General features: G+C 36.0%; 5 protein-coding genes across 7 annotated transcripts; 1 reads left to right on the plus strand and 4 right to left on the minus strand.

Annotated features, from left to right (window-relative positions):
• Positions 1 to 44440: 44440 nt before the first annotated feature.
• On the minus strand, positions 44441 to 69351 carry LOC103928813 (ferredoxin-dependent glutamate synthase, chloroplastic). 2 transcript variants are annotated; one of them, XM_048576482.1, is made up of 33 exons: positions 68985 to 69351; positions 65851 to 66163; positions 63694 to 64136; positions 63462 to 63593; positions 62358 to 62456; positions 61839 to 61909; positions 60506 to 60602; positions 59328 to 59420; positions 58148 to 58293; positions 57085 to 57244; positions 56652 to 56762; positions 56329 to 56544; positions 55837 to 55994; positions 55238 to 55367; positions 54742 to 54800; positions 54464 to 54569; positions 53684 to 53780; positions 53241 to 53356; positions 52924 to 53121; positions 52687 to 52797; positions 52234 to 52473; positions 52042 to 52140; positions 50708 to 50803; positions 50414 to 50611; positions 50039 to 50113; positions 49805 to 49933; positions 49609 to 49707; positions 46456 to 46598; positions 46253 to 46346; positions 45598 to 45836; positions 45426 to 45504; positions 45202 to 45285; positions 44441 to 45016 (listed from the first exon to the last, which is right to left on the minus strand). In XM_048576482.1, the coding sequence occupies exons 1-33, from the start codon at positions 69276 to 69278 to the stop codon at positions 44855 to 44857; spliced, it is 4887 nt and encodes a 1628-aa protein (XP_048432439.1). In that variant the 5' UTR covers positions 69279 to 69351; the 3' UTR covers positions 44441 to 44854. The 2 variants fall into 2 exon arrangements, with proteins under 2 accessions (XP_048432439.1, XP_048432440.1); XM_048576483.1 differs by lacking the exon at positions 68985 to 69351 and having other exon boundaries at positions 63694 to 64138; positions 65852 to 65986.
• Positions 69352 to 78921: 9570 nt separating this feature from the next.
• Positions 78922 to 82869, minus strand: LOC103939901 (phosphatidylinositol 4-phosphate 5-kinase 4). Of its 2 annotated transcripts, XM_048576697.1 has the most exons (9): positions 81677 to 82869; positions 81449 to 81622; positions 81133 to 81300; positions 80838 to 81003; positions 80624 to 80743; positions 80345 to 80538; positions 79925 to 80055; positions 79749 to 79821; positions 78922 to 79495 (listed from the first exon to the last, which is right to left on the minus strand). In XM_048576697.1, the coding sequence occupies exons 1-9, from the start codon at positions 82648 to 82650 to the stop codon at positions 79204 to 79206; spliced, it is 2292 nt and encodes a 763-aa protein (XP_048432654.1). In that variant the 5' UTR covers positions 82651 to 82869; the 3' UTR covers positions 78922 to 79203. The 2 variants fall into 2 exon arrangements, with proteins under 2 accessions (XP_048432654.1, XP_009348280.1); XM_009350005.3 differs by having other exon boundaries at positions 81449 to 82869.
• Positions 82870 to 83940: 1071 nt separating this feature from the next.
• On the minus strand, positions 83941 to 87866 carry LOC103939893 (coiled-coil domain-containing protein R3HCC1L). Its single transcript, XM_048576719.1, has 6 exons — positions 87843 to 87866; positions 87378 to 87470; positions 86986 to 87264; positions 86508 to 86669; positions 84418 to 84507; positions 83941 to 84280 (listed from the first exon to the last, which is right to left on the minus strand). Exons 2-6 carry the CDS (start codon positions 87463 to 87465, stop codon positions 84084 to 84086), a joined length of 816 nt encoding a protein of 271 aa, XP_048432676.1. The 5' UTR covers positions 87466 to 87470; positions 87843 to 87866; the 3' UTR covers positions 83941 to 84083.
• A 15222-nt stretch (positions 87867 to 103088) lies between these two features.
• On the minus strand, positions 103089 to 105168 carry LOC103939894. The gene is made up of 4 exons (XM_009350000.2): positions 105039 to 105168; positions 104703 to 104835; positions 104096 to 104168; positions 103089 to 103490 (listed from the first exon to the last, which is right to left on the minus strand). Exons 1-4 carry the CDS (start codon positions 105067 to 105069, stop codon positions 103242 to 103244), a joined length of 486 nt encoding a protein of 161 aa, XP_009348275.2. The 5' UTR covers positions 105070 to 105168; the 3' UTR covers positions 103089 to 103241.
• A 23713-nt stretch (positions 105169 to 128881) lies between these two features.
• On the plus strand, positions 128882 to 133906 carry LOC103939895 (amino acid transporter AVT1A). Its single transcript, XM_009350001.3, has 12 exons — positions 128882 to 129133; positions 129908 to 130188; positions 130579 to 130793; positions 131124 to 131147; positions 131234 to 131414; positions 131524 to 131743; positions 131825 to 131960; positions 132050 to 132069; positions 132194 to 132339; positions 132671 to 132714; positions 133485 to 133547; positions 133660 to 133906. The coding sequence occupies exons 1-12, from the start codon at positions 128952 to 128954 to the stop codon at positions 133750 to 133752; spliced, it is 1605 nt and encodes a 534-aa protein (XP_009348276.2). The 5' UTR covers positions 128882 to 128951; the 3' UTR covers positions 133753 to 133906.
• Positions 133907 to 144179: the final 10273 nt, after the last annotated feature.

The following is a 144179-nucleotide window of genomic DNA, read 5'->3' on the forward strand; positions in this document are numbered from 1 at the left end:
TGCAAGGTTCCAAAAAAATGTAGACTACAAAATCCTTTTATATAGTAAAAAATTTAAGTCGTTCATAATGTATCAATACAAACAAGTTACAATTGTTGCCGGCGATGTTCATGTCATGAAAACGCTGCATAATAAGCTTCTTATCAATAAAAGCAAAAACATCTCTCTTAATGTAAACAACAAAGCTATCACTCAATCATTAATCTCCTATTTTGTTACGTAGTGGTGTTTTGAGAATACTTATAGCAAAAAACGTTTTCTCTACCGAAATGGTTGCAATCGATAATACCAAAGTCAATGTAAGAAGCTTATAATCCAATGTAATCACGAATCTTTTGAGTGCCAAAGTCTGCTAGGAGTCACTTCAAGTCTCCGAGTGAGCTTAATTACTGAAAAATGTGCTTTAATTTTGTCGACATGTCGAAACTAAAGTATTGAAACTCGTCTTTTTGTAGTTTTCCTCTTCCTGTTACTACTTCAACCCAAATTGCCTTCCTTTTTCTCTTGTGGCTACGACCCAACCCTTTTTATTTTCATTTTATAGCAACTAGGCCCAAGTTTTGGGTCCAACGCCATGACTGCAGTAGCCTAGGACCTCATTCTTTTCTTATGTTTTTTTTTTAAAAAGCTTCTAGCCCAAAATTATGATAGCCTGCCTCTCCCATTTGCTCACACCTGCACACACCAGCGCCGCCAGTTTTCCCTTCGAGCTTCAAACCCCATGATAGGAGCATATTTAGGCGACTTACTTAGCTTGTTTTCGTGCATCTATGTTGTTAATTCATAGTTGTTTTAGTAGTTTAAGCCATTTTCGTGTGTTTTTAGGTTCATATGGCTAAGGAAGTAAAAAGATGCATTTTGGAGCATTTTGGAGCAAAATTGGGCTTGGAATGGATAGCATATGATTGGAGCCAAAGTGTTGGACGAATTTGAAGGCCTTGTATTCATTTTGGACATAAAACAAATGGCCTAGCCCATTCTCTCTTAAACCAACCCCAAGGCCATGCATTTCCTTCCAATTCCAAAGCCCACAATCACTTCAAAAGCCATGCAAAGAACCATCCATTCCATCAAAAACAATCCATCAATTCACATGCAAAACCACCATTAACACACATGCACCCAAACAAAGCCAACCTAGCTAACCCTACATGCATTCTTTATGCAACTCTTCATCATTCCACCATTCATTCTTTATTCCACAAACAAGTCACATGCATTTCCACCTTCCTACTTCATCATTTCACCACATTCTCCCTCTTTAACTCATTTCATTATTCATTCACTTTGCATTCATTCAATTCCACCCCACATGCACCCTTTATTCTTCATCATTGCAACCATGGCACATTTACACCAACAAAACAACTCCCATGCCATGGCCTACTCATATTCCCATTTCCTTTCCAACATCTCACATGCATTTCCACCTTCCTACTTCATCATTTCACCACATTTTCCATTTTATTTCCACATGCAATTCTTCATCATTGTAGCCACAAACACCTTAAACAAATAGCCATATACATCTCCACTCCTCCTATAAATACCCTTGCATTCATTCATTCAAAAATCATCTCATCTCATTCACAACACAACACACCACAAACACTTCCATTTTCTTCCTTAGCCGTGAGTTTCTCTCCATTTTCTACACCATTTTCTCCACCACTCCTCATCCATTTCCATAATTCCCCCAATCCATTCAACACACCAACAACATCCCTTAGTCCTTGTGCCATAATAAAGAGGAAGATAAGAGGGCCTAAACGTTCATACAATTCACGTTTGAGTTGTTGGAATGTTTACGCGTTTCTTTGATTTCAATGTTTAAATTCAATTCTCTTTGTTTTGTAATATGAGGAATGGAAGAGAAGAGTGCCTAAACGTTCATACAATTCAAGTTTGAGTTGTTGGAATGTTTAGGTGTTTCTTTGATTTCAAAGTTATGAGGAACTAAACCCTTTTTGGCTAGGGGTGATTTCAATACCATGATTATTTATGTAATATGAATTGATGAATTCCGGTTATGAACTCTTGATTCGTGAATGCAATTGGCTTAACTATTTGATGATTAACTTATTTGTGTTTGTTGATTGAGGGTCGACACTTAATTAGCATGCATGAATATGTGGCTAAAGTTTAAGAAGGTTTCACATAATCGTTACTAACTTATACTTGAAAGTAGTGAAGGTCGCTTGTCACGATCGTGTTAAGTTTAATTCTTAGCATGAGTAACATGATGTCATAGTTGCAAATGCTTTGTCAATGCTTATGGTTTTCATTATTCTTAATGATCTTCGATTGTATCTCTATTATGATGACATGTAGGGAACTTTTGAGAATATTTTGGGTTGTCGAATGATGCCATCCAATCCAATAATATAAGGAAAATCTGAGGGTTAACTAGTGATATCACGGTTAATTTGGGGCATTGTCGTTCATAATTCAATGAAGGAATAACTGGAAATTGATTCATATGCATAAATATCATGTGTGGAGAAAGAACATCTAGCTAATTCACCAACCATCTTATTTCATCAATTACATTATGTCTAGTTATTAACTTGTTTCGTTATTTCAATTTTCGTCAAACCTCAATCCCCCTTTTGCTTTAATGTTCAATATAGTTAGAAATCAATTTAGTTTGTGTTTTTAAAGCATTTTGATTCTTTTGGTTTGTCTTAGTGTTTTAACGTTTAGTTTCACATTCTTTGAGTCTAGTTTAGTGTTTTATATTGTTTTTACGTTTTTAAGTCAATTTAGAAGGTTTTAGCAAGCCCTCCTAATCCCCGGTCTAGAACGATCCCTCACTTATCCATTCTACTACAATTGTCAAACGAGGGTTTAATTTGAGTGTCAAGTAATTCTCGCATCACCCTATCTGCAAATGAGATCTGCTAGGTGCAGGGGTTCGAATAGGGAAGGGAGAACAGGTTGCGAGTTTGGGTTTTGATGGCTCAAATTCTTCTTCATCCTCCTCTAAGATTTTTGGAACTTTGTCCCTCATAGCGCAACAAGTTTTTTGAAGGGACCGGAGGGGCACACCATCACTCCTAGGCTTAATTTCCGGGAATGGGAGGGGCGACCGCCCCTCCTTGCTCCTATGTAGCTTTACTAGTGACTGCCACAACACCATCTCCATCCCTATCGCTACCACACCATCTTCATCCCCAACCTCCCTACCTGTTTTCCACCATTTAGCGACACTCACTAGTATCAGGTCTGGAGGTTGTCAAGGTCCAAATCCACTCTTCAAAAGTTTGGGCACTTATTTCATATGTGTTTGGTATCACCACCACCACCACCTGTATTTGTCATCCTAATTTCCCAGCGAGGAGCTCAAACACTGATTTGCCATTAATAATAAGGAAAACTAATGAAAATGGCTTGAAAACTTTGAGTTTTAACAATACGGACAAAATAAAGGGTAAAGTGAATAGTATCAAATTTAACTTTTTAGTGTAAAAATGTGGTTTTTCATTAAAGTGAACAGTACTACGAACTTTTTGTTAAAACTCCCATATATAATAATATTCTATTTTATGTGACCTTATAGGTTCCAACTTAGCTGGTTGTGCATAATTTGATTGATCAAATCAATCTTATTTTACATAATTAGAAACTATTCCAGTTTAGCCTGATAGAAGTATCCATAAACCAAACAGTAACATCTATCAATGGCTATAAGCTACCTAGATTAGTTGGAATATGTTTGAATTCATAAAGCACATATTTCTTAGTTATGATACAATGCAATTCAGTTCTTGTATTTACTATATTCCGATTATATATTTTAGAGCTTGGAATAAATTGTCAAACTCTGTTTATAAATATGATCACCCAATATACATATATATCTCATGTATTATGGTGAAAGATTTATGGAGAAAGATCATCAATGAGTTTTTAGAATATCTACCTTCATGATTACCTAGATAAATTATTTGTTGTGCATTCACATGTCTCTGTATTAATGTACATGATCTTATACCTCACTCTATAAGGCTTTGCTAAAATTTGAATACTTTGAGCAAGGCTAAAGATCATATCAACTAACATGAGAAAGCTAGTGATGCCTTAATTCAAAGAATTAGTTGCATCCTTAAAATGGAAGTGTAGTATAATCGACAAGTAGGTAATCTTCCATTCAGACACTTTTGTGGTTGGTTGATTTTCAATGAATTCAATTTCATATATGAGGACATTCATCTCTATTCTATGTCCGAACATGTTTAGTCCAAGAGTTATTGAGTATGACATAAACCAGCATTTTTGGATGTTCGATAGTCCATTCGATTATCCTATAAATAGGAACTTAATTTTATGGAATGTGTCCCGGGATTAGAACTCATTTATGATCTTATCCCTACAACGTAAGGTATTCCTTAGACTCACCCTAATCAATAACGAACATTCCTAATCCTCTATTAGGTGACGAATGTTCTCACTTGATCTTGTTGGTGATGATTTGACATTCAATTGTCATGAACAACCAATTACATGTTGCCACATTAATTTCTTTCGAGCATATTCCAACACTTCCATTGCCCATCTATAGCTTGCTAACTTCGTAGGGGTTGAAGTGACAAGTTTCTTATGGTCTAAGGTCAGAACGTAGGATAGATGAGTGGCAGTACACTTAGATAGTACGAGGATATGTTCACATGCTAGAACCATGTGATTTGATCTGAGGCTGACCTTTTCAAGCTTCTCTATCCTTTTTTCTAGCTCCTTAGCCTAAAACAAAGACATTGGCCTACCTCATGCAGGCATGTCCAACTACCAATTAATGTGGCTTCGTTAGTTTGGCAACACATTGACGCACCCCTACCCGATTAATCATTAGACTAAGGGTAGAGATGTGTTGGCCATCGCCAAAATGGTGACAAAGCCATACGAATAGATTAAAGAGTGTGTGACAATTCTAGGATGTGTGTTAAAGATCAGAAGAAGATGAAGGCTCAAGCTCTCTCGCCGAACAAAGGTTTGGTTCACGTATCTACATTTCAAATTGGCATTTCTCCCTTCTTGCCTAATGTTGTTTGCCTAGTCAAGTCTGGTCGCGTGCATCCAACATAGCAGCTCATCCTTGGTTCTACCCACAGTTTTTTTAGAAATCCCAGATGCAAAAACAACTTCCTTCTTGGGAAGTTGTTTGTGCATCTATCATATAGAGGTTGGACATTAGCTCAATTTTGCACTTTATCTTTACTTGAGCTTATAGCTTTCATATTTAGGTCTTTAGGACCATTTCAAACCTTCTCAATCTATTGATGTTCGATTGAGTAGATTTGGTAGTTGTTGATGAATCTCCATTTTGTATAAATTGTATTATAGCTCCCATATTTAGATCTTTAGGTAAAGATCTTTTCTAAATCTTCTCAATCTGTTGATTTTCGATTGAAGAGATTTGTTTGTTGTTGATGGATCTATGCTTTGCATCACATCTCAATCTCATTCTAAAGCTTCTCTTCTTAGCTAGACTTGCATTTCATAGAAGTGATCTGAGTTTAGCTCAGGTTTTGATTGTGTCTTTGGTTTGAGCTTATAACTCCTGCATTTAGATATTTTAGGAAAGATTCATTTCAAATCATCTCAATCTATTGATGTTCGATTGAGGATATTTGTTTTTTGTTTCTGGTATTTTGCATCACATCTTAGTCTCATATATATTACTTATGCCACAAGTGAAAAGTGAGAGCTAAAAGTCCCGACAAGGTTTTTATTGAGGCCTTTCATGCACACTATCCCCCACGTTTGTATGTTATTTATTTCAATAAAAAATCGTACATTCTAAAAAAAAAAAAATTGAATGCCAAAGTGGTTTTATACCATAGTAGTAAAGATGAATGGTTTGGGTTCAAATCCAGTTGGCTCTCTAATCTAACAAATTTATTGTTTAACAAAAAAATAAAAATGTAGAAATTTTTTTATACAACAATATTGAGAAATGTATGAATAAATTCCATTTAATGTACGTTGGTTTTTCGGGAAAATAAATTAAAAAAACAAAATTTCGTACCGTGCATTGAAACAGAAAAAGAAACTCAAAACGTCTCAATTAATACAGTTACACAAAAATAAGAATGAAAAAAAAAAAATAGGGAAGAGGTTGAGGAGGGCATTAACATCCAAAAGTGAATGCTCATTACTCTTCGAACACCAAATAAATACGATGCGTGCACGTACAACCGTCCGTTGCAGCGGTGGGTTGAATCAGGACATCCATCTCTCTCCTCCGTAACCTCCCCAAAACCTCTCATTTCCCATTTAGCCCTTCTCACCCACTTCCAACTTTACCCCCGTCAGAACCAACCAAAACCTAAAGCACCTGGCTTCTCCGCAGCTCTACTCGTTGAACTCGTATTCCCCTTTTTCACGTATAAAAAGCCCCTTATCGACCTTTCACACCGACCATCCTCCTCCCCTCCTCCTCTGATGTTGATGGCGGGGTTAGATTAGTAATTGTAACCAACCGGCTCCTGATCAAAGAGAGAATATTTGATGCATGCTACCGGTCGGTTCCTTGTCCTTCAGAGTGGTTTCAAACATGTTAATGCTGGTGTTCACAATCTTGCTTCTGGTGCTGCCGCTGGTTCTTCCGCCGCTGCCTCCGCCGCCGTTGTTTCTGCTGTTCGTTCCCGTTATCATTTTCTCCCTCCTCATTCTCTTGGCCTTGTCTCCTTCCGTACGATTTCCCAACATTGACCGCCTCCCGCCCACCGTTTGATCATCACATCCCCAGACAATGTAGCTATTATATATCATATAAATGTTTTTGTTTTTTTTGTTTTTTTGTTTTTTTTTTTGTAGTTTGTTCTAGCTTATGTATCTTGATCAAATCTAAGATCAATGAATGAAAATGTAGAGGCTTTATGGGTTAATATTTGTAAATTTTGTCTTTTCAATTTCTTTTTTTCTTCCTCGATAATAATTAGAACAGCAGATATATGCCCATCCGCCGCATTATATACAGTTCTGAGAAAATAGTGAGGGATTCATAGTCATACAGTCAGATGATCATATATTCATTGTGAGAAATTTGATGTATATGTTGTATTCGTCAGAAAGTCACATTGATATCGTGAGAGTTTTACCTTGTTCAATCGTGAGAGTTTTGCCTTATTCAATAGGTGTAACAGGTGTATAAAATATAAAACTCACTTTCGTAATCATTTTTCGTATTCACATTTTAGTCACGTGACGTGCTTACAACAGGTAGTCATCACATTGATATTGTGAAAGTCTCGTTTTCTTCAGCAGGCGTAACGAATGTATACAACACAACGCTAGCCATCTTTCGTATTTACATTAGTTACATGACGTACGTCAAATAATCACACTAATATCGTGAGAGTTTTGCCGTGTAAAATATGTATAACTGTTGATTTTACAAATTTATACAATATAACTTTGGCTCGCACGATAAACTTTGACACTCTATGTTAGTCAGTGACGAGTTTACATCAATTGCCTGAAGGATTTCTCCATTTAAAGGATCGAACAGTTGGCAGACACTAGAGCACTTTGCAGCAACAGCAGTTCATCACATATGATCGTTGTTGTTATAGTAATCTAGGGACCCAACTGGGACTGGTCCACTATTATTTTAACAATAAGAACATAGGAATTTTGCTAAGTTGGGTATAGATCAAGCAAAGGAGGAGCTAGAGTCTAGAGAGAGGATAGATCTAGAGAGAGGGGGGAGGGGTGGCACCCTAGACCGAGAATCTAGCTAGCCAAGGCCTTTCAAAGTAGTATGTTGGGAAAGTCGAAAATCTATATCTGCCTATTACCCAGTACATAAGAGCATCTACGACACAAGGACTTGAATTTTATGTTTAAAATTATTTATAAAATATAAATATTGATAATTACAAAATGGGGTAAAAAAAAAGTCAAAGGGGTGGATGACTGGGGGTGGAGAGCACGAGGATGTCATTGAGAGAGAAAGAGATAGAGAGGGAGAGAGAGAGAGAGAGGAGGTTTCTTTTCTTTTCTTTTTTGGTACAAGAGGAGGTTTCTTTTCCGTCTTTTCACTTAATTCAAGCCGACATGCATGCATACACGTGGACTAGTCTTGCTTATTTTGGGAGTTACAGACAAAAAGTGAATTAGGGCGTTCCAAGTTTAAACCATGGGCTGCTTAGTCAAACATTTCTCATACATTAATTGTTACATAATATTTCTCTGTGGATTATCAAAACCTTCAATGTTTTCGTTTCTGGTTTTGGTTGGTTTTCATGTTCTTGTATATTTAAATTACGAGTTATTGTGCGTTTGGTCATGTCGGTAAAGTGAATTGCATAGGAGCATTGGTGGTAAAGGTGCAGTGACATAGGATTCCGTATATTCGAACGGCCTCAAAATTTATGATCGTTCTGCATATTATATATAAGTATTAATTTTCTAATAAAAAAAGTTTAGTAGAAAATAAAATCATAATCGTATGATTATATTTGTATTACAATTGATTAAGTGAAGCTTGTATTTAATATATTAATGTTTTTCATTTTCTTCTAGTAATAAAAAAAATTTGTGTATTACTTTCTTTCACTTTTCTTTAGCCATAAAAGAACACTAACTTGTGTATTACTTTTCTTTTCTTTTTTCACAAACACATGTGTATTTTTGTATCTTTTTTTTTCAGTCATGGTCCGTTTTTTAATTAATGGATAAATCCTAAATCATGATTTCATGGAAATTGAAGATTATTCAATTAGTGAGGGTAGGATGTTGATTTCAATTAAGGTTGGATATGGATTGTTAAATTCTATGTGAATACATTGTCTAAAAAATTATTTTTTTTTAAATAAATACGGCATTTTATTAAAATCTCACAGAGCTTCCAAAATATCAAGGACGGCCTTGGTGAATTGATTAGAATAATATACTTATCCACATTATTTAAGTTAAAATTTGAAAATCGCAATGGTGAATTACTCTGGTGGTTAGACTTTCTTCTTCAAATCACTGCGTTCATGGTTTAAATCCTATATCCTTTCCTTTTGTGTAAAATAGTGTCTTTCATCGCTTGTATTAAAAAATCAATTTTTAGGTTTAAGTGAGTTGATTATAATTATGTACTCACCCACATTATTTAAGATTAAATTTTGGAGAAATTAGGTTCTCATCCCTTTTTCTTCTATTTCATCGATTAAAACCTTATTTCTTAGCAATTTTTTATCAAGGTCCTTAGGTTTTAATGAATGTTATTATTTCAATAATAAAGTGTTTACATATTAACATAATTAAATTAAATTTCTAAACTATATTAATTTAGTGTTAAAGACATTACATTTGGTATATTTATATTTATGGCTATACTTTGTATCATGTATTTTTATTTTTAGTTTGTACCTAATTTTAATTTGCAACCCTTTAAAAATTTGTGCAAAATTTATTTTTAGCTTTAAGTTATACCCATATATTAATTTCTTTTTGTGCCCTTTTCTTTAAAAAATTTATTTGTAGTCTAGTTTGTTTTTCATTTTTTATTTGTACCATAGTTTATTCATAATGTACCCATTCTTCTTTATAAATGTACCAATTTTTTTATTTTTTTGTAAATGTATCAGTTTTTTTAATGTAAAATGACCTCTTTTTTTTTTAATGTAAAATCTATAAATGTACCCCTTTTTCAATTTCAAATGTACCCTTATTGAAAAATATAAAATAAAACATTTTATTTTGGAAAAAACTAAAAAAATCTGATAAGTGTAAGACGAATTATCAATCTTTATAAGATTATAGGGAGAAATTAATACTAAAAAATAATATTTTGTCTTTCAATCAAAGTATTCAAATTAATAAAATTTTAATCTAAGATTTTTGGTATAATAAAATTTCAAATAAAATAATGTACCATATGAAATTTTGGGTACATTCTTCTTTAGCGTTACAATTTTTTTTAACACTATGGATACATTCTTTTGCTATTTATTTTTTATTTTTTGATAGAATTCTTTTGCTATTTATGATTTCATCATATCAAATAAATTTTTATTTTTTGATAGAATTCATTTATTCAATAAAAATTTTTGAAAACTTTGTATTGTAGGCCGTTTCATATTATTACATTGTAATTAGGGACTTTAAATCTTATATGCCCCACACACACACACACACACACACACACACACACACACATACATATACAATATGGGATTATAAATCTCATAAATGTCAGACATTTAGAAATATACATATTAATATTGATATGATGAGTCAAAAATTGAATAAGATTAAGGTTTTAGTCAAAAATTGACTACGGACCAAATCCAATATCTCCCTTAAATTTTTCTGCTCCCTTTAAATGACATCAGTTAACATATCGTCTTGTAAAATGGAATGGTGCAGATAAAAAGGGTGCAAAAGTTATTTGTCATTGTCAAATTCATAGATGAATATAATTAAAAGTTAATCTTAAATAAAGAGAAGAACTAACGATTTGGGATTTGTATATTAATCGTTCAACATTGTGGAGATCCATGGTAAGCCAGCTTATTTAGAAAAGCAAAAGTATTTTGAAGAAAATATAAGAGAACTGTTATTAGCACTCCTCAAATCTCAATCTACATTCCTCTTGTACTTTTAATTTACATATTCTAATTTTCTTAATATGATTTCCAATTTTACCCCTATTTTTTTAAACGTTCCTAGAATTTTGAAAACCTCATTAAGTATGATTTTGATGACTTGAATAAATTGGTGGGACTGCTTTAATTTTGGGCGTTTCTTTTCTTGAAAGCCTCATTAATCTTTCATTTGGGATTGATTTTCCTGATGAAAAAAAAAATTGGAGGAATTTTGTGTAGATTTTTTCTTATTTCTTTTCAACAAAATAAAATTGTTGCTAAGCAAGGGCAACAAACAATCTTTCTGAAATACTGAATAAAGTTGTGGTTATCATAATTCTTATCTTGAACAACATAACAAAGAATAAGCTCATGTTTTTTGTTTTTTCTAGGAATTTCAACCATGTCAATGTAAAATTAAACAATTCACACGAACTAAACATAGCATCCAAACATTTTAAAAAAGGTAGCTCCATTAATGGTTGTTCTCAATCTTCTAGAAATATAAAATAGCCATAACAACGTTTTACATTGTGTCATCACAACTCAAATGTAAGCATTGCTCAATCACTGCCAAAAGAGAAAAACTATATTTTATAAACATCGTACAAAAGCGAGTAGCTAACAACGAAGTCTCAAGAAATGTAGTTTAAGAAGCAAAATACCACTAAATGCAAGAAAGAAAGCAAACATAAAACAAACCACCTGCTCACTTTCGATTATAATCGAGCGTTCACGCAATCTAACAAAAGTATCTGGTAAAATCCCCAGAAATCAAATATGCAAGCTCATGTTCCTTAACAACCTTGAACAATATTTTTGAAGATCGATGGCAGAGTCCCTGAAATGGCCGACTTGGCTTTTGCGTGGCAAAGTCCTTAAGAACATCTCCAAAGAAAATGTCAAATTGTCCACATAAGTTATAACAGTAAAAAAAGACAACCACTATTATTTCCAACCGAAATGCCAAATCCTATGTGGCATAACATGGAATGGCCAACTTGGCTTTTGTGTGGAGATGACGTATCTGGTATTGCTTGCTTCTAGAGCACAAAAGGTCTCTACATTTTCCTACAATATTTTTGTCATCACACTTAATGAGGTTTTCAAGTGTCTCACGATATTAAAAGTGATACAGGGGTAAAATTGGAAATCACATTAAAAGAATTAAAAAAGATAATTTAAAATATAAAAGGAGTGCAAATTAAAATTTGAGGAGGGATAATAACAGCTCTCAAATATAATCTTAAACCTACTTTTGGTTAACAACTTTGAATCCTATATTAAGTTGATCCAATGTATCTCGATGCATGCCACCTAATATGTACTACCAAGTTGGTAAGATTTATTAGTTGATTTATATTGGCTTGGCATGGGCATGGTTTTCAAATGCTCAAAATTAACAATTGGGATTAAATAAGAAATAAAGCAAGAATTCGAATGCTAGTTGAGGCTATTGTTTTGATAACATATATATATAGAGAGAGAGAGCCTTTAAGGAAAGCGATTTCTATTTTTTTTATTTATAAAAATATGGATTAGTTGTGGGATTTACACCACATCAAACTTTAACGATTTGAACCATTTATTTTTCAAGTTATACCTCATAGATCATCCTTGCAAATTATTAACCAAATCAGAAATATTTAAAACATCTAATTGGGTTCAAAGAAATGAACAAATACTTTGTTATATAAAAAACAATGAAATTCGATCTTAATAATTAAATAGGCAAATGGTTTCGGATTGAATTGAATTTTTGCAAGGATGATCTATGAATCGAGACTTACAAAATAGACTATTCAGATTGTTGAAATTCGATGTGAAGTGAACCCCACACTTAATCTCTATTTTTTTCAAAAAATGAGGATCCCTTTGTATAAAGGGTCTATGTGTGTGTGCGCGTGTGTGTGAGGAACAAACAACATCAACCAACATGCGCGTTGCACTATTATTAATATAACTATACATATAGAAACCAATTAGTGTCTAATTAGCAGCCTTTGCCTATTGGTTCAATAGATTATAGGCGCCCCACCAAATTAAGGCTGGTTTTCTGCCAAAGCATTTGAGAGTGTATTGTATATATACATATACGTACACATATACATATACACATTAACACATACACATATACGCAGCGGCGAAGCCACAATAGGGCAAGAAGGGGCGGCCACCCCTCCAGTCGTTGGAAATTCACATGCAAAGCAAGGAATCCACCCCTTTGGTCATCGAAAAGCCACATGAAGAGCCATGGTGTCAGTGGGCTACCTGTTGTAGAGGAGGGCAACTCCTACGCGAGGAAGAAGAACAGAAAAGTAAAATTGTTTTAAAAATATCTTGAACTGGACGACGTCGTTTTAGCATTTCTTTTAAATGAAACGTTGCGTTTTGTTACTTTTTTTTTTCTATTCTTCTTTTATTGCTTTTCTCTGTTTTTTCTTTCCCTTTTTTTCCTTCTATCTTTTTCTCGTTTGACTTGGTTCCTTTGTTTTGATTAAATGGTTTGGCTTGGTCTCTCTTTCTTTTGGTTTGATCTTTTGATTGGTCCCTAATTATACTTTAAAAACATAAGTGCTTTAACGAAATCTTTTAGATAAACCATGCCCACAAAAGACCGCATAAAATAAGACTTTCAATACTAAAATTACCTTAATGTTGTTAATACAATATGGAGGAGGTTATTTCAAACTCAAATTTGCATGTTTTTTTTCCTAGCCATCACTACTTTCAATGAATTTCCGATGTGACTTTGAGGACTTGTTTCATGTTTCAAATAATATGAAAACTAATGGAAAGGGTTTGAAAAATTTTGAGTTTTAACCAAAAGAACAAAAATGTGTTGTAAGTGAATAGTACCAAGAGTGACTTTTTAGAGTAAAAATGTCTTTAACATTAAAAGTGAATAGTACCAGAAGTGTTTCCTTAAGACTCCTTAATTTAAATCCATTTAGGCTCCTGCCTAGATCTAGCCTACACACCTAGCTACTAGGTTATAGTCCGCTGCTTGACTAGCGCTTAACATTTTTTGGGATAGCCAATTTAAGCTTCTTACATTAGCTTTGATATTTTTGCTATGAATATTGACTTAAAACTTTGCACTCTCCAATATAAAAGCAACCTTCGATTGAACCTTGCACTCTTTTGAATTTCGCCCCTCCCCTCGGCAAATCCTGACTTCACCACTGCATATACATATACATATATCATACCTGTTTGAGAAAATAAGGATTATGTAACCCTTTAGTCAAAACATCTGCAGTTTGTCCTTCTATAGGAATATAAAGTACCTCAAGATTTCCCTTCTACACTATTTCCCTCACCAAATGATAATCTGTATCTAGGTGCTTTATTTTGGAATGAAAGATAGGACTGGAACTCAATGATATGGCAGACTTGTTGTCACAATGTATCACTAGTGGTTGAGGCAATGCACAACTTCAAATCTTTGAGTATTTGTCTTACCCAAGCTATGTTTGCAGCTGTGTGAGCAAGTGCTTTATATTCAACCTCTGTAGAGCTCATAGAGACAGATGATTGTTTCTTTGACTGCCATGAAATTGGATTGATTCCAAGATAAACAATGTATCCTGTAATAGATCTCCTTGTATTGAGATTTGTAGCCGAATCAAAATCTAAAAAAGTTGTGAGAATTGACTGTGATGTTGTAGAATACACATTACCACTCTGCATTATTCCTTACAAATATCTTAAAATCCTTTTGACGGCACCAAAATGTATCTCAGTTGGAGAGTTCATATACTGACACACTCCATTGACTGCAAATGCAAGGTTAGGTTGTAAAAGTCAAGTACTGCAAAGAACCTACAATGCATCTATAAGTGCTTGGACCTGGAAGTGGAGTGTCTTCTAAGACCAGTAATTGATTATGAGGTTTACAAGGAGTGGCAAGTGATTTGCAAGAATCCATTCCGGATTTATGAATGAGATCCTTTATGTACTTTGCTTGATAAACAAACCCCATTTGGTTTGTATTGAATCTGTAAACCAAGGAAATATGTGAGTTTACCCAAATCCTTCAAATCAAAGACCGTAAAAAGCTCCTAAACCACATTTTGAACTTCAACAGAGCTTGATCCAGTCAAAATAATATCATCCACATATAATAAAAGGATGATTATGTTTGTGTTATCTGTTTTCTTGAACAAACTTGTATCTAAGACCGATACAGTGAATCCTGCTGCTAGTTGTGAACTTTGAATTCCATGCCATGGATGCCTGTTTTAATAGTGACTTTAACAACTTAAAGACCTGATTAGGGTGACTTGGATCCACAAAGCCTTGTGCTTACTTCATACAAACCCTCATCCTCCAAATCTCCATGCATAAATATATTTTTAAGATCTAGTTGTTTCAAATCCCAATGATTCATTAGCAGCTAATGCAATAATGATCCTCACTGTTGTATGTTTGACAACTAAACTGAAAGTATTAGAATAATCAATCCCATGTTCGTGTGAGAAACCTTGAACTACAAACCTTGCTTTATACCTTAAAATACTATTATCAGGGGGGGTTTCTTTTTTCCACTTTGTACACCCACTTGCTACAAACTATGGATCTATTTTCAGGAGCAGGTACTAATGTCCAATTACCTTGAGCTCGAAGAGAATGATACTCTTCGTGCATTGAACTTAATTTGCCAGTGAGATATGGATGCAGCTTTTCTAAAGCATGATGGTTGAATTCGTGATCTGAGAAAGAAAAGAAAAACCCCTAACAGAAGGATCTTCATCTGTAATTTGTAAAGATTGAAATTCACGACAAATAGCCACTAATGCTGCATAATTCTTCCTTTCTACAATACCAGTTCTCAATCTTGTCTGTATTGAGTGTTCAGCCATTGTAGATGAACCAAGTAAAGACTCAGAAGAGGAATTAGTTAATGGAGGATAGAAAATAGTACCTCTAGTTGTGAATTGTGATTGACATGCAACAAAGGAGAAATACCAGCTGATGTACCAGAGTGATGGTGATGGGGACTGCTATACTGAGATAAACTTTGATTTTCAGTGATGTGTGCCATTGAAACTTCAGAGCTTGATACTTGTGACTCACTTTCTGGAACTGATGTATTGTCATAACCATTTTGAATCTATAAATTCTAAAATCACATGTATTTTCACTAAAAGATGGCATCTGTATCACAATTGGGATTAAATGACACTGTGAACTGCATTTCTGTAATTCTGCACATTTATGCATTTCTGTCACTAATCTGATTTTGTATGGATAGACTCCTCATCATGAATAAACATGTCTTGATATGATTATCTTCTCATTGCTGAGATTATAACAAGCTACTCATTTATATCCCATTATATATCCAAGAAACACACACTAAGTTGATCTTGATTGCAGTTTATTTTCATTGTATGATCTTCAAAATGGGTAAACTGCAATACCAAATACTCTTTAGTGCTGGTTTTTAGGTTTTTTTTACCAAAAAGTAACTCATAAGGTGACTTCATAATTAATGTTTTGCATGGCATCCTATTTATGAGAAAAGCAGCATGTGTGCAAGTATGATAACATAATTGAGTTGGTAATTTTGCTACAAAATCAACAAACATCTTACTGAAGAACTCTCCTCCTCCATTAGACTGTAAACATTTGACTGTAGTATAGAATTGATTAAGAACAAAGGCATTGAACTTGGCAAATATTTGAAAAGCTTGTGATTTATTATTCATAGGAAAGATCCGCCTAAACCTAGAATAATAATCCACAAAGCTAATGTAGTATATGTACCCATACATTAGTATGTATTTTCTCAAATGGAATAGTAGCTCTAAATTGTTTTATAGGGAAAGGTTGCCTAGTCATTTTACCACTAATACAAGAAGAATATATAGACTGAGAACTATCTGTACTAATTGGAACAGTTGACCCCCTTAACATTGCAGCAGGCACTTCCTCAGATGATGTCAAATTGAAGCTTGAATCTTTTTCCCCAGAAATGTTGCACACCTTTCCAATCTTGCAGCAAATGACTTGGCAAACACATTCACTGGTATTGTAAACAGATCCCCACCATCACTCCTTCCTTGGTATGGTACTTTCCTTGTTGCCTTGTCCCGTATAAAGAACACAATATCATTACAAATAAACCAGCAACCATTATTCTTACACAACGTTTTAACAGATAAGAGATTGACAGTAATCTTAGGTACATAAAGCACATTCCTCAATAATTAATGCATTATGAGGTGCCCAAATTGACTTAGAATAGCCATTACCAAAGTTTGAGTTCCCATTACTAGAGAAAGAACCACCATTTCCATAACTGTTGCCAGAAGAAAAAAAAAAAAAAAAATATATATATATATATATATATGTATATAATTAAAAAAAAAAAAGAAAAGAAAAAAAAAACCCATTCTGAGGACTCTTCCCATTACCAGAGTACTTGTTGTTGCCTCCATTTCTGTTATTGAACCCTAAAGAATAATTCTTGAAATTGTTGGTCCCATTGCCAAAACTCCTTGAAATTGTTGTTCCCATTTCTGTTATTGAACCTTGAAGATCTGTTGCCATTTCCCATAAAACTACCACCTTGAAAATTATTCCCAAATTGATCTCCAATGTATCCTCCTGGCATTCCCTGTGGATTTAAGCTTTCACCATGCTCATATCCCTGATATCTCTGTGAGTTAGACCCTTCACCTGGTACACACATTGCAGCCATAGAACTTGTTAAAGACTACATCTTGGACTCAATTTCTACAACAAGAAGTTGAGCCCAGAAATCCTTTAGTTTAAGAAGCAAAATACCACTAAATGCAAGCATAAAACAACGAAGTCTCAAGAAATGTAGTTTAAGAAGCAAAATACCACTAAATGCAAGAAAGAAAGCAAACATAAAACAAACCACCTGCTCACTTTCGATTATAATCGAGCGTTCACGCAATCTAACAAAAGTATCTGGTAAAATCCCCAGAAATCAAATATGCAAGCTCATGTTCCTTAACAACCTTGAACAATATTTTTGAAGATCGATGGCAGAGTCCCTGAAATGGCCGACTTGGCTTTTGCGTGGCAAAGTCCTTAAGAATCTCCAAAGAAAATGACAAATTGTCCACATAAGTTATAACAGTAAAAAATGACAATCACTATTATTTCCAAACGAAATGTCAAATCCTACGTGGGATGATATGGAATGACCAACTTGGCTTTTGTGTGGAGATGACGTATCTGGTATTGCTTGCTTCTAGAGCACAAAAGGTCTCTACATTTTCCTACAATATTTTTGTCATCACACTTAATGAGGTTTTCTAGTGTCTCAAGATATTAAAAGTGATACAGGGGTAAAATTGGAAATCACATTAAAAGAATTAAAAAAGATAATTTAAAATATAAAAGGAGTGCAAATTAAAATTTGAGAAGGGTTAATAACAGCTCTCAAATATAATCTTAAACCTAGTTTTGGTTAACAACTTTGAATCCTATATTAAGTTGATCCAGTGTATCTCGATGCATGCCACCTAATATGTACTACCAAGTTGGTAAGATTTATTAATTGATTTATATTGGCTTGGCATTGGCATGGTTTTCAAATCCTCAAAATTAACAATTGGGATTAAATAAGAAATAAAGCAAGAATTCGAATGCTAGTTGAGGCTATTGTTTTGATAACACACATATATATATATAGAGAGAGAGAGAGAAAGCCTTTAAGGAAAGGAATTTTTATTTTTTTTATTTATAAAAATAGGGATTAGTTGTGAGGTCCACACCATATCAAACTTTAACGATTTGAACCGTTTATTTTTCAAGTTGTACCTTATAGATCATCCTTGCAAATTATTAGCCAAATCAGAAATATTTAAAACATCTAATTGGGTTCAAAGAAATGAACAAATACTTTGTTATATAAAAAACAATGAAATTCGATCTTAATAATTAAATAGGCAAATGGTTTCGGATTGAATTGAATTTTTGCAAGGATGATCTATGAATCGAGATTTACAAAATAGACTATTCAGATTGTTGAAATTCGATGTAAAATGAACCCCACACTTAATCTCTATTTTTTTCAAAAAATGAGGACCTCTTTGTATAAAGGGTCTGTGTATGTATGTGTGTGCGTGTGTGTGTGAGGAACAAACAACATCAACCAACATGCGCGTTGCACTATTATTAATATAACTATATATATAGAAACCAATTAGTGTCTAATTAGCAGCCTTTGCCTATTGGTCCAATAGATTATAGGCGCCCCACCAAATTAAGGCTGGTTTTCTGCCAAAGCATTTGAGAGTGTATTGTATATATACATATACGTACACATATACATATACACATTAACACATACACATATACGCAGCGGCGAAGCCACAACAGGGCAAGAAGGGGCGGCCACCCCTCTAGTCGTTGGAAATTCACATGCAGACCAAGGAATCCGCCCCTTCGGTCATCAAAAAGCCACATAAAGAGCCATGGTATCAATGGGCTGCCTGTTGTTGAGGAGGGCAACTCCTACGCAAGGAAGAAGAATAGAAAAGTAAGTTTTTTTAAAAATATCTTGAACTGGACGATGTCGTTTCAGCATTCCTTTTAAATGAAACGTTTCGTTTTGTTAATTTTTTTTCTATGCTTCTTTTGTTGCTTTTCTCTGTTTTTTCTTTCCCTTTTTTTTCCTTCTATCTTTTTCTCATTTGACTTGGTTCCTTTGTTTTTGATTAAATGGTTTGGCTTGGTCTCTCTTTCTTTTGGTTTGATCTTTTGATTGGTCCCTAATTATATATATGTATATAATTAAAAAAAAAAGAAAAGAAAAAAAAAACCATTCTGAGGACTCTTCCCATTACCAGAGTACTTGTTGTTGCCTCCATTTCTGTTATTGAACCCTAAAGAATAATTCTTGAAATTGTTGGTCCCATTGCCAAAACTTCTTGAAATTGTTGTTCCCATTTCTGTTATTGAACCTTGAAGATCTGTTGCCATTTCCCATAAAACTACCACCTTGAAAATTATTCCCAAAGTGATCTCCATGTATCCTCCTGGCATTCCCTGTGGATTTAAGCTTTCACCATGCTCATATCCCTGATATCTCTGCAAGTTAGACCCTTCACCTGGTACACACATTGCAGCCATAGAACTTGTTAAAGACTACATCTTGGACTCAATTTCTACAACAAGAAGTTGAGCCCAGAAATCCTTTAGAGGCAAAGTTGTATCTCTTACCAAAATCATTGTTCTTATCATCTCAAATTAGCATTGCAATCATCAAATCATTATTCGAAATCTTTTCACCTGCAGAAACTAACTGATCCCTGATATTCTTCAATATCAGCAAGAATTTATCCACAGATTCTCCATCTTTTTTTACAGTATGAAGCTCAGTTTTCAGTTGATTCACTCAAACTACTGAAATTGATGCAAATCTTTCTTGTAGGCGTGTCCATGCCTCATGAGATGTCTTGCATTTGATGACATGCTCCATGGCATCAGCAGAGAGTGGCAATAAGCAAACTAACAATGCAATATCCTTCTTCACCCATTCTTTGTAAGCTGCAGTGATTTCCCTTGTTACACCAATTTCTGTATGAATTATAACTTGGGTAGACATGTAGATTCCCCAAGAAAGAAATCAAACAGATCATATCCCCTCAATACTGACTGAAATTAGTAACTCCACTTTACAAAATTGTCATCCTGTAGCTTTACAGTTAACATTCCCAATAACCCTTCAATCAGCAATTGTGTCAATATCACACAAGAAATCAATCTTAACACCAAGAAATATGAAGAAATATACCAAGAGAAGTTCCAAGAAAAACTTCAAAACACTTGTGGCAATCGGCCTTACTGAAGTGAACAAATCTTAACATTACTGAATAAACTTTCAAAAAATCTGCATACACTTCTTGCTCTTGGCCTTACTGAAGTGATTAGACAAAGGGAATGGCTTTCCACCATTCTATCCCTTGACAAACTCAATCAAAAACATCATTGACCTTGAATCTTTCACAACTTTCAGCAAATATGGCTATCGACCTTAACAATTATAATAATGAAGCAAAATTTTCACTAAAACATTCCATCGAACACTTAGAAAATTGAAATTTCGAGACTGCAAACCTGACAACTTTGTTTTTCTTGAACCCAAAATTGAGCTGAACAATCTTGATCAAAGATTTTCAGCACCCTTCATAGTACAATCAGAGGAAGTAGGCCACCAAGGATCGATCTTCGCAATGATACCATATTAACAAAGTATCAAGACTGGAGAGAGTATACTATGAACACCATGAAACTTTAGAGAGAGAGAGAGAGAGAGAGAGGAAATAACAAGAGAAAATTTGTATTGTATTGATGTTGAATGAATTGAGTTTACAGTTATGAGATTACAATTTTATATAGCTACAAATGTTAGCTTGCAGCCTAAGCTACTGAGATAACGGCCTAACAAACTCTAGCAACGGTACCAACTGTCTAACTAACTTTTGCTGAGCTGGAACTGATGAGCTAGACATTTGCACACTTCATAGATATAGTCAACAAAAACGTGGTGTTAAGGATTATTCCCTTATATCTATATGTATATATATATATATATAGAGAGAGAGAGAGAGAGAGAGAGAGAGAGAGAAGGCAAAAATGGTGAAGCTCTCGTAATACCCACGTAGTGGGATTATGGGTGGTTACGTTTATTATTTTCAAAATATATTTTAATAAGAAATAATAAAATCTAAAATAAGTAAAATTAAAAATAAAAATAAAAGTAAAACAATAAAAAAGCACCAATTGCCATACGCATGCATGTGGCAAGAGACTAGTAGTATATATAAAAGGAGAAAACCAAATTGGTGAAACTTTCGTAATACTAAAAAGTACTTCTCCTTTTATATAAATGTAGGAGAAGAAAAAATAGAATTAAGAAGTAAAATAGTGAATTAACAAAAGAGCAAGTTGCCGCACGTATAAGTGTGTTATAAGAGACTAGTACATATTTATATAGAATGATACTTATTAATAGTCTTAAACATTACATTAAAAATGTACAAAACACAAATTTCAATGTAACTATAAATCAATATTCCTAATGTGCTAAACTATAGCGGATAAAATTCGCAAACAATTACAAACTCAAAACACAAATTCTAGAATAATCTCAATTCGAGTCTGTATAGCCAAAAATGACAAAAATCCTAAATTAAACCTTAAACCATAACCCTAAATCCTAACTACTGTCGCAAGTCGAAGTCTAACTACCTCCATAGGATCCACAACATCTACTAAACATGTAGAACAAGGGCAGAGAATTTGGGGAATAATCAATCTCCAATAATTCAACTGCACATAATAGCGGATAAGAGTTGCATATTAGCGAATAAGAATCGTCATCATAAGATTAACTGAAAGCACATGGACATAATGCAATGAATTGCTCCAATTAGGCATAGAAATAAAGTTAAGAGTAAAGGAAAAAACTTTCAGAGAAACTGTCTTAGGTTGAATGATTGGCATGAGAGAGATAAGAAGAAAAAAAAAAAGTGATTAGGCATTACGAAATCCTCCTCCTCCCCTCTTGCGGCTATGCTTTTTCTCTAGTTTTGTTTAATCCTCATACTTGTTATGCTAAGCATCTTTAAAAAGTACAATTATTTTGTTGATGAAAAATAATGCTAAACTATTGGTGGGACATCTTAGGGCTTTTTTGACTGAGCTAATCAGCCCCCATCAGGTCAGTTTTACTCCTGATCGTCATGTTACGGATAACATAGTCATGACTCAAGAAGTTTTTCACACTTATAGGAAAACTAAAGGAAGGAAATGTTATATGGCTTGTAAGATTGATCTTGCCAAAACTTATGACAAACTCATATAGAGGTAGGTGTTAAAGACACTTTTCTTGAGCTTATCATGAATTATGTGACTCATGGATTTTCAAGTAGTATTAAATGGAGAATTATGCAGAACTTTTTTCCGCAGTGAGGAGTTCGTCAAGGAGACCCTCTTTCCTTATATTTATTTGTTCTATATGTATTGAGAAATTGTCTCATATAATTCAAGAAGCTGTTAATTGTAAATCTCGGAAACCTGTGAAAATCCCACACCAAGGGTCACCCATTACACATTTAATGTTTGCTGATGATATTATCCTATTTTTTAGGCTTCTCGAACACAGGCTCACGTTATTATTCTAAATTGTCTTGATAAATTTTGTCAAGCATCTGGTTAGCAAATTAGTTTTGAGAAGTCAAAGATTATTTTGCTGTCCCCTTAACACTTCTAATGTTTTGCCTAAGGAGGTAATTTCTTTGTGTCCTCCACTTACTAATGACCTTGAAAAATATCTTGGAGTTCCACTTATTCATTCTAGAGTAACTAAAAACACTTATAGGGTGTGTTTGTTGCATCGGATTATCTCAGACTAGAGTAGTTTCAGGGGCTAAGTTGGAATGACTTAGAATAGATTGAGCTAGACTGACTTAGAATAAACTAAACTGGACTAACCTAGTGAAGCGTTTAATGTAATGTCAGACTAAGAAGTAGAATAAAGAGAAAAAGGGAAAAAAAAAAAAAAACCCTCATGTATAACGAAATATTCATGTTATTTGCTTCAACTTTAATTTCAACCAACATCAAAATTTTCAACATCCAATTCCCAAATCCAACACCAAAGTAGCAAAATCCAATCAAATTTCAACCAAAATTAACTAGTATATGCACTAAATGCTAAAATTTAAAATATGCAGTTAAAAAAATCATAAAAAAATATAAAAAATAAAACCAATCAAGTTATTGAAACTTTGTAATAAAATTTCTAAATCCAAATAATCGACTCACAAATACACTACTTCAAAGCCCATATCGAAATCGAGCTCAAGCAACTAGTAGCTGCAATAACGCTAAAATTCAAGATGCCCAGTTCAAAAAATTCATGACAATCAATCAAAAGATTGAATTCATAACAATGTATTAAAAGGTGGGGGTGTGGCCAAGGCGTCCAATGGATAACTTAGCCTAGGTGCGAGGTGTGAGGCGTGAGGCGAAGTCTCACGGAACCTAAAATTTTAATATATATATATAAGTAAATTTATAACAATATAATACTTTGTAAAAATAAATATAACTACAACTAAATCAAAGATAATAGCATCTTCTTTATTACTAGGTCTAGTAGTTGTGCTTGGAAACTATGTCATATAGTCTCAAAATGTTATAATTATTTATTTTATTGTAAGCAATTATAGAGAACTTCAAGGAAAATAAGAATGGTCACAATTATAGGAAAATTTCAAGCAAAATAAAGGTTGAATGTTGCAATTATAAGTAATTTAAAAGGAAATAAGGGTTATGTGGAGTAGTATAGGGTATTTAAAATGATATAAAGCAATAATTATGGGATTTTAAAGGAAAATAAAGGGTTGAGTGGAGTATTTATAGGGTATTTAAAATGAAATGAATGACGAAAATAAAGAGTTGAGCGGAGTATTTATAGGGCATTTAAAATGAAATAAAGGCTGAGTGAAACAATTATTATGGAAATTTATGAGATTTGGAGAGAGAAAGTCTCTCCTTCTTCTTCGTTGAAACTAGAACGGCAGGAATGCATCGTCAAATATTCAATATGATTCCACAAGATTTAGTTTCGTTCAAGTAACAGATTCTAGCCAATTGAAAGGATCCTCTGATCAATCCATAGATCATTTCGATTTCCAAGTAGCATGGGACACATGGAATCTTGTGTGAATCAGCAAGGACCACCTTGCAAGGCTAAATACTCCTGGGTGACCGATAATGAAGTAGTACCGTGAGGGAAGGGTGAAAAGAACCCCCATCGGGGAGTGAAATAGAGCTTTTTTTGAGAGAGATACTAATCAACCAATCGAGTTATAGGTGTCTAACATATTCATACCTAACGATTTTCCACAAAATGGTGATGAGAGGGATAACTTGTACAAAACTTTACATTTTCCAATTCGATCTGATCCATTCGTTCGTAGAGCTATTTACTATCTTTTAATGACAAAAATATGAATCACTTTTGTAATGGCAATTGGAATGATATTAACTAACTCTGAATACTAGATATGACCTCAAAATAACAGGGATCAAGGTCGGCCAGTGAGACGATGAAGGATAAGCTTCATCATCGAGAGGGAAACAACCCAATTTGCCTACACGTCTTACTTTTACTGCTATATCAGGAGTTACTCCACGTATTGCTTGACGTAAAATAGATAGTGGATTTGTTTCTGTCTTTTGTTGAATCTTATTAATAGGTGTTCAAATCGTTTATTTGAAAAAATTGAAACCCTTCTTATTGGATGATCATGATACTTCCCAAAAATCAAAATTCTTGATCAATGGAGGAACAATATCACCATTTTTGTTCAATAAGATACCAAAGCGGATCAGAAAACCTGGATTTTGAAGAAGAAAAAAAACGCCTAGATGAACACCCTGAGGAGCGCCTCTGCCGCCCAGACGCCCTCCCACAAAGCCTTCTGCCCACTTCTTCAAAACAGAGGCGGGAACACTGACGCCCAGCCTTAGAGGCCGCCTAGGCACACCCTGAGGTGAGCCTTTTAAAACACTGATTCATAATCATACAGATGACAATATTTCCTTTGGTCATGAATTTCTTTCTCATTGGTCATGAATTCACAATCTTACCATAGCTAAATCAAATTCAAGTGCATAAATTGAAACTTGTATGCTAAAAAGGGATGAGCTATCACCAGGACAAGTTGCTTCAGGTTGGCCATCTCTGCGAAATAATAGAAAATGATAAGGGAGCGAAGGAGAAGAAGATGATAATAGAGCAGCTAATGATCGAGTTGACCATCTCTGCAAATCGACTTAGCCATTTCTATATATCCAAAAACCTAATTAAAAAAAAAACAAGTAATTAGAAGCAACAATGGAGACAATGATTAAGTTAAAGAAAGAAACAAATGACACAGTCTGAGATGATGAGGACGCCATGGGAGTGGTTTTTGATAAATCTGGTCAGCAATCCAAGTCAAGGATTTTGCCAACTCAGCAATTTGTCTCCTCTCCATTTGAAATCCAAGCTCCCGCCATTCCAAACTATTCCAACCCTTTGAATATTAGTCGAAGCTTATCACAATCTCAGAAACACTAGCTTATCTTTATCTATTGTAATCTGTTATATGTTTCATATTTTGAATATTTGTATATATAACAAATCTGTACAAACTCTTGTATTGAAACTCTATATAAATGAAGTGAAAGCCTCACTCATATTTATTGAGTGAAGCTTATGCAATCTGATTTTCAAACCCTTATTTTGGATTCTTTCATGGCATCCAAGAGCTGAAGTCATGCTACAACCCTAATTTTTTTTTTCCCCTATTTCCCTCCCTCACTTAAATGGCCTCCCAATCTCTCATTCCCCTCCTCATCCTTCCCAATGCCTTTAACTTCCTGACAATCAAATTAGATCATACGAACCATCCCCTCTGGCAAGCCCAGATGTTACCCATGCTTAGAAGTAGGAATCATGTTTCCATTATGGATAGAACAAGCAAGTGCCACACCTTCATTTTTAAAGGATGCCGATGGCAATCAAATGATGTCAACCTTCAATTTGATACATGGATACAACAGGACATAACAGTGATGTCGTGGATCAACTTTTTCATTCATTCCATAGTGCTCGTAGTCTTGATTGGGAAGACTAGTTCCCATTCTACCTGGATTACACTTCATGACAGATATGCCTCCCAATCCATGGGATGTCTCCTTTAACTCCGTAGTGAGTTAATGAATTCTCACATAGGTGATTCTACTATTTCAAAATTTTTTGGATAAAATAAATTGTTTGGCTAATACTTTATCCCTCTCTAGTGCTCCTTTATCCAATTCGAATTTAGTTGCTATTATTCTTAACAATGTTGGCCCAGCCTACGAAAATGTAGTTGCCTCTGCTTAGGCACTTGATGAAGCAATCAACTATGGTGATGAGGAATAGAGTCATAAAGGGACTTAAACTTATTAAAGGGATATGGCTTATCACTCTACTGATAATATGATGGTTTGAGTGAAATCCTTAATAACAGTACACGTGCTTATATATAGAAGAGGTCCATACTTCCACACTAATCTGATTCTCGAATAAGCTGAAACCCTATTCATTTAGGAGAGAGTGCTATTGTGTGTTGGAAGTAGAAGGTCGCTTCTAATTGTTCTTCCACTGTGCTTATTGTCTTCCAGTAATATCCTGCAAGGTTAGTTGCATATAACAAATAAAATACAAACAAATATGATGATTTATGTTTTATCTTCCCACAACATGACATTAAACAAATGCGAAATTGATGAATGTGAAGCCCATAACATATCATTTCCTCAACTATTAAAGGTATCTGTTTCATTTTGTAGGCCTTTATAAAGTTTTTTTTTTTTTTACTCTCTTAATCAGTGCAAGTAATAATTTGTTTATATATTTTATCTCTTTTAATCAATGAGAATAATAATTTATCTATATAATTTTGTCTCTGTTAATAAATGGGAGTAAGAGATTACTTTTTGTATTAAAAATTTGAAGTGTCAGTGGCTGATATTTTAAGAGTAAATTTTGTTTAAGTTTTGTTCATAAGTTTTAATAAGAGGTCCTGATTTTGTAAATAGCATATCGTATTTTACTTGTTCTCTTATCATATTCTAAATTGACAAAAAAGTTGGATTTTATTACCAATGTTGTTGAGTTCATTTGTGAACTACTTTTGTTTTGAAGAATTAGTATAATTGAACACTATTCCTGATACCATGACTTTGTTAGTAGCATAGTGCCTTAAGTTGAATGTGCATGTAATCTTGGTGTACAAAGAACAGACCAATTTATTATGTGTTATTTGGCTCTGCATTCGACTCAAGGTGACAAGTTACTAAGAAAGGTTGGTTGCAAACTGATGGACTCAATGATCACCATGAGCTCTTATTTATTGGGATATTATCATTAACATTCAAGTGGGAGAATGTAAAGTTTATGAATGCCAACGAATCATAGATTGAGTTACTTGGATTGCACATAACTCGTTAATCAAGTTACTGGTGATATAAGTAATTCAATAGTCCTAATAAAATAATAATCGTGGAGTTGTAACTCCTTACAACTAAGCTAAAGAAATCATTTATTGGCTTCAATACAAAGATATAGAATCATGGTATGACTTAATCACTGAAGTGATAGGGTTGATTTTCATAACCAATAATAGTTTGGCTATGAATAAACCCTGATTGTATATGTACGAGGTTAAGTCCCTGCTTCCATACGTTCATTCCTCATACACTAAACCATGTTCATATAGTAGAGGGATTTTATTGGAGTACTGGAAGTAGAAAACAACCTGTGAACTCAAGCCATCATGTCTCCCATCGATGCAAATTAGTATCATTCATCTTATTTTTGTAATTATCATGATGCATGTTAACTTGTGATCATAATACCATGTTGTATTAATCCATCTTACAACTGAAAGAATCCAAAATAGGGGTTTGTGAATCAGATTGGATAAGCTCAACTCACTGAATATGAGTGAGGCTTTGACTTCATTTATATAGAGTTTCAATACAAGAGTTTGTTACAGATTTGTTATATTCAAAATACGAAACATATAATAGATTACAATAGATAAAGATAAGCTAGTATTTCTGAGATTGTGATAAGCTTTGACTAATATTCAAAGGGTTGCAATAGTTTGGAATGACGGGAGCTTGGATTTCAAATGGATATGAGACAGATTGCTAAGTTGGCAGAATCCTTAACTTGGATTGCTAACTAGATTTATCACTCCCTCATAAGCTCAACGGGTGCTGACGAACATGGAGCTTGGAGAGAAGAAATGAAACCCAAGATAGTGACATCCCTTTGGTTAATAGGTCTGCTAGTTGATCAACAGTGGCAACATACCTAACTTTGATCACTTTTCGAACAAATTTTTTCCTGATATAATGATAATCAAGCTTAATATGACGCATTCATGCCTAATAAACAGGGATCAGATGCAACAACCAATGCACTTATATTATCACACCATAAACGTGAAGGAGCAACTGGTAAGTGAATATCACGAAATAGATGTCTAAACCATGATAATGATGTTGAGGTATATGCCTTTTGACGATATTCTGCCTCTATACTGGACCGAGAGACACCACGTTATTTCTTAGAACTCCAGAAGATGAGATTCTCACATAGAAAAATGCAATAACCACCAGTGAAACATTGATCATCTGGATCACCAACATAATCAGCGTCTGCAAAAGCTGTCAAGCCAAGGAACTAGGCTTGTAGATGAGACTATGATCATGAAATCCTTTTAAATAGCGAATAATTTGCTTGACTGCTACCCAAGGAACTGTAATGGGATAGTGCATGTAATCACATACCTGATTAACTGCAAATGCGATGTCTGGACGTGTGAAAAGAAGATATTGAAGAGCACCCACCACACTTCGAAAATTTGTGCCATCCAATAAAGGTTCACCTTCATATAAATTGAGTTTTCATCCAGGAACTGCAGGTATGGTCAGTGGCTTTGCATCAGCCATGTTGGTTTTCTTAAGGAGATCAAGGATGTATTTTGATTGAGACAAATACATTGCCGAAGAGTACACTTGATTTCCTTCCCAGGAAATAATTTAAAGGTCCCAAATCATTCATGGAGAACATTTTTCCAAGTTGAACAATAGGAGATGATATTTGTAAGCCATTGTTTCCTGTGATGAGAATGTCATCAACATCAATTAATAAATATACAACAGTTTTACCATTCAAGAAAGTAAAACGAGAAGAGTCAGCAATAGAAGCAGGGAATCCCAGGTCTTCAAGATGATGGGAAAAATACTAGAACCAGGCACATGGTGCCTGCTTTAACCCATATTGAGTAATTGACATACATGAGAAAGAAACTGAGGATCAACAAAACCTGCAAGCTGACGCATGTACACTTCCTTAGCAAATGTGCCATGAAAAAAGACGTTTTGTACATCCAGTTGTCAGATTGGCCATTGGAAATGGAGAGCAATGCATAAAGTCAGGCGAATAGTTGCATGAGTCACTACCGAACTAAATGTCTCGTTATAATTGAGACCTTCTTGCTGATGAAAACCATTTGCAACAAGACGTACTTTAAATCTCTCAATGGAACTATCGTAATTTCTTTTAATTTTGTGGACCCATTTGTTTGGCAGTACATTCATTGAAGAATGAAAAGGAACTAAACTCCGTGTTTCAGTTCGTTGTAATGCGTTGAATTCATCTGCCATTGCTGCCCTTCATTCTATGAATTTATTTGCTTGAGAAAATCATGTAGGCTCAACAATATCATTAGACAAAGTAGTATGATAAGTATACTTAGGATTTGGTTTCCTAATACCATCCATTGCTCGAGTTATCATACGATGGTCATGAGTGGTTACACTGGAAGATGAAGAATCTAGGGCTAATGAAGGATGATGTGCTGTAGGATTTCAATTAGGTTAAGATGTAGGTTGTTGGTTATGATTTGGTGTGAGGTTGGTGGAACACAGGATTATAGAGGGTAGTGATGTGGGTGGTGATAATGGTTGGGAGGATAAGGTAGGTAAGGTTTAGGAAGTTTGTGTATGAGTAGGATACTACGGCTGGGATGTTAGGCGATAAACTGGCAATGGGTCCAGAATAGGAGAGGACTCCAAAAGAGTCACATGTGGAGTGGAAGTGGATTCTTTAAATGGCATACATTTCTCATCAAATATTACATGATGTGAAAGTTTAATATTACATTTCTCATCAACGATACCCTTGTTGATTTAAAGAATAACCTATGAAAACACATTTTTTGGATCAAAATTAAAGTTTGCTTGTGTAATAAGGTCGAAGATATGGGAAGCATGCACAGCCAAAAACCTTTAAAGTTTAATATTTATGAGTTTTTGAAAAGGACTCTCATCACCTAAAACTTTGGTGGGTAGTCTGTTAATCAAATAGTTGGCTATCTGAAAGGCCTCATCCCATAAGGACATTAGTATAGAGGCGTGAGCAAGGAGAGTTAATCATGTTTCTACTACATGACGATGTTTTCAGAAATTCCATTTTACTTAGGGTGATGAGGACATGTAAGCCTGTGATTAATTCCATGATGAGCAAAGAACTATTTAAAATTGTTGTTAACAAATTTACCTCTTCCATCGAATTGCAATGATTTTATGGTTGTGCTAAAGATATTTTCAGCAAGTTTTTTTTAAAGCCACAAATGTAGCAAACCCATCAGACTTCAATTTTAAAGGAAATAACCATGAATATCTTGAATAATGATATATAAAAACAGCATAATATTTAAATCCATTCATTGAATATGTTGGTGAAGTCCATACATCCAAGTCAATAAGTTCTAATGGAAAAGAAGAAACAAAAGTTGACAAATTGAAAGGTAACTTATGACTTTTTCCCATGGGACATGAATGGCAAAAATCATTAGTCACATTACCACTAATTGGTAATTTATTTCTGGTAATTAAAAACTTTAAAACATGAGACGATAGGTAACCTAGCCTAGAGTGCCAAATGTTATTTGTCACTCTTGTTCCAACAAAAGCATGAATGCCAGTATTATTTGATAAGATGCTCCAAAAAGGGTAGAATCCATTCCTACTCCACCCTTGGAAAAGGTTCTTCCCTGTTTAAAGGTCTTAGACACGATATGAATTAGGGTAAAGAGTATGTGAACAATCATTGCCATTGGTGAATTGATGTATTGAAAGATATTTGTAGAGGCATTGGGGCAAAGTGAAGTGTTTGGAAGTGAGAATTTATGGTGTGGTGATGAATGCAAGAATTACCAATATATGTAATGTCCAAACCTGTTTCAGTCACAACTCCGTTAACATGATCAGCATCGATGTATGGACAAGAATTAATGACTTGAGCAGGATCATTAGTGATGTGTGCATTTCCACCTAAATCAAGTAGCGAATTTTGCAATGGAGGGGTTGCAATAAAGGAAGATGGTGTAGTAGCCACAAAAGCTTGGAGTCTAGGAGTTGGGACACGTCCCTCATAAGTCATATTCAAGCGATTAAAGCAATCAATCATTGAATGTCCAGGATGAGAATAGATTTGATAGTGTATGCGTCCAAAGGAATTACCGTGAGATGGATGGGCATCGAGAACTCTATCATTAACAGCACAAAAGTGAGCTCCAGGATGATGATTTAGATTTGTAGGTATGTACTGGTTACGCATAGGTTGCTGAGGACCACAACCTCCACGATAAGGACTGTCACGACCATGAAAACTACTCATGCCACCACGACGACTGCATGTTGCAGCAAAGGATATGGGTCTAGTTTCGGCAACAAAGGCATAGTGCATCTTCAGCCTTCATTCAGCACCTAAAAGAAGGGCTTCAAGAGTATTCATAAGATGAGGATTTCAATTAGACAGCTGCAATATAATTAATCTCCACTACTCTTATCCTATCAAGATTCTCAGACTCCTTGTGTCTCATACAACTCGTATAACAAGTTATGTGTAACTCAAAAAATCCAGTTGTTAACTCATTGTCATTCAACCAAAGTTTTACATTCTCCCACTTAAATGTCAATGAACTATCTTGATAAAATAAGACTCATGATAATCATTGAGCTTACAAGAGCTTGCAACTACCCTTCTTAGGAACCTGTCAGCAAAATACATAACCATATAAAAACAAAGTGCCCTATGTTTTACACTTCGCACTCTATGATTACATACATATTAAACTTGAACCATTATGTTGCCATTAGAGTCATAAAGTCAAGAACCAACTAAACATAACGTTAGTTCCTCAAAACAAATTGAAAAAAATGCTTTCAATACCAAAATTGTTTAAAGAAACATAAATTAGTCATATGATCAAATCATCATAATCAATCAATTATGAATTGTAATGCAACTGATAGCAATAACACAAGAAAAATAGTTCAAGCAATTAACTGAGTGCTTACTCCCACTCATTAACTAAATCAAAAGACTCTTTTACATCTATGTTAAAGACATGCTTCTTGAAAACTCCTACAGATAAAAGCCTTTGTCATTGGGTCAGCAACCATATCACTTGTGCTTATGTACTCTACATCAATAATGCCCTTCTTCACTTCATCCCTCACCTTTAAGTAATTTATGTCCATCAATCTACTTGCATAAAACCTTTTATTATTCTTCGAAAAGAAAAATGTAGCTTTGTTGTTACAATACAACTTGAGAGGCCTTTCAATGTCACAATGACGTAAATCCTTTCATCATGTTCCTAAGCCAAATAGCTTGTTGAGTTGCAGCATAGCACCTTATAAACTCAGCCTCCATAGTCGAGGATGCTATACACCTTTGCTTCAAACTTTTCCGCGATATTGCACCGTTTGCCCACCCCTAATTGCACCGTTTGCTAATAAAAAAATGTACTCATTTGTTGATTTTCTATCATCCACACATCCTGCTAAATAGTATGAGAATGCAACAAACTCAAGCTTATCCACGCAATTGTAGGTTAACATGAAGGCTAGTTCTTTTGAGATACCTTTACCCAATACACTCACCGCAAAAGCTAGGTCTGGCTTGTGCATACTTAGGCATACATCAAACTTCCTACAAGAGATGCGTAGGGTTTTTCTTTCATTCCTTCTCTTTCTAGTTCATTTTTAGGACATTGCTTATGACTCATTTTTTTCTCCCGTTCCAATGGGCAATTCCCCACTTGAGCATTTTTCCATATTAAACCTTTTGGTGATCCTGTCGATATACTACCTTTGTGAAAGACCAAGGGATTTCTCGGCACAATCCATGATGATCTCTATCCCCAAAACAAAACAAGCCTCCCCCAAAATCCTTCATGTCAAAGTTTTAAGTCAATATACTCTTAGTTGATTGTAGTAGGGACATGTCGGAGCTAGCCAATAAAATGTCATCCACATACAATATTAAGAATATGATCTTGTTGTCGCTGACCTTGATAGAGGTGGTGAGTATAAACAAATATGATGATTTACGTTTTATCTTCCCAAACAAATTAAATATAAACAAATAAAATACGATGATTTAGGCTTTATCTTCCCGCTACAAATATGATGAATAGCGTTGTATCTTGGACACTCAAGTGGGAGAATGTAAGTTGTGAGTATCAAAAAATATGTGCTCACCGTTTCTTGACATACAAGTAACTTGGTCAATCCAAGTTAATAGTTGAGGAAATCATGGAACCTTATTTGGTTAGGTTTAGAATTCCTTATTTAGTGCAATTAATCATGAAAACCTTAATTAGTGGACAAAGAATTCGTTACCATTTAGGACTATTATGATACCCTAATTGATATGAAATATCCTATGTAATTAGCTAATAGGCTGGATTATAGGGATATTTATCAGTATATTAGGAGGTCCCTGCACTCACAGTAATCATCCTTATTTTGTGCTAAACCCTATTTGCTAGCAAAAGGACTTATGCGTGAGTGGAGAAGACCTTCCTTCAAACCCTAGCATCTTGTCTTCTTGTTCTACAGATAAGTTTATTTCCTTTTCATGTCGATTCGGTTTATCAAATCTATGATCCTAGTGCCTTGTTGTTATTCTTATGATTTCAAAAATATATTATATGTGGAATCAAAGTCGTACAACAAGCTTAGGGTTCAAATTAAAGGTAATATGTTTGATTATAATTTCATAGATGATCAAACACGTACGCTGCTTGTATCGTGATGTATGTTGCCTTATTGTACTTGGGTTTTGACCTAATGAGTCTTTGTATTGTGACTACATACGACATACATATACGTTTTTGCATTGGGTTCCTTCTTGGTTAATTTTATTATTCCTTTCAACCCTATTATGAGTAAAGAGACATAATATAATTTGCATCCATTTGGTATGATTGTTATTAACTATAATATCAATACTGGTCTTGGTAGAGAAGATGCAAATACAATATACTATTACAAAATTAGTCTCTTATCAAGATTTATGAGTAAAAGTTTACAATTAAACCATCACCCACTAATACTTAAATTCAATAATACAAAAGACAATTTCAAACTCTCACCGATTGAAAGAGTAAAAATATCATAAATGTGCATACCTCTTAAATGCTCCCACTAATCAAGCATTAGTCAAAGGATTTATATTTACAAAATTTACAGATTCAACATCAACTACTGAGTTTTCTAACTTCAACTCTATGCCAGATATTGCAAGAAAGTGAGTGACTGAAAACTATACAAAATCATATGGTCAGTTTTATTCTTCTAACATTTGACAGAAGCATAAAACTTTAACTGAATGTTTTTCTTATTGCAACAACATAAAATTCCAGAATCATCTTTGGACAGAATCTGATTATATTAGGTTTTCACAGCTAAAACATAAAATATAAGGGCAAACGTATATAGCTTCAACAATTTTGAGCAAATGAAGTATATACAATCTTGTCAATTCCATATTTAACCATACATTGGTTTATAGTTGGACTAAATAAGAAAACACTTTTGAACAGATTAATTATCTAACAATAACATATAAATCACAAGTTCATTTTCTTGAACAACAAACAAGAATTAATGAGAAAAACACTTTTGAGCAGAATATACTCATTAACCCTTCTTGAATATGAATGCAATCGTATTGTATTAATCAGTTCAATATTGATAAATAACAATAGTGATTCAAACTAAATTTCCTACAAAGTTAGTTGCAATTAAAATATAAACAAATATGATAATTTATGTTTTATCTACTCAAAACATGATCATTAAACGGAGGCAAAATTGATGAGTGATAAGCTCATAATATATTATTTCTCCCACTTGGGCAAACACTCCTCAAAATTGCAAGGTTCGGAAATAAAAGTTCCTTAAAAAAAAAAGCATAATTAATGATCCAGATCTTTATTTTATTTTAGTATTTGAGAAGACATATATATATATGCATATATTAAAAAATTAAGTCACTCTGTAGTGTGTAGATGTGGCGTTCAACATGCATTAGTCAAAATATAATATGCACCAAGAAATTGGGCAATTGTGCCAGTTTCGAAAAAATACGTATATATAAATATATGCGTGTTTGAACATAATTTCCTGAAATTTAGAATAGCACCCAATCAGAGAACACAAACTTAAAATTCATGTGTTTAATTCTAAAATAAAATCAATTAAAACAAACACTTAGTTTAGATGTCTCAATAGCATCAATTATTCAACAAAAGTTTTAATCCAACTTAGAACTCAAAGAAAATTAAGGCAAAAAATTGGCACTTTTACCTATTTTGTTCTTGATTTGCAAAATACACCATGGATGTGTAATCGAGTTGTAGAGAATAAAACCAATTGCAAATTGCATGATTGTTACACCTTTGGGCAAAAACAAATCATGCAAGAAAAATACCTGCAAAGCCTAGCCAAAACATAAAATGCACAAAATACATATAGTTTCAACAACTTTGGTCAAATGACATTGTGTTAGAAATACCTTATGATATGCTATATATACTAATTTATAGTTGGTGAGTGATTTCCTGAAATTCCCTTAGGAACAAAAGAACTTACCATGTAAATTAGAATTCTGATTTTTCAAAACAATCATTTAATAACAGTATTAAATAATTTGTTTTGTTGGATATTCAATGTCACATCCCGGCTTGAGCTCCCACCACATCCCGAGCTTGACTCCACCGTAGCACGATATTGTCCGCTTTGGGTCCTAACCACGCCCTCACGATTTTGTTTCTGGAAACTCATACGAGAACTTCTCAGTGGATCACCCATCCTAGGATTGCTCTCGCATGAACTTGCTTAACTTTGGAGTTCCGATGGAAGCCGAAGACAGTGAGCTCCCAAAATGCCTCGTGCTAGGTAGAGATGGAAATATACATATAAGGCTTACAGGATTCACTTCCCTGGGCGATGTGGGATGTTACAATCCATCCCCCTTAGGGGCCTGACGTCATCGTCGGCACACTTCCAGCCAGGGATTGGCTCTGATACCAAATTGTCACATCCCAGCCCGGGCCCCCACCACATCCCCAACTCAACTCCACCGTAGCACGATATTGTCCGCTTTGGGCCCCGACCACGCCCTCACGGTTTTGTTTCTGGGAACTCACATTAGAATTTCCCAGTGGGTCACCCATCCTAGGATTGCTCTCGCGCGAACTCGCTTAACTTCGGAGGTCTGATGGAAGCCGAAGTCAATGAGCTCCCAAAAGGCCTCATGCTAGGTAGAGATGGGAATATACATATAAAGCTTACAGGATCCACTCCCCTGGGTGGTGTGGGATGTTACATTCAATGATTTTCAAAAAATTAAATTAGACACAAACGTATGTCTTTATTGATATTGATGGATAGAGTTCTCGAAAGAGGAAACATGCTTATTCAGTTATTCTATAGGGACCAAAATAATTAATTAGTAAACTAATGACACTTTCTATTTTTTGTATCAAAAGACAATGATAATCATAATCAGAATTGATGGCCAAACAAAACATTGGTTTGAGCAAAATAAACAAATAAATCATCAATCAATGTTACTCAATAAAGGTCATTAAAATAGACAATTTGCATAGAGTATAAGTGTAGTATCCCACATCGCCCGTGAGGGCTTGGTCTTTGGGCCTTATATATCCATTGCCAACCTTAAGTTTCAGTGAGGCCTTTTGCGGACTCCTTGAGGGGAGAGCAGGCGCTGGCTACGGCTGAGTACCGGTCCGCAGGAACAAAACCGTGCGGTAGCTCTGTCTGCGGGCAGGGAATGCCAAAGCGGACAATATCACTGGAGCTGAGGGTTGGTGTAGTATCCCACATCGCCCGTGAGGGCTTGGTCTTTGGGCCTTATATATCCATTGCCAACCTTAAGTTTCAGTGAGGCCTTTTGCGGACTCCTTGAGGGGAGAGCAGGCGCTGGCTACGGCTGAGTACCGGTCCGCAGGAACAAAACCGTGCGGTAGCTCTGTCTGCGGGCAGGGAATGCCAAAGCGGACAATATCACTGGAGCTGAGGGTTGGGATGTGACAATTTGGTATCAGAGCCAGACTCACGGTCGTGGTGTGCCGACGAGGACGTCGGGCTCCCTAAGGGGGGTGGATTGTAGTATCCCACATCGCCCGTGAGGGCTTGGTCTTTGGGCCTTATATATCCATTGCCAACCTTAAGTTTCAGTGAGGCCTTTTGCGGACTCCTTGAGGGGAGAGCAGGCGCTGGCTACGGCTGAGTACCGGTCCGCAGGAACAAAACCGTGCGGTAGCTCTGTCTGCGGGCAGGGAATGCCAAAGCGGACAATGGGCTTGGTCTTTGGGCCTTATATATCCATTGCCAACCTTAAGTTTCAGTGAGGCCTTTTGCGGACTCCTTGAGGGGAGAGCAGGCGCTGGCTACGGCTGAGTACCGGTCCGCAGGAACAAAACCGTGCGGTAGCTCTGTCTGCGGGCAGGGAATGCCAAAGCGGACAATATCACTGGAGCTGAGGGTTGGGATGTGACAATTTGGTATCAGAGCCAGACTCACGGTCGTGGTGTGCCGACGAGGACGTCGGGCTCCCTAAGGGGGGTGGATTGTAGTATCCCACATCGCCCGTGAGGGCTTGGTCTTTGGGCCTTATATATCCATTGCCAACCTTAAGTTTCAGTGAGGCCTTTTGCGGACTCCTTGAGGGGAGAGCAGGCGCTGGCTACGGCTGAGTACCGGTCCGCAGGAACAAAACCGTGCGGTAGCTCTGTCTGCGGGCAGGGAATGCCAAAGCGGACAATATCACTGGAGCTGAGGGTTGGGATGTGACAATAAGGGCATATTCGAGCAAATAAATATGTTAAAGGTATTAGTACATTTAGATGTGCACAAATAAGTGAAAACTATGTTTCCGAACACAACCAATTGTTTGAAGTCCCAAAAATTTAACATGGAATTTTCGTTTAGTTTGTAGGGTTTGTCTTCTCGCTGTTGCTCATTTTCCATAAATCCATTGACATTATGTTGCAAACAAGGATTGCATCATGACTTTAAGCTTATTGCATTTTGACTATATATATATTGGCTTAAGCTTGCATGATTGAATAAATCTGGTTGAAGGAACCTTTTTGAATAGCGCTTTTTGTGTTTTACGTTCAACTTATACCATATACGTTTGCGTTGAACTTATACTGCAGATACTTAAAAGAATTAAAATATTTTTGAATCCCAAATCTTTCAATTCTGATAGACTAGTTATTTTGAAAAATTTGACATTCATGTAAGCGTCATTTACAAGTAAGTCTTTTGCATTATCTTGTTTGCTTTAAGTAAATGTTTGATATGACCGATTACCTATGATAAATTATGAATACTTATGACACGTTAAGATTTAAGTCGACTATGACACTAATACTATGTTGATTATTCATATGACGTCTTGCTTGTGATTTAGTGGATTCAACTTAGATTTAATGTGTTTTGCTCCACTTAAGTTCTCTCTGTTAACATATATTTTTGAGTGAGAAATCAATAAAAGTATTTACAAGTCAGAAATATGATATGTTGACAGGCAAGAAGTTCACATGAAAAGGAAAACCATTCATGTCACTAACAAGGACCTAATAGACAGCCTATTTTTTATGGAGACTTCCCTAACTCCAAACCTTATGAAATTCTGTTTTGTTATATTTTAGAATAGATTGTATATACTGCAATTTTTTTCACGTTTTTTCGACATCAAATAAATTTATGGTAAAATATTAAAGGTGATACCACGCTGTTGGAATTCTGAATACTTCTGCAATAGTATAGTCTGTTTGTGATATTATTTTGATATACATATGCAAGTCCTAAATTTGTGAAATTTTAGTATGATATACAATGAGATGTCTATTTCAAATTTGAAAATCTTCACGACTATTGACTGAAAAATGAATTATTGGTGAATTTTTAATCTCGGGACTGTACAGAATTTCTGCAGCTTCTGCGGCACATCATTTTTTGAATTCATTTTTGGGTCAATTGTAAAATTTTAAAAGTCATGAAATTTTTTGAAATAGTAGCCATATGCGTATAGTTCGTACCTAAAAAATTCATGACAATCTAAATAGAATTGCTTTTTGAGTGAATTTGCAAACTAAAGTAGTACCGCTGTTGTTTTTTTTTTTTTTTTTTTTTTTGGGAATTTCGAAGACTAGTTATGTTCTGAAATATTGTTTTCAATGATTTGTGCACATCTAATGGTATCAATTATTTGGCATGCTTATTTGCTCCTATTTGTTCTTATTTTATGCAAATTCTCAATACTAATTTTTATTAAGCAACACTGATTAAATTTTGGTTGAAAAGATGTATTGGTTTTTTTGCTCAAAATTTTGTTTTGTCATCCATTATGATTATGATGAACATTGCCTTTTGAGACAAAAATTGGAAAGTGGTATCAGTTTACTAATTGATCAATTTGGACCCTATCAAATAACTGAATAATCATGTTTTCTCTTTCAAGAACTCTAATGTTCAATATTAACAACGACATACTCTTGTGTCTGATTTAATCTTTTGAGAATGATTGAATATCCAACAAAATGGATTATTTAATACTATTCTAAATGATTGTTTTGAAAAATCAAAATTCTAATTTATATAGTGAATACTTTCGTCCCAAAGGGAATTTCAGGAAATCACTCAGCAACTATAAATTAGTATTATGGCAAATCATAAAGTACTTCTAACATGTTTTTATCTGGCCAAAGTTATTGAAACTGTATGTGTTTTTGTGTATTTTATGTTTTGACTAGCTATGCAAGTATTTCTTTGCAAGTTTTGTTAATTTATTTCGATCAAGCTCCTGGCTCTTACTGACATTTCCTGGTGCCGAACACTGCTGGAATCTCTAAACATCCGAATGTTTTGCTTTATTTTGGATAAATTAGAATTAGATGCCTCATTTCAGATTTTTCTAAATTAAACATTTGTTACTTTTCAACTTTTGATTAAAGTGTTTTTACTTTTAATTAAACTTTATATTCCAAGTATATTCTTAATTTAAGTATTTTATAAATTCTTTTAAATCCATTTCTATGTTAAAAAAAAATGCACTCAATAATATTCATTAATTGATTGCTATTTTTATGGAATCTCATCCCTTCCTCAATTTAAGGATTCAATTATATCTACTAGGGTTCAAGATTAATTGGATGAAATATAGTTTTCCAATTTTCAACTCAACATTTTATATAGATTATAAAAAAAAAAAAAAAAAAAAAAAAAAAAAAAAACAAGAGTCATTTATAATTAAAATTGAGATATATAGACTAAACTGCCTAATTTCATGCAACTGAAAATAAATTTAAACTTTTTAACAACTACTTATAGTAGAAACGTGAACTAAGAGTTTTCACATTTTTATTTTTATTTAAAATGAGTCCTTATTCCAATAACTAATTATTAAGAGTTGACAAAATATCTTTTAGTGCAATGTTTTAATGTGAAAAGTTATCTTTTTTTTTTTGGTTACACAACTTACACATAACGTATCATAAGTTTTGTACGTACCAAAATAAGGATAATACAACGTACTAATAACTTGGTACGTACTAAATAAAGAATTGTATAACGTGCCAAAAGCACTATTTTATAACGTACCAAAATACTAATACGCACCCAGATTAAATTTATATAACGTACCAAATGATTGGTACGTTATATTTAATATATCTGTTTGGTACGTTATATTTAATATATGTGCATGTTATATTTCATAATTGTATGTTAATAGGATGTTTATGTGTTTTTAGAATTTAAAACAACAAATTATTTGAATAAGAAAAATTCATTTTGAACGAATTATGATAAGATAAGATTGGATGTTTGTGGTGATTTTAGAATATTTGTGATATTATTTTGTGAACTAGTTGGTTAATTAAATACAATAAAAATCATAATTTTTAATTAAAAAATAGTAAAAGAATGTTTGATCAAAAGTTTAAAAATTATAGATGTTTGATTAAAAAAATTCAAATTTGAGGCATCTATATCAAAATGCCCCCTTTACTTTTTTTGTTTGACCTTTAACCCCGTTGTTTACCAAAAAAAGTCACAAAAAGGGTCCATACTAGAGATTCTAAACATTATGCCAGGTTGAATCGGGCCACCCCTTGGGATAGGAATGGCCCAGCCCACATGCATCATTTGATGAAAGCACTCCAGTCGCCTCCTCGAAGTGGCTTGTCAACCACGCTTTCCCTCCCTCAAAACAATGCTCCTCACCAAGTGCCCTTCCTTGGGTTAGGGCAACACAGCAATGAGTAGTTCGCTCCGGGACCCCGCCTCCTCGAGAGCAGGATGCCGGCCGAGATGGAGCTGGGAGCCAACATATACTTTCCTGGGGCTTGCCTTGAAAATACATATAAATAAAAGACGGGCGCCGAAAAGGAACCAGCCCAGCCTCTTCAAGAAAGCTTTGCTTGGTAGGCGCTGCCTATTCACTCGGACAATGCTCTGAACACGAAAGTGTGCAGTTCCGCCCCCCTCTCCCATGCTGAGTCACAGGCAGCGCCTCGGAAAGCGAAAGCACGGACGAGCCACATGCAGGGAAACTTGCACGTGTGGTTCTGGCCGGAGACCCCGGTATACTGTACTAATATGTGTAGGTCCCCGTAATTCGAGTGAGATTGTCATGGCGCAAAAGCAGATATGGTCCGGTATTCCCCTGTTCCCTGTATTGGTTATGTTCTTCATTTCTCGTCTAGCAGAAACTAATCGAGCTCCGTTTGATCTCCCAGAAGCGGAAGCTGAATCAGTTGCAGGCTATAATGTAGAATATGCGCGGGATGCGATCCTTAATAGTCCACTGTTGGCGGAAGCCAATGTCCCGGGGTCCCGGGGACTCATTCTGACTGAAACAAGGGGTGGGTCTTTACCAACTTCAAATTTTTTTTAGGGAAGCCAAAAAACGCGAGCGCCCCTACGCGAGCCTTATTGAAAAGGCCCCTAACTATAGAACAAAGCAAGGGATTGAGCTGCGCGAAAGCCGTTGCGTGTTAGCGCATCTCTTGCTCGTTAGCGCTTTACTAATAACATAGAAAAGGCTTTTCTTGCTTGTTTAGTAAAGTCACGCTTTTTTTTTGATAGGAGTAGGTGCTTTCTGGGGCAGGGTACTCTTCATTCTTCATTTGAAACTAATGAATGTCGGGTCGGGGGTTTCTGCCTTGTTATCAAAAAGGGAGTTGGGTAAAGCAAACTCCCTCCTTGGACGAGCACGGGGCTTAGTCAAGTAGAACCGGGTTGCGTTGCTTGATGCTCCGATCGAAAACAAATCAGTGGGGCCATGCCGGTACGACTGAATATACGTTAGAAAGGCCAATCCCTTCCCTACGACACCAAAAAAAACCGGGCCGAACTTCTGCCCGCCCGCTTCCATAAAACAATATCGTGGCAACGTAGACCTAAGTGGTCATATTGGATCCTTGGGAACCATCACAAGTACGGCCGGCCTATATTTAAACGAGAATGCCGTGTCGTCCAGCGGAGCCTAGAAGAAGGTGACTCGCGCAGACAGCTGACTCCTTTTCAATAGAAAGGAATAGCCAAACCAACCCAGCTGGCTGGTCAATCTCAGAAATCTTATCGGCCGGCAAACCGGAGACGGACGACCACGGTCCCGACCTTACCAGCACCGGAGGTATACTAATCAACGAACCCCCGAAACCTACTTTCTTTTCTGACAAAATCAACCAAGCCTAACCGGTCACGACATGTTGTTGATATTGATTGAGTTTGGGGGACTTTCGCTGACTGAATCCATCCATAAACCCAGACCCCGGCAACCTTCGTAACCAAAGCGTCACGACAACATCCAAAGGTGACCCTTGGATGGGGGCAAGGAGGAGCGCGTAGGAATGCCGACCACTACATAAGCCACTAGTGGCTGAGAGAAAGCGAGCAGCACCTTGTATAGGTTGTGCGGAGCTTGAAGAAGCGAGCCCCTTTCAGAGAAAGCCATTGCTAGCTAGCCTAGCTAGCTAGCGTTTTTCAGCTGGCTGTTATGTTAGTTGTAGCGCGCCTTCCCTCCTTCTCTCATTTCGGAAAGATTTTTCAGTATTTTTTTATGATGACCTGGTCGAGAGAGTACGATACATTGGTGTAAAAGATTTAGTGGGATCTGTGATCTTGATTTGGCAGCAGTTCAAAAACATTATCCATCTGAGGTTGAAAACATTATCCATCTGATTTTGCTTATTAAATCTCAAGCGATTAATCTATTGTTGTTATTCACTAAATCACTAGTCCTTATTACTCAATTTAGATAGATTGTCGACTGAGTTTCTTGTGTGTGATTCAATTGTAGGTTTTTGTAGTTACATGCGATTACCCATGTTCTTTTCTTTTCTTTTTTTTTTTTTTTTTTTTGGTCAAACGATAGATTTTTGTTCAATTAAATGTTAAATTAGCTACCGACAGGTTTCAAACTAATGTCGTCATGCAAATGCTCAACTCATTTTTCATTACCATGGTAAATAACCACTTGCTTACCCTTGTTAATGTTAATGTTGGTAACGGTGAATCCAATTATTAAGGTTTTCAACCAGCAATAGACGCTCCTCGATTAGAACCCTGCACCCCCAACTCCGACGACGTCTCGGCTCCCCTTCTTCCAAACCCTAACCCTAGCAATGGTTAAGAGCATTTCACTTTAAATCATTACATCTCAGAGTTATAAATTTCCCTTCCCAATATCGTTTGTATTTACTTCACCCGTCCTCCACCTCTTAACGGGTAAAAACTTGAAAACAAAAAACCAGAGTCTAGACTTTGGAAACAATTTCATCGTTTAAGTGAACATGACCAAGAAAGACATGGATTCATAATTGTAAACCACTTCCGAATAAATGCAACAGGAACGGGCCTGAAGGTAAATTCATTTCATTTATTACTAGAAAGCAAGGAACGGGACTGAAGTAATGCACTGTCATCGACTACAGACTCTGAACTAGATAGCAATATCAACAGCAGAAGCAGCTTTATTATCAACAGCAGAAGCAGCTTTATCAAGACTAGAACTATACGAACAAGCTGGAATTAACAATTTCTACCATAATCACTCGCTATACAACTGCCCTAGCGGAAAGAATGTCATCATCAGGTTCTTAAAGACTCCAGGAAATGACGTTTTTCTATTTGTAGCCCCTTGTCCGCAGTGGTGCCAAGGCCCTCCAAAATCCCACTAATTAGCAGAGTTTCTTGTATAACAATCTATACAAGGTAGGTCGGAAACTTTTCGGTTTTTTATATTGGCTTCATACCAGTGTGCCAGTATTGCTCTACGCGGACTGCAAAGTCACCGCACCTGCAGCTGTTTGCTCATAATCTGCACATGCCTCTGGGGTGTCTTCTTCACTAGGTGGAACCAGCTGCCAAAAGAGTGGTAAATATTTGTCCCACTCCTTCAGGATAGCTGCGCCCTTGCCGCTTCCAGTTTTTTCCTTGAACCAAAACATCAATGAAATTAGGAAAACGTCTGTTGAGTGTTGGAATTGGGACATGAACGTTACATAGAATTACGGATACAGATGGAATAGCGGAAAAGTAGGAATTTCAAGAGTCCAAACGATAACAAAGCATGCATCTTTAGATGCATTCTCATACAGTTTTTATTCATCGCACTTACAACATGGGCTTTGATAAGGCTTTTCAGCTGCATCTGCCCCACAGGAGCATTCACTCTTTGGATTTTGACTATCTCCCTATTTACCTGTTCACAGTTTTACAATAACTTGATGAAGCTAAAGTATGTAAATACATGTAAAGATGGTAAAAGTCTGAACAGTAGGAACAAGTAAGAAGGTAGAGGACAGCCGACCAAACTGAAAAGAAAAGGGCATCATTACAAACCTTGGGGATGAAAGTATCGTCCTCATCAAGGATGTATGCCAAACCTCCAGTCATTCCAGCAGCAACATTTCTACCGACCCTGCACAATTCAAATAGAAGTAGCTTGACGTTAACTCTGTATAGTGCCTATCTTTATGTAACAATAAAAAGCTATGTAAGACATACTACTCACTTTCCAAGTACCACCACACAACCGCCAGTCATATATTCAAGACAGTGGTCTCCAGTTCCTTCAACCACTGCTTGCGCAAGTGAGTTTCTGACAGCAAATCGTTCCCCAGCTTTCCCTCTAATGAAGATTTGACCTCCAGTGGCTCCATACAAGCAGGTATTCCCTACAATTGTTGCGTCCTCCGGGCAAAACCCAGTATTCTCAACTGGAGTCACAACCAATTCTCCGCCGGAAATACTCTTGAAGAAATAATTACCAATATCAGATTCTCATGAGTAAAACTAATTTAAGTATTCAGTAATTGCTCAAATTTAGACCAGAGAAAATAGTTTGCCAGTAGTAGGAATGAAATAATCCAAGTTCAATAAAACTAAATTTTATGATTGACTTAGTTCTATACATAATAAAACCCAAAAGAAAAAAGGTGGTTCCTAGGACAAAATGCAGGTTTTGAAAAGATTTGCTTTCAGTGACAACTTTTCTTTAGTTTCACGGCCCAAGTCTATATAATGATAACCAACCGCTAAGCTAACAAATTATAGTTAACATGGAAAATCCTCTACTTGACTGATTAATAGCAATGAAAAATATTCAACTAACCAACATAAATGAAGTTTACTTAAAACTTTGAGATCTTGCATTGAGAGAAATATACCTTCCCGACATAATCATTTGCCTCTCCAACAAGTCGAATGTTCATCCCAGGAGTCAAGAAGCACCCAAATGACTGCCCAGCACTCCCTTGAAAACTGAATACAATGAAGTACACTAGTTAGCTTTGATCTAAAAACAGACGGGCCGTGCAGACCCCCGAGTCCAGACAGTATCTATATAAGTTATGACAATGGCACATCTTACGTTATGTTTAGCTGCCCAGCAAAACCAGTGTCACCATATTTTTTGGCAACCACGCCTGCTATACGTCCACAAACTGCGCGGTCAACATTGTATATCTTTATGGTCTTGTGGACCACCTTTTCATTCTTAATTGCATCTGATATCTGTACACACACAAATCGTATTTCCTCAAATTTTGTGACAGGAAAAATTTTCACGTAAAATGGCAGAAGAAAGAAATCCTTTTCATATTCTGAGAGTACAGCCTTTAACACAACAAATGGTGCCGGATAGGCCGCCCTGGAGAAATTTCTAATGATTTTTCATTGGAAGTTAGTAGAGTCATTTATCAGTGTGTTACCTCAGCTGCGGGAGTTTTAAAGGACCCACTTCAAGAATAACTTGTTTCTCTTGATTGAAAGCACGAATAAATTCTATAAGCACTCTAATTCTTTTTTCTTGAATTTCAGATTACGCATGTGGTGGATTACTAGATAATACCATCTGCGTAATTACTAATTAACTACAAGAAAGGATGGCATAGAAACATTGAAAGAACAATGCATATTTGCATAAGTTCAAACAAATGATCGGTTGCTAACTAACATAAAAGCACAAAATATCTACTCTTGTTCCCTCATTGTGATGTACTAAAATCTAATGTTTAACAACTCATCTTTTAGTATCACTTTAATACCAAATTCCATCCTACAAAAACTGTAGGGCCTGCAGAAACAATTTCGCTACAGCATAAATTACATGTTTGAATAAGTCCATTGTAGTCTTCTTTTACAATCCTGCTTTTCATGGAATAATCAATTCTAGCTTCTAAAGCAAGTCATTTTGCCTGTAACCTATAGTGAATACACGCAGCTCCTACTAAAATATCATTAACAATGTCATCCAAAACAAACATACAATGAACTACTGAAACTGGAAAAACTCTGGTTTTTTTTTTTTCGGTAAACTGGAAAAACTGGTTTGTTCTTAGAAATTCTACTAAAAAGGGAGTACGCAGTCAGCATCAACATATGTCATAAGATATATCTGCTGACAAAATATTGGCCGATAGCATATTGGCAGACACTTTGGAACATATTTCAACCTTGCCACTGAAATATCGACAAGAAACAGTTTCATGGGAAAACTGAAGGTTTGTATCTCAATTTCCTTGAAATGTCTGATATTACCAACAAAATTTTCAGTGGAACATCTTGGTTCCTGCTCAGCTGCTGCACAAAATATGCAACAGTTTCCAACATACACAATCATGGTGCAGCATATGAAACATTTTTCACCATACAAACTTGTTATATATAAAAAGCACCAACCGGTGCAATTGTTTTAAAGAACACTAGTGAATAGGCAGCTTTTTACAGCTACAAGAATTTTGAACATTTAGTGCAAAATATACCCAATTTTTAATGGGTTAATTACACTAAGATCCCGAGGTTTATCGAGTTTTCACAAAACCCCCACGTTTGAGACATTACACTAACACCCCATCAGGTTTTAAATTCATTTCATATAACCCCATGAGTCAAAAATTTGTTTATAAATTTACTAATATGCCCTTATTGACTACTTAAAACTAATAAAGAAAAACTTTATAATTATATATAAAAAAAGATTCAAAACATTAAACATTTAAAATTAACAAGAAGATGACCATGTGGACAAAAAAAAAAATCAAGAAAAAAAAAAGTTAAATATTACTTTGCAAACAACGAACCAGGAAATGATGGAATGATGATTTGAACAGGGTGCGAAAGAACAAAGAAAAAGGTATAAGCAGACGCTTGGTAAAAAAAAAAAAAAAAAAAAAAAAAGATGGCATATAGTTTCAAAAGGAATTGATTCCTCAGAGGGTAGGAGAAATATTTTATTCAAAAAAATAAAAAAACTGTTCATCTTCTTCTTCCCCTCCCACCTGAGCAACCACCCCCATCTTCTCCTTCTTCCTCCATCACCACCACCAATTCAAACTTTGAACAAACCAAAAATCAATCTCTGTAACAAAATAATAATTTGGTACCAAAATCAGGTTGGGTGGAAATGGCGGTGGCGGTGGCAGTGGAAGATGGTGGGGATTTTGGGGACTTGGGGACTTGTGTTTTGGTGGTGGTGGTGCTGGGAATGCAATTTTCAGGAAGCGGGTTGGGTTTCTGCCATGGCTTCCAGATTTCATCTCCACCACTACTGGCCCCTTGTGTTGCTGGATCAGGTATACATTTGCGGATTGTGGGGGTGAAAGGTAGCTAGGTGGCTGTGATGGGTGGGTGATGGAGGTGGTTCCGATGGGAAGAAGATGAGAATGTTGGCTAGGGTAGGAGACAAGTGGTTGCCAAAAGTTTGAATGGATGGTGATGATGGAGAAAGGAGGAGGAGATGGAATGGAGGTGGGACGTGGGAGGGGAAAAAGAAATGAACAGCTTCTTTTTTATTAAATAAAATAGTTTTTCAAAGTAATAATTAAATTTTTTTTCCCTTAATTTCTTTTTCCCTATATTTTACTTTGATATCAGTCTTTTGCATGTTTATAAATATTTTCTTATTCAATAAAATTTTTAGGTTTTTTTAATTATAAGGGTAAATTAGTAAATATATGGAGATTTTTTACTCAAGGGGTTATATGAAAGAGAATTAAAACCTAAAGGGGTGTTAGTGTAATGTCTCAAACGTGAGGGGTTTTGTGAAAACTCGATTAACCTCAAGGGGTGTTAAGTGTAATTAACACCAAAGAAGTGAACATGTTATTCAAGTGAAATGAGGGCTCTTCAAATTCTAAAATTGGTCGTTATAAAGGATGGATTATATGCAAGTAAAATGTATACCTACAAAAAGAAAACATTAACACCAGCCTCAACATTATATTTAACGGTATAACCATAACTAAAAGCAGTGGACTGGACGTAAATGAAATACCAGATGCCCTGTGATCATAAATATGTCCAAATAGACCTTCCCTTTTCCTTCACTTACCATTAACATGGAACATCTAGTACTTCAAACATTCAGATAATACCTATGTTAAATTCCCACCCACCTATCTGAATGCCCATAAAGCCGTTGGTTTAGAGAAACTAAGGAGAGTTATCAGAAAGTAAATACCATGTTCATTTAGCTAAACAAGCAAGCATCAGTCCAACTGTCACCTCAAAAAAAAAGTGTTACCTCTTGATCTGCTAGTAAAACATCATCCAGAACAGGTCCATTAGTGTGAACATCTTGGTTCCTGATTGTGGTACTGCTCCATTTTGGTAACCCGACATTCTGGAATAAAAAAGAAAATACCATAAGAAAAAAAAAAAAAATTATGCCAAGAATATGACACGTGGACAGGAAAATAATATATTATTCAACCACATACTGAGAGAAGATAACTGAGATCAAGATGCTGAGTTTTCACTAGAGATATATCTCGTGGCCTCAGTAAATTTGTCTGCCCAATTATATCGTCTAACTTCTCATATCCCAACTGTGCTAACATACCTCTTACCTGAGAAAACAATAATTAACAAAAAAGAATAAAACTACAGACGAGAAACTTAAGCACTAAACCTGTTAATACATGAATTATAAAATTTTAAAGAGACAAATTTACCTCCTCAGCAACATATAGAAAAAAATTGACAAGATCACCAGGGACTCCAGGAAATCGAGCACGCAGTTCTTCTCTCTGTAAAGCAATTGAAAAAAAAGGAATGAAACAATGCAACCTCATTTTCCACAGAATGAAAATGACATAACAATAGCAAAATGGAAAATGCTAAACATACTTCCCAGACAGTTTTTGAATTTTAGTTTTTCATAACATGGCTACCGAGGTTGCTTGCCATGTTTATCGCTCATACCCACCCCATGCTTGTATCATGTGTAGCACAAACCAAATGGCAAACAACATAGTGTGCCAAGCATGGAGTAAAACAAGTGTACCATTACTGGTAACAAATTACAAGAAAATCAGTCACCGTGATACCTGACTGGCTACACCAACTGGACAATTATTTGTATGGCAAATGCGGGCCATAACACACCCTGTAGCAATCATTGCAACAGAACCAAATCCATATTCATCAGCACCCATTGCTGCAGCCATTAAGACATCGACTCCACTTTTAAAGCCACCATCAACTCTTAAAATAACTCGTTCTCTAAGTCCATTTGAAATGAGTGTCTGTCAAAATTTTACAAAAAAAAGAAAAGCAATTAAAGCATATTCAAAGGACATCCAATAAAAGAAGTCACCCTTTTAGATCTCTCATTGAATCACCTGGTGTGTTTCTGTAAGTCCCAGTTCCCAGGGACCACCAGCATGCTTGATGGAACTTATAGGACTGGCTCCAGTTCCACCATCATGACCTGATATCTGCACAGTAAAAAAGGAGGTTTGTCTCAGAAAAAGAGAGATCAGAAGAATAGAACATTCAATTATATAACAATGCTTTAAAAGGCGAAGGCGAAGCCACGGCGTTTCATGGATAGCCTTGAGGCATAAGGCGATAGCCTCAATGGTACCTAAAATTATTATAATACTTGATATATATAATATAATACTTTGTAAAACAATCAAGCAAGCATGCCAAACAATCAAATATTTGACTATTATTATTATTTCTCCAGTTCACATCATAAAGTCATAATAAACTAATAGAACTAAGTTAAAAAAAAAAATTAGCATGAATTTTATAAAAATCCTGCCCAAAACGACATCGTTTTGGGTTTGGGCTGTGTTTTAAAAAAATAGATAAATAAATAAAACTCCCAGGTCGCCAACATGCCTGGGGTGAAAGCCTAGGCGCTTGAGGCAATCGCCGAGGCATTTAGGCTAGTCTATAGCTCACTCCATCTGGGCAGAGGCGTTTCTTCTTAGCCCCGCCCCATAAACCGCTAGGCGAGTCTTAAAACTAGTTTTTTAAAACACTGTTACATAATCAAATAGTTACTTGCACCATGTGCATATTCAACCTTCCTTACACAAGGACTGACTCTAGGATCAAACTGTAATTGCAACTGTTGCTTGTCACTCAATGCTCAAACTTGTTACACTAGTGGTATAAATACAACCATTCCATAAACACCTACTTCTACATCGATTACACGAAAACTTAGGAAAGAAAGTGATCAATGATGGCTTAAAGTATTATCTACAGAGAAGAAAACAGAATATAGAATAGGAAAGAGCCCTCTTCACATTAATCCTTTCCCCGAACCCATACGTGTTTCTGTAGGTCTTACTGTAACAGGTTTGTCTGGAAATACGCGTACCCATATTTTTCCACTACAGTGTGCATGGGTAAAAATATAAAATCTTCTATGGCTTGACAAGGCCAGTAAAAATACGGGGAATTACAATCTACCCTCCTTAAAAGAAATTCCGTCCTCGAAATTTACTAAACCTTCTGTTCAACTTATCTAATTGGATCCAGTCTCCCAAGGGCGTCTAGTCCCCAGAACGGTGTCCCAATGTTTCCGAGTTATTTGTACTTAAATTTATAACATCAACAGCTACATAAAAAGCACAGAGAAGCTAGCCATCAAAATTATCATCCTGCTCAGTACACAAACATACTCATTCAGTGCCAATTCCGGATTTAGGATAAGTACCTGAATGACATCAGCATTACCCTTTGCAACACCAGAAGCAACAGTACCAATTCCAGCTTCTGCCACAAGCTTTACTGACACCTTAGCATTAGGGTTCACCTATTCATTTAATGGATATTGGTATCTTGTATCAGCAATCTTGTGATATCTCAGTAAGAAATTAAGCACACCTAATTTGCATCAAAGTATAACCTGATGAAGATCATAGATCAATTGGGCAAGATCCTCTATGGAATAAATGTCATGGTGTGGAGGTGGAGATATAAGTGGAACCCCTGGTTTAGAATTTCTCAACCTCGCAATATATGCACTGACTTTTTTACCAGGCAATTGGCCACCTTCACCGGGCTTCGCACCTTGTGCAATTTTAATTTCCAGCTGATCAGCGTTGACCAAGAAGGTTGGAGTGACACCAAAACGTCCTGAAGCAACCTGAATATATCAAAGCTTTCTGTGATTTATTGCTTATTGGAAATGCATAATCAACTACCATTTCAATAAACATTTATATAGAGGACACTGAAATATATTCCTATATATTTAAACAAGGTATTAGAAGCTGTTTGCAGCTAGTGCCATAATGGATGTTTAAAATTATGCATTAGGGAGTCCATATTAAGGAAATAAAATGTTCAATGTAATGACCTGCTTGATAGCACTTGTAGCAGTATCTCCATTTTGAAGACCTTTGAGATGTGGAAGGGTGGGAGAGTATCCATCAACGACATCTGTAAGTGGTTTCCAACGAATAGGATCCTGATGGATGGTCACACAATTTAGATTTTAAAATTAGAATCGTCACTGAAACAATGAACCAATGACTAAAATAATACATTAAACGAAAACTGTCCATGGAAAGTGTAACAAAGGTGGACGGTTTACCTCACCACCTTCTCCAGAATTGGACTTTCCACCTATTCTATTCATTGCAACAGCAATAGCCTCGTGAGTTTCTCTTGAAATAGCTCCAAGTGACATCCCACCAGTGCAGAACCGTTGAACAATGGATACAGCAGGTTCAACTTTTCCAACAGGAATTGGAGTACGATCACTTTTGAACTCAACAAGATCACGAAGAACCTAAAGGTTGAATTAACAAGGTAAAGATCAATATCAAATGAATTTTCTATTTTCAGTTCAAACCTCTACAATGAATAATTGAAAATGCACAAAAACAAATAAATGACTTGAGCACTCACATTTACAGGTCGGTTAGCTAAATGCTGTTGATAAACTGAAAAAGCACTTTCATTTTTTTGGCGGACAGCTTTGTGGAGCAATTTTGACATCTCTGGGTTGTTTCCATGATACTCCCCTTATAATAAAGAAATAAACATTGATAAGCTTAAGAACACAATTATTGCATCAAGCTATTACAGCAAGTGTTAAAGTGCTTTTAAAATATAGGAACACAAACTTATACCATTGGCTAAGTTTGAAATGAGTTGCCCTTACACCTTTTTCTTAAAGATGAAAATTTATGTTTAAAAAAATTGAGTAAACTACACAATGTTTCAAACTCAGCCAGCATTTTATACAATTTGTTACCCAAATTTTTCACTTCTTTTATTAATAGTCTAGACACTAGTGAAGTAAGGTCACCAGTCACTGTCAAAACGTCTCCTTTGATAATAACAGTTACCTCCTGGCCTGAATTGTATAAATCCAAAATTTTCAAGTCTTTTAGCTGTATCCTCAGAGAAAGCCTTCACCCAGAAGGACAAAGTCTCCCTTGCAAGCTGTTCAAGAAAACAAAAATAATCATAAATAAATAAGTGGATATGTAGTTCAGATGAGCATGATACTTTAAACACAGTATAGTTTCAACAGTCCCCTAGCAGCCTAAGATTGGTTGCCCACTCAGATTCAACTATCGTGTTTTTTATCTCTTCCATGTGGAGCGGGTTTAGGGTTTAGGATTCAATTATTGTGTGATCTTTATCTTCCCATTAAACTATATAGTAGGAAGCTATATTCCTACCATTGTCTGTAAAATCCTTTGGAAGGCAAGAAAGTGTATCTTAATAAGTAAAACTTATATACATAACCCCTAACTTCTGATAGCACTTTTAAAGGGTCTCCTTGTTCTCAAGTTGAAGGGAAAATGATTTGTCTTAGAAATGTAGCTGTAAATGCAACCTGTGTACATAAAGATAGTAACTGAGGTTTAAGATTATACTTATGGAACATTATTGTTCTTTCTAATTTTCTTATTGCATTAATTCTCAATTACCAGAAGTATAAACATGCGGACAAGTCAGTACAGTGTGATCTGAAAATATATATATATATATATATATATATATATATATACCATAAAAAGTGAAATAAATTATATATAGAATATAGATATAAATATTCATATGCATGATGGTAGCAATGTCCAATCTGCAACCATTTTCAAGTTTTCCATGACTCTTACCTCATCAAAAGTTAATCCACCAATACAAGATATACTTCCACAAAATGCAAGATCAACAACCTCCTTCCCCAATCCATAGATCTCAAATATCTGTGCACCACAATAACTATATCCGAGAAAAAGGTAAAATAGATTTGTCAATTAACGAGATAAAACAAGGAATGAGATAAGTTAACTAAAGATAAAATACTTAGAGAGTGAAATTTAAATCAGAATTCATACCATAGAAAGAAAGATACAAACATAGAAAAATAATAATAATAACAATAAACCAGTACCTTGAAAGCAACGAGATGCCCATTTTGGAAAGAATTTTAAGAAGACCAGCTTTAACAGCCTGAAACAGTAAGAAACAATCCGTTTCTCAGAATAGCATCCTCAACGTGTGCAATGGAAAAGAGGTATACCTTGTCCATCATTATAAATGTATTGATAAACGCAAATTCCAGGAACAAAAATCAATCATGGCTCATTTAACTAATTACATTTTCAACAGGGTGCTCCATAAATACAACACTTAAGTGCTCTAGATCAGTTGTTGGATAATGCTTAGCATGTATAACAGTCACCCCAAGAAAAAATATATAAGAGAAAAATAAGCTACTTCCAAGACTTAACCAAGTATGGGTTGCAAAATTTATTACCTAATTATCCATTAAAACGGAATCAAATTGCCAAAAGTAAACAAATCAAACTCTACAAAGAATGCTTTCACTAGAATAAAAAAGATACCCACAAACTATACTTCTTATAAAGCTACTGTATTGTACTGACCTTGCAGAAATTCTTTTGAGCCTGTTCAATTGTTACAGTAGGCATCTTCCCATTACGCATTAAATTTACAGTTTTAGCACTCAGACGCCATTGCCGACACGTCTCTAATGCCAAGTATGGACAAATAGCACTGGAAAGACCATTCAAAATTGTTAAGAACTTTGAAATAGATAAAAGGTTAAGAAGCAGGACTATACATTTAGTCAAATTCATCCAATGAACACAACAAATGAATATGGAGATCCTTAATCTGCAGACACTATCTCCTCATGTAATGTTCATAATATAGAAGAGTCGTTAACATGGTTGATCAAAACATTCCCATATTTGTAAATGATCTGCTTTAATTTTATGGTCAAACTTCTCTTAAAAGGAAATATGTATTGTAAAGATGATTACTATGGTAAACTACCAGGGTGGTGAACCAAAGGTGAAGCAAATGTATCTGTATTAGAGACATAACTAAAGTACATACAGCTATAACTATATTTAAAATTACTATTATATATATATTTTTATTGACAAAAGGCAGGAAAAAAGAAAGATGCAAAAGGACCAGATAATTCTTTCAGAAAGAATTCTCATGAAGGAGAAATGACCTTGCACCATATCCAATCAGGCAGGCAAACTGGTGAGTGCTAAAACACTGAGCAGTGTCTACTATGATAGAAGCTGACATTCGCAAGCCATTTTGAATAAGATGCTGATGAACAGCACCAACAGCAAGAAGGATGGGAATTGCAGGTCTAGTTGCCTCCTGAAGAAAAAGTAGAAAAGGCATGAGTGAATTGTTAACGATCTATCATTAACAGAGAACAAGTCCAATCTGATTACAAAATGGAAAAAAAGTCGTAAATCTTTTAACGTTGATTACCATGTTTTAGATGATAGATTAATTCATACTACTTGGTTACATTCAAAGCAAAACTTCCCAAATTACAGTAAGGTCAGTTTAAGAAAAAAGCTTCAAGTGAAATCATGACTCAACTTATTCCCATTGTATAGGGCAACGTCACATCAAGCTCAAAACTGGTGAAACAAAGAAAAACAAATTTGCACGAATGCAGAAATAAGCTAAATTGATTCCTTACCAGCTCATCAGCCCGATCAGAAAGCACAAGCAGTTGGCAACCATTTTGAACAGCTTCATCAGCAGCTTCACAAAGCCTATATAGAGTCTTTTCCAAGGAACCATCAACCCCTTTATGGATATCAAAAAATGTCGGTAAAACTTGGGGTTTCAACTTCGCATCCTTTAGCAATAAATCAAGTTCTCCTTCATTCAGCACAGGACTAGACAAGATAACCTGATCCAGAACATAAAACAAATTTTAATTCACAAGAAATCTCCTTTTCAACAACATTATAGTTGCCATAACATATAACTGAGGCAAAGTGGTACATGCTAACAAACCTGCGATGCATTTTCAGGTCCAACCTCCAAAATATTTTGTCGCTTTCCGATGTTGATTTCAAGAGACATAACTAAACCTTCTCGAAGAGGATCAATGGCTGGATTTGTAACCTGCAAAGAAGGAAATGAAAAAAGAAAGAAATATGAAATTAACTTTAGAAAAAAAAAAACTATTCTTGCAAAATAAAAAAATAACTATAACATCAAATACATAATTATTCATTATCCTCGATAAATTTACAGAAAGAACATACAGACCATAACATTATGAATCATTTGTATGACGTGGTTGAGAAATGATCCCTTTACATCTTTCAGGACTTTTACAGTTTGAACTAACGAAGTTCCTCAAGCAATAGATGACAATATGACTAAAGGACTATCTTCAGTTCGACTAGGGTAAACCATTGCTTGAAACTCTTAAGTGACAGACCTGTGCAAACCGTTGCTTGAAATAGTCATAAAGCATATGTGGCCTCTGAGATAATATTGCCAATGGAATATCGTCACCCATACAAAATGTTGGCTCCTTCCCTTGTGAAGCCATAGTCTCAATAACCATTTGTACATCCTCACTGGAGTAGCCAAATGCCCTGCAACAGAAGTGTCAAATGTTTAAGTCCCATTCATGAAAGTAATTATGTACTAATGATATTCAAAGTAAAACCTTGCCCACCTAAAATACTGGAGACGTCAATGAAATAGACCCAATAAAATCAAAAGTAATCAGTGAACAAATGGACACCAATAAGATGCTTCACAAAGAATCATTTAATCCATTCCGCTGCCATAAACTCCGTACCATCACTTGGTTCCTATTCTCTACTGCTCATAAAAACTAAACCTAAACATTTGCTCTGAGGTTTTAGCACAAATATTCAATTCAACAGAATAATCAAAATTCGATCTCTACATTTTGTGCACCCTTCAGTATTAGTACTTTTTAAAAGGAAATACCTACAGCTAAGTAATTGCTCTACATCTTACAATGCAAAAAGATGACAAAACAGCTCCAAACCTTGACAAAAGGTGTACTTCTTGGAAGGAAGAAAGAAACCTACTTCTTGGAAAGAAGAAAGAAACCAAAAGAACAATATATTTACTGCTACGTTCATTTGTTCTTGACAATTTCACAAGCAGAACACACCACCTGCCCCCCCCCCCCTTTTCTCTCTTCTTCCCACCCTGGTACCATGCGAGCATATGCTTGTAAAATAATAGAAATGTCCACAGCGGAAGAGATAATATCTAACAGTATTGGAGAATGAGAATACATTGGTATGCTACAACCACAGTACATGATATTCCATAGAACAAGAAAAAAACTATAAATTATATATACTACATATCAGTTACAGTTATCAGAAAAAAAGCGTGCACATGATAGAAATTAAGTATGAACATCAATCATGTACACTATGGCAGCATAAAATCATGGCAACAATACCAATGAGATTTCTACCATATCTGAATAGCCGGTGAAACAGAAGACTCACTGTTGCCGTCTTAGTATTGCATCATTTTCTGCAACTGTGGCTGAAAGGAAGTTCACAGCCTTCAACGATCGCATGTTTTCCTGTAGCCACTTTCCATATGGATTTGATAAAGCTACACGCTTTTTAACTTCAGTGTTCTCATAAACCTGCAATTTGAAGTGCTTAAGATTTAACATAAGCTCTAAAACAACTTAAGCATAGATAATGAGTGCCACAGCTGAAAAATAAAAGAAGATTAGAATTTGATATATGTGAAACAGGAGTCATGCACTCCTAAGGTCCTCAAAAATGAGAATCAAATGGATATTAGCCACAGGATTATAATAGTTTATATCCAAAGGCTTAAATTATTTGACACCTTAATGAAGCAAAATAAGAAAATGAGTTTTCTAATGGTTCATGGATTTTAAGTTGGTATTGCTTTATTAAGTGTCAAATACTTTAAGCCTTTAGATCTAAACTAATATAATCTTGTGGCTAATACGCATTTGGTCCTCACAAGTCCTCTAAATGAGGACCATAGGAGAGCAGGACTCTGCGAAACAGATGCATCATACACTTTTGTGTTCTCATGACAAAAAATACGAAATGCTTAGGCCAAACACGAAAATAGAGAAACACATTGTACACAAGCCAGTCCTAATTTCATTTTCTTACTATTTGAAAGAAAGAATTGGAGTAATTAAACCGATAAGTTGCAACTGCACATTTAACTAGGATCCCATAATGCGTAATGGAAGCCATGACGCATAAGCTTTTTGGCAATAGAAATATAATAATAACAATTCCTAAAATTGTATAATAAAGACATAACTGACTAGGGCATTACTCGTCCTGTGCATCATTTATTCTGTAGAATAGCATTCTTTGAAGAATTTGCATACTTTTTAAACAATGATGATTATATCTAGGTCAATTCCTTTATTTGCTGTACTTCAATTGGGATATGAAAACAAAAATTCATCACAGTTACTCCCAAAATCCATCTAATTGCAGCACCAAGGAAAGACAAAACCAAATGTTGTACAAACTTGACCTATCACTAAATCCACATTACTACCATTTTAGAACTAAATGTTTGGCACAGTTAAATACAAAACAGAAATCCTGTAGGAAAAACAAAGCAACAGAATCGAAAAGGAAAAAAAAAAAAACACTTAGTGCTGCACAAAGTACAAACCTGCCCACTTATTAAATCAGCAGCTATCATCATTCCGGGACCTAGACGACCTTTCATTGTAATTTTAGAATCATCCACAGGTACAACACCAACCTGATCAAGATAATAACAGCTTCAGATGTTTATTACATCACATCAAACATATTGTTCGTGCAGCCTTGGAACAAAAAGTATCTATTATTGTGCAACTATGGAGAATGAAGGACACAACTAGGTCTCTAGTCAAATGTTTTTTAATTGAAGTAAATAAGTTAATAATGCACCACTAAATAGTTCTCACCAACAACAGTTATTACACTGAAAAAAGGACAGTTAAGCACCAAGCAAATAAAAGAAAAACATTAGCCAAAAAGAACACTCTATTAAAAGAGATACTGGCTTCCCAATCCATGTTTACACTGAAGAAAGAACAGCCTTTGAATCCAGAAGTGAATGATGCCCAAAGAAATCCACCGCCTCCATATCTTTTTACTCTTAAAAAATGAAACTATTTCTTTAAGACCAAGCCACCAAAAATTTTCCTTCCCCCAACACTAAAAATTCAACCCACATCCAGAAGCACAAAACCTTTCAAAAAAATGAAGAATGACAAGAGCATGCTACCACCCAACTCATATAGCCGCCTAAAATAATCTTAAACCACCGGACAATAAAGGAAAATGTGATTCATACTCTTAGCTGGTCCATTGCACATAGGGACACCCATTAAGGAGAAAGAAAAACTGAAGGCTCTAACAAACATTCACTCCCCCATGAGCAAACACCAAACTCTTAGGTACTGAAACTGGACTCATTTTTCATCTACTCCCTAAGCGTTACTGCTCTAAACAGAATTAATAGCGTCCTTTTTTTCCCGGTTAATTGGTTAGTATTTCTACACACTACTAATACTTCCTGGAGACTTTGAATTCAAACATTAACTAGTATAAGTGAGTGACTCTTAGACTATCATTAGCAACTAGACAAAATTAACTTAGGCTATCTTTGTACTGTTCTTTTTAATGAGTAGTTATGTTTTGATTCCAAATAAAGGAATAAAGGTTTATCAATTATCCCAATCATTCTCCAAACCCAATTTAATCTCAATCATCAGCACAAAGCCAGTGGCACGAGCCAAAGTTGTCCAAGCACTCTGTCAAACATCAAGAATTTCAAGCAACAAAGGAAACAGTGCGCACCTCAGATGCAACATATACAACATTATCAGATGTCCTCCAATACCTAGCCGGGCGAAGACCATTCCGGTCAAGACAGGCCCCAACTGTTTTTCCATCACTGTACCACATGAGTTAGAATAGCAACAATCAGAAAGAAAAACTGTTCATTAAAAGAAATAAAATTGCAATGCAAATGTGATTCAACATTAACAGTAAGATATTCTTCAGTCTTTCACAGTTCCTTTAACAAAGTGCATAGTGAAACGTTTATAGAAAACACAAAGCAATATGGTCAGCAAATATCATTGATCCAGAGACTTGCATTTGTCACATAACTATACTACTGTACAAAGAAAGTTTTTCATCAAATCAGATTCTACAAAGCAATAGGAAAACAAAGAAAAGACCTACTTTCACCCCTCATTTATGGTAGTTTACTACCCAAGGATGAAAGTATTGGTGTCCATGGAAAAATGATCCAGATTCGCATAAATATTAATAATCCAGATTTATGTAATTATCAATGAAAACGTCTGTAAAAGTAATGCAAACGGCGAAAGTTTTCATATAAGCATGGAAAACATGAACAATAGTTTGAGATGTACCAGACCAATCAACAATGAAAGAGTTAAACATGTAAAAATCACATAACAGTATCATCAATTATGTCATTATAAGCATATGAGATCTTGCTGCTGCCCATGTCATAATTCAGGAATTAGCTGCAGAGTTAACTGCTTCCTTCGAACAAAGCTGTTAAAGGAATTTGAACATAAAAAATGAATAAATAAAAAGTACCACTGGAATTTCAGTAAACCCTAGGAAAATGAGGTAGAAAGCCTCAAACTCTCCACTGAGACAGAAATTTCAACAAAATGGTGGAAGGATGTCAACTCTATTTTCAAAGTTTGGTGATCTCAAAAAATAAAAAATAAATAACCCATAAATTGTCCCATATTTTCATTCTGGTAAGAATAGAATATGCTTCTCAAACAAAAACTAAGACTAAAGAACCACGTGATCTCCTAGCCAATTTCTGATACCCTAAATCTCTCATCATTCAGATCAATATGAAATTGATCATTAGCCACTAGTTGCAATCTAGAGGTATGTAATAAGAATTCTTGTAAGATGAAGGAAAAGAAACACCACACTAGCTAACATGGATAGTGTTAAATTATTCTTATGCCACACAATGAAATAGCTTTTAATTAAACAATACAAAATGAGACAATGCTCCAATTTATCCATGCATTCTTTAACGTCAAATTTTCATATGCTTTTAGTTATGTAGAGCCTAACAAGGCATCTACCTGTTCTTTAATATGGTGTACACTGACTTTGGAAACTTTACCTGAATAACAGTAAAGCAGGCCCATCCCAAGCCTCCATCTGACCCTTGTAATAGTCATAAAAATCAATCACCTAAAAACAAAAACAAATTAAGTATAAATATAGCATAACCAGAAGGCAGGATAATTTCAGGATCCTACCGGTTTGGTTCAGGATGCAATTTGTTTAGCTGTTTTATTTTAGAAAGAAACTAAATTATTGCAATAAACAATAAAACAACAAAGGAAAAGTAGTCAAGCAGACCACTGAAGGAAAACAGAAAAGCAGAAGAGAAACAAACCCCTCCTAAAAACCGAAAAATGGATAGTTATAACGGATTAGAGTACCTAAACCTCATGTGGAATCTAAGGTTTAGTTCCACTATGGTTTCACCGAAAAGGTCAAACAAATGAACATGAAGATGATCAAATGTAACAAAAAAATTAGCCATGAACCATAAGTAAGAAAAGAAAGAAAAACAGCAATGCAACATGCATTTTTATTCCCTTTAAACCAAATCGCGAACACCAACTTAGATTACCTCAGGATATTTTATCGACAAAGTTGGGTGATTTTTGTATCCCTCTGGGACAAGAATCATTAGAGCCTCCTCAGCACTGTGGCCACTTCTTAATAAGAACTAAGCACACGCATGAAAGAAAGAATGAAAGGCAATAAGTCAACTAGATAGAAAAAATAATTATTTAGAAATAAAATAAATGCATACAAGTCTAATTGGTCAAAAGATGATGTATGTTTCAAACAACACAAACACAAAAGAAGATGAGCAATTGAGCCTGAATCAGCTGAGGAACCAAGCTATAGAATATAATAATGAGGAGCAGACAGATTACCATAAATTTATATGGATAGTTCAAAAGTGAAATCAGGTTTTTATTTTACAAAAAAAATACCATAAATAAATAGAACCAACACACATCCACAAACTGTTTTACTTGCTAGTAAATTTCAGAAGACATTTTTTGTACTATAGATTCCTTGATCATCTGGCAACCTGTAAGGTCAAGATTTTTAATAGCCTAAATACAAGAAATCCATTGAGACGGTAAAGTTTACGGTATTATTAAAAAACAATCAATAGTCCATTATTAAAAACCAAAAGAAAGGGAAGGATCAGTATGAGTTGAAAGCTTATGTCGTGTACTCAATGAACTAAACATGATCATCAAAACTCACCAGTAAAAGCAAAAAGGATTCAGGCACGGCAACCCTTTAATAATGTAGGAACAACTAGAAACTAATTACATGTTTAGGTGTTAGATAAAAAATGAAGAAAATATAATTGGGCTACGGGATTCTGCACCCAGACATCATACTCATAACGCAAAAAAGATTCTCTGAACTCAACACATTACCTAGGTTTTATCCTTAAAAGAAGTGGGGCCAAGCAATAAGCCACCAAAAAGCTATAATTCATCCATGATTGGTTCTACTTCGCTCGGCAATATAATAGAAATATTGAACCCACTTATAGAAAGAGAACAAATAAAAAGGAAAAAATGGCCCGTGTTACAAAATCCATTCAGAGATAGGTTAGTTTTATTTCTCACTGATTTATTTCCGGTAAGTCATCAAAAGAGAAAGCTGTAATTAGAAATAAGAGATAGATATGTCAATTCCATACTTCAGCTGCACTGTCAAGATTTGCAGAGTCAGATGCCTTCGGATTGCCAAATGGGCGAATTTCATTTTCACGACCATTCCATACAGGTGATTTCAATGAGGCTTCACGAGATTGCATCCAGTTCAAGTTTCCCTGAACATAAACGAGGTGTCAACTTAAAAGAAAAGTATACTTATATAACCAATTTAGAAATTATTATCTAGAAATCTTATGATGTTAAAGAAATGAAAACCTGTATGGTATTAATCTCTCCATTGTGACCAAGTAACCTCATTGGTTGTGCAAGGGGCCACCTGGGAGTGGTATTTGTGCTATACCTCCGATGATAGATGGCAAAAGGGGATTTATACAGGTCACTTTGGAGGTCAGAATAAAATAAACCAAGAACTTCTGACCGGAGCATTCCCTTGTAAACTATTGTTTGATTGGACAAAGAACAGAAATAAAGCTCATTTCCCCAACTTTCTGAGCTTGCTGCTCTCTCGATCAATTTTCGGCATATGTACAGTTCCCTTTCAATGTCCTCAACATTTTCCTCTTTAACAACTTTAACAAATACCTGTTGTATGCTTGGCATTGTTTCTTTTGCATAGTAACCAACTAAAGAAGCATTCACGGGAACAGGTCTCCATCCAAGCACTTCAAGACCCTCTTGTCTAAAAATATTCACAACAACTACGAAGAAAATAGAATGCACAGTCAAACAACAGATAATCTGAACAAACTGAATTTATCTCAGAAATTATAGCAAAACGTAAATAACAGAAACTGATAGATAAATAGACAGATTATAAAAGATACAGGTAGGAAACCTAGGCCTGGATAAAGATAAGTAGGTATGCTTCAAATTAAGTTAGTAGCACCATTGTAAGTAACTCACTCATATAAATTTGTATTTCTTTCTTCTTTTTTGAGAAGAAACAATAAAAATTTATCAAAACAACAGAAGGAATTACAACAAGTGGATAAGAAATCCACCAAACTAGCTTAAGACATTTCAAGTAGGACTACTTTAGAAAGCTGAACCAAACTCATTTTATGGTTGAGAAGGCATCCATCACTATATAAGAAAGAGAATAATCCCTGAACTCATTCGAAACTGAAGCCCAGTGAGCTGCCCAGTATCTTACTCTAGTAGTCAACAAAGCATATTTATAAGCATTGGTACGAATATATTTTAAGAAACGATGAGGACCTATTTCTTATCTCCATAGCTAAAGTTTTCCTACATTTTATTCCTAAATCTATATTGGCCAGTTGCTCAAAGAAATTACAATGGAAAAACAATAAAAAACAAAAAAAAAAAAAAAAAAAGAGTTTCATATCTAATCAAATCAATTTTTTTGAAAATTCAGGCATGTGGAAATAAAACCTCAAAGGGCCTATGGAAATCATGAGTCGTAACCCAACCACACCTTACAGAACCTTGAGAATGCATCTATACTCTATAAGCCTGAAACATTTCATCAAGCAAACTTTTGATAGACATGTGATCCAACAATTGCACCTTATAGAACCTAGAGAATACATCTGTACTTTATAAGCCTGAAAAGTTTCATCAACTATCAAGCATGTTTTTGATAGACGTAGTATTTGTTAAACGATCAGTACAGTGTCTTCTTTTCTTTCTCCTCTTCTAGAAGATCAGTACATCGTCTTCTTTTCCTACTCCTCTTGCTCGAAGATCAGTACAAAAGTTTGTTTCAGTTCTTCTGCAACATTTAAAGCAATGCAGAAGGATCCCAGATCACCCATGATGCTTATTCAATGTGAGGGCAGAAACCAGATACAAAATCCTGACCACATGCTGGATTAGCTAGCTTTGAAGCTAATAGACTATCCAAACTCGCTAAACTAGTGTATCGTTTGCAAAAGGCTGACAATAATAATGTGGAGGACTGGTAATTGAATTTAAGAGGATGGTGTAGTAGTACCCACCAAATGTACAAATCTTTACCTGGATCACACAAACCTAAATACTTAATATATGATTCAAAGCAGGGTTAATCCCCATAGTGGAGCGCTTTGTGTAAAACGGAGTAAGAACATGATGTTAATGTCTTCTAGCATTGCAATTTCACAAGGCAACATTTAGCCCAGTTGTTAGTTATGTTCAGAGTGGTGTGGGTTTGTCCTTGCCAGTAGAAAGATTCATGAATTTAAACCAACAAAAAGGCAGACTCATTGCGTCGTACCTAAATCATAGATAATACCTAAATCATCGTGATACCATAAGAAAAATTATCTTGATTGGGGCGGGAACTTGACTTGCTTAAAAATAACTCATGCAGAACCTAACCACAATTCAAGAATGATACACATTCTTGTATCAGTGAAAACAAAAAGAAATTATTGCAACCCACTTAATTCAAGGATTACAAGAAATCACCTTTTTTGGCTTCTTTCATAAGGTTGTCATCTCGTGGTAGGAAAACCATTCCAACACCGGTGTGCAACTTGTCAAAGGAAGCAATTCCTTGCTTGTTAGCCCAATTGTCAAATAGATCCCAGGGAATTGAACTCATCAATCCCGAACCATCACCAGAGTCATTATCTGCTCCACAGCCCCCACGATGTTCCATGCAGCCAAGGGCCGTTAGAGCATCTTCAACAATGCCATGGGATGCTTTGTTTTCCAAATTGGCAATAAATCCAACTCCACAAGCTCCTCTTTCTGATATTATATCTTGCAAGTCTGCAACCTGTTGAACATGGAAGTTAGATTTCCTAGAAATAAGGGCTTCCAATAACTTACTCAGAATGCATAATAAAGACCTATCACACCTAAAAAAAGGTATGTGAAAACGAACAGAAGCTCCAAGTTTCTGACAGCTTTCATGAAAGACAATAAACTGTCATGAGATCAGTCTCTCTTTCTTACTCGGTCCTCATGACAATTGAAAAGGACATTATCCTGCACCACCAATGACATAATTGAGGCCATAGGGGTCATGCCTCCCCCCTTCCTCCCAACCCAAGATTTCACAGCTCCCTTGACACCATAACTATGGGATAATTGTATTTCACACAAATGCTACTCGTACAAAACTTACAGTACATAAATGAGAATGCATATAACCTTGTGACAACTTAATTTCTGGCATTATAAATTAAAAGTGTGAGGTGTGGGCGATGTGTCCAAGGGATAGCCTGGCCTAGCGTGAGGCGTGAGGCGAAGCCTCACAAGACCTAAATTTTTTAATATATACACTGAGCGTACACATATTATATTAAAAAAATGATTATTAATCAATAATCACCATGAGCGCACACATATATTATATTTTATATATACTAGCATATGAGCACACACAAAGTGCGTGAGAAAATTTTTTATTTTTGTTTTTGAAATAGAACGAGAGAGGAAAGAGTGATAGAGAATGTGGGAGTGGGAAGTTTTTTTTTTTTTTTTCTTTTTTAATTAGAGATGTTAGGATTACATGTAGGTGAGGCTTTGAAAAAAAAAATAGTAAAATTTGGTTGTGTGATTACATTTCTACCCCATATTTCTTATTCATGTTATGTTTTGATTAGAGGGTTAAACTGGTAATTTCATAGGGTTTTGGTTGACAATGAGTGTTTTATTAATTAGTAGATATATATAAATAGAGGATGAAAAGCACAATGAGCACACAGCACACACATCATTATATAAAAAATAAAAATAAAATCAGAAGAAAAAAAAAGGGCAGAGAGACGATAGTGCAAGGAAGAGGTATGAGGCAATTAAAACCCTACCCAAAATTTGGGTTTGGGAGTTCAAAAAAAAAAAAAAAAAACCATGAGGCGCACCTTCCACCGCCTAGGCGGCTCCGGCGACGCCTTCCACCCACTCCCTCAAAACAGAGGCAGCAACCCTCACGCCCAACCTCACAGGGCACCTAGGCACGCCCTGAGGTGAGCAAAACACTATAATGAAGTCAACAAAATCTATTCATCCAAAACTCCTTTAAAAGTTGGTCTCCTATCCAAAACAATCCCCATAACTTCCACATTGGAATAAACAAGTGTATTATTAAGACACACATATAAAATACTTTTCAAATTGGCATCACCACACTGCACAGCTTACCCAAAATGTAGAAGCCTTCCAATACCTATAATGAATTGAAAAACATTCCAGAATACACAAACATTCATTTTATTGTTCTATCCTTTTCGTATACCATTCCATAACTTTCTACCATGTCACTCTATGAGATTTCTCTTACACCATGCACCATAATCATCTCCACACTTGTTATCCACCACTTTTTGTAAAGACTATCATGTTGTGTGACATATCTCTATAAAACAAAAGGAGCCTTACTAGAACTATTGGACAAAAGATTCCAAATCCAGACCCACTATCATTACGAGGGAAATGCTGATTGAAGATCCTTGTTTGATATTCCAATGGATTAGACTCAATGCTGAAACTTTAAGGACAATGAGGTTTATCCTTTATTTTGGATTAAATATTATCTCATGCTAACTTCTGATGTTATGGCACAAAGGCAGAAACACAATCTCGATGACTAAATTGTTATAATTTTTTTTATCAATGAAGATCTGTTCAACAATGAGAGCAAAAATACCACTAGACTAAGAGCTAGTTGGTGATTGAACTGTTATTAATTGATCAATAGCTAACAGACGTGATGATGAAACTACAGCTATTATAGTGAGACATATGCACTTGTTATTTGTTTATATTTTATAACATATAAATCAATAGTTATCTCTCACTTTAAGTTTCAATAACTATGTTTACGGTTTACCCATGTTGGGGCATTCTGTGATGATTAAAGTGGTTGCAATTCTAATAATCAGCACTTGGAGACAGAGGGAGAGAGGCGTATTTTATATGACAAGGGGCTCTGTGTGGCGCAGCTGAAGACTGAAGTGCTATATTCATAGTCTTCTCGGCATGCATGCAGTAGAGGCAGATATATTTGCAGAGTATACAGAATGACTACACTCGTAAATGTAAATCGTGGCCAGACTCAAACTTTCGTCTCTTCGAGTAGTATGGTTGATGTACTTGACGAAAATAAGCTCTAATAATCAAAACTACTGCCTTTACTCATGAGCAAAACCATTTGATAATCATATTCAGCTAGAAGACACGAGTTAAATAACCCGGTATTGGGTAACATCGAGAGCATTTTCTTTCTTTCTAAAACACTAGCTTAATTATCCCCAAAATCAAAGTCTTGTGACCTGTAAGTTTGTAACTGAAATCACACATTCCGCTTTTTGGGAAAGTCAGAAAAAACATGGACGCTTGAAAGCAATGAAAAATGGATACTATACTTCCATGAATGAAGCCAAACAAACACTACCTAGAAGGACCTTGAAGAACAACCTGATTGATAGATATTATATCAGATACAACAAGCTCACGAATACCAAACAGCATACTACTGACAACTAAAACAGACACACAAAACCCGTTTACAATATTCCCCGCAACCAAACAAACACTTCCTCCTCATCCTCCTCCTCTCAATAAAAGTGAGTGTGAATGCAAAGCAAGCATACCTTAGGTTTTAAATCAGGAGTCATCGGAGTTGATTGATCCGAGGCAGCGGCGTCGCTGCTGCGTCCGACGTCAAGAACGGCGTTGACCGAGTGGCAATTCCTGGAGACGAAATGAGGGAAGGTGCGATGGTCGGAGGCGGCTCCGAATTTCCTGCGAGTCCGCTTCGATTTACCGCACAAGCCGGCGAAATCGACGACGAAGAGTCCGTTCCGGGGCGGCTGGGTGGCGGGGGAGCGGCCATTGCTGGAGCAGTGAAGAAGCTGAGCAATCGGCGTCACCGACTGCAGAGCCATTGTTGGAAGCAGGCGCAGAGAGAGAAAGCGATGAGAGAGAGAGAGGAGTGGGGGGTGAGTTTTAGAGGGAGAAAGTGTGATGAGAGAGAAGGAGGAGTTTGTGGAGAGTGAGAAGTGTGGTGGTGGAGTGGATGAGGAGGGGATGGGATAAATGGGCGGGGCTCGAAGCAAAACCAGCCACCCGCGTCTCACTTCACCTCACGTAGCTCGCTCTCTCTGGTTTAGTTTATTGGCTCCGTCGTTTTCCTTCTTTCGATGGGATCTGCTGTGTGCCGCTCCATGACCTGTACGGTGTTCCCTCGGCTCTTTTGAGTTTTTGACTTTTCAGTGTTCCCAAATCCCACTTTTGGTTGTGGGACGACTGCGAGGGGGCGGCTCTGACTTCAAAAGGACATATATTCTATAGTAGGGATTGAATGGTAACTAAGTATTACGGTTTAATAGTATTATTTTTTAATAGTAAATGAAAAGTTATAGGTTTAATTCTCACTCCAAAGACAATTTTGAGTCACATTATTACTAGCCCATTGTAAGGTTTCGTCCACCTTTCCACTTTCTTAGTGCAGATAATATTGTTTGATATGAATATTTTAGGTTATGAGATTGAAACAAATTATCGAGAGGCATGACTAGGATAAGAAGTTGTAATGAACTTCCGTTTCTACCAGTTATCCTATTCATCATTATTTCATACTCGGCGATATCCCTCTTTATTTCGGATTTGGATCCTCGCTTGATCCTCTCACTGGGGATCCTACGGATCAACGCATATGGACCGTTGATCAAAAATCGTATGGCTAGAATTTTTTTCTTTTTTATATTTTTCATGCAAAATGAGACTACTTTACTTTTAAGAATATAAAAAACATTTAATTGTGGCCGCACAATTTTTTATCAACGATCCACGTGCGTTGATCCCTATAATCTCCAGGGAAGGGATCCGGCGAGGATCCAAATCCCTTTATTTCATCCATGACCTAGTAGGAGGGTTTGATGATGTGGTAAATTTTAGGACTCAGTATCATGAAGGCTCCATCTTTTCCAATCGTGAAATTTATTCTCACTTTATTAAGGACTTCTCCCTTTAGTTGTACACATTGGGGATCTGCATCCTGAGCTTTTCAAACTCTATCAACAAGGACAGTCTAACCTGAAAATGAGCTAGTTAAAGGTCCTTGATGGTCTACATCGAAGATTGCATGTGTGCTTTTCAACTTTGTCAACAGTGGAATATAAACTGTCCAACTGCCCATATGATTTTTTACTAAGAGCGTCGCCCATTACATTAGCTCTGCCAAGATGATACTCGATGGTGCAGCTGTAATCACTAATTTGCCTCACACTAGCATAACATATTGGTCTACCTACAAAGATTGGTCTGCATCACACTAGCAGAACATAACATTTTGTCTCATATGGCATGCGGCCTCCCCTTCTAGCTACCTATGAGGGATCTCTCCTATAAATAGCAAAGTCCAACGGGGAAATTTGTAACCACCACTTACCACTCAAAATTCACTCTATTCTAGTTTCTCTCAAATTATTCTTTGACTTAGGCATCAGAGACTCTTCGGTGGATGCCCTCCCCATTTTTCTTGGTTGTTCGTCAATTAGGCTAACAGAGTTTCTTTTTTTTGGCATACTTGTAAGGCATTTCGAGCTATTTCAATAAGAGATGTTTGTTATTTATTTTTTTTTATTTTTTATTTTTTTTGCACCCAGGGCGGGATTACTATTTCACTAATCCCGAGTCCGTGGCATGACATATGGTATAATGAAATAATTGTAGATGATTTCATGCTACCGAACTTGCGAACGGAGCTCAAACGCCTAAAGAAGCCAAGTAAGCAAAACACCAATTAAGGACAAAAAATGGTTTTCCTTTTCTCTCCAATTTCAGCTATGAAGTGTTTATTTATAACTTGGTACATAATGAAGGAGGTCTCACTTACAACATTCCTGAGAAAATAGGGTAAAATTGGATATTACTTCTCACTAAAAGAGACTATATGTAAATATTAGGGAATAAATCTCGGCCCCTAAAACATTGAACTTTTTCATAAAACCAAACTTTAGTAAACATAGAGAAAAGGTCTAAACAAGCTTTATACTCAGCAAAATTAAGGAAAAGCAAACACTTCAAAGAAATTTGAAACTATGACTCAGAACGCTGTAGTATGTCGATTCATCTGTAAAATACAAAGAGATTTTCTAATAAGTACAATTCAGTAAGTGACCACAAAACAATCATGATAAAAACGCCAATTACATGCCATTTGTAAAATTAATTTCCTTTTACATGCTATTTATGAAAGCATTTCATCCGAGGACAATACACAATCCATCATGCAATCAATAAAAAATACATACCACCTTGTTATGCATTCTTTCAGTCCACTTTCCTTCTTCATATTAGGGAAAAATGTGTACATTATTTTAACCTTTTTACGTACATGTGGTAAATTAACTTATTAGATTGTTAATGGGTATTCGTTAAGACTCATTTAATTTGATATCATCATAATATGGAGATGAGATTGGTAATGGTAATGATGTTGTAAGGTCAAATCAAAGTGAATGGGTTTTAATAGGTACCTATTAACAACCCAATGAGTTGATTTGCAACCTCTATGTAAATATCCATTTATACTTCATTCAACGCAACCATAATCTAGTTACATGCACAACGACATAGACAGTGTAAATATGGAAAGAACCATTCAACAAGAAGTTAGGCAAGGAACATAAAAATTTCAAAGCTAAATGACAATCCTAGATAGAGTTTATTGTTTTTACGAATTAAAACGAAAGAGTGCTATCGACAGAAAAAGTTTTTTCGTGATGCTAGCATTCCTATCGCTTTTCTTATCCGACATTACGATAATTTTCTATCAAATTTTACTTAGTATCTGATAAGAATTTATTTTTCTTATCGTTTTTAAAAACACCATTAGTGGAGAATTTCGTAGCAGTGATTATTTTATCTTACACGGTCGCTACAAAGAAAAACAATAACTACCCCTTTCTCTTCCTTCGAAAAAGGTCTCTCACTCCTGCCTAGACCCTCGGGTGGGTGGTGGTTCTAGCTTTTCCTGCATGCTCACTTTTCTCACGTCTTCTAGGGTATTTTAGATGGGGGAGAATCTGAAACAAGTTTGGCCTAAAAGCCCCTTTTAAAACCTTCATCTGCTGTTTGAAACTCCCAAAATGTCCCCCTTCCCCAAATCTCTGATTTGGCTGTTAGCCCACGATTTTATTTTTCCACTCACGTTTAAAACATAAAAGCACTCTTTTTTCACCTACCAATATTTTTAAAATGTCCTTGCATTAAATCAACTATTTTTCAGAAATTAGAATAAATTAAGCTAGTACTACGGTTTAGTTGTATTCTTTTTACTTGTAAATGAAAGATCTTAGGTTCGATTCTCGCCAAAAGAGAATTTGAACCACATTATTGCTAGCTTATTGTGAGACTAAACATACTCCCTCCCCTTTAGTGTAGATAATATCATTTGTTCAAAAAAAATAAATAAATAAATTAAAGGGTAATGTTAGAGAGACTAAATTTTTAAACCAAATTTTGCAAACCTAAATGATGTGGATGTTGATGATTGTATTATTATTTAAGTGTTAATTAACGTACTTATTTCTTATTGATAACACATCATTTGATTTGCAAATTTGGTTTAAAAATTTCTCCTTGAAATTATCCTAAATTACAAGTTGATTATTTTTATTAGAGAACCCACACAACGAAGAAATTTTTAATTGTGACAGGAACACAGATGATACATTACGTGTTTTTATATAAGTGGTGTGAAATTTTACTTTTTAAGTTATTAACTTTTCAACACATATATCCCACTATTTGCAGAATAACACGTGATGTACCACTTCGTATTCTGATAACACTAAAAAAAATCTCCATCCAACGTCACCAACACACAACAACCCTTTTCCCAAACCTTAGGCCTAACACCACCTTCTAGATCCCAGCCATTCCAACCTCCACCCCACCTAGAAATCCCAGTCGCAGAACCGCATCCCAAAACCACCAGATCTGGATCTAGACGACACACATTCACGAGGAAAATAGAGACTGGGAAAGAGATAACACAATGAGTTTTGACGCCGTCCATCTGGCACCGCCGTGAGGGAGGCGTGTAGGTTGAGTTCTCAGTGTGGGGGGGGGGGGGGTGGTTTTTGTTATTAGTTTTATCTTTTTATTTCTGATATTTTTATTTTCCTAAATAAATGTCTCACAAAAATGATTGGGTTATATATAGGTTTTAGGGGTCACTAGAATAGAACCCGCGCCGCAAGTTTTAAAATTTTGTTTAACATGTGTAAATATATTAAAATCTAATTATATCCATATTTAAGAAATATTTCTTTACATCCTCATATTGAATAAGGAAAAAAGATAAGTATATGTAGGATATATCACATATTAAAATCTGTCTACATCAATACGGAAATCAATTTGCATCCTTATGTGTAATAATGAACAAAAGATAGGTATTTGAAGAATACATTACATAGAAACAGTTGTGGATTAAGTTGTTCATACAAATACAATCACATAAAAATATATTTATTTTCGATGTCCAAATTGTTCACACTACCATTTAGTAGTTTACTCTTCTTTCTTATTTGTTTTTCTGTAGATGAGGATGCACATTTTTTGTCACATCCCGGCCCGGAGCGGCTCACTTCCCTAGCCTGCTCCATCACTGTAGCACGATATTGTCCGCTTTTGGGCTTACCATTTCCTCACGGTTTTGTTTTTGAGAACTCACGAGCAACTTCCCAGTGGGTCACCCATCATGGGATTGCTTTAGCCACCTTCCCGCTTAACTTCGGAGTTCCTACGGAACCTGAAGCTAGTGAGCTCCCAAAAGGCCTTGTGCTAGGTAGAGATGAGAATAAACATATAAGGATCACTCCCATGGGCGGTGTGGGATGTTACAATTCACCCCCCTTAGGGGCCCGACATCCTCGTCGGCACACACGCGACCAGAGTTAGGCTTTGATACCAATTATCACATCCCGGCCCGGGGTGGCTGACTTCCCAGGCCCACTCTACCACCGTAGCACGATATTGTCCGCTTTGAGCTTACCATTCCCTCACGGTTTTGTTTTTGAGAACTCACGAGCAATTTCCCAGTGGGTCACCTATCATGGGATTGCTCTAGCCACCTTCTCGCTTAACTTCGGAGTTCCTACGGAACCCGAAGCCAGTGAGCTCCCAAAAGGCCTCGTGCTAGGTAGAGATGGGAATAAACATATAAGGATCACTCCTCTGGGCGGTGTGGGATGTTACATTTTTCCTTAAGTCATCTATTCAAGATAAATACATTGGTTAGGTTTCTGATCATGGGAGCCTTTAATTGGCTTATAAAAATGCTCATTTTTCATATGAGAAGAACAATCAGTTTAGAGTTTCGAAAGATAAATAAAAATTCCAATTCTCACCAAGAAAAAAGAGCCAAAGAAATACAGTGGGGTTTGAAGTAAATCATGTTGTTCAATATTTGAGCTTCCAATTTAGTATGCTTACATCTTCAATCTCTAACAAAACAAAAAAAAAAAAAACAAAAACAAAACAAAAAAAAAAAAACAAACAGGGAAAAAAAATCATTTAGTATACTTCTCCCAACATGTTTAAAATGCACGAAACCAACCAAATTGCTTCATGGCTCACCTATATCCTCAGCGCTATAGATTCGAATAAAAACCAGTAAATAAAAGTGGTTAAGCAAAACCCTCATTTCTGATTTCATGTTGAAAATTCTTTAACCCCTAAACCTACACCCACTATATTACTTTTGTAGTGCATACACTGCAAAAACGAAAAAGAAAATGTTGCAATGGAGAAATTAGAAAATCATACCACTATCAAAAATTGCACGGAAGGCATGTGAGGAAGCAAGCAGGCAAGTTCTGTGAGCATAGAACAATCTACCTGCAATTGATCAGTAAACAATCAAAAAGTTAAAGAGGTTCTTTATGTTAACAATACAATCACACATGCTAATTGAATGCTCTGTAATTAAGAAAAAAAAAAAAAAAGAGGAACTCACGCTGTGCTTCTTGAAAACCGGCGAGAGAGAACTGGAACTGAGTTGGAAGAACGTACTGGAAGTAAATCGCCCAGCTTTTTCAGCCTCGTCATGACATAATTTTAACAATTAGGTCAAGTATAAAACCATCTGCCAGTTATAGTTTTTGTAAATTATGTAGACTCCAAAAATCTAATAAATAGTCTAACAATAATGGAAAACCTCACGAAAGATTAAGAATCTTTTTACCTTTGTCTGTGGACAATCTTTTTTACTCCTATGCAAGGCGGTTAGGATTCATGAGTGTATCTGCCCCTCTGAGATGCAAAATATAAGAACATGAAGTAAAAAATGTCAGAAAAATAGAAGATCACATTTTTTTTTTTGTTTCAAATGAAAGAAAAATTAAATCACCTATATAAAAATATTCAAACTCAGTAATGTACATAAAACTTTCAAATTGCAAAACAGTAAAATTCAATACAAAACCAAAATAAAAAAGAGGTATATTAAGTAGGCAAAAGTATTTAGATTATAGGATTTGAGAAATTTTAAGCTATATGGGAAATTCAATAATATTATTGTATCCAATTAATACTATTCAAGTTTTTATTGTGACAGCCCGTCCCGAATTATTTGTATTGTAGGTGCGAAAAGACTAAAATGCCCTTGGACGTTAATTGGTGTTGTGGGGTGTTGTTTTGTTGTTTTTGGTGGTTGACTCTTCAGGACACACACACACACCCATACCACACTCCCGTGACCTTTCTTTCTCTCTTCTCTCTCAGACTTCTTCCATTTTCTTTACAAGGTGTACGGACCATTTCCAAGACAACTATCTACACACGGATCGAAGGTTTGAAGGTGGATTTTTGGACTCTTAGCAAGCTCAGGAACTCATCCATACCAATTGTTGGACATGAAACCCTCGAAAACCCGAGAACCAGGGAATCTCGATTTTGTGCACTGTTCATGCACACGTGATCGTGGGGGTTTTAGAAGCTTCTAAGGTCATAGGAAGCTTTAGATCACTCTCACGAAGCTTGAGGAAGAAAGTTGAAGCGTTTTGGACGTCGAGAAGCCCAGTTTCTATGAGTTGCAGGTTTGGCCGGAATATCGTGGGTTTTTCCGACGAGATTCTGTTGGTTTTAGGGCTTCAAAGCAGTAAGGTTTTGTTCTACTCTTCGTGTAAGCTTCATTTTGGTACCAATTTCATGGAATTTGGTTGAGAAATGAAGAAGATATGAAGTTTTGAAAATTTTCCAGTTTCTGACGAGAATTCGAGTTGCAGACGGCGGCGGCCGGCGAGACTCACCGGAACAGACGACGAATATTCCATCAACTCTGATGGAATATTCCTAACGGCAGTTAACGGCGTCAGGTTAGTTTTAACGGAATATGCTTGCTTTTGGATGGAATATTCCTAACGCCGTTAGGGATTCTGTCTGTGTGCCAGCACGTGTCTACGCGTGGCTGGCGCGTGAGTGGTCGAAAAATTATTTTAAAAATATGGGGATGTTCAGTAAGGTTGAGTAGATCATGTTGGTGTATTCACACACCCCATTTGAGCATTTTATGAGAAGTTATTACCTAGTTTTGGTTATGTGCTTTAAATTGACGTTTTTATAGTTGTTTCGCATATAGGTGAGACCTATCCCGAGGACAAGCGTAATCACTCGAGGCAAGGGGGTTATGACCTTTCCACATATCAGTGAGTGGGCTTTTGGGTTTTCCATATATACCTATATACTTGTGGTTTTTCCCAGAAAATGATATGGAATGTTTATATGTTTTAAATGCCATGCATAGCGTTTGCCTATTTATTTATGCATTAGTAGTTGCATATATGTATGTTTGGTGCTGTGGACGCACAAGTAATGCTAGGTAAGTTATAGTTTATAGTTGTGACGCAAGGAACCTAAGTAGGCTAGCCCTTTTTCTATGATGTTTTGATGATCAGATAAAGCATGGCTACTGATAGATTTTTATGAGAAGCCTAGGTGGGCTACAAATATGATATGATAAGCCTAGATGGACTTTTATTAGGTTTGAAAAGTCTTGGAACAAATCCCACGACTCAGTTTGAAGGATATGTCATGGTTTTTGATGCGGATCAACTTTAGGAATTAGAGTTGCAATTAAACTCTGCAACATTATATGACCGTGCAAAGCAAATATCAACCCTATAAATACAAGGCGCTGTGCAACGTAAAAGGGACCTCCAATTCAACACACAACTACCCTGCGCAAACCTCTCAAACACCTTGAAATTTTTTTTTTCTTCTTTTTCTGCCGACACATCTTCAGTTTGGATAAACAACACTGTGAAGGCAACTGGCGAACACCTTCAGTTTGGATAAACAGCACTGTTGCTGTAGAATCAGCCGACCGCAAAGCACCTTCAGTTTGGATAAACAGCACTCCGTCGAGGCCGACTGGTTATCTATCCAAGTCTCAGTTGAGAAGGATTTTTGAACTTATTGGCAGAGGTCATCTCATTAGCCTTCTCGGCGAAGTGAGATGTTACCAGGTTACTTCATTCGACACCTTGAGAGCCGAATTTGATATTGAACTTCGCAAAACTAGCAGCCTTGTCTTTAGGCTCTAGAACACGAAGGCCAAGACGTGTTCCTGATCAAGAAGTCAGCAACGCAACATCAACAAGTTTTACTCCTCGGCCGAGCTCGGCCGACGAGTTAGCACGCCCCGCATACAATTGAAGGACATAGTTAGCTTATTAGTTACTCGGCTTGCGCGCCACGTAGGTTTTGTAATTTTTAGGGTCAACAGGTTACTAAGCAAAGTTTCAGGTGGAACAATTATTACTTTATTTATAACAATAACTAAAATTTACTTTATGTAGAACAAAAATTAAAAACTAATTTAATCGGACAAAAAATAAGGGTTCCAATCTCATTCCTCACAAGCCATGTTGGTGTGAATGTGAAATCTTCAAAGCATAACTCACGAATTAGTGTCTAAGCAAAATAAATAGAAAAGACTCTACGTGGGATTTTAACCTTCACCTTGTCAATTTGTTCTAACATTTAAAATAATTTATGAATATTAACTTAAAAAGAAAATTTTAAATGACACAAAAATTAAAAATCTAAAGTTTGACTTTCCCACCCCGAAACTTATTATAACACATTCATATCGTATGAAGTATTATTGTATGAAGTAGTAGTTAGAACAACAGTCATCTTATTATATCCCCAATCTAAAATGTGTTTGATACAATAGTTAGAACAACAATCATATTATTGTGTTTGATACAAATATGATTGTTTTTTTGGAAGGTCCTGACTCCAACTGTTTTGTATTCCTAAACTTTGGATTTTTGTAATCTAAATTACTTTGAAGCTTTCGAAACCAATACAATGTGGCTACTTGGATAACAAGATGAACCCTATCAAGAAGTTAAAAAAAGAGGGAGAACGAACAGAAAATAAAGGGAGAAAAAAAAAATAGAGAATGGTGAGAAATTGAACTAAAAAACTAATTTAATCAGACAAAAAGAATGGTTTAGAAATAACAAACATTATCTTTAAACCAAAAATTCACTTTTCCAGTATCCAATTGGATACAAATGCAAATGCTACAAGTCCCTCCCATAAACCTCTCTATCTCTCAATATCAGAGATAGAGACGAAGAAATAGATTAAAAATCATCAGAAAAATCTGGATTCTGATACAGTTTTACGAGGGTGAATCAATGGACTATATACTGCACACCAATTTCTATAATTTAGTGAAATATGTACGTACTCTCGTCGTGTTTACGAAATAAAACTTTGCTGTCGAAATTTGAACAGTTTTCTTGCTAGTCAAGAAATGAAGAGAGAATTCCTTAATTTCAAGTTTCAAGTGGTTTCTTCCGCAAAAACTTTGTAAATGAAATCACGAAAGCGCCTCGAATATTGCCTCGGATCAACAGCGGATATAGAAGTTGCGTCGTACTGGATGGACTTGTATGCATGCTCAAGCTTCTTGCTTATGTCGTAGTCTTGAAGAATGTCTATGATTCCAAAGAACATTATAACATCATAATACTCCCCAGTTGGATCTACCACAAGTTGAAATTCACAATCAGTTTTTCTCTCCGTCTTTTCAACTCTTGCTGGCATGTTCAAACCCAATTTAATACTAGCCCACCTGCATCTCAAAACCAAATCGCCATAAAAAGCTTCATACTAGTTTTGCATTTCTCGCAGCTTAAATCGATTTTAAGTTTTCATAATCTCCGTTGTTCTTTTTTCTGTAAATACTGAGATTGATATATATATATATATATATATATATGTATATATGTAGGTATGTATGGATGTATGTATGTATGTATGTATGTATATATGTTTACTTGTTTCAAGCACCAATCATGAGTGGTTTAAGTAGAGAGAGATTTGACCTGGATGGATCTAAAAGAAGTTGATCCATGTCTGCTCGAGAAAGACGGGGAGCTCCCTCGCTCTCTTGGTCACCTGAGGGAAAGAAAACATAGCAGCCTCTTGTATGATGGGCAAATTGTTAATGAAAAATGAAGAAAATATAGGACTTCATATAAAAAAAAAAAGTAATACCAACCAGTAGGAGTGTGTGCTCCAGAAGGAATAAGATCCCCAGCAGCTGATATATTTCTGAAATGCAGTCCAACCAACAGGCTATAATCCATTATTCTCTCCTGTTCAAGAAACTCACAATCCCTATCAATTTGCCTGCAAAAACCCAAACACGTTCATTTAAGTACATATATTTAATAGTTGTTGTCGTGATAAACATTTTAGCGTCCCATGGCCACCACCACCAACAACATTATCGATAATGTCGCCAACTTAACCACCTATTACTAGGTGTGAGTTTTGTTGCAAAAGGCCTTACTGATATCATAGTGAACCTCCCACCACATATATTATTTTGTTATATTTCCGATGTGGGACTGTATTCTTCAACATGTTGTTCCAGTATGTTAGCAAAACAATGGAGCCAAAAAAGAAAACAGTTCACCTGCAAAAATCTTGAAACCATGTCTTCTGAAGTCGAAATATAAAGTTAAGATCAAGATCTTTAAGAATAGTCATTTCATCAATCTCTGTCTCAGGCTTATCTGTTGTTCGACCGAGGGAAGATCCCTTCAAGTCGAAACGTCTGTGAATTGTATATTCAGAACAGAAAAGGTTCCCCATGATGATGAACCGCACCTGGATCATAAGAAAATTGTGAATGGTACTCAAAACTAAAAGTATAAACTAGTTGTATATAGATCTACCAATACTTGGAAAGTACCTTCTTTTGAATAGGTTGGCCCATTAGCTTTACACAATGTAGACCATAAAATTTAGTGACCAGAGTGTTTTCGTATGCTCGAACATGGTTGTAGTAGGCTGAAAGCATCCTTATAAGCACCTAATTCGCCGTTAAACGGAAATTAACCAAGTACTCAGTTAAGACTAGTGTTTATTTGAGAGAAAAATATGAGGGGAGTGCAAATAGAACTTACTTTAACTTCTGCCTTCTTCATTGTTTTAATCATGTAGCGGTCGTCATTGGTCAAGTAAAAGAAGCTGCCACTTTTACCAGGAGAGGAGAGTTCCCGAAGCGCATCATTTCCGCAAATTGATAACATGTAGTCTGCTTGATCGACGTTGAACAACTTTCTAAGGGTCCTGAACAGAAAAAAAAACATTTGTACATGATAAACGGTTACATCTAGTGAAATTAAGTGACGTTTTCCCCACTTTGTGGAAACCAGCAACAGCAAGACATATGTATATTTGTTGTGTACAAGGTCAGACCTGAAGACTAATGGACAGTAATCCTTCCATTTAAACTCACAGGACTGGTGTGGCGGAGTGTATTTGGAGCCTTCTGAAGGAAATCTAGTCCAATATTTTTCCCTGGGGTCGAAAGCTGAAGGCTTCAGATCAAGGGATCCAGAGGGACCTGGTCTGCCAACAGAATGCCTGTACATGAAATCATTCCACATACATCAAATGACTCACATTAGACTACAGGAATCAAATCCACGACGTCTTGACAAGCGAAAATGATAAGATAGAAACGAGAAGGTGCAATAAAATCGTTTGAAGTTAATTAATAATGCATTAAAACCTGATTCCTAGCTGCAAATTGAGCATGAGTTCATAGTTTTTGTGGCCCCTGCTGATTGTTTCCCCCTGCCTCCTTGCAGTCTTAGGTACCTTCATTGGGAGTCCCCTTTGATTCCCATCTTCAACATGCAGACCCATCATATCTTCATCCAGTTCTCCCCCGACAGTAGAAGCCCTATGATCACCGGCATTACATGGTGATTCACCGCCATGGGCGCTACCATCCCACATTTGCATCCTATCAAATGGTTTATCCAGCCCAACGCTTACCCTTCCATCCACCGACATTCTTCTCGGCTTGACACTCTCACCCTTTGCTGATCTCCACACTGCAAGCTTCTTCTGGGATGGCAAAACCGAAACCTTATCCCCTGGACAAATTATACAATTCTTCAAATCAACATTGTACACATCTTCAGGATTCCATTCAAGATTGGCGTCCGATGATGACTGGGATGGATAATAAGTCCCGTTCTGCTCGCTCAGATCCTTACTCCAATTCCCTACGTAAAGACTCCCATCAGGCCATCGGAAAGTTCCATTCCCTTTAGGTACACAATCTTCCCAATTTCCATCATACCTATTCCCATTACTCCAAACAAATGCCCCTTTCCCACAAATCACTCCATTTTTCCATTCCCCTGTGTAATGGTTCCCATCCTTCCATTGATACCTGCCTTGACCTTCCTGCAACCCGCGTCGCCATTCCCCCTCGTACCAATCCCCATTCGAATAATTCTTAGTACCATGTCCATGTTTTAAATTCATAACCCATTGTCCCTTATAAGTATCGCCATTAGACCCTGTGTATGTACCATTCCCATCCATGTATCCGCTTTTAAACTCGCCCTCATATGTAGCCCCGGAAGGCCAGCTGAACCTACCTTTCCCCATGGTTTTTCCTTTAAACCACTCTCCAACATACATACAGCCATCGGTCCACAAGTACTTTCCTTGGCCATGAGGGAAATTTTCGCACCAATGACCGGTGTAGTAGTCTCCATTGGGAAGAATCCTATCTGCATTATATATCATATCTTCGGGGCCACAATCACTTTCATCGCTACTATGGTCATGATCATCATCGTCTGCATGATCCACTGAAATTCCGAAAATGCTGTTAGCACGCTTCCTTGCAGCCTGCGTCTTGCGCACCGTGGCTTCCCATGCCTTATACACACTACTACCACTTTCTTTGCTCATTTCTGCACTAACTCTTTGCAATTTCACGTCTCCATGAATATATTCACTCTTTCACAGTAAAATTTTGCAAGCTAAACAAGAACGACGATCAAATAATTCTTTTACGCTGAAATCATGAAGGAATGAATCAAAATACCAATGCAGCATCATGTAATGATGATAAAGCAAAAATTATGAATCTTCCATTTGAAGAAACACAAAATTATTTCGGTTATGGCATTCTTTGTTTTTACGAGGAAAGCGAAAAGAGCGATTGAAACAAAGAAGTGCCTTTTGTTTCCGAACCAGATGAAGAAATGTGTGTCTGTTGTCGAAATTCTGACAAGTGGATGAACTTGTTTCACTGAAATCAACATCAAAACCGGGCGGGGTTGTCGCAGGAGAATTAAGTAATTAAGACAACATGGCTGCTAAATGCATGGTTATGTGTATTTATGTTTGTTAATTTGTGAAAAAAATTGGTAATGCTGCTTTTGTATTAATAATAATATTATTATTTTTCATCAGATTATGTTGTTTCCACAAAAAATAAAATAAAATAATGTTGTTTTATCCAATTTTGTCTAAGACGTAATGCAAATTACGCACTTATTTCATTTCATATATGAATTATGAAGAGAAGAAGAGATAAACTTGATTTGGTTGTGGTTGGTGGTTGCATGGGAGTTTCATGCAACGATGGGTGAGGAGTGCAACTGTTTTCCTACGTTTGTTCTTTGTGGTTGTGAGAAAGTGTCGTTCATCTCCTACAACCTCTAACAACCATAAAACATTTAGAGAGAGGGAGAGAAAGAGAGAGAGTGTGTGTGTGTGTGTGTGAGATGCTTACTTTCTAGTATTCTTGGAGTTTTCCTTAACAAAATGTCGGGCATATTAAGGGATACCCTCAGTGTAGCCTGAGCGAGGGAGAGTAATGTATTTGATGTACATTATATCACTAATTTGAACAGATTTATTATGGTTGGAATAAGTAGTCTACTTTATATGAGCGATATTCTACATTAAACTAATTTAAATTGCAATCCCTCAGGTGCGGACTATGTAAGTTTCTTGTTCGTTGTTCGGATTGTAGCAGGTATAGTTCAAGTGGTAAAAGTGTGATTCGTCCTCCCACAACCAGGGTTGGGAGTTTACAATTTGCTGCAACAATGTACGAAAAGTTACTTTATTTTGGCTACAAGATATGTCCTATAAAAAAAAACAGTTGTAGTACAGATACACACACACAAAGATCGAATAAGATGCAATTTCTTCGAGTTAAGTCAACCACGCATTCCGAAACCATATATATGCAAGCCAAGCCACTCAAGTTTTTCTAGCATTGAAATTGATTATGTGTGCTTACAAGACCAAATGCAGAGACCCCTTAAGCTACAGAGGTCATATACAGATCAAAAAGGAACGGAGCAAGTGTTTGTCATGTAAGAAAAATATTAATCTTCATCTGTACCCCAAGCGTCATCTTTCAACTTTTGCCTCATGACTATGCGGCTCTTTCGATCATCTTCCTGTTTCTTTAAATCCTTTGATCCAAAGGCCGTGGAAGGTAGTTTCAGTCCCATTCCATGAGCAATGAGCCTCTGAGCAGTTCTAGCTGATGTCTGTGGCCTTTGCCGAGGAGGTTCCAGATCTAGTAACGAATAGTATTAATACAATGTATGAGGCAAACAATATTTGTAGATAAGGGGACAAAAATATAGTGGTCTCCTTTGTGTTGTAAGAGAATATTATTGTGTAACAGTAAAAAGTTCATGTTGCTTTTTTTACCTTTCGGTGAAATTGAGCTCAAAAGGAAATCATTCTCATCAAGCACTCGCACTGTCATAGAACATCGAACGCAGCTAAGAGCTTCGAGTGCTGCATAAAAATTAAAATCATGAAATGATTAAAGTAACTGCAAAGCAGAAACTTAAACGCAGACAATGAATCACAATTGTGTGCTTAATAAGCGTAAAATGTAATGCTTCGTGGAGGTCCAATTGCTAAACAAGAAAGAGAGATCCCAGTCTACACAACCTAGTAAAAGGATTGAAACATCTATTCCTCCATAATCTTCTTCCACTTAAGCCATCATCACATTTTGAAATCAACAAAAGAATGACACAGACATTGGAGCAAAAGAACATACATTAAGCCATCACCATATCTAACTGTTTCAGTAACGTTTCACCATTTAAGCATATTTGTCATTGAAAATGAAAAAAAAATTAAACAGCTTGAAAAAATGAAACAGCTCTATATACAATTTTCTTTTAAATCATTTTAAGATTACTAGGCAGAAAGCTTTTTAACATTTTAATCTAAGACACGGGATGTTGTCAAAATGTGAGATTGATTTGCAACTCAACTACCACCAAGTTAGAACACAAAAAGAAGGGATAATAGAAGCCTGTGGTCATTGGTAGTAGAGAAACTTCTCGAAAATAAAAGATAGATAAAATTTCGTTCAAAGAGAATCTTCAGTAATATAGTTAGATAGTATTTTACAAGTCTTGTACAGCTTAACACCCAGACTACACAAATAAGCATGAATTAGTGCATAAACTGCCCTCGAACTTGAATGAAAATAAAGGCACTAGGTATTACAAATACTATTTTCCTCTATAATTTCCTGTTTACTAGGGTTTGATTAATGAAATCGAGCTTCAGTGTTTGTAAGAGGCACAGATTTCCTTGTGTCGTTCTGTTCTTGTTACTGTTGAATTTACCTTTCAGAGATCCATGGTGGCACATTTGTGTTTATAATTCCTGTATCTTTGCTATCCCAAATCAGATCTCTGTTCCTCCCAAATAAAGCCTAAAACCCCAAATATCTCAACCTAATGCTCCTCAATAGCTTTCAAAGCCAAAGTTCTCGTCCAAAAATTCTAACAGACCTGTTCTCCCCAATCCACCACACGAAACATGCATAAGGAAGATCTCCTGACCTCCACCCTACATCAGTTTCTCTCTACATCCCTTTTGTTCCATCTACTTTCTATATTTCAAGATTGAAAAGGAGTTTATCCACTCGTTTCGTTTCTGGAAAAATTGCAATCTCTTCTTTCTCATATTGCTAAAAACCAATTTTAATTTTGCTGATTCTTATAACAGGGTATTTTCCATGACCAGCATACACCAGCCATGAACATCTTCAAAAAGCACTTGAGACCACACCTTAACTTGCATAACTTTATTGTGACTGATAAGTATTGTTGGTTTACCATTGCTTCCAAAACATATGCAGACAGAATGTTGGCCAACAATTGTTAGGCTCTCTTTAGCCTCTACAACTAGAAGGTCCATATAGAATTCAACTTGCATTGAGTGTTGTATCTATGTCCTATTTTTTTTTCAATTATAATAATTGTTAATGATTGTACCAGTTTTGAAACTGCACTTACTGCTCTATATCCTACTGTAGCTCAAATTTCAACATTATGAAGCTTCTTGATCAATGTCTGAAGGATGCTACGTTTGTTTCCATTGTACTTTTACCATGCATGAGGAGTCCCATGACTGCAGGTAGTACCAACTAATTATCACAGTCAACCCTCATTCTGCCCAAAAATGGAATCAAATCACACACACATCCATGTCTGAATGTTAAACACTCCTTCCCAAATCTAGGGGTTTTTGAGTTCTAACTTGGAACAAAAGTGAAATTATCAATCATCGGTTTTGTCCATTAAGTACAATGTACAACTGTTTTTGGTCAGCCATTTATATCATCATCATACAACATGAGCAGCATAAATAATGAACAACACTAGCAGACCCGATAAATCCACGTCTAAGTTTGTAATGCAAGAATCTCTAAAATTTAATCATAAACTCCAAATTTATGAAGTTGAAAAACTCAGTAATTGTGTAATTACCAATTGACGGTGTTCGGAAAACTGCAAGAGCAACTGTATCATTGACCCAGCGAATAACAACTCCAGGATCTCTAATATCCACAAAAAGTTTCTCCAACTCTATTGTCGTAGTGCTTGGTGGAAAGTCAGCCAGAACAAGAATATGTTGTGTTCCATATTTTGCTGAATTCACAAAGAACAAACACTCAGTTCCTGCATGCCATCTGAGATAAAATTTAAACCTACAGACTAGAACCCCTAGATGCTATTTGACAATGATTACAAACAAAAAGTAGCCAGAATTTTATAGGATTTATTAAATAATTTACTTGTGAAGTTCTTTCATGTTCAACCAACGTGCAGACTTTCATATGGCGTCAACATTTTCTTTTCTGGGTCAGAATCATTAACAGGTTGGAAGCCAAGGAACATCACTATATAAAAGAGAACATAGCATATTGGTTCCATCCAAATGAAATATGGAAAACAAGTAACTCACATTTTATTACTTTTGGATCCCCCTCCAAATTATGGGACACATTTTCATCGTCTGGTGTATCATTATCAACAATTAACTTATCAGACACTTGATCACTGTAAAGTTCATGTTTCTTAAATGAAAATGTTCCTCTTCCACGTCGCTTAGGGGTCTGAACTTTGGTATCTTCCAAAGATAGTTTTGATACTTCAGGCAAAGATTGTGACGAGAGTGATACTTCAGGCAAAGATTGTGATGAGAGCAATTCATCAGGTGTGCGATCTGCAATAGATTCCCAGTCTGCAGTCACAAAATTAACATGGATTTCATAATTATCCTATAACAACTTGGAAATAGGAGGAACCAATATCCACCACATCAACAATCAACACTAGCTACTGATTGAAACTTGCCTTCTTCCACCGACGTGTCTGAATGCAGTGGTAGCTCCATCTCGACATCTTTTGTTAGACCAGTTGCTTTACTTGAGGAATCACTCATGTTTCCTGCCATTACAAAGTATACGTATGTTTTTAAATAATTAAAGCATCACATAAAAACAACTTTTCCCATATCCATTTATTGCTAATAGTACGACACAAATGCAGATAGCGTTATTAGTCAAAATGGTCGACGATAAATTTCTCAACATATAACATTATGTGTTTTGAAATATTTGTGGACTTTTGTCAGTATGACTCCGCTATCCTGATTGCAAATTATTGAAATCACCCCAACATCGAAACAAGTACAACACTATGAAATCCACAAGTGCGTATATGTAGCTGCTTCCAAGAAGTATCCGAAAATGCATAATGAGTTAGCCACACCAAAAATTGATTTTTCAGACAATAAGGAGATGGAGAAAAATAATTAACTGTTTACATCTTCCAACGTTTGCCAAGATTAGAACTGTTTCTTTATTTTTTTTTGAGAAGAAACTATAACAGTATATTAGAAAAGAAAAGTGTAATACACAGAAGTGGATAAGAAATCCACCAAGAACAGAACAAGAAAATCTCTCCAGAGGATCAGATTACAAGTAGGACAACCTCAACCAAAATCATTTTACAACTACTAACATATCCCACAGTATGTGAGAAAGAGAGTAATTCTTAAATTCATTTGAAACTGAAGCCCAGAAGGCTGCCCAATATTTTACTCTTCCCCATAGATCTGCTACCCCCACACCAGTATAATCCTCAAAAATTCTTTTGTTACGCTCCAACCAAAACGTTCCAAAAAACTGCCGACACCAGACAACCCCAAAGCTTTAGCTTTCCTCCCAATTCCTAGAGCCTCAAAATTAGTACTTAGAAGCTCGAAACAACCCTTTGGGATGACCCAACTTACTCTAACCTCCTGAAACAATTTCCACCACAGTTGAATCGTGTAAGAACAATGAAGAAAAATGTGGTTAACACTTTCCTCCTTTGCTTTACACAAACTGCACCAATGGGGAGAGATGCAAATAAAAGGACTTCTCCTTTGAATTTGATCACAAGTGTTGAGCCTCCCAATAGCCACTAGCCACACAAGAACTTTGACCTTCGGCGGAACTTTTGATTTCCAAATCTGAGAAGAGGGTGGAAAGTGTTGCACAATCCCATTGTTGCTCAAGAAAGAGCGATAGTTCTTTATGAAAAAATATATATCACCAATGCCCTGACAAGCTGCCCCAAGGGCCCAACCCTTCAAGATTCAAAACAACTTGTAGCTTATGCCCATTAAGTGGCAACAGAGGAAAACGAAAACATTTGTTTTCATTGCAATATAAGTTATATAACCAATATCACTATGTACTATTCCTGCAATGCAGCCACCTCGACTAAACATTAGAAACTAGATCCAACAGATGCATCGACCCAGACAAAATCAATCCCATAACAACGAAAACACGCGGTGAGAGTAATTGGGTATTTTACTTACTATCCAAAAAAACATACACTAATGAAACCAAACGCAACCTCCGCCTTCAAGGCCGGAGAGACACAGACAAACCCAGACCCAATTTCCCAGAGCCTAAAAACACTTAAAAGCCCTTAGATTCCTAGAAGCTTCCGTCGAAATTACGAAAAAAAATTGAATATGCTTAAATCAAAGCCACAGAAAAATGAGCACGTGAAGAAAAAACACAACAAAGTAGCGAGAGCTTTGAGCAGAAAAGGTCTGCTGAGAATCTAAGCTTTGGCTTGAAACAAGACCTGGGTAACACAGACAAGCACAGACCCAAATAAACCCTCGATTCCTAGAAACTTCAGTCGAAATTATGGAGAAATAGAACAGACAATGCAATTGGATGAAGATGTAAAGCAGTAAGCGTAAAAGTTGAGGATAGTGAAGCAGCAGAGCAAATTGAAGGCAGAAAATTTACCTTTTTAATGGATGGATGGAAGGAGGAAGGAGAAGGAGGAAGGAGGAAGCAAGCGTAGTGGAACAAACGAAAGAGCGGATCTTGCGGGCAATGGGGGATCGGATGGATGGCAACACACCTTCTTTTTTTATTATGTGGTCTCTTCGGCCGTTCTGATTATCTGCTTGCATCAATTACATTTTACCCCTAGATTTGTCATCGATTTAATTTCTCACAACATCTTTAAAACATTTCAATTTCATAAATTTACTTATCATTTTATTTCAATTTCATACATCCGTTAGAAAATATGTTAAGTAAACCGTTTAATGATGATGTGGCAAATATAGAATCCATATTTGTGCTTACATAGCTGATAAATTTATGTCACATGGCAAAATATAATTTTTTATGCATTTAAAATATAATAATATTTACCATATCAAAAAAAAAAAAAAACCCAGAAACTCAAAATCCTTGACCCACCTCCCTCTTCTCCACTCTCTTCACCTCCCCTCCCATCTCATCCCACCCAACCCCACCTCCCCCACAACACCATAAAACAATCGCAAACAATCAAAACCCAATAAAATGCAAATCTGACAAAAATAAAAAATAAAAAATAAAAAAGGCAATCAGAAGATTCAAAAACCTCTTGAGAGAGAGGGCCGAAGGAAGCGAGCTCTTTACGAACAAGATCTTCGATGGCGATGTGAGGAAAACAGAGCAGATTCGAGAGCCGGTTGGTGTATGTGCCTTTTTCGACTATCGGCGAGCCCAAAAAGACCCACTACACGCTGCGGTCCATGGGATCCTTGACAGCAAGATTGGGCGTGGACCCCAAGCTTGGGATCCTTGGTGGCAGATCGCCATTGCTGGACGGAGGGAGCAGCTAAGCGAGTGTAGGGGGAAGTCGCTGGAAATAGGTGGGTGGGGTGGGGTTGGGTGGGGTTGCGGGGGGGGGGGGGTTGAGGTGAAGGTGGGGGTGGGGTGGGGTTTTGGATGGGTGGGTGGTGTGAAAATTAACTTGACACACAAATTAAACCCTAATGTGGACAATTGTAGTTTATATGTAAGTAGGGATCGTTCTAGACCGGGGATTGACTAGGGATGCTAATCAACACAAATAAGACATAAAAACACTAAATTAGACTCAATAAACTCAAAACTGACTCAAAATAGCAACAAACAATAAAAAAGACTAAATTCTAGACCTAACAAGTGATTTTTACGAAAATACGACTTAACTTGACTCAAGAGACTAAAAGAAAATAGATTTTGACTCAAGTAACAAGACTTAATAAAGGGGGGATTGTTTTTGATGAATTTAAATTAAAATTTAAAATTTAAAACAAAAACTTTGCATAAAACACTTTATAAAAACGAATTTGGTGAATTGAAAAGGGTGAAAGGCTAGTTAGAAGGTCCTTCTCCACACATGACATATGCATACAAACCAATTTCCAGTTATTATTCCTTTAGACTATGAATGACAATGCCCCAAATTAACCATGAAAAGCACAAATTAACTTTCAGATTTTCCTTTAACTCATTGAATTGGATGAAATACGCATCGCAACCAAATTATCCTTATCAAGTTCCCTAACTATGAAAAGCATGATAGAAAAACATATCAAAGGTCATTAAGTTCTTTGAAAACCATAAGCATTGACAAGTCATTCGTAACTATGAAAAGCATGATACTCATGCCAAGAATTTACTTAACACAATCATGACTAGTGACTTCCACTACTTGTGAATATAAGTTCATAACGATTAGGTGAAACTCCCTATACTCCAGTATCAAATTCATGCATGCAAATTAAGTGTCGACCCTCAATCAACATACATAAACAAGTTTTGATAACTCAGATAAGCAAATCACATTCAAGACTCAAGAAACAATAACTGGACGTAATCAATTCATATAAAACATATAATCATGGCTTCGAATTCACCTCCAACTAAAAAGAAATTAGTTCCTTATGTTCATCATAATTGAAAACCAAATTAAAATAAACATCAAACTAAAACTAAGGATAGAAAAAACCCAGAAACACTCCACACTCCAAAGTAGGCTTGTGGCACCCTTTAGATGGCAGATTGCATGACACTCTTCTTCTCCTTCTTTCCTTGCTGCGGCACTAGAGAGATTTAGGTGTATGTGGTGTGAATTATGGTGTGAGATGGCTGAATGAATGAATGAGTGAATGGATGGGTGCGGCACAAACTTAAATATATATGTATGATGCACGGCAAACCCTCAGAATTAGGTCTAGGGTTTGGTAGAAATCAGGTGGGAAAAGGACTACGGTGCACCAAAATCTAAAGGGAAAAAGATTGCTCAATCCCCTAAGGAAAAAGATTGCAGGTTCTAGAGCTTCTAGAAGAGGGAAAGGCACCACATTTCTAGGACCATATATCTAGGTGTTCTAATGTGAAATTAAGTCCTTTTTGCAGTTGGAATTAAGGTGGAACAAGATTAGGATAGGATAAGGTTTGGATAAGATAAGGTTGTTTGGATAATGTTCCTCTTTCCTTATCTTCTTTGTCTTGAACTTGTTTCTCTAGATTTGTAGCATGTTCTTAGCCTTTTTTGACTTCAAATTCATCTAACCACCTTGCTCCATATGCACGCTATCCATTCCAGCCCAAAATTGCACTAAAATGCACCAAAATGCACTTTCTTGCCTCTTTTGCCATTTAAACCTACAAACACACGAAAATAGCTTAAATCACTATAATAAATAGAACCTAACTATGTAAATGCAAGAAAACAAGCTAACTAAGTCGCATAAATATGCTCCTATCAATTCCCCCACACTTAGCTTTTGCTAGTCCCTGAGCAAAACAAAGAAAACAAAACATAACTTAGACCTTCCAACAATTGCCTCAGGGATTTCCAATGCAACATGACATATTAAAAATCACTACTCCCACAGATTTTAGCTATCCCTACCCTCGGGCATATACTTAGTTGCAGTCACCACTCACTTGCTCGCATTTAATCAATTAAAACACATTTTGAATGTAGTAACTGAAGGAAGATTTGTGAAAAACAAGTTCATTTGAGCAACATCAACAACATGCAATTAACAATTAAAAGGCGGAATCATGTTTCTATGCACTCAAAAACAAAACTTAACCCATGAACTTCAAAGCCTAGTAGATAGGTGAACCAAGACTCAACTCAAAACAAAGTGAGTTGAGAAATCAATACCTTTGTAGATTCCTCTTTGCATAAGCAAAGGCTAATCACCCAAAGAGAGGGCCTTCATTCCTTGCATCTTAGGTCCATGGATTTGGATGGATGAAAAGGTTTCTCCAAGTTCCCAAAATTGAGAACCTTTAATGATTCATCACCAAGGCATAATGAAGAAGAAATGAGTGACCTTGGAGGAGTTTGATTGCTAGATGATCCCTCCAAGGTGGCCGAAATTTTTGAGAGAAATGAGAGCTTGTGTTCTCATCCTTTCCCCAAAAATAACCCTTAGTAAATTTTAGGCTATAAAGTCCTTTATATAGTCCCTTCAAATAAGTGACCTAAGGGACCAAAAGCCCTATTCTTTTACACATGGCCGGCCTATAGGTTTATTGGGCTTTCAAGCCCTTTGTTTTATTCAAGTTGTCATACAACTTGAGTTAATGGGCTTGACATTCAAATCCCATTGGGCCTTGCGGCCCAAAACTAACCCAAGGTCTTTAACGAACTTATTCGTTTGATTAATTAACATATTAATTAATCCTAGCCTTAGATAAATAATTAAACCATTTAATTATTCTTACTCATCTCCGTTGTTTCTTCAAACTCTACCTTACTCGGTGAACGATCCATTAGGTTCCTTTTAGCGAGGCAGTGGGCGATTAAAACTCTTTCTAATCGATTGTGAATTGAAACTTACTTTCAATTCTCCCGTTAATGATAATACACTTTTAGGGCTTCCACAAACCATGGTTGACGCCTAGCAGCATGTCATGGTTACCCAAGCTAATCAGAAGAGGTGGAGAACCTATTCAGTTTAGGATTACAAATGCAATACGGTCTTTCTCTAATACAATACTCTTGACCACATTATTTGGTTTGATAGTTTATTCATGTCTACTATCCAATGTGAATCTTGTACTTATATGATTACCTTGAATGTGATCTGGAACGCATTCCAACATCTCATTCATACTCTGGCCAGAGATTCTAAATCATATCATAGAGTATTCTCCCTCAAACAGTTTAAAGGTTAGAGATCCCTTGTTGCGCATTCATTTGCCTCCATGGCTAAGTGGCTTAACCCCAACGATGCCATGGACACCCTCATGATGGAGTGACTTTGACATAATCAAAGATTAAGGACCTAACCACAAGACAACTGTATGCCTCAGGTCAAAAGACTAATTTGCATTATCCCAACCATGAGTTCTCATGTGACATGAATATGAAAACTCTTCGTTGATCGTGTTCAGTGAACTCATTCTCTATTGAGCACCTACGTACTTGTCTTGATGTCACACACACCAATGACTCGAGACTAGTCACTCTCCCTGAGAGAAGACATAACACGTACTGATCTTAACGGACTGTTAATGCCCAATTGACAATCCTATGATCAGGAACGTTTAGGATGTGTCAACGAAAGAATGGTCTCATGAATCTAACTTCTTTAGATCGCATTCTTCCAATCACATATTCCTTGGACTTATCGTTTAAGCATATAACATTTATATGAGACGGCTCGAACAATAATGTTTGCCCTTAATATTAAACTAGATTAGTTTAACATGTGAAATGTCCATAAAGTATCATCATATGATTGGTTTTAGGGCACATTTCCAACAATCTCCCACTTGCACTAGAGCCAATCAGCTTAGTCATCAGTGATGATACCTCTTCTGTAGTCATTTCATAAATGGCTGAGTAGTAGGCCTAGACAATGGATATCTATATGTTATCCATAGAAGCAACCTTGAGAATAACGACGTCACCATTATACATGATTCTCAATCATGTGGTTCAGTCTCTCATTTGAGTTCGGACCTTGATGAGACCTTGATTCCCTGGCTTGAGCTATCGCCCCATTCGTGTCATACACTTTATGGTTGGAACCGAATGGAGAGTTCATAAATGAACTTTCCCATCCAAACAACAATGTTGTAAGCTTCTATATGGCAATATATTTTGCATACATGATGGAACACATTAAAGTCATTACTTTTAACGTTTCCACCCAAATATCTCTTTAGTCATAATAAAGAGATATCTCATTATCACTTCATTCATAATGAAGAGATATTCTATGATGGATTAGATTCATAATCTAATACATTTAGGCTTCCATTACGTTACTCTAATTCTTCCTCATTCTTGAGGAATTCATCCTTAGTATTTCTTAAATACCTAAGGATTCACTTGACAGTTGCCATGGTTCTGATCCTGGGCTTGCACTGATATCATCTTGTACCGTTCTAGGTACAACTTATATCAATGTTTTCATACAATATGAAATACATAAATCACCTTTCTGCGTATGCATAAAGGATTCTATTTACGCATTATTTCTTTGGGAGTCAAAGGGTATATTCCCTTTGAGAAGAACAACTTCCTAGTCTCACTAGAATTGTCATTCTAATTGAAGTTTATCATCATATGAGAAACTTCCTAGCATCTCTTGTCTATTTTAGGGATTGATATAATCCAATTATATCTTGAAATCTATCATTATAGATTTCCATCCCGTGTATATAGACTACGTCTCCCATATACATTCTATCATTATAGAATGTTTAAAGTCATAACTTTAACGATGAAGAATTCCTTTCATTAATATATATCATGTATATATATATTCAAATTTAGGAATATGATCAACTCCCACTAATCTTTTGTAAACCTAGTAAACAAAATATTCATTTACATCTTTATGAGAAATCAAACAATTGATCTTTTCTCATAAGACGCTTATAGCTCCCACTAGCTTGCTAAGATCCATGATGGATGGATCTCTACAACTAACCTGTCTTGTGTTTTATAGTTTTAGACATATATTAATGGTTTCGGAAACCCATATTATGTCCAAACCATTCAACTGAGACGGTTTATAAATCCTTCTGGACTACCTTGGAGCTTGTGGTATAGGAACTACGTTGTCTTAGAAGTATATATCATATATATAAGGGTAATTGATAATGTCCAACGAACTAAATCTTATTCATGTTCATTCTTCTCCTAATGGAGAAATTCATTATCTTACGATGCTACTTTCCTTGATATTTTTCAAGGAAATTAATCTAAAGTGTTACTTTTTCCTTGGATCAAATCTAAGGAGGTAAATACTTTAGACGTCTTACTCATCTACTTACATTTCTTGAATTCTTTGAAACCTTTTGCAAAGTATTCGGACTTGTGTTTATTCAAAATAAACTATAATCCAACCGAGAGTGATCTTCGGTGAATGTCATACAACATGAGTAGTATTATGTTGTGGACAAGTGCCACTAACATCTAAGTGAATTAACCTCAACAACTTTGTGATTCTTTCTTCTTTCCAAAAGAATAAAGATTCGAACATTTCGCCTCTATACAATTTTAACAAGAAGGTATTGGATCCGGATCTAACGATCCAAAGCATCCATCTATGACCAACTCGTAACTTATGTTTTAGAGGTATCACAACTCAGTTGGGATTAGTCACTACCTTGCAACCTTTTGGGTTTTAAGCATCATCGTATTCTAAACAGTTAAACTACCACATCATCTCTACTATAGAGACAACCAATTACAATAATCTAATTATTGATTAATAAAGAACAATGTTTTGTCAAACAAAACATTCATCCATCTCTACTATAGTGACGGATTTAAGTTCCTTAAAATTGGAATGTAAAGATAATCTTTAGTATTTTCCAATTTCTTTGGTAGTTCATATGAGGAAGTAAGTACAATCCGCTTTCGCAGAGATCTATATTTTATTCACTTTCCGAATGTGAAGTACTTTCTCTTCTCTCATTAATCTTCTACTTTTTATTAGCACACTTTTACAACAATTGTAAAACATAGTTACTAATACGGAATCATGCATTTAAGTAGAAGAACCAACTGTTTTGAACTATTTCAAGAACATATTACAACACCTTCGAAAGGTGTGTTCTTGACACTTGCAAGACATTTCTTGCAAATACCCCTTCCAATGTCCATCCTTTCATAAAGAAAGTTTGTCCCCTTGGAGTTATTTTGCCTTCTTCATTTGACTTCCCTTTTGACTACAATAGTCATGGTCCCTAAACTCCCACTATCTCTCTTGAAACTTATTTCAAATGTGTTATACACATCAAACGATTTGGAGAGCGTGCGGTTATTGTTCACTATATAGTTTACAATAAACTTAGTGAACCATTAGGATAGGGACACAAAGGTGAAGTCCTTGCCTAGTTTCCGTCTCGTTAAGTGGTTTAACACTTCAACACTCAATGATTCAAAATCATCATAAGTCCATATAAATGGACTATTTTTGTCAACCAACCATTATGTTCTAAACATAATAACAAACTTTCAAGAGTTGTTCAAGGCAACTCTCATTTCTTCATACAACAATTTGTAAGTGAAGAATCATGGCACATAAAGTGTCCATGCCCTTGTGCTTACTTCTCAAGTTCCTTGTTCGTGTAACAAAGAGACAAGCACTAAAGTTTGTGTTGATTAAGGGTTGTTCAAAGCAACTTTTATTTCTTCATACAACAATTTGTATTTGAAGAATTATGACATAAAAAGTGTTGTCCTTCTCATGTTAGACTTATCTAACATATTCTTCCAATGATACATTATCAATAGGAAGATTGTGAGGATGAGACTACTTAGTTACATCTACAAGCCATTAAAGACAATCTATGAGATTGTAGAACTAAGTCCGGAAATTAAAGCATTCGGCTTTTCTTTGTCAAGTTTTGGATAGCGTTTGCAAATATATTGGTAAACAAATACATAACGAATATAAATTGATTGATTTTAAGCCATTTGATTCGGGTCTTTAAATCAAATAGCACCACCCACTATTTTTGGCAAATTCCATATCCCTCATCAGAATTCGAGAGTTTTGTTGAACTCTTAGCAGGGTATGAGAGACTCACCATTACCAAGCCCACCTCAGAATTATATCATTTTGGTTAGCAAAAATAATGATGAGAGAATAACACTTTAGTCATTTACAACTCTTGTAATTACCCATCTAGTTTGGCCTCTAGAGAATGAATGCCTCAGAATTATATCATGTTGGCACCATTGCACTTAGTTAAGTTATTCCCACCATGCTTAGTTTATGTAGAGGTTTAAGCACAACCTCAGAATTATATCATGTTGGTCATACTCGTTCTCTACACTCACCTCATCATATGTTTATGGACTCCTCCTGGATGTAAGCACATACTTTGTACTTCCCCATTATAGGGTGAAGCCGGTGCATGAGTCACAAACGATTGGAGCCCACCACAGTGGAAGGCCTACGAAGAGATATTCAAAGCATCTCTCGCTTATCAACTTAATAATGGTTTGTTGAGGGTTTTAGGTCTCATCACATATAAACATACATTTTAATCCAATTAAAACATTTTGGTCCTATTACAACTATTGGTCCATTTGATTGATTTAGTTGTATATAATACTCCCACTAAGCTTTTAAAACGGTTTTTAAAGCAAGAGTATATGATACTACTAACATAAGATTTGCATTCATTGATGGACTATATAGTTGCCTTAGGGCCTTAGGATGACTATGAACCTTTGATTCGATTCAACACGAGCCGAGTGTTGAATCTCGGTCTAGGGATGGTGATTGATTTTAGTTACGCGTTTAATCACATTAAGGCGTGTTGTCTTATTGGGCGTTGGACCCAACTACTCCAATTTCATGCATATCGAATAAAACAAGAAATGAGTACTTCAAAGTAAATAAGAGCTTATGCTCTTTTACAACAATTGATCAAATCAAATTACTTTAAAGTAAAGAAGAGCTTATGCTCTTTTACAACAATTGATCATATCAAATTACAACCAAAATTTAATCTACACATTCCCATGGTTCAAACAAATTTGAAACGGCCTTTCACATAGCTCAATTATAGTAGGCTTAGGTTCATAATCACCCTTTCTTTAATTAATTAACGCTTTAACTAATTAAACTTGAATGCAACATTTTCATTTGGTTTTTGTATCCATAGAATTGATTTAAATGGAGCTAAATGAAATGAAAATCAAATTCTCATTTAAAGAGACAAAACAATTTTGTTCTCTACCTAATTTGGGCCAAAATGCTATGACCTCAACTTGTTTGGGCCATAGTGCAATTAACCTCAACTTTTGGGCTATTTTGCAAAAACTTAAACTTTTGGGGTCACTTTGTAAAAACACAAAAGTCCACTACTTCATGTAATTACAACTAGAACCCAAAAATTTCCACAAAAAATAAAACTTCATTAAAGGAGCAAAACAATTTGTCCTTTTAGTGATTTTGGACCTTTACGTAAAAACGTAAACTTTTGGGTCAAAATGCAAATACACAAAAGTATCAAAACTTTATATAATTGCATAAAAGCCCCACAAGGACCCTAATTGAGTAGGGTGGCCGGCCACTTGAAACAAAGTGTATAAAAATTTCAAAGTTTTTTGTAAGTGGGGTGTGTGTAATGGAATAAATCATTACACACCAACCCACTAAAATTTCTTTAATTTTTCAAAACAAATATCTAAGATATTTAAACATAAGAAATATTTCAAAACAAAAACTTTATGAAATAAATCAAAACTTTGAATCAAAACACCAAACCTTTTGTTCTTGGCAAGAACATATCAAGAACAATGAAGAACATCCATGAAAACCCATAAGAGCTCCATGAACATTCTTCACCCAAAAACATACCAAAACCACTCAAACTTAAGGGAAATAACATACAACCATACTAGGGTACATAGGGGTTCCAAAAGTCACTTTAAAACACTTTTAACAAGTCAAACAAGAACCCAAAAATCCACCCTTTGGATTTGGCCGAATTTCCCAAAAAACATGGCACCAAATTTTAGCTCCAAAATTCATGCTCATATGAACTACATCTACAACATTTGAGATGGCAAATTTTCTAACAAAATTTACATTCAAAGAAGCAAGAATAAAGCTTGTAACAATTACAACATTCAAATCACAAACTATGAACTACAAAACCCAAAAGGATTCACCAACTACTAGACTTAGGCTCTTGATACCACTTGAAGGAAGATTTGTGAAAAACAAGTTCATTTGAGCAACATCAACAACATGCAATTAACAATTAAAAGGCGGAATCATGTTTCTATGCACTCAAAAACAAAACTTAACCCATGAACTTCAAAGCCTAGTAGATAGGTGAACCAAGACTCAACTCAAGACAAAGTGAGTTGAGAAATCAATACCTTTGTAGATTCCTCTTTGCATAAGCAAAGGCTAATCACCCAAAGAGAGGGCCTTCATTCTTTGCATCTTAGATCCATGGATTTGGATGGATGAAAAGGTTTCTCCAAGTTCCCAAAATTGAGAACCTCTAATGATTCATCACCAAGGCATAATGAAGAAGAAATGAGTGACCTTGGAGGAGTTTGATTGCTAGATGATCCCTCCAAGGTGGCCGAAATTTTTGAGAGAAATGAGAGCTTGTGTTCTCATTCTTTCCCCAAAAATAACCCTTAGTAAATTTTAGGCTATAAAGTCCTTTATATAGTCTCTTCAAATAAGTGACCTAATGGACCAAAAGCCCTATTCTTTTACACATGGCCGGCCTATAGGTTTATTGGGCTTTCAAGCCCTTTGTTTTATTCAAGTTGTCATACAACTTGAGTTAATGGGCTTGACATTCAAATCCCATTGGGCCTTGCGGCCCAAAACTAACCCGAGGTCTTTAACGAACTTATTCGTTTGATTAATTAACATATTAATTAATCCTAGCCTTAGATAAATAATCAAACCATTTAATTATTCTTACTCATCTCCGTTGTTTCTTCAAACTCTACCTTACTCGGTGAACGATCCATTAGGTTCCTTTTAGCGAGGCAGTGGGCTATTAAAACTCTTTCTAATCGATTGTGAATTGAAACTTACTTTCAATTCTCCCGTTAATGATAATACACTTTTAGGGCTTCCACAAACCATGGTTGACGCCTAGCAGCATGTCATGGTTACCCAAGCTAATCAGAAGAGGTGGAGAACCTATTCAGTTTAGGATTACAAATGCAATACGGTCTTTCTCTAATACAATACTCTTGACCACATTGTTTGGTTTGATAGTTTATTCATGTCTACTATCCAATGTGAATCTTGTACTTATATGATTACCTTGAATGTGATCTGGAACGCATTCCAACATCTCATTCATACTCTGGCCAGAGATTCTAAATCATATCATAGAGTATTCTCCCTCAAACAGTTTGAAGGTTAGAGATCCCTTGTTGCGCATTCACTTGCCTCCATGGCTAAGTGGCTTAACCCCAACGATGCCATGGACACCCTCATGATGGAGTGACTTTGACATAATCAAAGATTAAGGACCTAACCACAAGACAACTGTGATGCCTCAGGTCAAAAGACTAATTTGCATTATCCCAACCATGAGTTCTCATGTGACATGAATATGAAAACTCTTCGTTGATCGTGTTCAGTGAACTCATTCTCTATTGAGCACCTACGTACTTGTCTTGATGTCACACACACCAATGACTCGAGACTAGTCACTCTCCCTGAGAGAAGACATAGCACGTACTGATCTTAACGGACTGTTAATGCCCAATTGACAATCCTATGATCAGGAACGTTTAGGATGTGTCAACGAAAGAATGGTCTCATGAATCTAACTTCTTTAGATCGCATTCTTCCAATCACATATTCCTTGGACTTATCGTTTAAGCATATAACATTTATATGAGACGGCTCAAACAATAATGTTTGCCCTTAATATTAAACTAGATTAGTTTAACATGTGAAATGTCCATAAAGTATCATCATATGATTGGTTTTAGGGCACATTTCCAACAGTAACATGCCTTAGAGAATCCCTCAATTCCTCACCGGATATACTCTTTATTTTCACACAGATTTTCTGACTACACTCCCTACTCTAGGTATATGTGAGAAGATTGATGTAAACATGTAGACTAACACTCACATATGTTAAGAATGCACTTTCTGGAATTATTAACATGTATATGATCTCATAAATGGAATGCCACTACTTAGACACAAGAACCAGGGATACCATATGCTCTGAGAGTGAAGATGATTAATAAAACCAATTGCCAACTACTAATTGCATTTTCAAATTTGAACACCACTTTTTTTTTTTCAACGTGTTTAAATTATAACCGCTCAGTTTTGGAGGATAATTGTCTCTCTTTTTTTCGCAAATAGTAGGATAATTAGCCAACTGTTAATCTTCAAATATTGTCCAATATTTTGGATTGAATTGTAGAGATAAAATTAAGAAATTGAAGAAATGTGGCATACCTGTAAAGAAGGTGGATGGATTAAGGTGCAAAACAGGCAATCATCCTCCTTTAGGTTTTCCTTCTGCAAATTTGTCAAAGCCTCCTCAAGCCAAAAACAGAATGCCAGTATCAATTACAAAGAAAACAAATTTCAGACCTCGTTACTTGTTTGTTCCACGATTAGTAAATTCCAGAGACTGATTTGTAGAAGAACTTCAATTTAATAATTCTATGAAAATGCATCAGAAGATTAATATTACGGAATAAGGAGCACTGTGATAGAGAGCAAAATACAAAAGTTTAATAATTGAGAACTATAGTGGAGGAATTAAACTCAATTAACCAAAAGAAAAAAAAAATAGTATCACCTACTTTATCGAATGACCAGTTCTTGTTGGTTTTTCACCAATTTCATCTTCTCCTCCGGGCTCCAGCAAAACAATTTCAATTTGTTCTTTTTAGGTTCTTTTATTTTGTGCTTTATTTACATCTCCTTCCGCAAAACTACTTCCTCTCGCACGTTTGAATTTATTTTCATGCACGTTCGCGTTTATTTCTACAAAACTACTCCCTTCACACGCTTCAAGTGTTCAACTGTTGAATAGCAGTTCTAATTCTAAACATATTAGGGTTTTTTTTTCTTTTTTTTTATTCCGTTAGTTTTATGATAACGTGAGTCTGTAAACTGAAAGCAGTTTGAAAACTGCAGTCTCTCCCACGTTTCTTTCTTCAATTTTTTTTCAAAATTTTCTAAAGCATTTTTCTTCCTATACAATACGAAGGTAGTTACTAGATTATATCGGTTTTGTTTTCTTCATAAATAGTAAGTAGTTACTAGATAATATTTTAGTTTGAGTATTTAAATATTCAAAATTTAAAAACTGAATAAATGACAAAAAATTAAAGAATTTAAATATTTTTATCTGAAGGGGCAAAATTGATATAAATATGTAATTGGATAACTGGACTCAGTTCCAAAAACTACCTATGCTTTTGGACCTAGATCTAAAAGCCCCATTTTTTTTTTTTCATTCCATCAAATTTTACAATAATGTGAGAGTACTACAATCTCTCTCCCACGTTTCTTTCCTCAATTTCCCAACATTTTTTTATTTTCGTTTTTTTCTTCCTTTTTTTTAACGGCATCTGTCTCTTTATGTTTTGTTACCAATTTGTCCTTGTATTTTGAATTTTTTGGGTTTTGATTGTGAAGGAAACAAATGAGCATTTTGGAAAGCTTCACCAAACTAAGGCTCTCACTTTATATATACATAGATAGATATATAAATATACAAATACCAATGTATTATCACCTACAACACAAGTTGAGAACCAAAATAGTAATTACATAATTAACAGAATGTATAAAATCATTGATGATTTGACAATGATTAAATAATCAAATGTAGATTTCAATCGATAATCCAACATGATGGTTTATACTTTGTTAAGTTTAGCGAGCACGAAGGCAGTAGCAGACGTGATGGCTGGAATGAAGAAAGTATTAGGAATTGCACGAGGCATGATTCGTTGCTTGATGAGGAAAGCGGTGAGTGGAACACCAAACATGTATATGAGTGTGTCTTTGGCTCCAACACCGGTAAATCCTGTACCCATAATTATTTCTTGTAAAATCTTTTGAAACTCTTCCCTTTTCAGAGAGCTTCCCTTGCCTTTGTGGTGTTGCTGCAGCATTTTTTTATTTTAGTACAACGATATATTTTTACAAGAGAAGGACTTTGGCTAAACAACACAATGACCAACCTAATTTGGTATTGAATTCGCCATCCACTATATTCAAACCTAAGACATCTCACTTACAAGTAAAGATAAATACTACCAAACCATAGTACTGAGTGGATGCAACATATTTTAAAATGAATATTATTTTATCATATCATCGTATATATATGCTTGTGACGTAATGTCTAGCATATCAAACTAATAATTTATATAAAGTTTACGGTCGGCGACCTAATAGTCATTTACACCATATAATCAGATTATACTGGTATATTATTTCACTTATTATAATGGAAGTGAACAATATAAAATGTCCAACCACTTTTAGGATTCATATTAATAAAAATAGATGAATTCACGTGTTATCATAATGTATTTCGGGTATATTGAAAAATTGCTTCATATTTGGATCATACTTTCTTACAAAACTAACGGTGTACTTAAACTCCAACATTTTGTGTGTGTGCGTGTGTAAAATATGACAAGCCCAATATTTATGGTACGTACGGTAGCAAAAATTAAGAACTTCAACAAGAATTGATGCTTACTTCGTATGCTTTCTTGAGTTTGCTTTCCTCTGGGACGCAAAATTGGGTACTACCGAGCTGTTTGTTGATTTTTCTGGCAAAAATAATTATGGAATTAAAGATTAAATACACCAATTATTAGTATCCTCTGTATAGTCGAGATATATACTCAATGGCAAGCATAAGAATGCAACATATTTTCTCTCATGTGCATGGGGTTGTGTTTGCATGGGTTGTGCATGACACGGTTCAATCTAATGACACTATAACGACACTCTAGCAACAATAGTCTATGCAACAATCCAATGACACCATAACGACACCGTTATTGGTTGTGCATAATCCAATCTTATTGTTGTTGTTGCAGTGTCATTATAGGTGTCAGATTGTTGTTATGGCGTTAAATTGTTGTTGTTGTTGCAGTGTCGTTATGGCGTCAGTAGACCAAACCGGATCATGCGCGCCTGATGGCGCACAAAATCCATGCCCAGGAGAGAAAATCTGATGCATGCAGATAGTCTTCCAATATAAAAAATTAATGCGTAGAAGCTAAATGCAGAGATTCTGGATCATGCATGCATGGGCTAAAATGACAGCGAGTAATTGATTATAGGATGTATATATATACTCGACAGCTTCGCATACGGCTCTGTAGAATTCAGTTGCGGTTGGTTCCCCGGTGCCACTGCCAGCTGCAAAATGAGTGTCATAGAACTTCTCGATTATGGGACTAATTTCTTTAATCTTATTTTCCTCCGTTCCTGCACAATAAAAATGTAGTTAAGGGGCTGTTAATCTGCAAAATATACATAAACTTAATAATTTGTGTTCCTGATGCTTCTATCAAATATAGTCAAAAGCGTTTTTTAGCGTTAGAAAACCATATTATAACTAGCTTGATACATAGAAGCAATCCTAAACACAAAGAGAGAGAGAGAGAGAGAGAGAGAGAGAGAGAGAGTACTAGGAGCCAATGTCTTGAGGGTTTGGCCCATTTTTTTATGTTTTGCAATGTTTTGTGCTGCCGATTAATACAGAGAGAGGAGCTATAAGCTTTGTATGTGTGTGTTTTAACATGCAAGAAGCGCATAAAGCATCAATGTGACTTGACTTGTGGGGTGGAAATAGCATATATGCATATTATGTTATGCACTCTTGCATTGCATGTAACACCATTGTTCAAGGCCTTAAGCAACGCATATTCCAAATTTCCAACTGCATAGTTTGGGCCTCTGACATATGGCTCATCCTCAATTTTTTTTTTTTTTTAGTGCGATCAATATTTTACAATAAGAGAATAAGAAGAATTTGAACTCACGACGTAATTAGTTTAATAACAAGACCTTAATTGCTAAGCAATCTACAACGTGCTTGTGTACTTCTGAAATATTGTCATGTGGTGCAATCAATCAACTTTCATAACTACGGGTGATTGATCAGAAAATGGATCATGTAAATTAATTAATGGATAATGTTAGGAAGGCTAAAAATTTTAAACTAAATTTGCAAATCAAATGATTTGGTTATTGATAATTGGATTATTACTGAAGTGTTGATTAACATGCTTATTTCCTATTAGTGACACATACTATTCTAAAAATCCCCGTTTAGCGCTGCCTAGGCCCCGCCTTGGTGACACATCATTTGGTTTGCAATTTTGGTTTAAAATTTTGGTCTCCCTAGCGTTACCCTTAATTAATTAATTCCTTCATCAACAATACTAAACTATTGTTCATATGTAAAATATGAATCTTTCCTTCCACAATAATTTATTTGAGCGAGCTCTCCTCTTGCACTTAAGTTTGAATTTTTTTTCCCCTAAATTAGATTAATTTAAAGTAAACTATTGTTCATATGAAAAATAACTATGCTATACATCCTAATTTTTTTTTTTTCCCATTTCTTTGGATTCTCTATACAATATCCAACTCACCATCAAATAAATTTGAAACTAAGACCTCTTACTCACAAGTATAAAGGAATATCATTTAATCGTAATACTAAGTGACATTCACCACAAAAGTTAGACAAAAAAAAAAAAATTGAGAGAAAAAGTTGGGTATAAGCCTTTTCCTATAAACTTCAAAATCCTTTTCTAGGTTGCCAAAAAGTTTAGAGGAATTTAGAAAAATAATGTCATAATCTTATGAGTAATATGCACACTTGCCACTCAAATTGGTCTCTGCAAGATTATTGTGGCTTTCCTAGTCCTTCAAAAAGTTCTAAAAATTGGGGAAGCTTTCTCGCTCTGCTGCTGGTCGTGGGTCCCCAAATCAGCTAACAAGGTCGCGGATTGGTTAGCATCCTTCAAAATTTGGGAATAAGTGTTTTTACGTGGATCGATAAACTTCCATCTTCGATGGTCCACATTCTGAACAAGAATGGCTTACCATGTCCCCCTTGAGTTGGTTTTGGCCGGGTGTTGGGAAGAGACGCTGCTAGTTGGTTGGTAGTGTCGTCTTACTTTTATCTTCCCAGCACTCTATTTTAGTTGTTGTTTTGTTTTGTACTATTGTGTTGGTAGGCTTCCCCTTGTACTCTGTTGTAGTAATGCTACTTCTAATTAATAAAAAAAAGAGAGTATGCTTTAATAAATTTAAATTTAAAAAAAAATTGCTAAAGCATCCAAAATAACACATGACACATCATCGTTACATTTTTGGATTTTTTTTTTCCATGTGCTTCTGCTTTTGAATCTGGCAGCATATTTAATAAGGAAAACTAAAAAAAAGAGTTTGAAAACTTTGAGTTTTAACGAAATGATAAAATAAAGGGTAAAGTGAATATTACCAAGATTGACTTTTTAATATAAAAATATTTTTTTTTGTTAAAATGAACAATATCAGAAATTTTTCGTTAAAAATCTCTATTTAATATTCTCGAATATTAAAACTGCCATCGATCTGAAGCTGCCTATAAAAACTCGACCACACAAATCCCACAAATATGACCAAATCACCGACTTAACCTCCAAAACTTTTACAATGCACTGGGGTATAAGATATCCCAAGCATTTTAGTTGTTAAATTTTAATTTGTCTATTTGATTGAAAATATAACCGCTAAAAAATCTTAAACATTTGATACTCCAGATTTCCTCAACCTCACAGGGGAAGGAGAATATCTTAGTTGGATATTCCGACGCTCTGTGAGAAAATAAAAATGTTATTCTTACCATTTATTTGTAGAAGTAGGATTTTCTTCCCTCCTATTCCACTTATCTCCTCTCATAATTTCCATTTTGTTTCCCTCTCTCCCTCTCTCTCTATATGTAATATCCCACATCGCCCAGGGGACTGATCCTTAAATGTATATTCCCATCCTACCTAGCACGAGGCCTTTTGGGAGCTCACTGGCTTCGGGTTCCGTAGGAACTCCGAAGTTAAGCGAGAAGAGGGCTAGAACACTCCCAGGATGGGTGACCCATCGGGAAGTTGCTCGTGTGAGTTCCCAAAAACAAAACCGTGAGGGAATGGTAAGCCCAAAGCGGACAATATCGTGCTACGGTGGTGGAGCGGGCCCGGGAAGTGGTGCGCCCCGGGCCGGGATGTGACAATTTGGTATCAAAGCCTATCCCTGGCCGGAAATGTGCCGACGAGGACGTCGGGCCCCTAAGGGGGGTGGATTGTAATATCCCACATCGCCCAGGGGACTGATCCTTAAATGTATATTCCCATCCTACCTAGCACGAGGCCTTTTGGGAGCTCACTGGCTTCGGGTTCCGTAGGAACTCCGAAGTTAAGCGAGAAGAGGGCTAGAGCACTCCCAGGATGGGTGACCCATCGGGAAGTTGCTCGTGTGAGTTCCCAAAAACAAAACCGTGAGGGAATGGTAAGCCCAAAGCGGACAATATCGTGCTACGGTGGTGGAGCGGGCCCGGGAAGTGGTGCGCCCCGGGCCGGGATGTGACACTATATATATATATATATATATATAAATTAATATAAAATGCTGACATAACTTAATCGCAATCATACAAATAAGAGGGGAGTGAAGGGGAGAAAAAAGAGAGAGGAGAGAATCCTACTCCATGTTTGTACCACTATTTAGATCATCTCTCTTATAGAAATGTGACGCACATATGTTAATAGACTCTACTTCTATTAGAAACTAGCCTCTCCGCATGCGAGAGAGCTTTTTTATAATCATGGATGCTACGCATCCCTAAAAGTTTGTTACTTTAGTTGATAATTTTTACTCACAAGCGCCACACACCTCTAAATTTTATTTTATTTTTATTTGTAATTCTTGATAATAAACTGTAATACATACTAAATTTTTTTTTTTTATATATATAAATTTATTTTCAAAAGAAGATAATGTAATATAAGATTCACTCTTTTCCTAGAAATACATTGAAGAGATACATAAATTTAAACATAATTTTCAATGGACTCATGATTTTGCATCTTCATACAAACTACAAAGCCTTTTTTTTCCTCATAAAAGATAATAAAATTTTCTGTATTGGCTTTCTCTTCTCCACGAACCAATGAAGTGAAACATTGTTCTTATCTATTTTGAAATTTATTGATCTGCAATTGCAATATATGAAAAACCAATTTATCAAAATCATGTTATTGCATTTCTTAACAGAAAAACCAACACAAAGTAAAGGGATTCCAAGGGGAAAAAGAATGTATCAACCAAGCTAAGTTGGAACATGTCGTTACATCCATCATCTAACTCATTGATCAGAAAGCATGCATCAGTACTCTCACATCCCAAACCCAAGTAAATAAGCCAAAGAAAGCAAACCTAATACTCTCACATAAAAATTGAAATTAGAAGACAAACAAAAATGAAAAAATAAGAGACCTTGGGACTAAACTCCACACACACCTTGTGCAACTGTTACAGATAAAGGACTGTTGGAAATGTTCCCTAAAACCAATCATATGATGATACTTTACGGACATTTCAAACTAATGTAGTTTAAATGTAAAGGGCAAAGATTATTGTTTGAGCCGTCTCATATAAATGTTATATGCTTAAACGATGAGTCCAAGGAATATGTGATTGGAAGAATGCGATCTAAAGAAGTTAGATTCATGAGACCATTCTTTCGTTGACACATCCTAAACGTTCCTGATCATAGGATTGTCAATTGGGCATTGACAGTCCGTTAATATCAGTACGTGCTATGTCTTCTCTCAGGAAGAGTGACTAGTCTCGAGTCATTGGTGTGTGTGACATCAAGACAAGTACGTAAGTGCTCAATAGAGAATGAGTTCACTGAACACGATCAACGAAGAGTTCTCATATTCATGTCACATGAGAACTCATGGTTGGGATAATGCAAATTAGTCTTTTGACCTGAGGCATCACAGTTGTCTTGTGGTTAGGTCCTTAATCTTTGATTATGTCAAAGTCACTCCATCAGGAGGGTGTCCACGGCATTGTTGGGGTTAAGCCACTTAGCCATGGAGGCAAGTGAATGCGCAACAAGAGATCTCTAACCTTCAAACTGTTTGAGGGATAATACTCTATGATATGATTAAGAATCTTTGGCCAAAGTATGAATGAGATTTAGGAATGTGTTCCAAATCACATTCAAGGTAATCATATAAGCACAAGACTCACATTGGATAGTAGACATGAATAAACTATCAAACCAAACAATGTGGTCAAGAGTATTGTATTAGAGAAAGACCGTGTTGCATTTGTAATCCTAAAACTGAATAGGTTCTCCACCTCTTCTGATTAGCTTGGGTAACCATGACATGCTGCTAGGCGTCAACCATGGTTTGTGGAAGCCCTAAAATTGTATTATCACTAACGGGAGAATTGAAAGTAAGTTTCAATTCACAATCGATTTGAAAGAGTTTGAATCGCCCACTGCCTCGCTAAAAGGAACCTAATGGATCGTACACCGTGTAAGGTAGAGATTGAAGATTCAATGGAGATGAGTAAGAATAATTAAATGGTTTAATTATTTATGGCAAGGATTAATTAATATGATTATTAATCAAACGAATAAGTTTGTTGAAGACCTCGGGATAGTTTTGGACCTTAAGGCCCAATGGGCTTCGAACGTCAAGTCCATTGACTTAAGTTGTATGACAACTTAATGAATAATGATTCACAAAGGCCCAAATAGCCCAATGAATACCCTAAGGCCGGCCATTTAGAGAAAGAGTGGGTTTTGGACTTATTTACAAGTTTGTCACTCAAATGAATTAAGGTATAAGTGTGACTTAATAGCCAAAATTCATTAAGGGTTGTTTATGGGGAAATTGGAGAAACAAAAACTCTCATTTCTCTCTAAAAATGGCCGGCCACCCTTGAGGAAAACATCTAGCAATCTTACTTCCTCAAGGTCACTCATTTCTTCTCCAATCTTACCTTGGTGTGGAGACTTAAAGGTTCTCAATTTTGGGAACTTGGAGAAACCTTTTCATCCATCCAAATCCATGGATCTAAGATGCAAGGAATGAAGGCCCTCTCTTTGGGTGATTAGCCTTTGCTTATGCAAAGAGGAATCTACAAAGGTATTGATTTCTCAACTCACTTTGTTTTGAGTTGAGTCTTGGTTCACCTATCTACTAGGCTTTGAAGTTCATGGGTTAAGTTTTGTTTTTGAGTGCATATAAACATGATTCCGCCTTTTAATTGTTAATTGCATGTTGTTGATGTTGCTCAAATGAACTTGTTTTTTTCATAAATCTTCCTTCAAGTGGTATCAAGAGCCTAAGTCTAGTAGTTGGTGAATCCTTTTGGGTTTTGTAGTTTATAGTTTGTGATTTGAATGTTGTAATTGTTACAAGCTTTATTCTTGCTTCTTTGAATGTAAATTTTGTTAGAAAATTTGTCATCTCAAATGTTGTAGATGTAGTTCATATGAGCATGAATTTTGGAGCTAAAATTTGGTGCCATGTTTTTGGGGAAATTCGGCCAAATCCAAAGGGTGGATTTTTGGGTTCTTGTTTGACTTGTTAAAAGTGTTTTAAAGTGACTTTTGGAACCCCTATGTACCCTAGTATGGTTTTATGTTATTTCCCTTAAGTTTGAGTGGTTTTGGTATGTTTTTGGGTGAAGAATGTTCATGGAGCTCTTATGGGTTTTCATGGATGTTATTCATTGTTCTTGATATGTTCTTGCCAAGAACAAAAGGTTTGGTGTTTTGATTCAAAGTTTTGATTTATTTCATAAAGTTTTTGTTTTGAAATATTTCTTATGTTTAAATATCTTAGATATTTGTTTTGAAAAATTAAAGAAATTTTAGTGGGTAGGTGTGTAATGATTTATTCCATTTCACACACCCCACTTACAAAACTTGGAAAATTTTTTATACACTTTGCTTCAATGGCCGGCCACCCTACTCAATTAGGGTCCTTGTGGGGCTTTTATGCAATTACATAAAGTTTTGATACTTTTGTGTATTTGTACTTTGACCCAAAAGTTTACGTTTTTACGTAAAGGTCCAAAATCACTAAAAGGACAAATTGTTTTGCTCCTTTAATGAAGTTTTAGCTTTTGTGGAAATTTTTGGGTTCTAGTTGTAATTACATGAAGTAGTGGACTTTTGTGTTTTTACAAAGTGACCCCAAAAGTTTAAGTTTTTGCAAAATAGCCCAAAAGTTGAGGTTAATTGCACTATGGCCCAAACAAGTTGAGGTCATAGCATTTTGGCCCAAATTAGGTAGAGAACAAAATTGTTTTGTCTCTTTAAATGAGAATTGGATTTTCATTTCATTTAGCTCCATCTAAATCAATTCTATGGATACAAAAACCAAATGAAAATGTTGCATTCAAGTTTAATTAGTTAAAGCGTTAATTAATTAAAAAAAGGGTGATTATGAACCTTAGCCTACGATAATTGAGCTATGTGAATGGCCATTTCAAATTTGTTTGAACCATGGGAATGTGTAGATTAAATTTTGGTTGTAATTTGATATGATCAATTGTTGTAAAAGAGCATAAGCTCTTCTTTACTTTAAAGTAATTTGATTTGATCAATTGTTGTAAAAGAGCATAAGCTCTTATTTACTTTGAAGTACTCCTTTCTTGTTTTATTCGATATGCATGAAATTGGAGTAGTTGGGTCCAACGCCCAATAAGACAACACGCCTTAATGTGATTAAACGCGTAACTAAAATCAATCACCATCCCTAGACCGAGATTCAACACTAGGCTCGTGTTGAATCGAATCAAAGGTTCATAGTCATCCTAAGGCCCTAAGGCAACTATATAGTCCATCAATGAATGCAAATCTTATGTTAGTAGTACCATATAGTCTTGCTTTAAAAACCGTTTTAAAAGTATAGTGGGAGTATTATATACTACTAAATCAATCATATGGACCAATAGTTGTAATAGGACCAAAATGTTTTAATTGGATTAAAATGTATGTTTATATGTGATGAGACCTAAAAATCCTCAACTAAAACCATTATTAAGTTGATAAGCGAGAGATGCTTTGAATATCTCTTCGTGGCCTTCCACCGTGGTGGGCTCCAATCGTTTGTGACTTGTACACCGGCTTCACCCTATCATGGGAGAGTACAAAGTGCATGCTTACACTCAGGAGGAGTCTATACGCATATGATGAGGTGAGTGTAGGCAACGAGGATGGCCAATATCATATCATTGTGAGGCTATTCTTGAACCCCTTCATGAACTAAGCATGGTGGGAATAACTTAACTAAGTGCAATGGCGCCGATATCATATCATTGTGAGGCCACATTCTCTAGAGGCCAAATAAGATGGGTACTTGCAAGAGATGCAAATGAGTAAGCGTACTCTCATTATTATTAATGCTAGCCGATATCGTATCATCGTGAGGTGGGCTTGGTAATAGTGAGCCTCCCATACCCTACTAAGAGTTTCCTCCAAAACTCTCGAATTCCGATGAGGGATATGGAATTTGTCAAAAATAGTGGGTGGTGCTATTTGATTTAAAGACCCGAATCAAATGGCTTAAAATCAATCAATTTATATTCGTTATGTATTTGTTTACCAATATATTTGCAAACGCTATCCAAAACTTGACAAAGAAAAGCCGAATGCTTTAATTTCCGGACTTAGTTCTACAATCCCATAGATTGTCTTTAATGGCTTGTAGATGTAACTAAGTAGTCTCATCCTCACAATCTTCCTATTGATAATGTATCATTGGAAGAATATGTTAGATAAGTCTAACATGAGAAGGACAACACTTTTTAATGTCATAATTCTTCAAATACAAATTGTTGTATGAAGAAATAAGAGTTGCTTTGAACAACCCTTAATCAACACAAACTTTAGTGCTTGTTTCTTTGTTACATAAACAAGGAACTTGAGAAGTAAGCACAAGGGCATGGACACTTTATGTGCCATGATTCTTTACTTACAAATTGTTGTATGAAGAAATGAGAGTTGCCTTGAACAACTCTTGAAAGTTTGTTATTATGTTTAGAACATAATGGTTGGTTGACAAAAATAGTCCATTTATATGGACTTATGATGATTTTGAATCATTGAGTGTTGAAGTGTTAAACCACTTAACGAGACGGAAACTAGGCAAGGACTTCACCTTTGTGTCCCTATCCTAATGGTTCACTAAGTTTATTGTAAACTATATAGTGAACAATAACCGCACGCTCTCCAAATCGTTTGATGTGTATAACACATTTGAAATAAGTTTCAAGAGAGATAGTGGGAGTTTAGGGACCATGACTATTGTAGTCAAAAGGGAAGTCAAATGAAGAAGGCAAAATAACTCCAAGGGAACAAACTTTCTTTATGAAAGGATGGACATTGGAAGGGGTATTTGCAAGAAATGTCTTGCAAGTGTCAAGAACACACCTTTTGAAGGTGTTGTAAAATGTTCTTGAAATGTTCATAACAGTTGGTTCTTCTACTTGAATGCATGATTCTGTATTAGTAACTATGTTTATAATTGTTGTAAAAGTGTGCTAATAAGAAGTAGAAGATTAATGAGAGAAGAGAAAGTACTTCACATTCCAAAACGTGAATCGAATATAGATCTCTGCGAAAGCGGATTGTACTTACTTCCTCATATGAACTACCAAAGAAATTGGAAAAACCAAAGATTGTCTTTACGTCCCAATTTTAAAGGAACATAATTCCGTCACAGTTGTAGAGATGGATGAATGTTTTGTTTGACAAAACATTGTTCTTTATTAATGAATGATTAGATTATGGTAATCTAATTAATTGTCTCTGTAGTAGAGATGATGTGGTAGTGTTAACTGTTTAAGAATATAACGATGCTTAAAACCCAAAAGGTTGCAAGGTAGTGACTAATCCCAACTAAGTTGTGATACCTCTAAAACATAAGTTACGAGTTGGTCATAGATGGATGCTTTGGATCGTTAGATCCGGATCCAATACCTTCTTGTTAAAATTGTATAGAGGCGAAATGTTCGAATCTTTATTCTTTTGGAAAGAAGAAAGAATCACAAAGTTGTTGAGGTTAATTCACTTAGATGTTAGTGGCACTTGTCCACAACATAATACTACTCATGTTGTATGACATTCACCGAAGATCACTCTCGGTTGGACTATAGTTTATTTTGAATAAACACAAATCCGAATACTTTGCAAAAGGTTTCAAAGAATTCAAGAAATGTAAGTAGATGAGTAAGACGTCTAAAGTATTTACCTCCTTAGATTTGATCCAAGGAAAAAGTAACACTTTAGATTAATTTCCTTGAAAAAAATATATTAAGGAAAGTAGCATCGTAAGATAATGAATTTCTCCATTAGGAGAAGAATGAACATAAATAAGATTGTGTTCGTTGGACATTATCAATTACCCATATATATATGATATATACTTCTAAGACATGTTAGTTGTAGAGATCCATCCATCATGGATCTTAGCAAGCTAGTGGGAGCTATAAGCGTCTTATGAGAAAAGATCAATTGTTTGATTTCTCATAAAGATGTAAATGAATCTTTTCTTTACTAGGTTTACAAAAGATTAGTGGGAGTTGATCATATTCCTAAAATTGAATATATATACATGATATATATTAATTTTGAAAATGAAAGGAATTCTTCATCGTTAAAGTTATGACTTTAAACATTCTATAATGATAGAATGTATATGGGAGACATAGTCTATATACATGGGATGGAAATCTATAATGATAGATTTCAAGATATAATTGGATTATATCAATCCCTAAAATAGACAAGAGATGCTAGGAAGTTTCTCATATGATGATAAACTTCAATTAGAATGACAATTCTAGTGAGACTAGGAAGTTGTTCTTCTCAAAGGGAATGTACCCTTTGACTCCCAAAGAAATATTGCGTAAATAGAATCCTTTATGCATACGCAGAAAGGTGATTTATGTATTTCATATTGTATGAAAACATTGATATAAGTTGTACCTAGAGCGGTACAAGATGATATCAGTGCAAGCCCAGGATCAGAACCATGGCAACTGTCAAGTGAATCCTTAGGTATTTAAGAAATACTAAGGATGGATTCCTCAAGAATGAGGAAGAATTAGAGTAACGTAATGGAAGCGTAAATGTATTAGATTATGAATCTAATCCATCATAGAATATCTCTTCATTATGAATGAAGTGATAATGAGATATCTCTTTATTATGACTAAAGAGATATTTGGGTGGAAACGTTAAAAGTAAATGACTTTAATGTGTTCCATCATGTATGCAAAATATATTGCCATATAGAAGCTTACAACATTGTTGTTTGGATGGGAAAGTTCAGTCATGAACTCTCCATTCGGTTCCAACCAGAAAGTGTATGACACTAATGGGGCCATAGCTCAAGCCAGGGAATCAAGGTCTCATCAAGGTCCGAACTCAAATGAGAGACTGAACCACATGATTGAGAATCATGTATAATGGTGACGTCGTTATTCTCAAGGTTGCTTCTATGGATAACATATAGATATCCATTGTTTAGGCCTACTACTCAGCCATTTATGAAATGAATTACAGAAGAGGTATCATCAATGATGACTAAGCTGATTGGCTCTAGTGCAAGTGGGAGATTGTTGGAAATGTGCCCTAAAACCAATCATATGATGATACTTTACGGACATTTCAAACTAATGTAGTTTAAATGTAAAGGGCAAAGATTATTGTTTGAGCCGTCTCATATAAATGTTATATGCTTAAACGATGAGTCCAAGGAATATGTGATTGGAAGAATGCGATCTAAAGAAGTTAGATTCATGAGACCATTCTTTCGTTGACACATCCTAAACGTTCCTGATCATAGGATTGTCAATTGGGCATTGACAGTCCGTTAAGATCAGTACGTGCTAAGTCTTCTCTCAGGAAGAGTGACTAGTCTCGAGTCATTGGTGTGTGTGACATCAAGACAAGTACGTAAGTGCTCAATAGAGAATGAGTTCACTGAACACTATCAACGAAGAGTTCTCATATTCATGTCACATGAGAACTCATGGTTGGGATAATGCAAATTAGTCTTTTGACCTGAGGCATCACAGTTGTCTTGTGGTTAGGTCCTTAATCTTTGATTATGTCAAAGTCACTCCATCAGGAGGGTGTCCACGGCATTGTTGGGGTTAAGCCACTTAGCCATGGAGGCAAGTGAATGCGCAACAAGGGATCTCTAACCTTCAAACTGTTTGAGGGAGAATACTCTATGATATGATTAAGAATCTTTGGCCAAAGTATGAATGAGATTTAGGAATGTGTTCCAAATCACATTCAAGGTAATCATATAAGCACAAGACTCACATTGGATAGTAGACATGAATAAACTATCAAACTAAACAATGTGGTCAAGAGTATTGTATTAGAGAAAGACCGTATTGCATTTGTAATCCTAAAACTGAATAGGTTCTCCACCTCTTCTGATTAGCTTGGGTAACCATGACATGCTGCTAGGCGTCAACCATGGTTTGTGGAAGCCCTAAAAGTGTATTATCACTAACGGGAGAATTGAAAGTAAGTTTCAATTCACAATCGATTTGAAAGAGTTTGAATCGCCCACTACCTCGCTAAAAGGAACCTAATGGATCGTATACCGTGTAAGGTAGAGATTGAAGATTCAACGGAGATGAGTAAGAATAATTAAATGGTTTAATTATTTATGGCAAGGATTAATTAATATGATTATTAATCAAACGAATAAGTTTGTTGAAGACCTCGGGATAGTTTTGGACCTTAAGGCCTAATGGGCTTCGAACTGAAGGAAAATTTGTGAAAAACATGTTCATTTAAGCAACATCAATAGCATGCAATTAACAATTAAAGGCAGAATCATGCTTGTATGCATTTCAAACAAAACATTTACCCATGAAATTCAAAGCCTAGTAGATAGGTGAACCAAGACTCAACTCAAAACAAAGTGAGTTGAGAAATCAATACCTTTGTAGATTCCTCTTTGCATAAGCAAATGCTAATCACCCAAAGAGAGGGCCTTCATTCCTTGCATCTTAGATCCATGGATTTGGATGGATGAAAAGGTTTCTCCAAGTTCCCAAAATTGAGAACCTCTAATTATTCATCACCAAGGCATAATGAAGAAGAAATGAGTGACCTTGGAGGAGTTTGATTGCTAGATGATCCCTCCAAGGTTGGCCGAAATTTTAGAGAGAAAGGAGAGCTTGTGTTCTCATCCTTTCCCCCAAAAATAACCCTTAGTAAATTTTAGGCTATAAAGTCCTTTATATAGTCCCTTCAAATAAGTGACCTAATGGACCAAAAGCCCTATTCTTTTACACATGGCCGGCCTATAGGTTTATTGGGCTTTCAAACCCTTTGTTTTATTCAAGTTGTCATACAACTTGAGTTAATGGGCTTGACATTGAAATCCCATTGGGCCTTGCGGCCCAAAACTAACCCGAGGTCTTTAACGAACTTATTCGTTTGATTAATTAACATATTAATTAATCCTAGCCTTAGATAAATAATTAAACCATTTAATTATTCTTACTCATCTCCGTTGTTTCTTCAAACTCTACCTTACTCGGTGAATGATCCATTAGGTTCCTTTTAGCGAGGCAGTGGGCGATTAAAACTCTTTCTAATCGATTGTGAATTGAAACTTACTTTCAATTCTCCCGTTAGTGATAATACACTTTTAGGGCTTCCACAAACCATGGTTGACGCCTAGCAGCATGTCATGGTTACCCAAGCTAATCAGAAGAGGTGGAGAACCTATTCAGTTTAGGATTACAAATGCAATACGGTCTTTCTCTAATACAATACTCTTGACCACATTGTTTGGTTTGATAGTTTATTCATGTCTACTATCCAATGTGAATCTTGTACTTATATGATTACCTTGAATGTGATCTGGAACGCATTCCAACATCTCATTCATACTCTGGCCAGAGATTCTAAATCATATCATAGAGTATTCTCCCTCAAACAGTTTGAAGGTTAGAGATCCCTTGTTGCGCATTCACTTGCCTCCATGGCTAAGTGGCTTAACCCCAACGATGCCATGGACACCCTCATGATGGAGTGACTTTGACATAATCAAAGATTAAGGACCTAACCACAAGACAACTGTGATGCCTCAGGTCAAAGGACTACTTTGCATTATCCCAACCATGAGTTCTCATGTGACATGAATATGAGAACTCCTCGTTGATCGTGTTCAGTGAACTCATTATCTATTGAGCACCTACATGCTTGTCTTGGTGTCACTCACACCAATGACTCGAGACTAGTCACTCTCCCTGAGAGAAGACACAACACGTACTGATCTTAACGGACTGTCAATGCCCAATTGGCAATCCTATGATCAGGAACGTTTAGGATGTGTCTACGAAAGAATGGTCTCATGAATCTAACTTCTTTAGATCGCATTCTCCCAATCACATATTCCTTGGACTTATCGTTTAAGCATATAACATTTATATGAGACGGCTCAAACAATAATGTTTGCCCTTAATATTAAACTAGATTAGTTTAACATGTGAAATGTCCATAAAGTATCATCATATGATTGGTTTTAGGGCACATTTCCAACAATCTCCCACTTGCACTAGAGCCAATCAGCTTAGTCATCAGTGATGATACATCTTCTGTAGTCATTTCATAAATGGCTGAGTAGTAGGCCTAGACAATGGATATCTATATGTTATCCATAGAAGCAACCTTGAGAATAACGACGTCACCATTATACATGATTCTCAATCATGTGGTTCAGTCTCTCATTTGAGTTCGAACCTTGATGAGACCTTGATTCCCTGGCTTGAGCTATCGCCCCATTAGTGTCATACACTTTCTGGTTGGAACCGAATGGAGAGTTCATAAATGAACTTTCCCATCCAAACAACAATGTTGTAAGCTTCTATATGGCAATATATTTTGCATGATGGAACACATTAAAGTCATTACTTTTAACGTTTCCACCCAAATATCTCTTTAGTCATAATAAAGAGATATCTCATTATCACTTCATTCATAATGAAGAGATATTCTATGATGGATTAGATTCATAATCTAATACATTTACGCTTCCATTACGTTACTCTAATTCTTCCTCATTCTTGAGGAATCCATCCTTAGTATTTCTTAAATACCTAAGGATTCACTTGACAGTTGCCATGGTTCTGATCCTGGGCTTGCACTGATATCATCTTGTACCGTTCTAGGTACAACTTATATCAATGTTTTCATACAATATGAAATACATAAATCACCTTTCTGCGTGTGCATAAAGGATTCTATTTACGCATTATTTCTTTGGGAGTCAAAGGGTACATTCCCTTTGAGAAGAACAACTTCTTAGTCTCACTAGAATTGTCATTCTAATTGAAGTTTATCATCATATGAGAAACTTCCTAGCATCTCTTGTCTATTTTAGGGATTGATATAATCCAATTATATCTTGAAATCTATCATTATAGATTTCCATCCCATGTATATAGACTATGTCTCCCATATACATTCTATCATTATAGAATGTTTAAAGTCATAACTTTAACGATGAAGAATTCCTTTCATTTTCAAAATTAATATATATCATGTATATATATTCAAATTTAGGAATATGATTAACTCCCACTAATCTTTTGTAAACCTAGTAAACAAAAGATTCATTTACATCTTTATGAGAAATCAAACGATTTGATCCTTTTTCTCATAAGATGCTTATAGCTCCCACTAACTTGCTGAGATTCATGATGGATGGATCTCTACAACTTATATGTCTTGTGATTCTTAGTTTTAGACATATATTATCAAGACTATCTTGATAATGGTTTCGGAAACCCATATTATGTCCAAACCATTCAACTGAGACGGTTTATAAATCCTTCTGGACTACCTTGGAGCTTGTGGTATAGGAACTAGGTTGTTATTTTGTTGATCATATCAAACAAATATTGCTTATTAGCACACAACCCCAAATCTTAACATGTTTAAGATTTGTCTTTCTTTCCAACTACATCTTATGGAGTTATGAAAATTTTGGAAGATCTTCTAATTGACAATCATATTGTTTTTAGAAGTATATATATCCTATATGGGTAATAGATAACATCCAACGAACTAAATTTTATTCAAGTTCGTTCTTCTCCTAATGGAGAAATTCATTATCTTATGATGCTATTTTCCTTGATATCTTTCAAGGAAACTCATCTAAAGTGTTATCTTTCCTTGGATCAAATCCAAGGAGGTAAATACTTTAGACGTCTTACTCATCAACTTACATTTCTTGAATTCTTTGAAACCTTTTGCAAAGTATTCGGACTTGTGTTTATTCAAAATAAACTATAGTCCAACCGAGAGTGATCTTCGGTGAATGTCATACAACATGAGTAGTATTATGTTGTGGATAAGTGCCACTAACATCTAAGTGAATTAATCTCGACAACTTTGTGGTTCTTTCTTCTTTCCAAAAGAATAAAGATTCGAACATTTCGCCTCTATACAATTTTAACAAGAAGGTATTGGATCCGGATCTTGCGATCCAAAGCATCCATCTATGACCAACTCGTAACTTATGTTTTAGAGGTATCACAACTCAGTTGGGATTAGTCACTACCTTGCAACCTTTTGGGTTTTAAGCATCATCGTATTCTAAACAGTTAAACTACCACATCATCTCTACTATAGAGACAACCAATTACAATAATCTAATTATTGATTAATAAAGAACAATGTTTTGTCAAACAAAACATTCATCCATCTCTACTATAGTGACGGATTTAAGTTCCTTAAAATTGGAATGTAAAGACAATCTTTAGTATTTTCCAATTTCTTTGGTAGTTCATATGAGGAAGTAAGTACAATCCGCTTTCGCAGAGATCTATATTTTATTCACTTTCCGAATGTGAAGTACTTTCTCTTCTCTCATTAATCTTCTACTTTTTATTAGCACACTTTTACAACAATTGTAAAACATAGTTACTAATACGGAATCATGCATTCAAGTAGAAGAACCAACTGTTTTGAACTATTTCAAGAACATATTACAACACCTTCGAAAGGTGTGTTCTTGACACTTGCAAGACATTTCTTGCAAATACCCCTTCCAATGTCCATCCTTTCATAAAGAAAGTTTGTTCCCTTGGAGTTATTTTGCCTTCTTCATTTGACTTCCCTTTTGACTACAATAGTCATGGTCCCTAAACTCCCACTATCTCTCTTGAAACTTATTTCAAATGTGTTATACACATCAAACGATCTGGAGAGCGTGCGGTTATCGTTCACTATATAGTTTACAATAAACTTAGTGAACCATTAGGATAGGGACACAAAGGTGAAGTCCTTGCCTAGTTTCCGTCTCGTTAAGTGGTTTAACACTTCAACACTCAATGATTCAAAATCATCATAAGTCCATATAAATGGACTATTTTTGTCAACCAACCATTATGTTCTAAACATAATAACAAACTTTCAAGAGTTGTTCAAGGCAACTCTCATTTCTTCATACAACAATTTGTAAGTGAAGAATCATGGCACATAAAGTGTCTATGCCCTTGTGCTTACTTCTCAAGTTCCTTGTTCGTGTAACAAAGAGACAAGCACTAAAGTTTGTGTTATTTAAGGGTTGTTCAAAGCAACTCTTATTTCTTCATACAACAATTTGTATTTGAAGAATTATGACATTAAAAGTGTTGTCCTTCTCATGTTAGACTTATCTAACATATTCTTCCAAAGATACATTATCAATAGGAAGATTGTGAGGATGAGACTACTTAGTTACATCTACAAGCCATTAAAGACAATCTATGGGATTGTAGAACTAAGTCCGGAAATTAAAGCATTTGGCTTTTCTTTGTCAAGTTTTGGATAGCGTTTGCAAATATATTGGTAAACAAATACATAACGAATATAAATTGATTGATTTTAAGCCATTTGATTCGGGTCTTTAAATCAAATAGCACCACCCACTATTTTTTAGCAAATTCCATATCCCTCATCGGAATTCGAGAGTTTTGGAGGAAACTCTTAGTAGGGTATGGGAGGCTCACTATTACCAAGCCCACCTCACGATGATACGATGTCGGTTAGCAATAATAATAATGAGAGAGTACGCTTACTCATTTGCATCTCTTGCAAGTACCCATCTAATTTGGCCTCTAGAGAATGTTGCCTCACAATGATATGATGTCGGCGCCATTGCACTTAGTTAAGTTATTCCCACCATGCTTAGTTCATGAAGGGGTTCAAGAATAGCCTCACAATGATATGATGTTGGCCATCCTCGTTGCCTACACTCACCTCATCATATGCGTATAGACTCCTCCTGAATGTAAGCATGCACTTTGTACTCCCCCATGATAGGGTGAAGCCGGTGTACAAGTCACAAACGATTGGAGCCTACCACGGTGGAAGGCCACGAAGAGATATTCAAAGCATCTCTCGCTTATCAACTTACTATTGATTTGGTTGAGGGTTTTTAGGTCTCATCACATATAAACATACATTTTAATCCAATTAAAACATTTTGGTCCTATTACAACTATTGGTCCATTTGATTGATTTAGTTGTATATAATACTCCCACTAAGCTTTTAAAACGGTTTTTAAAGCAAGAGTATATGATACTACTAACATAAGGTTTGCATTCATTGATGGACTATATAGTTGCCTTAGGGCCTTAGGATGACTATGAACCTTTGATTCGATTCAACACGAGCCTAGTGTTGAATCTTGGTCTAGGGATGGTGATTGATTTTAGTTACGCGTTTAATCACATTAAGGCGTGTTGTCTTATTGGGCGTTGGACCCAACTACTCCAATTTCATGCATATCGAATAAAACAAGAAATGAGTACTTCAAAGTAAATAAAAGCTTATACTCTTTTACAACAATTGATCAAATCAAATTACTTTAAAGTAAAGAAGAGCTTATGCTCTTTTACAACAATTGATCATATCAAATTACAACCAAAATTTAATCTACACATTCCCATGGTTCAAACAAATTTGAAACGGCCTTTCACATAGCTCAATTATAGTAGGCTTAGGTTCATAATCACCCTTTCTTTAATTAATTAACGCTTTAACTAATTAAACTTGAATGCAACATTTTCATTTGGTTTTTGTATCCATAGAATTGATTTAAATGGAGCTAAATGAAATGAAAATCAAATTCTCATTTAAAGAGACAAAACAATTTTTGTTCTCTACCTAATTTGGGCCAAAATGCTATGACCTCAACTTGTTTGGGCCATAGTGCAATTAACCTCAACTTTTGGGCTATTTTGCAAAAACTTAAACTTTTGGGGTCACTTTGTAAAAACACAAAAGTTCACTACTTCATGTAATTACAACTAGAACCCAAAAATTTCCACAAAAACTAAAACTTCATTAAAGGAGCAAAACAATTTGTCCTTTTAGTGATTTTGGACCTTTACGTAAAAACGTAAACTTTTTGGTCAAAATGAAAATACACAAAAGTATCAAAACTTTATATAATTGCATAAAAGCCCCACAAGGACCCTAATTGAGTAGGGTGGCCGGCCATTTGAAACAAAGTGTATAAAAATTTCAAAGTTTTTTGTAAGTGGGGTGTGTGTAATGGAATAAATCATTACACACCAACCCACTAAAATTTCTTTAATTTTTGAAAATAAATATCTAATATATTTAAACATAAGAAATATTTCAAAACAAAAACTTTATGAAATAAATCAAAACTTTGAATCAAAACACCAAACCTTTTGTTCTTGGCAAGAACATATCAAGAACAATGAAGAACATTCATGAAAACCCATAAGAGCTCCATGAACATTCTTCACCCAAAAACATACCAAAACCACTCAAACTTAAGGGAAATGACATACAACCATACTAGGGTACATAGGGGTTCCAAAAGTCACTTTAAAACACTTTTAACAAGTCAAACAAGAACCCAAAAATCCACCATTTGGATTTGGCCGAATTTCCCCAAAAACATGGCACCAAATTTTAGCTCCAAAATTCATGCTCATATGAACTACATCTACAACATTTGAGATGGCAAATTTTCTAACAAAATTTACATTCAAAAAAGCAAGAATAAAGCTTGTAACAATTACAACATTCAAATCACAAACTATGAACTACAAAACCCAAAAGGATTCACCAACTACTAGACTTAGGCTCTTGATACCACTTGAAGGAAAATTTGTGAAAAACATGTTCATTTAAGCAACATCAATAGCATGCAATTAACAATTAAAGGCGGAATCATGCTTGTATGCACTTAAAACAAAACATTTACCCATGAAATTCAAAGCCTAGTAGATAGGTGAACTAAGACTCAACTCAAAACAAAGTGAGTTGAGAAATCAATACCTTTGTAGATTCCTCTTTGCATAAGCAAAGACTAATCACCCAAAGAGAGGGCCTTCATTCCTTGCATCTTAGATCCATGGATTTGGATGGATGAAAAGGTTTCTCCAAGTTCCCAAAATTGAGAACCTCTAATTATTCATCACCAAGGCATAATGAAGAAGAAATGAGTGACCTTGGAGGAGTTTGATTGCTAGATGATCCCTCCAAGGTTGGCCAAAATTTTAGAGAGAAAGGAGAGCTTGTGTTCTCATCCTTTCCCCCAAAAATAACCATTAGTAAATTTTAGGCTATAAAGTCCTTTATATAGTCCCTTCAAATAAGTGACCTAATGGACCAAAAGCCCTATTCTTTTACACATGGCCGGCCTATAGGTTTATTGGGCTTTCAAGCCCTTTGTTTTATTCAAGTTGTCATACAACTTGAGTTAATGGGCTTGACATTCAAATCCCATTGGGCCTTGCGGCCCAAAACTAACCCGAGGTCTTTAACGAACTTATTCGTTTGATTAATTAACATATTAATTAATCCTAGCCTTAGATAAATAATTAAACCATTTAATTATTCTTACTCTTCTCCGTTGTTTCTTCAAACTCTACCTTACTCGGTGAACGATCTATTAGGTTCCTTTTAGCGAGGCAGTGGGCGATTAAAACTCTTTCTAATCGATTGTGAATTGAAACTTACTTTCAATTCTCCCGTTAGTGATAATACACTTTTAGGGCTTCCACAAACCATGGTTGACGCCTAGCAGCATGTCATGGTTACCCAAGCTAATCAGAAGAGGTGGAGAACCTATTCAGTTTAGGATTACAAATGCAATACGGTATTTCTCTAATACAATACTCTTGACCATATTGTTTGGTTTGATAGTTTATTCATGTCTACTATCCAATGTGAATCTTGTACTTATATGATTACCTTGAATGTGATCTGGAACGCATTCCAACATCTCATTCATACTCTGGCCAGAGATTCTAAATCATATCATAGAGTATTCTCCCTCAAACAGTTTGAAGGTTAGAGATCCCTTGTTGTGCATTCACTTGCCTCCATGGCTAAGTGGCTTAACCTCAACGATGCCATGGACACCCTCATGATGGAGTGACTTTGACATAATCAAAGATTAAGGACCTAACCACAAGACAACTGTGATGCCTCAGGTCAAAGGACTACTTTGCATTATCCCAACCATGAGTTCTCATGTGACATGAATATGAGAACTCCTCGTTGATCGTGTTCAGTGAACTCATTCTCTATTGAGCACCTACATGCTTGTCTTGGTGTCACTCACACCAATGACTCGAGACTAGTCACTCTCCCTGAGAGAAGACACAGCACGTACTGATCTTAACGGACTGTCAATGCCCAATTGGCAATCCTATGATCAGGAACGTTTAGGATGTGTCTACGAAAGAATGGTCTCATGAATCTAACTTATTTAGATCGCATTCTCCCAATCACATATTCCTTGGACTTATCGTTTAAGCATATAACATTTATATGAGACGGCTCAAACAATAATGTTTGCCCTTAATATTAAACTAGATTAGTTTAACATGTGAAATGTCCATAAAGTATCATCATATGATTGGTTTTAGGGCACATTTCCAACACGAACGTCAAGTCCATTGACTTAAGTTGTATGACAACTTAATGAATAATGATTCACAAAGGCCCAAATAGCCCAATGAATACCCTAAGGCCGGCCATTTAGAGAAAGAGTGGGTTTTGGACTTATTTACAAGTTTGTCACTCAAATGAATTAAGGTATAAGTGTGACTTAATAGCCAAAATTCATTAAGGGTTGTTTATGGGGAAATTGGAGAAACAAAAACTCTCCTTTCTCTCTAGAAATGGCCAGCCACCCTTGAGGAAAACATCTAGCAATCTTACTTCCTCAAGGTCACTCATTTCTTCTCCAATCTTACCTTGGTGTGGAGACTTAGAGGTTCTCAATTTTGGGAACTTGGAGAAACCTTTTCATCCATCCAAATCCATGGATCTAAGATGCAAGGAATGAAGGCCCTCTCTTTGGGTGATTAGCCTTTGCTTATGCAAAGAGGAATCTACAAAGGTATTGATTTCTCAACTCACTTTGTTTTGAGTTGAGTCTTGGTTCACCTATCTACTAGGCTTTGAAGTTCATGGGTTAAGTTTTGTTTTTGAGTGCATATAAACATGATTCCGCCTTTTAATTGTTAATTGCATGTTGTTGATGTTGCTCAAATGAACTTGTTTTTTTCATAAATCTTCCTTCAAGGACTATTCTTTGAAGAAGTATGGTTCTTTCTCAAATTGTTCCAGAGCATCATGTGATCCTTCATCGCCTTAATCCTTCTTTGTAAATATGAGAAGGAAAAAAAAGCTGCATAACATATTAGTGAAAACTAATTGCACTGTATGAGGTTAAAATTGTGTTCTTTGCTATATTTACAAATTGAATGAACTCACGCAGGTTCTGCACTAAGAAAGGAGAGAGAAATCAAAACCTTATTATAATATTGTGGCTTTTATTGTGATGGAAGGGATCATCACAGTAGCAAATCCAGTGGGATTACACACACACACACACACATATAGATAGTATTAACATAGAAAGGAAAATGTCGCAGTTCCTACCAAATTAAAGAAAAGAAGTAAACTAATGATAATAAAAATGGATTAAAACATAAATCGGCAACACCTTTTTCGTTCAATGTGATAGTATTGATGCAATACAGAAAGGTTGGAAATGAAGTGATTAAGGTTGTCAATATAAATAACACGAATAATTAGACTGAAATGAAGATAATGAACAATGTTATGAAGAGGGGGCATTTTAAAGGTTGATTGGCTAATTAGGGTTGTTTTAACTCTCTTCAAGAGGTTTCAACCTGCACTTGCTTTGCAAGGGCTAGATGCATGATCCATTAATCCTCACAGAGATTCGCAACTAAATGTGGCTTTATTATTTTGTCATCATCTCCACTATCTTCTTGAGGACTGCTTTTGCTGCTTCATATGTCAGAAACATGATATTCTTTTAACTCCTATCAACAAAACTAAAGCATAACTTATAGAACTTTAAGAACTATCGGGAGGAAAGTCTGAGACATACCTGTAGGAATTACCCACCCACAGAGGGATTGCAATTCGTTTAGTTTCATCTTCCCTCGCAAATTGCTCGTTTCTTTTATGATGTTGTGTTTGAGAATAGTGTAGTATGAAGGGGGAGAGAAGCAGTTTTTCAGTTCTCCATTGAAAATGTGTTTCATATTTCTGCGGTCTCATACTCCTGTTAAATGCCCTTAGTTGTGTTAATTTCTTTTTTTTTTTTCTCTCTCTATATTTATTTGCTTTGTTTTTATTAAAGTGCTCATTTTTGTTTTTATTAAAATGTTGTATTTTAGGGCCTTAAAAGAAAATCAGGAACTGGATGCACTTTTTTCTTTGTTTTACTTTTTAACCGCAAAACTGATAAATAATTTTATAGGATAACTATACAACAGGATCCTTTTCGGATCCTCTTTGTGAGAATCCTGAGGATTCGTGAATTGTATCTGTTCATCGTAAATGTGCGGTTAGTTTTTGTCAAATACTATTTGTGTTTAATTTTAAATAAACAAATTTAATATAATTTCTGACCGCACGATGTATGATGAACGAACACAATTGAAGAATTCCTAAGATCCTCACAAAAAGATCCGGATTCGATAACTATAATGCTTTTGTTTTTTTTTTTTTTTTAATTTATTCTTTTCCAATACAGATTGTTTTGTTCGGTTATGGTGTTTTTTTTTTTTTTTTTTTTTTTACACCAATTTGTCCTAGTTTTTTGAACTTTTGAAGGTTTGATTGTGAAGAAAAAAAGGGACTTTCTTGGTATTTTGAAATACTTCATCTATTTGGTCTTCTCTCTTTGTATATATAGAATAGATGATATAAATAAACGGTAACTGTATCACCATTCGAGAGAAAATCAAAACATGTGGCATAGTGTTATTTGTTCGAGATGCTACGGTTCGGATGTAGCTAGGTCCCTTTCTAGACCTACACGTGGCATCTTGTTATTTGTTTGGAGTGCCAACTCACAGTGCCTGATTTAAACAATTTATTAACAAGGGTACAATTTCATTCATCCGCTCGGCTCTCTGTGTGCGGTGTCTGTTTTGGGTGACAAGTGACATTGCAGTCCCAACAATGGCTGAGAAGGGTAAGGAGAAAGAATCGGATCCATTTCTGTACGAGAGTGAAGACGAAGAAGATGACATTGAGGAGAACAAGAGCGAGAGTGGGAGCAGCTCCACCAGCAGCCATGGCGTCCGTCATGAGGTTTCCTCTCCCGTTAGTTTTTCTTCTCACAAATGGCCTCAGAGTTACAGGTATATATTATATATTATATGTTTATATATACATCTTCCTTTCATTGTTTTTCACTCAAGCCTTCATTCACCTGATTGATTCCCTTCGATATCCTAGAAAATTTTCATGAAAAGTTATGTTGATTCATGTTCTGCATAAAATTTAATTACCAAGATGTTCTGTTTTTTGTGTGATAAGAGTATGAATCCCAACATCCGGGAGAGAAGGGACCTTGCATGTGCTTATACAGAGTTAGGATACTTCCCCACATTGCCTATTGATTTTACGGCGTAACCTCAACTTTTTTAATTGCGTCTCGAAAATTAAACGCAGAAGATACAGAAAACAAAAACATGGGTCAGCAAGTGACAGATTAATTAGTTAATTATGTGTTTGAGAAGGAGACACATTATAGCCGTACACTATTACCCCATCATAGAAGCAACGGATTTTGTGTGCTCATAGACTGCAGTACCAATAAAGCAGCTGCTCCTTGTATTGTTTCATGGCTAAATCGGTCCACCGTTACTGTAATGGAGTAAGTATTGAACAACTGAGGTTACTAAAGATGATATATAGCTTACTACACATACATTCTCTCCATACAGTCGTCCTAGATCATAGGTGTCATTAAGTTCTCAATGAGGCATGCTAACTAAACTAATTAGACGCATTTTTAATTTGTTTTCGAAACTAGTTGTTATGTAATATTTTATTAGACGTATTTTCTTTTGAAGTTTATATGCTTGACTGCTCGTTTTTTATCGTTATGTACTTTATGTTATTTTGGGCAGGGAGACAATCGATTCTTACTCAATTGCAGCATCACCCAATATTGCGAATCTCGGATTTGTTCCAAGTAATGCAAGCTTTACAAATTACTCGAAAAGCATTTTAGACCTGATTGGAAGGTCTCCATTCGTGTCTACCAACGAAGGTTTTCCTCAAAAGGGTGATTCGGAAAGGTTCTCAGTAAACCAATCATTATTATCAGAGAGATCGACACTGCATAAGCATCTGACCGGAGAAATAGCTGTTGGTCATGGGTGTAGCTTCACTCAAACTGTCTTCAATGGTATGCTATTTGATTTAAATTTAAACATCTGGTCTGAGTTGTTCACTTCCCCCAATCCTCGCAAAGCGGGGTGGGGTCGCCCTTTTTCTTATCTTAGTTGTTCACTTCATGTATGATATAAGTTATTGATGTTGGTGAATGGTGTTTCCTTTGATTGATATGATACTTTTCCTCCAATATTAGAAAAATGTATGTGGGAGAAACTTTTTATGTACTTATTTATTTGCTTCAATTTATATGATTCTGCTTACTAATATACTATAATTAGAAAGCAAAGGTTGTATGTAATAGTAATGCATGGATCAATTTGGTTTCTGCATTCTGTAGGTCTAAACGTTTGTATCGTGGCTGTATTTGCTTGAATTCATTGTGTCACATCTTTCTGGACAGGAATTAATGTAATGGCAGGAGTTGGGCTTCTTTCAACACCTTCTACATTGAAAGAAGCTGGCTGGGCAGGTATCGTGGTGCTACTTCTTTTTGCAGTTGTGTGTTGTTACACGGCCATACTCATGAGATACTGCTTTGAGAGTAAAGAAGGCATCAAAACTTACCCGGATTTAGGAGAAGCTGCCTTTGGAAGATATGGGCGTCTTTTCATATCTGTAAGTTTAAACTTTTTGGCACTATATATGGTTTGACTGATCAGAAAATGAAACCAAGCTAGTTCTGTAAGTTGCAACTTCCGTATCAGTTATTTGCAGTACTTTAACAGTCTAATTAGCATGTTTGGTTGCCAATTTGATGGTTTCACTCTTCGCATTTCCTGTCAGTCAATTCCTCATACCGGATGTTATGCATCTCTGAACTTTATTGATCTACAAATTCAATGTATTTTCTGGATGATTTTATTAAATCTTCCATGTCAGTTATTTTTTTTAAAATTTTTTTATACAGTATTCTCTAATATCTTTGGTCTTTTGATATCGATGCAGATCATTTTGTATGCAGAACTATACGTAAGTGAAATATTGATTCTAGTTTTACATTGTACTTGAACCTTAAGTGGTTTATTCTCAAAAAGATTTCTTCTCCATATATGCAGTCTTATTGTGTAGAATTCATCATTTTGGAAGGAGATAATCTCAGCAGGCTATTCCCAGGAACATCTTTGAATTGGGCTGGTTTTCAGCTGGACTCCATGCACTTATTTGGAATAGTAACTGCCCTCATTGTTCTGCCAAGTGTTTGGTTGAAAGATCTTCGTCTTATTTCATTCCTTTCAGGTGTCGCAAACTTCTTCTTTTAAACGCCATGATGCTTCCATGTTTTGAAAATATGAAAGAGTTCATATGCAATGCAATCAACTGAATCCATTGTTGGTTCCTTTTGCAGCTGGTGGGGTCATTGTCACAGTTTTGATTGTTCTATGCGTGATTTTACTTGGTACAGCTGGTGGGGTTGGGTTCCATCACACCCCGCCAGCAGTGCACTGGAATGGAATTCCACTTGTAATTGGTGTGTATGGGTTTTGCTTTGCCGGGCATACTGTCTTTCCAAATATATACCAATCCATGGCAGACAGACGACAATTTAGCAAGGCACTAATAATATGGTATAAATATGAATTCTTTTCAACTTTGTGCATTCACCTTCCTTGACCTTGATTCTTATGCCTTGCATTTTTCTCATGCAGCTTTATCTTGTGCGTTCTGTTATATGGGAGTGTTGCAGTCATGGGATATCTCATGTTTGGTGAACGCACTCTGTCACAGATTACTTTGAATATGCCACCACATGCTTTTCTGTCCCAAGTTGCACTGTGGACAACAGTAAGTGTGAAATTGTGGATTCTCAATTAATAATGGGATATTTGTGTGTTTTACGGTTCACTGAGCTTGTTTTTGTCGCTTTTTAACAGGTTATCAACCCGTTGAGCAAATATCCTTTGAACAAATATGTGTGTGTATGAGTGTGTGCATTACTTCTGAAAATTCTGTGGATATTCTGATCATTCTGTGGTTACTTCTTATATTTGCTTCTTTGCTTCCTTGACATTGAGCAAATATGCCCTGTTGATGAACCCGTTAGCAAGGAGTATTGAGGAGCTGCTGCCAGTTACAATTTCTAACAGTTCCTGGTGTTTCATTCTTTTAAGAACAGCACTCGTCATTTCTACTGTTGTTTCCGCCTTTCTTATCCCGTTCTTTGGTAAGTTTACGCTTCAAGCAGTTGCTTTACTCCTTTAAGCTAGGTCACTGCAGAACTGACCACTTGAGCCCTATAATGAAATGGCTATAATCTTCAAAGCCTAGCAATTAACTTCCATAACGTAATTTTATCCACTATATATTTCACCGTGTCTTACCACAGTTATGAGTTCAAGGAGTTTATCAGAAAGTTTGCTCATGATAACTAATAGAAAAGGAGAATAGGGCCTGATACTATTTAATGCATTTATAATTAGTATGCGCATATTCGTTAACTTCCTGTCAATCAGAATGTAAACCTAACCACCTCAGTCGCACTTTTCTTATTTCAGGTCTTGTGATGGCTTTGATAGGCTCTCTACTCAGTATTCTTGTGGTAAAATGACACCTCTATTCAGCAATTACATAGTTGTAGTTCATAAAATGGCACAATACGTATAAGTAGTTAAAGTCGACAATGGCATTACTAATCATGAAATCTAACCACCGAAGTACAACCGAGCTACCATATGCATGTTTACGAGTGATCACCATGTGCATTACTGGTGTGCACCTAGAGCACCAATTTATGTGAATTACAATTTTGGCCGTCATAGGAAGCTTATTGAACACAATTAGATCCAGGATGCTGCATATTTTAGTGTCAAAAACCGAAACCAATTAGTGCAGTTAACGGGTTACACTTGCCAAAGGCCAATGATCTTTTACTACTCTAACTACGTTCAGGAATAAACCAAATCATGTAAATAACATAGTTGATGATTGAAAGTTTTACCAGATGGCTCTTCTGAAACCTACTTTTCTCCAAGGAAAGATAAATTTATTGAATCTGCCGTAAATTACTGAGGATGAATGCGAGGAATTGTCGGGACTTACACAACTATTCCAGGCAGAAGATCTTTAGGCAACGGAGTTTGATAAGGCCATACTTGTCCTTTTTCTGTATGTGTAAATTGCATGGTCTGTGGTAGCCTGCAAACTGTGATATAAATCACTTGTGAGCGCTCAACATATGCGAACAGCTCTTATTGTCGTCCATTCTGTTTGTTCCTGTTCTTTTCTTTTCGTTTTTCTTTTCATGTTGATATAAAATAATTGCAAAGACATCAAAATTAATCAATTTGATTTGTGTGGTCTTGGTTGCAGTCAGTAATAGTTCCATCACTATGCTTTCTGAGAATAGCTGGAAGGAAAGCTACAAGGACACAGGTTAGGGAGTTCTCTGAATACCTTATACGATCTATTAACAACATTTTTGCATACGCAGCTGTAACAAAGAGCAGTATGTGACAAGTTTTGGTTCACTCTTCTTCTTATTCAGGTTGTTTCGAGTATCACGATTTCCACTTTGGGCATCATTGCTGCAGCCCTGGGTACATATTCTGCACTGTCAAAAATTGTGAATCACTATTGAAATATTCAAGGCATTCGTTCGACAGTTCAATAATACTGGTGCATCGCTGGTTCAGCGGCTTATGCATTCTTCCGTTAATCTTAGATTCATATGTATGTGTAGAAATATAATTGGATGATTTCATTGATGTATAATAGTACATTTATATACACAATCATGACTAGGCATTTACAACAAAACCTATGCCCACAAGACACGCAAACCTAGCCTAGTACATAGGAGAATCCGGATTCTAACATCCCCCCGCAAACTCGACCAGTCTGGGAGAGATGAGTTTGGAACGCAGGAGTAGAAAGCGTTGCTTGAAGAGGCCTTTGGTAAGAACATCAGCGGGCTGATCAACGGATGGAATGAAAAGAACCTTATGACTGCCAAGTTTGACACGCTTGCTGACAAATTGGTAGTCTAACTCAATGTGTTTGGTCCACGCATGAAATACACGATTGGTTGCCAATGTAGGTAGTGCTCAGATTATCGCAATAAACAAATATGGATGGTGATGCAAGATGGCGAAGTTCACACGAGACAGGAGCCAAATGGACTCGGCACATGCATGAGTACTCGGATTCGGCACTAGAACGGGAGACAGCTGGCTGCTTAGCTAAGCTCCAAGAGATGAGATTAGGTTCATGAAAAAGCAGGTAGCTGGAAGTGGAACGATGAGTGTCCGGACAACGAGCCCACTCAACATCAGAATAATCAGAGAGTGACAGGTCCAAGGAACGTCGAAACACAATACCAAGGTCTAGAGAGCCTTTGTTGCAGTGCAAAATACGTTTGGCAGCAATAAGATGTGCATTGGTAGGCCTTGACATAAACTGAGCAATATGATTAACAGCAAGGCGATGTCGGAACGTGTCATGATGAGATACTGGAGTGCGCCAAGTGAGTGCCGAAATTCAGTGGAAGCAATGGGAATCGAGCAGGGTTTACAAAAACACATTCCATGGAGTGAGATGTCACTTTGTTAGTGGTGTAAGCCCTTAAATATGGGTAACAAGCAAAATCAAATGGACAGGAATAGGGACTAGACCAACCCAAGACCAAAGAAAAGGGAAGATTAATAAGAAGGGTGGCTGTTAGGGCAGCCTCCATCCAAAGGGAGAGTGGAGTATTGGAGGCAATGAGGAAGAGACGGGTTATGGTGGAGATGTGGTGATGCTTACGATCTGCCAAACCATTCTGTTGGGTCTTATGGGGCACGAGACACTATGAATAATGCCATTAGTGGCATAAAATGTTTGAAAGAGGTACTCAGTTCTACCATCGTTTTGGAAGAATTTAATAGTCGTCATAAAAATATTTTTAATCTTGAGGCAAAAGGTGCGAAAGTGATGAAAAACTTCATTCTTGTGATGCATTGGAAAAATCCATGAATAACGACTATAGTCGTTAGTAAATAACATATAATATTTGAACCTAGACATAGATTCATTATAAGTTATCCATACATTAGAGTGTACTAAGTAAGTAAAAAGGAGAATGGTGCCACAACTTTATTCGAAGGAAAAAGGTAGCTTGTGCGGCTTAGCCTACACACATGCTTACAAATAGACGAACTAGATGAAGACTCGAACTTTATAAGACATCAGCGGACGGATGGCCAAGGCGCAAATGCCACAAATGGTAGGTGGCAGCAGAGAGAGCTATGGGCGAGGTGGTGGTAGAGGTGACAGAAGAAAGAGCATCCCTACAGTGGCCCTGAAAAAGAGGCGAACCAAGGGCAAGGTCAATGATAAGAGAACCAGTGAGGCAAAAATGTAAGGGCAACCGAGTTATCATGAGTAAACTTGAACGCACAAATGAGTTTCTATGAAGGCGAGGAACAAGTAAAACATCATTCAAACAAAAAGTAGACGAACCAATAGGGAGGACATCTCCACTACCAAAAATAACAGAAGCATTACCATGATAGGGCGTGGGATCCTAGAGAGCACTGTCACTGTTTGTCATATGATGCATTGCGCCAATATTGAATAACCAAATAGGATTAGGAGCAGCGGTATTGTGGATATATGATGGACCAGCAAACAGTGTCAGAGAGGATACAGGCCTATGGTTATACGCAGTCACATGATGACCAGACGTGTTACAAAACGTGCACCAGAATCTAGAAGGGCCGCTAAGGACACAGGCACGGTGGTTAGGAGAGGGGCCCTAATAGTGGTTGGACCAGACACCACGACCCCCACCAGGGCCGCGGCCGCCGCAACTACCACGACCAAAGACACCTCGGTTGCTAAAGAAACCATCACGACTAGGATTCGCACGATTGTGAGGACGAGCCGGAGCAAGATCAAGTGACTGAGCTTGAACCTGGTAAGCCGTTGGTTGAACTGGAGCAGGAGAAGGGTGAGGCTGGGCCGGTGGTGCAGGCCATGAACAACAAGCATCACTTGAGTAGCAAGATGAGTACATTAATTAAATGGTGTTAGGCTTCATAGGTTAGCAAGCACGAACAATGGTCAGAAAACTCCAAAACAAATAGGCGAAGTTCAGGACCGCGATGACGAACCTTGCATAGTCAGGACCAAGGCCTTTAAGAACAACGGTGTCAAGATCAGTTGGGACCGGCAAACTTATGGCAGCAAGAGCATCAGCGAGAGACTTGGCATGTTGAAGATATTAAGAGGTGTTGCGAGTGCCCTTGGAAAGACCAAGCACCTGACGTTAACCTATGAAGTGGCAGAGAGTCCATAGAGAGTTTTATTTTGAGAATCTCCTTAGCATTTCTCACGAAAATATTTATGTTGGATTTTTAAAATCTGAAAGACCAACTTGATGTTCTAAATAAACAACCTAATGTGAAATCATTGATACCTAATTAATTACCTACAACTGCAATAACAACGTGGACGGCGGTACAATAAGAAGCCGCCTAAAATATATGGTACGTTCAGCAATGACAAAAAAAATAAACATTATAAACAAAGACGGGTGAAAAATAAATTGGTCGTGAACTTGTCATTTTTTATATTCCATCAGAAGACCCTTCGTATACAAGTAAAGTAGAGTACCACTCGACTATTATAATAAGTGGCAACACGTTAAAATATTAGATAGCAAGAATCTAGGGATTTTTTTTTTTATATAGTGTTATTCATACACCTATTTTTACCTCTTATACAAATTTGTTAATTTTTTATCATTGATCTTCTTCAATTTATTCGGTTTGACAGTCGAAAATTAAAAAATGTGTTTGAGAAATAAAAAAGGAGTTTTAATGAAAAGGGCTTGGGCCAACAAATATTTAACCAAAAATCATCCCAAAATGTTATTTAACCAAAAGGACTCAAAGTTTAATAAAAAACCATCTAAAACTATTGTCTACGGGTCAAACTTACAAGTCCAACCTACTACAAATCTACATTTTCATAAATACCCCTAAATGATTTGATATTGTCTTAACTCTTCACCAACCTCAACCCAGCACGAAATCGCCATAATAACTCCATGTCTTCCTATCAAATCGAATTCCCTCATTTCAAAAATAACCAATTCAAAGCTCAAATCAAAGTTGAAAAATGAAGCATTCATCGGAATAAGGCCGCCGAAACAAGTTCAAAAAAGTTTAATAGTAAAAACCGACAAAAGTGTTTGGAAAAAAAAAAAAAGATCCAAAACATAAAATTGTTTTTGGAGAACCCAAAACATAACAATGTTTCTGGAAAAAAAAAAAATCAAATACAGTGTTTGTTTTGTCTGTGCACAAACAAACATTGTATCTAAAACGAAAAGAACCAAAATCTAGAAACAATGACTTAAATTCCAGAAACAATGACTTAAATTTTAGAAACAATGACTTAGATTCCAGAAACAATGATTTAGATTCCAGAAACAGTGTATGTTTTAACCTTTGACTGTTTCTTTTCTTTCATGCATCAGTTAATTATATTTAAGAAATATGGTGCTTATTTTGCTTTGAATTCAAATACAGTGAATTTCACTATTTATTTTCTAGCTTTCATTTCAGAAACAGTGTGTCTATTTCATTTGAATCCAAAAACAGTGACTTAGATTCCATAAACAGTAACTTAGATTCCAGAAACAGTGATTTAGATTCTAGAAATAATGTTACTTAAAATCCAGAAAAAGCTTATTTTTACAGTCTAGAAATAATGTTACTTAAAATCCATATTCATACTCTCCGAGCGTTAACTTTCTCTCTACTAGAGCTCTCCCTCACTCCCTCTGGTGCACCGTGAACAACCACCATCTCCATCACAAATCCTGGAACAATCTCGTCCCTAAATCACAAATCTAGAATCCAGGAAGTCTGGGAAACACAATGGTATCGTTGAATGCTAGAATCGCGGTCTGGAAATGGCCATCAAAGCTCCCATTCCCGGTCACATTTTCCGGCGAGTTGGGTTCGAATTCGACGAAATCGAAGCTAATCGACCTTGAGATTTCCACTACTGGATTTCAGGTATCGATCTCATACTACTCTGTATCTGAACTTTAAGCTTGGAATCGAGGTTTTCAACCTCTGTATACCAGTGCATGCATTCTTAGTTTTTCCGGCGACCAACTCCGGAAGAAATCCGTGAGTTCGAATCTTAATGGGTTGAACTAAAAAGAGTTTCCTGAGTTTTATGATGAAAATTTGTGGTAGAAATCTCCAGAAAACCCAACGCTTTAAATTTGACTTTACGTAATTCCCTGAACTTTTTCTGGTGTTTCTGGCGGGAATTGGGATGCTGATTCGCAGAAAATGTGACTGATTCGAATCAGTGTAATTTTTTGGAAAAAAAAAAAACAGCAATTTCAGGGGAGCTCCGGCACAGCCAAGGGCCGTTGCCGTTAAAGCTACGGCGGCTACAGCGACGTCCGTCAGATTTATGGAATCTCCACGTATATTCCGTCAACTCTATCTGAGTCCAGTGACAGGCGCGTGGGCACTGCGACGGCGACAACAACCTGTACTCACCTGCGACGGCGACGACAGCGGTGCATCCATCAGCACGTGACGGCACGTGTGGCGGCGCGTGGAGGACCCGAAGCCTACTCAAGATTTTTGGAGGTCCGAATCGCGTGGTGCTGTCCGCTTAGGCTAATTCAAAGTCGTTAATCACGTTTAGGTGTTGGAATTTATGAAATGTTAGAATATGCTTAGTAAAGCAAAGTGTTACTTTATAGGTGCAATTATAAAGGTTACAACTAAGGACAAGCACCTATTAAAGGTAAGGTTTTAAAAAACGTTAGGCACTAGTCGGGCTATAGGCTGGCGCTTAGTGCCTAGGTAGCTAGGCGGGGTCTAGGCGGGCGCCTAGGCGGATTTAGGTAAATTTCTTGTATATCTAGTAAATAAGTACATTTTAACACTTATAAAAAATTAAACTTGTATGAAATCCATGGATAAGATAATAAAAGAATAATAAAGTGCAAAAAGAGTATCCAACAAGTTCAAAATTTAAAAACACATTAAGCATATATGCCATATAACCATAGTGAGGAGTATTGTAGGCTGACACATGTACAATAAGTTCAAAATTTAAAACCACATAAAATGCAAAATAGGAGGAAAATAAGGAAATATAGTAATGTAGATAGGATTTTTTTTTTTCAAAAAAAAAAAAAAAATAGAGAAAAACCCTCCTAGCATGTGTCCCCAAGGGTAGGTTGATGGTATTTCAAAAATATTTCACATCACAATTTCCTTACTCATAACTTCGTCATTAAGTTGATGGTATTTCGTCACCTTTACGGTGGGTTTTATCATGAATTTAGTGATGGCCAACACATTTTCATGATAATACCTAATATTTTAGCTAATTGTGTTTTGTCAAACCTATTAAAATGAACGAGTAATATGACCGACTCGCTACCCGTTACCCGTTAAAGTAATTATATTTTACTTCAATAAATAATCAAATGAAAACATCATACCACATTAGTATCCTACATATCACATTGTCACATGAATATTACTTCAAAAATAGCAACCAATTTATTGAAAGTATTCTAAACAGAAGATTTGAGTTTTCATTTACCTAAATTGATTACTCTAGCTCTTTTTTTTTGTAGGACTTGTATTTTTAATGTCTATATTTTCATTTTAAAGATCCGGTTATGTTCCCATTGTAGCTTCCACAAACTCCTCATTACTAAGGTTCACAAAATTTGTACCTCGTCACTAAGGTTCACAAAATAAGAAAAAAAGAGACATGATTAATGTATTAGTTGGTTAGATTTTTATATTAAAGCACCTGTTAGGAAACAACTAGGAAAGAAGTAAATACAAAATTTCAAAATTGACAACCGAGTTATGAAATACTAAAGCCGTATAACACAGATAGTGTCAATTGACAACCCTAAATTCTAATTATGAACTACCTAATTTTATAAATTCTAATTTGGAATTATACAATCCAGAAATCTACAGAACTCTAATTTCTTCTTATTGAATCGAAAAAATATTACAATCAAATTAAAGAAAAATTAATTTGGAAGGATTGATAGTCAAATATGAATGTTAGCTGGGAATTCTATAGTGAAAAGTTCATATTTTGGTGAAGTTACGGTCGATGAACAGCGGTTGGTGGCACATCTAGCGATCGAAAGGAGGAAGAAGACGAGCTCTTTAATGGCATCAACATATTTCGTTAACGGCAGGTATATCTTGTTAGTTTTAACAGCAGGCGTTGGCGAGAGTGTAACATCGTTAGCACTGAGTACACCGCCGGTCGTGGCCCTTCTTGCACCGCTGACTATGGTGGTACTTAAAACGCTTGCATGCTTCACTAACGGCGTGTGGCGGAACGTGAGTCCAGTTTTAAGTACTTTTCAGTCCTCGTTTTGAGCAAACAAATGGAATCACAAGTCTTTTTCCTAGTATTTACAAGTTTTAGGTAGAGTAATGATTAGTTTAGTGGTTTTACATCTATGAGAGACTTATGTCAAAGAGTTCAGAGGCCGGACACGGTTACGACTCGACGACATATCAGCGAGTGAGCTTTGTTTTCAAGTGAATATTTTATATATAGATTTCGTAACTGCTTCCATGAAGAGCTTTTAGCTCATGCTATGCTTTTTCTTGAAAATATAAATGTTATTTGTTGATGATGAGTTTATGAATTTATGATGGCATGATCACACGTATTTTATGTGCTAATCATGCATGCTTGCACCGATGTCTGTAATACTTGTCTAAACCAGGACCAGTTTCACGTGTATGTTAACATCGGACCGTTACGCTCACATTGGATTCACTGTAGGTGCCAGCCCATCTTAGTTTCTTTTACATCCAAGACTCGAATATGACTCGCTTAACGCCAACTTTACGTTTATGTAGTACTTCAGAGTAGATTATCACATCCAACCTGTTTGTGTAACTACTTTCTGCATGGACTTATGTATCTGCATTTTTTATGAGCATATTGTGTTAATTTTGTTGAGATATTTGTGATTTACCTGTATCCTTAGAATGATTGATTTTATACTACTCGAGTTGGTTCTTCATACTTATTTGTAGTATGGTTTTGAAACTATACGGTTTTACATTGAGGAATACTACGTTGGGATAAGCAAAAATTTTCTAAATTCTTATTTTGCCCACTCACTTTCTGTTTTGGGTCCCTCCAAAACTTAGTAGTTGGATTATGTGGTGAGCAAGGCTTCATTGGCATATTATGACATCCACTTATAATAATTGAGGATTTTATATCATAGGGTATTTATCACAAATGATCCTTGAAATTGACCCACTCAATCAAGATGATCCTTAAAATTGAACACTAATCAATGCAGTCTCTTAAAATAGGCTTCACAAATCAATATGGTTTTTCTGTTACAATTATAGCAAAAAATATATATAATGTGCTAATGAGTAGGTCCCACAAGTGTAATTAAATATTGTTATGTCGTTTAAAATATAAAATAATGAAAAAACAAATTTTATTTTTATATAATTATAAGCTTATAAAAAAAAGGGAAAAAAAGAAGAAGAAGATATTTGTATATAAGCTTTTAATTAACTTCTTTATAAACTCGGATCGTGCATGTCAATAAACTCACGGGTGGACCCTCTCATCTTCTTTCTCTTCTTAGGTATTTCAATAATTTCACCATTGGGTCTCGCTGGTGAAGTTGTAGGTATCTTTAGAGTGTCGCCGATTGAGACGACGATAATGGGGATGGTGCTTGAGTTGGTAGCTTGAAGAACCCAGAAAAACCCCAGATGAAAAAACACAAAATAGCTGAAAAATGAGGAAATTACAAGAATTTAAGAGTGGGAAATTTCAAAAACATAAAAAATTAAATATTTCCTCTCACCCTTGTGGGGGTGGGGAGGGGGTGTAGTGGTCAAGTAGGAAGGGAAAAAGAAGATTGTGGAGTAAAAAATAATCAAGAGGTGACATGTGGATTTTTAGGTAGAAAATGACACAATTATCCTTAAGGCACACCGGAACTCCTACGCACGAGCAATAGACAATTTTTCCTCAATCAAGTCAAAAGTGCCCAAATAGGTATTTATTTACAACATATTTCATCCATCCTCATCATATCTTCTCCACAAGGTAACTCTCAAATCCTTCCTCTTTTATTATAATAATTAGCTAATTAATTAGGGAAGTGTTATTGACACTCCAAAAATCTCATTATACACTCTTCACAAGTGTATTTTTCTTTCTTGATATAGAAAGTTTGGAGTGTAGAATGAGATTTTTGGAGTGCTAATAACAATTCCTATTAATTAAATAATTATTCCATTAATTAGCTAATTAACCACAAATCAAGAACCCAACCCACAAAACCATCCAAGTGGGAAGGTCCGCAGAGAAAAGCTTTCATCACTGTCTGCAGAGAAGGCTAAAAAAAGATAGATCCCATCTGGGAAGGTCTGTACAAGATCATCATAATAGACGGCAATAGTAGCTACACCTCTACCACCATGGATGACAAGGAGATCGAAAAGCAGTGGAATGCCTACAATCTGAGGAAGTACCATACGTGACCTCCTACTACATCAAAGCCTGAAAACTCAAGCAACTTGATGGGCACTACCTCGCAAGCCGAGGACTATCTAGTTGTTATGCAGTTTCTACCTTATAGCTAAGTTCTCATTTGTTTCACTCGTTTTTCAATAAGGAATTCAGAAGTAGTTTACAGTTTGGCTCGGCTGCATGCTTACAACAATTGATCACTCTTGCACTACAAAGGAAGATCGCGCCCTTCTTAGGGACTTATTGCAGGAATTGCGCCCCCCGAGGGACCAACTATGCTCTCTAGTGCGAGAAGGTAAGCCAAGTTCCTGACATCCATCTGGATCTACTCTCTAGTGCGAGAGGATAAACTAATTGCTCTCCAGTGTGAAAGGGTAAACCAATTCCTCGACACCCACATGGGTTTGCTTTCTAAGCCGTGAGGATAAACTTACACTTCGAATATCCAGACGTGGATGAGCCGGGCTGCCATAGTATAATTAAGTGCCCGATGGCTTGCACCAGGATTCCTAGAAGTAGCCATAATGGGTTTTTTCAAGGCTTAGCTAATTGAAAAATTTTGGGTCTCTTGGCCTAATCCGTGAGGAACTGGGTCTCTAAGACGGAGGAGGCACATTATGCAGTACGCCTTATGGACAGTTACCCTAGAACCCTAAAACTACTACTGAGTGCACTAAGGTAGCCTACGATTTTTGGAAGACTACCTACGGCTTGCCCTTCGAGCAGTAAAGTTGCGCTAGACTTACACAACCGCACATTCTTGTGAAAGGTTAAACAAGTTAGCATGCATATATGAAGATTTATCCACTGCCGACGTGCTATGTAGTCGATAAGCTTCACCTTTGCCAAGAGCGGAACGACTTACACTAAGTCCTAAAATGTTGTGATACTTGCTACACAACCTACGGAATTGGAGAAAGCCAAGGTTAACAGCCTAGTGCGCAGACTTGTCTGCTTCTGTAAGTAAGGCATTCGGCTGCCAACCCTATGGCTAACAACTTTGCAAAGTTCTACACCAACACCTACGGCTGCATAAGCTATGCGGGCCTATCTGCTTGTAGAAAAGTAACATGTCTGCTACTGGTCTATAAAGTCTAAAGGTTAGGGCATGAACAAAAGAAGCGAAGATGAAGAAAAGCGAAGGAAACATGTTCATGAATGACTAGCAAAGGTCAAAGAAGTTCAAGCAAAACCAGAGCTACAAGGAAAACAAAGAAAATGCTAAAGGTTACCTAGAAAACTACACTTCAGCAGCTTGGACATCCCACAACTACTCGATCACCACACCTTCAGTAGCCGCGACGCTATTAACAGCGACATCATCCAGCGCTTCACCCCCCAGCTACCCTAGCCTGGCACCAACTTTTCCAACTACTTTACCAATGGAAGCCTCAAAAGTAAAAGCAAGCAAGTTTTCCAAAGAAATAGAAAAGGTCTCTAAACCTCTAGCCCAGCCTTCTTACCCTTCAGCTGCTCGTTCTT

This window comes from the organism of the source record quoted next, unplaced genomic scaffold (genome assembly GCF_019419815.1).
Source record: "Pyrus x bretschneideri cultivar Hongxiangsu unplaced genomic scaffold, Pyrus_bretschneideri_v1 Contig9, whole genome shotgun sequence".
NCBI lineage: Eukaryota > Viridiplantae > Streptophyta > Magnoliopsida > Rosales > Rosaceae > Pyrus > Pyrus x bretschneideri.

Coding starts and splice junctions, on each gene's coding strand:
- LOC103928813 (XM_048576482.1), bottom strand. CDS start 69,278: ATGGCTCTGCAGTCGGTGACGCCGATTGCTCAGCTTCTTCACTGCTCC. Junction 60,603..61,838: donor CCTGCTTTACTGTTATTCAG/GTAAAGTTTCCA, acceptor CATGTGGTACAG/TGATGGAAAAACAGTTGGGG. Junction 50,114..50,413: donor CAGTTGGTGTAGCCAGTCAG/GTATCACGGTGA, acceptor ATTGCTTTACAG/AGAGAAGAACTGCGTGCTCG.
- LOC103939894 (XM_009350000.2), bottom strand. CDS start 105,069: ATGGGCCAAACCCTCAAGACATTGGCTCCTA. Junction 104,836..105,038: donor CCTCAAGACATTGGCTCCTA/GTACTCTCTCTC, acceptor TTTATTGTGCAG/GAACGGAGGAAAATAAGATT. Junction 103,491..104,095: donor AACTCAAGAAAGCATACGAA/GTAAGCATCAAT, acceptor AAAATGCTGCAG/CAACACCACAAAGGCAAGGG.
- LOC103939901 (XM_009350005.3), bottom strand. CDS start 82,650: ATGAGCAAAGAAAGTGGTAGTAGTGTGTATAAGGCATGGGAAGCCACG. Junction 80,744..80,837: donor TGAAGAAGGCAGAAGTTAAA/GTAAGTTCTATT, acceptor ACGGCGAATTAG/GTGCTTATAAGGATGCTTTC. Junction 80,056..80,344: donor TGGTTTCAAGATTTTTGCAG/GTGAACTGTTTT, acceptor GGGTTTTTGCAG/GCAAATTGATAGGGATTGTG.
- LOC103939893 (XM_048576719.1), bottom strand. CDS start 87,465: ATGAGTGATTCCTCAAGTAAAGCAACTGGTCTAACAAAAGATGTCGAG. Junction 86,670..86,985: donor GGATCCAAAAGTAATAAAAT/GTGAGTTACTTG, acceptor TTGTGAATTCAG/CAAAATATGGAACACAACAT. Junction 84,281..84,417: donor GAGCTCAATTTCACCGAAAG/GTAAAAAAAGCA, acceptor ATTCGTTACTAG/ATCTGGAACCTCCTCGGCAA.
- LOC103939895 (XM_009350001.3), top strand. CDS start 128,952: ATGGCTGAGAAGGGTAAGGAGAAAGAATCGGATCCATTTCTGTACGAG. Junction 131,148..131,233: donor TTTTGTATGCAGAACTATAC/GTAAGTGAAATA, acceptor CCATATATGCAG/TCTTATTGTGTAGAATTCAT. Junction 132,070..132,193: donor GTTATCAACCCGTTGAGCAA/ATATCCTTTGAA, acceptor GACATTGAGCAA/ATATGCCCTGTTGATGAACC.